The sequence below is a fragment of the Pristiophorus japonicus genome, chromosome 20 (assembly GCF_044704955.1).
Source record: "Pristiophorus japonicus isolate sPriJap1 chromosome 20, sPriJap1.hap1, whole genome shotgun sequence".
In the NCBI taxonomy this organism is placed as follows: Eukaryota; Metazoa; Chordata; class Chondrichthyes; family Pristiophoridae; genus Pristiophorus; species Pristiophorus japonicus.
The window spans coordinates 62,899,614-63,024,809 of record NC_091996.1 but is presented as its reverse complement, the minus strand read 5'-3'; the positions used below and the strand labels follow the sequence as shown (position 1 = coordinate 63,024,809).

Below are 125,196 nucleotides of genomic sequence, written 5' to 3'. Positions count from 1 at the left end.
GTGTAGCACCTTTAACATAGTAAAATGCCCTCAGGCGTTTCACAGGAACATTATCAAACAAAATTTGACAACGAGCCATATAAGGGGATATTAGAACAGGCGACGAAAAAGAGGTAGGTTTTAATGAGTGTCAAAGGACGAGAGAGAGGTAGAGGCGGTGAGGTTTGGGGGGAATTCCAAAGCTTAGGGCCTCGGCAGCTGAAGGCACAACTACCAATGGTGGAGCGATTAAAATGGAGGATGTGCAAGAGAATTGGAAGAGCGTAGAGATCTCAGTGGGTTGTAGGGGTGGAGGAGGTTACAGAGACAGGGAGGGGCAAGGCCATGGAGGGATTTGAAACCAAGGATGAGAATTTTAAAATCGAGGCATTGCTGGACCGGGAGCCAATGTAGGTCAGCGAGCACAGCGCTGATGGGTGAACGGGACTTGGTGCGAGTTAGGATGCGGGCAGCAGAGTTATGGCTGAGCTCAAGTTTGCTGAGGTTAGAAGATGGGAGGCCGGCCAGGAGATCTTTGGAATAGTTAATTTAATAGAGGTGTTTAAAATTATGAGTGATTTTGATACAGTAAATAAGGAGAAACTGTTTCCACTGGCAGGAGAGTTAGTAACCAGAGGTAATTGGCAAAAGAGCCAGAGGCGATATGAGGAGAAATTGTTTTACGTAGCAAGTTGTTATGATCTGGAATGCACTGCCTGAAAGGGTGGTGGAAGCAGGTTCAATAGTAAATTTCAAAAGGGAATTTGATAAATACTTGAAGGAGAACAAATTGCAGGACAATAGGGAAAGAGCAGGGGAGAGGGACTAATTGCGATAACCAGCACAGGCACAATGGGCCAAATAGTCTCCTTTGGTGCTGTACAATTCTATAATTCTATGACTCCAGCTGCAGCTCCTTAGATATCTTGGAAGACAGATGCTGGAACTTCCTGGATTTGAATAGACGTCATCATTTTCACAAATTAGTGTCCGACCTGTGTGTGACCCTTGCCACTGGATAAAGGCCTAGTTCTGTCGAGCCCGTGTGGTGGCTGATGTGCAACGGTCACCACACGTTAAAAAAATTCCACGCACAGGCATCTTCCACCCCTTAGTTGGAGTTCAGGACTGGAATATCGGATCCTTCATTGAAATATTTGTGAACTCTTGTGGAAGCAAGTCATCCTCGTTTGAGGGACTGCCTATGATGATGAGTGTATGTTCATGAGTGTCAGAAATACAATTTGCATAGTCTTTGTTTGTAATTAGCTGCGCTGCTCTCTTATGGTTTATAGACTGCCAATTGAAACTTGAAACATTTGTATTGAGTTGAGTTAGATATGAGATTCTGGCTACAACTGGCTTGTAAATAGTGAGCAGGATAGTAGCATACTTCAGGAGGACATAGACTGGTGAAATGTGCAGACACATGGCAGATGCAATTTAATGCGAGTAATTGTGAAGTGATGTACTTTGGGAGGAACAACACAGAGAGGCAGTATGATCTATAGGTACTATTTTGAGGGGGGTGCAAGAGCAGAGGGATCTGGGTGTTATGTATGTAAACCTGTAAATACCATGTTCAACCACCAGAGGGCTTATCCCCTGGGGTCCCAAGGGATCCCACAATCCTTGCGGAGCACCTGTATTTAAGGAGCCCTCACAGGCTGGAGAGGCACTCTGAGATCTGTAATAAAGGACTACGATCACACTTACTTTGAGCTTGCAATATCTAGTCTGACTCTTGATTCAAGACATAACAACTGGCGACGAGATACAGAAGACAAACCCCACCGCAACAATGCAGAAAACTGGGCATCCTGGAGAAATTTTCGGAGGGAGATGATTGGGAAACCTTCATGGAGCGACTTGACCAATACTTTGTGGCCAACGAGCTGGAAGGAGAAGCAAACGCTGCCAAACGAAAGGCGATCCTCCTCACCGTTTGCGGGGAATCAACTTATGGCCTCATGAAAAACCTGCTCGCTCCAGCGAAACCCACAGACAAGTCATACGGTGAGTTGTGCACACTGGTCCGGGAGCATCTAAACCCAAAGGAAAGTATTCTTGAGGCGAGGTATCGGTTCTACATGTACAAGAGGTCTGAAGGTGAGGAAGTGGCAAGCTACGTTGCTGAGCTAAGGCGCCTTGCAGGACATTGCAAATTTGAAGGACACTTGGAGCATATGCTCAGGGACTTCTTTGTACTTGGCATTTGCCATGAAGTAATACTTCGCAAACTTTTGACTGTAGAGACCCCAACCTTGAAGAAAACCATAGTGAAATCCCAGGCGTTGATCCCCACCAGTGACAATACCAAACAAATTTCCCAGCACACTAGTGCTGCTGCAAGTACTGTGAACAAAGTAACGTTGTTTTCGAATCGAAATGTACATGGCAGGACTTACACGCCTGTAGTTGCATGTCCGCAGATGACTCAGAGTCCACCATCAAGGGTGGTGAATACAAGGCCATTAACACTTTGTTGGCGCTGCGGGGGTGATCATCGTTTCCATTCATGCTACTTCAAAGGATCCATTTGCAATGGCTGTGGAACAATGGAACACCTTCAACGCATGTGCAGGCGAGCTGCAAACCCTGCTAATCCTGCAAACCACCATGTTGCAGAGGAGGACTGATCCATGGTGGATCATAATGAACCAGAGCCTCAGACCGAGGAGGCAGACGTATATGGGGTGCACACATTTACCAAAGTGTCCCCCGATAATGCTGAAGGTTGAATGAAATGAACTCCCGGTGTCCATGGTGCTGGACACGGGCGCAAGCCAGTCCAGAATGAATAAAAAGACTTTCGATAAGTTGTGCTGCAACAAGGCTTCAAGGCCAGTCCTGCCTCCCATTCGTACCAAACTTTGAACGTATACAAAGGAATTGATTCCCGTAATTAGCAGTGCTACCGTAAAGGTGTCCTGGAGCGGTGCACGAGTTACCACTCTGGGTGGTACCGGGCGATGGCCCCACGCTGTTCGGCAGGAGCTGGCTGAGAAAGATACGCTGGAACTGGGACAACGTCCGAGCGCTTTCGTCCATCGACGACACCTCGTGTGCCTAGGTCCTAAGCAAGTTCCCCTCGCTGTTCGAACCAGGCATCGGGAAGTTCCAAGGAGCAAAAGTGCAGATCCATTTGATTCTGGGGGTGTGACCCATCCATCACAAGGCGAGAGCGGTACCTTACATGATGAGCGAGAGGGTGGAGATCGAGCTGGACAGGCTGCAACGAGAGGGCATAATTTCACCGAATGAATTCAATGAATGGGCCAGTTCGATTGTTCCAGTCCTCAAAGGAGACGGCACTGTCAGAATCTGTGGTGATTATAAAGTAATTATCAATCGTTTCTCACTGCAGGATCAATACCCACTACCAAAGGCAGATGACCTATTTGCGCCGCTGGCGGGAGGGAAAACGTTCACGAAGCTGGACTTGACCTCGGCCTACATGACGCAGGAGCTGGAGGAATCTTCAAAAGGCCTCACCTGCATCAACACGCACAAAGTTCTCTTTGTTTACAACAGATGCCTGTTTGGGATTCGATTGGCCGCGGCAATATTCCAGAGGAACATGGAAAGCTGCTGAAGTCGGTCCCGTGCACCGTGGTCTTCCAGGACAACATCTTGGTTACAGGTCGGGACACCGTCGAGCACCTGCAGAATCTGGGGGAGGGAAGGTTCTTAGTTAGCTTAATCTTGTGGGGCTCAGGCCAAAACGCTCGAAGTGCGTTTTCCTGGCGCCTGAAGTGGAGTTCCTGGGGAGAAGAATCGTGGCGGATGGCATCAGGCCCATCGATTCGAAGACGGAGGCAATCAAGAACACACCGAGACCACAGAACGTGACGGAGCTGCGGTCCTTTCGAGGACTCCTGAACTATTTTGGTAGCTTCTTACTGGGTCTTAGCACATTGTTAGAACCACTGCACTCTTTACTGCGTAAAGGAGATGAATGGGTATGGGGTAAAAGCCAAGAAAATGCCTTTAGAAAGCTAGGACGCTGTTATGTTCAAACAAATTGCTTGTGTTGAATAATTCATGTCAACGTTTAGTACTAGCATGTGATGCATTGTCGTACGGGGTCAGGTGTGTATTGCAAAAAGCTAATGAATTTGGGAAGTTGCAACCGATTGCTTAGGCATCCAGAAGTCTGTCTAAGGCTGAGAGTGCCGACAGTATGATCGAAAAAGAAGTGTTAGCGTGTGTTTACGGGGTAAAGAAAATGCATCAATATCTGTTCGGGCTCAAATTTGAATTGGAAACCGACCATAAGCCGCTTATATCCCTCTTTTCTGAAAATAAGTGGATAAATAAGAATGCATCGGCCCGCATCCAGAGATGGGCGCTCACGTTGTCCGCATACAACTACGCCATCCGCCACAGGCCAGGCACAGAAAACTGTGCCGATGCTCTCAATAGGCTGCCATTGCCCACCACCGGGGTGGAGATGGCACAACCTGCAGATTTAGTTATGGTAATGGAAGCATTCGAGAGTGAGCAATCAGCTGTTACCGCCTGACAGATTAGAACCTCGATGAGCCAGGACCCCTTACTGTCCTTAGTTAAAAACTGTGTGCTCCACGGGAGTTGGTCTAGTGTCCCATTAGAGATGCAGGAAGAAATAAAGCCGTACCAGCGGCGCAAAGATGAAATGTCTATACAGGCAGACTACCTCCTATGGGGTAATCGGGTAGTGGTGCCAAAAAAGTGCAGGGACACTTTCATTAGTGATCTCCACAGTAGCCCCCAGGCATTGTAATGATGAAAGCGATAGTCAGATCCCACGTATGGTGGCCAGGTATCGATGCAGACTTAAGAGTCCTGTATGCACAAATGTAATACATGTTCCCAGTTAAGCAATGCACCCAGGGAGGCGCCCCTAAGTTTATGGTCCTGGCCCTCCAAACCGTGGTCTAGGGTCCATGTCGACTATGTTGGCCCATTCTTGGGAAAAATGTTTTTAGTGGTTGTGGATGCATACTCCAAATGGATTGAATGTGTGATAATGTCGGCAAGCACGTCCGCTGCCACCATTGAAAGCCTACAGGCCATGTTTGCCATCCACGGCCTGCCTGATGTCCTTGTAAGTGACAATGGGCTGTGCTTTACCAGTGCCGAATTCAAGGAGTTCATGACCCGCAATGGGATCAAACATCTCACGTCTGCCCCGTTTAAACCAGCGTCCAACGGTCAGGCAGAACGAGCAGTGCAAACAATCAAGCAGAGCTTGAAAAGGATAACTGAAGGCTCACTGCAGACTCGCTTATCCCGAATCTTGCTTAGTTACCGCACAAGACCCCACTCGCTCACCAGGGTCCCTCCCGCTGAGCTGCTCATGAAAAGGGCACTTAAGACAAGGCTCTCGTTAGTCCACCCTGATCTACACAAACAGGTAGAGAGCAGGCGGCTTCAACAGAATACATATCATGATCGCGCAAATGTGTCACGCCAAATTGAAGTAAATGATCCTGTATTTGTGCTGAACTATGGACAAGGTCCCAAGTGGATTGCTGGCACTGTTTTGGCCAAAGAGGGGAGTCGAGTGTTTGTGGTCAAACTCGCAAATGGACTCACCTGCAGAAAACACTTGAACCAAACCAAACTCAGATTTACAGACTATCCAGAACAACCCACAATAGGCTCTACCTTTTTCGACCCTCCAACACACACGCAAGTGGCATCTGACCCAGCGATTGACCACGAAGCAGAATCCATCACCCGCAGCAGCCCAGCAAGGCTCACCACCCCCAGCAATCCAGCAAGGCCCAACAAACGACTCACCAACACCAGCATTTGCACCGAGACGATCAACCAGGGAAAGGAAGGCCCCAGATCGACTCACATTGTAAATAGTTACACTATTGACTTTGCGGGGGGGGGGGGGGTTGTTATGTATGTAAACATGTAAATACCATGTCTAACCACCAGAGGGCTTATCCCCTGGAATCCCAAGGGATCCCACAATCCCTTGGGAGCACCTATATATAAGGAAGCCTCACAGGCTGGAGAAGCACTCTGAGATCTGTAATAAAGGACTACGGTCACACTTACTTTGAGCTTGCAGTATCTAGTCTGACTCTTTTTTCAAGACATAATACTGGGTGTGTATATTCACAAATCCTTGATAAGGCGGTTAAGAAAACATAAGGGGTGCGTGGCTTTGTAAATAGGGGCATTGAATACAAAAGCAAGGAAGTCATGCTGAACCTTTACAAATCACTAGTAAGGCCTGAGCTGGAGTATTGTATACAAATCTGGGCATCCTTGAGGAAGGATGGTAATAACCCTGGAGAGGGTACAGAGGAGGTTTACCGGGATGATACTACGGATGAGGAGCTTCAGTTATGTAAAGATTGGAGAAGCTGGGATTGTTCTCCTTAGTGCAGGGAAGGTTAAGGGGTGACCAAATAGACAGCTTGCTGTGCCCAAATTGGAACAGCCAGAGTTCCTACATTACAACAGTGGCTACACTTATTGGCTGTAAAGTACTTTGGGATGTTGTGAAAGGCGCTATATAAATGCAGGTCTTTCTTTCTTAATCCACCCCAAATTCCAGTGCCGTTGGATTCGAGATCAAACCAACTGGAAAATCGAGACTTCTGTCTGAATGCCCCTTAATGAGGAATGCTCTCGTAGCTAAAATCACCAACGCAAGAGAGAAGTTAAGTGCTTTTGAAGTTGAAGTGGATTATTGGGAGTAATTATTCCTTGTTCATGTTATCAGCATGCTTGTTGTGCATACTGGAATTCACTCTTTCGCCTACAGCCCACCCTCCTCCATCACCACTCTCCAATATCCCACGGTCATGGACAAGACCATCTGCCGGTACAATAAACGCGGAAAATCAGCCCTATTATGTACCATTAAAGAAAGACTCTGTGGACCCACACAGTCTATTGCTCAAAAGGTCAATCCAGGAAACATATCATGTAATATTAAGCTCATAAAATATTTTTCAACATGACCACAGTTGTGAGAATGTGATAAACATTTTTTATGATCATTAGGTTCGTTCACACTCAAAAATAATAATTAATCTGAGTGTTTTTTTTCCAATTCCTATTTTTCTGAGTCCTGCTTCCCTCACTATTATGTTAGATATTCACTTTTAATGTATGCATTAAAAGTTGTAATTGGCTGTCATTTCTCAGTTCTCTCCCTCAGCCTCTTTCTGTCCCATGCTTTGAATCTTGATTGCTGAGGTTGTAATATTCTGTCTGACAGAAACGGTCTATTACAGGGTGGAAGAGTTTTGAATTCAGAGTCTGCCCTGTAATTAAGCTCAAGAATCCTGGTGTTGTCATCAACATTTTTCATCCAATCCCACCAGCACTTATTTTTTCAATTTTGGAGTATAATTATTTTACATAGAAACATAGAAAATAGGTGCAGGAGTAGGTCATTCGGCCCTTTGAGCCTGCACCGCCATTCAATGAGTTCATGGCTGAACATGCAACTTCAGTACCCCATTCCTGCTTTCTCGCCATACCCCTTGATCCCCCTAGTAGTAAGGACTATATCTAACTCCTTTTTGAATATATTTAGTGAATTGGCCTCAACAACTTTTTGTGAGAGAGAATTCCACAGGTTCACCACTCTCTGGGTGAAGAAGTTTCTCCTCATCTCGGTCCTAAATGGCTTACCCCTTATCCTTAGACTGTGACCCCTGGTTCTGGACTTCCCCAACATTGGGAACATTCTTCCTGCATCTAACCTGTCTAAACCCATCAGAATTGTAAACATTTCGATGAGATCCCCTCTCATTCTTCTGAACTCCAGTGAATACAAGACAAGTTGATCCAGTCTTTCTTGATATGTCAGTCCTGCCATCCCGGGAATCAGTCTGGTGAACCTTCGCTGCACTCCCTCAATAGCAAGAATGTCCTTCCTCAAGTTAGGAGACCAAAACTGTACACAATACTCCAGGTGTGGCCTCACCAAGGCCCTGTACAACTGTAGTAACACCTCCCTGCCCCTGTACTCAAATCCCCTTGCTATGAAGGCCAACATGCCATTTGCTTTCTTAACCGCCTGCTGTACCTGCATGCCAACCTTCAATGACTGATGTACCATGACACCCAGGTCTCGTTGCACCTCCCCGTTTCCTAATCTGTCACCATTCAGATAATAGTCTATCTCTCTGTTTTTACCACCAAAGTGGATAACCTCACATTTATCCACATTATACTTCATCTGCCATGCATTTGCCCACTCACCTAACCTATCCAAGTCACTCTGCAGCCTCATAGCATCCTCCTCGCAGCTCACACTGCCACCCAACTTAGTGTCATCCGCAAATTTGGAGATACTACATTTAATCCCCTCGTCTAAATCATTAAAGTACAATGTAAACAGCTGGGGCCCCAGCACACAACCTTGCAGTACCCCACTAGTCACTGCCTGCCATTCTGAAAAGTACCCATTTACTCCCACTCTTTGCTTTCTGTCTGCCAACCAGTTCTCAATCCACGTCAGCACACTACCCCCAATCCCATGTACTTTAATTTTGCACATTAATCTCTTGTGTGGGACCTTGTCGAAAGCCTTCTGAAAGTCCAAATACACCACATCAACTGGTTCTCCCTTGTTCATTCTACTGGAAACATCCTCAAAAAATTCCAGAAGATTTGTCAAGCATGATTTCCCTTTCACCAATCCATGCTGACTTGGACCTATCATGTCACCTCTTTCCAAATGCGCTGCTATGACATCCTTAATAATTGATTCCATCATTTTACCCATTACCGATGTCAGGCTGACCAGTCTATAATTCCCTGTTTTCTCTCTCCCTCCTTTTTTAAAAAGTGGAGTTACATTGGCTACCCTCCACTCCATAGGAACTGATCCAGAGTCAATGGAATGTTGGAAAATGACTGTCAATGCATCCGCTATTTCCAAGGCCACCTCCTTAAGTACTCTGGGATGCAGTCCATCAGGCCCTGGGGATTTATCGGCCTTCAATCCCATCAATTTCCCCAACACAATTTCCCGACTAATAAGGATTTCCCTCAGTTCCTCCTTCTTACTTGACCCTCTGACCCCTTTTATATCCGGAAGGTTGTTTGTGTCCTCCTTAGTGAATACGAAACCAAAGTACTTGTTCAATTGGTCTGCCATTTCTTTGTTCCCTGTTATGACTTCCCCTGATTCTGACTGCAGGGGACCTACATTTGTCTTTACTAATCTTTTTCTCTTTACATATCTATGGAAGCTTTTGCAATCCGTCTTAATGTTCCCTGCAAGCTTCCTCTCGTACTCTATTTTCCCTGCCCTAATCAAACCCTTTGTCCTCCTCTGCTGAGTTCTAAATTTCTCCCAGTCCCTGGGTTCACTGCTATTTGTGGCCAATTTGTATGCCACTTCCTTGGCTTTAATACTATCCCTGATTTCCCTTGATAGCCACGGTTGAGCCACCTTCCTTTTTTTATTTTTACGCCAGACAGGGATGTACAATTGTTGTAGTTCATCCATGCGGTCTCTAAATGTCTGCCATTGCCCATCCACTGTCAACCCCTGAAGTATCATTCACCAATCTATCCTAGCCAATTCACCCCTCATACCTTCAAAGTTACCCTTCTTTAAGTTCAATGTTAGGTATATAATGACTCAAAAGACTTGTTACTGTAAACTCACTCAGGTGTAAACCGAGTCCACTTTATTCGCGGCCAAAGTGACCACAAGACATGGTACCAGCACTTATATACCAGGGCCCACACACACGCATGTACAGCACGATAAGCTCCGACAGTGGCGCCCCCCTGGTGTCTGGTGACCCCAAGCATCAATACATGACAACATCCCCCTTCAAGATCTTAGTATCAGTCTCTTTACAAATTAAGACGGTCTGGGGCTTTCCGCTCACGAGTTGATCGTCTCAGTTCAACTCCAGCTCTGGGCGAGCGTTCTGAGTCTGAGGCTGAGTAGCCGATCTGATGGGAGTGGTAATGACCATGTCAGAGACAGAAAGTCTAGGTTCGATAATGACAGCAAAGTCCTCTGATGAATGACCATTGGTTGGTTGGTCACTGACGGCACCTTCCTCAAGCGGTTCCAGTTCAGCCGTGTGACGCAGTTTCACTTGGTCAACATGTTTCCTGCATGTTTGCCCATTCTTGAGCATGACAATGAACACTCTGTTACCCTCCTTGGCTGTGACAGTACCAGCGATCCACTTTGGCCTTGACTCTAGTTCAATACATAAACCAGATCATTGACAGAAATGTCACGTGACATAGCAACACGATCATGATACCCTTACTGACTTTGATGTCTGTTTTCAACACGATCATTCAAATTGGGATGAACAAGAGAGAGTTTGGTCTTGAGACTTCTCTTCATCAGTAGTTCAGCAGGGGAGACCCCAGTAAGCATGTGAGATCTTGTCCTGTAACTAAGCAATATGCGTGACAAACGAGTCTGCAGTGAATACGTTTCATGCTCTATTTGATCGTTTGAACAGCACACTCTGCTTGACCATTAGAAGCACTTTTGACTGGGGCTGATCTCATATGTTTAACACCATTGAGTTTCATGAACTCTTGAAACTCCAGACTTGTGAAGTAAGATCCGTTGTCGTTCACAACAATGTCAGGCAAACCATGAGTAGCAAACATGACACGAAGGCTCTCAATGGTAGCTGTGGACATACTGAATGACATAATAATACACTCTATCCACTTTGAGTATGCATCCACCACAATAAAAAACATCTTTCCCAGGAAAGGGCCCACAAAATCGATGTGTATCCTCGTCCATGGTTGAGATGGCCACGACCAAAGACTCAGCGGAGATTCCGCTGGTACTTTACTTAGCTGCATGCAAGTATTGCACTGATGCACACATGATTCCAGATCAGAGTCAATTCCAGGCCACCAAACATGAGCCCTGGCAATGGCTTTCATCATGACAATGCCAGGATGACTGCTACGTAGTTCACATACAAATTTTTCTCTGCCTTTCTTGGGCACGATTGCCCCACAATAGACAATTTGACTAAATGGACAGTTCATCTTTGTGATAGTTGTAAGGTTTGGTCTCATCACTCATCTCCATGGGTATTGCAGACCAATCACCACTGAGGACACAGCATTTTATAACCGATAAAAAAGGGTCATGGCTGGTCCAGATCCTAACAGTGTCAGAGGTACCTTCATTCTCAAAAGCCTCCATTACTAACAGTAGATCTGCAGATTGAGGCGTCTCCATATCTGGTGTGGGCAAAGGCAGATGACTCAGTGCATCGGCACAATTCTCAATGCCCGGTCTGTGACGAATAACATAATCATAGGCAAACAGCGTCAACGCCCACCTCTGAATGCGGGACGATGCATTGGTATTAATACATTTGTTTTCCGAAAACAATGAAATGAGTGGCTTGTGATCCGTTTCAAGTTCAAAATGAAGACCAAACAGGTACTGATGCATTTGTTTTTACCCCATACACACAGGCCAAAGCTTATTTTTCTACCATGCTGTAAGCTCTTTCCGCTTTTGACAAACTTCTCGAAGCATACGCAACAGGCTGTAGTTTACCCGACTCATTTGCTTGTTGGAGTACACAGCGAACTCCACATGATGAAGCATCAGAGGCCAATACAAGATGCTTGCACAGATCATAGTGAACCAGCAGCTTGTTTGAACAGAGCAGATTCTTAGCTTTCTCAAAAGCTCTATCTTGAGATACATCCCAGACCCAGTTGTCACCTTTTCTGAGCAGCATGTGCAGTGGCTCTAGTAAAGTGCTCAATATGGGTAAAAAAATTATCGAAGTACTTGAGTAGCCCAAGGAATGAACGCAGCTCCATCACATTCTGAGGCCTGGGTGCAGTTTTGATGGCCTTGGTTTTCAAATCGTAGGCCTGATGCCATCAGCAGCAATCTTCCTCCCCAGGAATTCAACTTCCGGTGCCATGAAGACACACTTTAAATGTTTCAGCCTGAGTCCCACATTGTCCAGTCAATGTAGAACTTCCTCGAGGTTGTTCAGATGTTCAGCAGTGTCACGACCTGTGACCAGACTGTCATCTTGAAACACGACAGTTCTAGGGATGGACTTTAGTAGACTTTCTATATTCCTCTGAAATATGGCTGCAGCCGAACGAATTCCAAAAGGACACCTGTTGTAGACAAACAGTCCTTTATGGGTGTTGATGCAGACTTTCCACCAGCTAGTATGGTGAACAGGTCATCAGCTCTGGGTAACGGATACTGATCCTGTTTCGAAAATCGGTTACTCATAACCTTGTAGTCTCCACAAATCCTGAGTGCCATCACTCTTCAACACAGGAACAATAGGACTGGCCCACTCGTTAAACTCGACCGGTGATATGACCCCTTCACGTTGGAGTCTGTCAAGCTCAATTTCAACCTTCTCCCTCATCATATAGGGAACAGACCAAGCTTTATGATAGGCCTTGCATCAGAATCCAAATGAATCTGCACCTTGGCTCCCGTAAAATTTCCAATTCAAACAAAGAAGGAAACTTCTTCAATACTTGAGCTCACGAAGTGTCATCCACCGATGACAACGCTTTGATATTGTTCCAATTCCACTTGATTTTCTTGAGCCAATTCCTGCCGAACAGCATTGGACCATTGCCTGGGACGATCCATAATGGAAGATCATGAACCACACCATCATATGACACCTTGACGACTGCACTGCCAATCACCGATATGAGTTCCTTAGTGTAAGTATGCAACTTGGCATTAACTGGACTCAGCTTAGGCTTCACCGCCTCAGTGTCCCACAGCTTGTCGAATGTCCTTTGGCTCATTATCGACTGACTCGCACCCGTGTGCAGCTCCATCGATACCGGCAAGCCATTCAGTTTCACATTAACCATTGTTGGCTGGCTCTTTCCCAAGAACGAATACAGACCATACACTTCCTCCTCGGGTTGTGCATCCGGACCAGCACTAGACTGGTTATCATCACCAATGTGATGAGCGGCAGCATGCTTGCTCAGTTGTGGGCACATTCTCTGAAGATGCCCCACTTTGGAACAGCCGTTACAGATGTACTGCCTAAACCGATACTGATGAGGCCGATGATTGCCCCCACAATGCCAACAGGGTGAAATCGGATTCGTACCAGTTGGCGGACTTTGAGCAGCTACAGGTTTCACGTAAGCAGTCGAGTAGGCCCTGCCATATGCAGCTCTGCAGACGATGACACAATCTTGTTTACAGTACTTGCCGTGGAGCTCCGACTCTTCAATGATATCTGCCTCAAATTATCATCAGTCGTCATGCATGTCTGGGCAGTCGCGATGGCCTTGCTCAAATCCAGCTTCTCTGCAGCCAATAACTTCCGGAGAATCACATCATGGTTGATGCCTATCACGAAGAAATCTCGCAGAATGTCTTCCAACACATTCCCGAACTTACACGGCTCAGCAAGACATCGCAGGTCGGTGATGAATCCCCTCACATCCTGGCCCTTAGCACGAACATGTGTGTCGAAGCGATAGCGTGATATGATGATCCCCTCGTTTGGCTTGAGATGGTGACATACCAAAGCACACAAATACTTGTATTCTCTGTCCGTTGTACGTGCAGGAGAGAGCAGATTCTTCATGAGGCTATATATTCTTGAACCACAAACAATAAGGAAAACCGCCCGGCGCCTAACTGCATCATCATCTCTCGCCATGTTGTTGGCCACAAAATACTGATCCAGGTGATCGATAAAATCCACCCAATCCTCGTCATCCACGAATCTCTCCAGAATTCCAATAGTGCCCATTGTGCATGCGAAGGTTCTTATCTCGTCGCCAAATGTTAGGTATATAATGACTCAAAAGACTTGTTACTGTAAACTCACTCAGGTGTAAACCTGGTCCACTTTATTCGTGCCTAAAGTGACCACAAGACATGGTACCAGCACTTATATACCAGGGCCCGCACACACGCGCGTACAGCCCGATGACCTCCGACAGTGGCGTCCTCTGGTGTCTAGTGACCCCAAACATCAATACATGACAATCAAAAACAGAGAAACCAGTTCATTATTGGACGAGGGACCAGATTAACATTCTGTTAACTCCTCATGTGCAACCTAAGTGACTTCCAAAGATCTCTGGCACAGTCCAGTGGCGAACATGAGGGTTCCAGAAGAACATCATTTGATTTCTTTTTGAAGGAAAGTGTGAACCACAGAGACTCTCCCTGAAGATGGGTGAGCTCGCATTATCTTGTGGCATCAAGTGGGCCCACAGGCTCAGCGTTCGTGTGGGAGGAGGGCCAGGAAAGATAATCTCGTCTGAGCGAAGCAGATTGCAGTAAAAGGGAGAACCATGCTTGGAAAATTAGTGTGAAGGTGAAGTTCAAATAAAAACCGAACAAACAATTGAACTCGGCAGTTTTGGTTCTGTGGTGAGTAACATCATCAAGATCCAGGTTGGTGATTGGAGCGTGGGCAGATATAGCAGGAGCAGCGAGGTCAGGGCGAAGGAGCTGTGAGAGGGACGTGATCGGGGCCTAGGGGAGACGCGAGTTTGGGGCCAGGGGCCCAGGAGCAGCATGGACCAGCCCACACTGCGATACATGTGTGTACTAGGTCCGTGCAGCAGAGTTGGTCTCCAGTTGTCTTGGGTAATCCTTGCCACTGGACCAAGACCAAGCTCTGTCACCCTTCAGGATGTAGTTCGGGTCCTTCATTGAAACACCTGTGAACTCGTCCTTTTTTTGGCGTGGAAGCAAGTCATCCTTGTTTCGAGGGAGCGCCTATGATGATGATGATGATACAGATCAGCCATGATCTAATTAAATGGTCGAAGAGGCTCGAGGAGCTGAATGGCCGACTCCTGCTCCTATGGGCCCAAATTTCCCCAGGAGTTGCTCTGTTTTATTTTGGAGCAACTTGATTTTTCTGGAGTATCTTAAAAATCCCCGTTCTGCACATTTAATTTGCGCCAGTGTAAGTGAGTTAGTTAGGATTATTTTTAGTTTAGTTTTATTTTCAAAAGCTGGCATTAACAGCCACCTATGCCTGTTTTGGCCATTTAAGCCAGTTTGGACAGCTAATAGTTGCTCCAAGCTAACTTAGGCCAGCGTATGTGGCCATTTGTGGCCGCACAGAAAACCCTTGCGGAGAGTGAAGAACTCAGCGCAGGTAGCCTCCAAATGACAGTGTTATGATAGGAATGCTCGTTTTTTTTTAATCCCAAGAAGTGAGACTGGACAGGGTGTTGGTGCTATCAGCCTGATTAAACTGAGTATGGGGTTTTTACAAGAATAAAAATGATCTTGTAATGAAGGCTGAAGTATAGCAGCCACTTAAGCAAGGGGAGGGTTTTCTTTGTAAATAATAGATCAAGAGCACCAATGCTCTCGCCTAATGGATTCGTGTGCAACATTACATCACATTGGATTTTGACTTCTGCAGCACTAAAGAATTGCCCTGACTAGGTTTAGAAATTTAAAACGTTAGACTTAACAAAAAAAGCATGTCAAAATGTAAACTTAAATTTTGGTGTTCAGCATTGCGTAGTGTGACACTGATAATTAGTAATATTTTAGAATTCTATGCAGTAGTGGGTTAGCTGTAAGATACTGCAGATAGGGAATTTTTAGTAAAGGTAGCTAGATATTAAAGTACGGGAAAATCTTTGAAGATTCTTTCACCTCCTCCCCCCACCCCGATCACAACTCTCCCCCGCCCCCCGACCAAAACTCTTCCCCCCCCCCCCCGATCAAAACTCTTGCCCCCGCCCCGACCAAAATTCTTCCCCCCCCGATCAAAGCACTTCCCCCCCCGACCAAAACTCTTCCCCCCACTCCCCGATCAAAACTTTCCCCCCCATCAAAACTCTTCCCCCCTCCCCGCTGATCAAAATTCTTCCCCCCTCGATTAAAACTCTTCCTCCCCCCGATCAAAACTCTTCATCCTGCCCCCGATCAAAACTCTTCCCCCCTCCAATCAAAACTCTTCCCGCTGCTCCCGATCAAAACTCTTCCCCCCACGATCAAAACTCTTCCCCCTGCCCCCGATCAAAACTCTTTCCCCCCCGATCAAAACTCTTCCCCCCACGATCAAAATTCTTCCCCCTGCCCCCGATCAAAACTCTTTCCCCCCCAATCAAAACTCTTCCCCCCCCAATCAAAACTCTTACCCCACCAATCAAAACTCTTTCCCCAGCCGCCCCCCCCCGATCAAAACTCTTTCCCCCACCAGCCTGTTTCTTGTAGCCCTCAGGGCGGGAAGGCAGAGGTCGGCCTGTGCGGTAGGTCACCCAGCCCAGGATAGGGGCGGGACGCGTTGGGTCCCACGTTGCAGGCATCATCATCACAATCACGGGAGGAGCTGCTGCACATGCGCGAACGCTCTACTGCACATGCGGACAACTGCCGGTACTGTTTTCAGCACAGGGCTGCAGTTCCGCCCCCCCCACCACCCCCCTCCGCCCCCACTGCTTTGGCCACGCCACGCCAGGCCCTAGGACGGTCCACGGAGCGGGGAGAATACCAAGCTACATTTTCGGCGCTGTTTTCGGAGCAGATAGTCGGCGCACCTCAGGCAAGTGCACCCAAAAAACCAGAGAGCCAAATTTGGGCCCTATGTTTCTTCCGATAATGCAGAATGCACATTATCTAATATGTTGCTGTCTTTCCCTGAGGTGCAGAACATCTCAACAGCGCCTCTCCCATTATGGGAATCGTCTCAATTACATGAATGCTCTGTAATCTATTTCCCCATCACCAGTTCCCCCAAAAGGTTTGGATTAGGGTTCCCGACCCTCCCAGAATGACCAGGAGATTCCAGAAATTTGGTGTTCATTGCCTGACCACTACCTCCAGCATCCCGGGAGATCAGCAATTTAAATTTTCCACCGCAGTGCACCCAGATGAACAGCCATTTATGTGAGGTTCCGTAAATAATGAGTAAGCATTAGCCTGGTGTTGGGAGCCAGACCAAGGTTAAACTGCATTCATTTTAAAAAGCATCATTTCATGCCTTTTCCACGGAGCTCGTCATTGGTTACTGCTCCAAGTCGTCATCCACAGAGAGTCGCGACTGGCTAGGAGGGTAGTCAGGAATCCAGAGGTGGGGGAGGGTGCCCTGAAATCGGCAGGGGGGGGGGTGGCTCTGAAATCCGAGGGTCTTAAGATTTTGGGTGGGGAGGGGAAGGGGATGAACGTGGGACCCAGCATTTACCGAGAAGCCAGAAGCAGCAGCAAGTACAAGGCTAGTGGGAGTGGCGTTGAAAGAGGAGCAGCCAGTAAACAACAACAACTTGTATTTATATAGCGCCTTTAATGTAATGAAACGGTAAATAGTGAAAGATTATTTCCACTGATGGGTGAATGGTGAACTGGGGAATGGGAACCAAGGATTTTCACTGGAAGAAACAGGTGGGAAGGGACGAGGAGGGTTTTTGAACTGAGTGCTATTAGACTGTGGGATACTTCACCACTTGTCTATTGAGGTAGACTAAATCTTCATTTCAAAGGGAATGGGGTAAGTATTTGATCATGCAATCAGATGTCACGTGATCAAATATCACATTGTCAGATGCCATGTGTTCAGAATGTCATGTGATCAAACCTCCAGGAATGCCTCCCACTAGAGTTGGCAACCTTATTGTGAATTCTAGGATAGTCAGAGCTTTCAAGACTGAGATAGATAGATTTTTGTTAAGTAAGGGTACCATGGAATATGGAGTAAAAATGGGAAAATGGAGTTGATGTGCATATCAGCCATGATCTAATTGAATAGTTGAACAGGGTTGAGGGGCTGAATGGCCTACTCCTATTCCTAATGTTCTCATTCACTAAGCCATTGTGAACTAGGGGAGAAGTGCTATTTTTGCATTCCCTCCTGAAGGCACTGATTCTCGCTGGGGTAAAGTTCCATAGGTAATGGCAGTCCTTTACCCAAGTGGTTATCTGTGAGCCCAGATACTGAATGTCAGCGGGTTATTTGACCATGAGGTTGATGCCGCTCCTGCCCTCACCGAATATCCACACCTGAGCACTTTCCAGCAGGTGTCAATGGATAGCCACGAGGATTGTCTCATTTTTCCCCCTCTCAATCCCAATTTACAGAGCACTCCAAATCCTGTCCTGTTTGAGATCAGGTAACTCAGCACAGATCAGGACTCAGACCTGAAGCTTTACTGGACAATGACTTGTCACACACTATGTGGTGCATTTACCCACTAAGTCATCGGAGCTGTTGTTAGAAAGAGGAGTATTAATCTGAGGCTGGTATGCGCACTTAGATGCAACTATAAATACTTTGCTGTGGTTGGAGATGGAAGATTAGGAATTACTAAATTATGTATCATTTACTCCAGCTCCTTCTATCAGTGGGAGAGGCGTTGCCCATTTGTAATTGCCCTGAGAAGGTGGTGGTGGACCTTCTTCTTGAACTGCTGGTAGCATTTTGAAGCTGAGTGGCTTGCTGGGCCACTTCAGAAAGCAGTTTAAGTGTCAATCACATTGGTGTGGTGCTGGAGTCACATAAAGGCCAGACCAGGTAAGGACAGCAGATTTCCTTCTGTAAAGGACATTCGTGAATCAGTTAAGTTTTACCGACCATCCGATTCCAGACTTTTACTGATGTGACTGTTTTTCAATTCTCTTCGAATTCTTAAACTTCCATGGTAGGATTTGAACTCACGCTCTCTGAATTAGTCCAGTAACATAACCACTACGCCGCCGTGCTCTGCTTTTCAAGAAACAACATTTGAGCTGAAATGTTCACTACGAGCACCTCTGAAGTAGTCCTGATATCTGAACCAATACTGTTACACTCATAATAAATGATTAGACTGAGTACTGTGTGTAATGAGTAAGTGTGAACTTAGCTCCTTTATTACAATTCCAGAGTGCAGGTACCTCGTGGGTGGCCTGCTTATATACTGTGCTCCCAAGGGATGCTGGGATTCCTTGGGACTCCAACAGGTGGGCCCTCTGGTGATCAGGTGTGATACAGGTTACAAAGGGTTAAATACATAACATCACTCCCCCGTGTAGTCAACAATACACTTATTCACAAGGTGAGACGATCTGGAGCTTTGCGTTCCCTTGTCGATCGTCTCGGTACAAATGCTGGTGTGGTTGGGTTGGTCAGTTCTTCACTGGGCTGTTGAGCAGCCGGCCTTGCCGGGCTGCTGGGGATGATGAGTTCAGTTTCGTGGTCAACTGTGATGTAAGTTGCCATTGTGTGTGTGTTGGAAGGTCAAAGTTGGTGGGGTCCTCTTCGGGTTATTCGTAGCTGTTACTGAACCGCAATTTGATTTGGTCCAAATGTTTTCAGTGCGTTTGTCCATTGGTCAGTTTGACCTGAAACACCCTACTCCCCTCTTTGGCTGTGACTGTGCCGGCGAGCCATTTGGACCATGTGCATAATTGAGCACAAACACAGGATCATTGATCTCAATATCGCGTGGCAAGTTTGCGCGGTCATGGTACACACTTTGTTGATGTCGTTTGCCCTCCATGTGATCGTGGACAAGAGAGAGCCTTGTTTTAAGCGCCCTTTTCATGAGCAGCTCGGCTGGGGGAATCCCGGTGAGTGAGTGGGGTCTGGTGCGGTAGCTGAGCAGCACTCGGGACAACCGGGTCTGCAGGGAGCCTTCCAACACACGTTTCAAGCTTTGCTTGATGGTCTGAACTGCCCGTTCTGCCTGGCTGTTGGATGCGGGCTTGAACGGGGCAGATGTGACATGTTTGATCCCTTTGTGGGTCATGAATTCCTTGAATTCAGCACTGGTGAAGCACAGCCTATTGTCGCTGACTAGGACATCAGGCAAGCCGTGCGTGGCAAACATGGCTCGTAGGCTTTCAATGGTGGCCGTGGATGTGCTTATAGACATTATTACACATTCAATCCACTTTGAGTAAGCATCCACGACAACCAAAAACATTTTCTTAGGAATGGGCCTGCATAGTTTATGTGGCTCCTCGACCACGGTTTGGATGGCCATGACCACAAACTTAGCGGTGCCTCTCTGGGTGCATTACTCAGCTGAGAACAATTGTTGCACTTGCGCACGCAGGATTCTAAATCTGAGTCGAGGTTAGGCCACCACATGTGAGATCTGGCTTTCATCATTACGATGCCTGGATGGGTGTTATGCAGTTCGCAAATAAATGTGTCTCTGCCTTTCTTGGGCAAGACCACGCAATTGCCCCACAAAAGACAGTCCGCCTGCAGGGACAATTCATCTTTGCGCCTGTGGAATGGCTTAATCGTTTCCTGCATCTCCACTGGGACACTGGACCAGCTCCCATGGGGAACACAGTTTTTTACCAAGGACAGTAACGGATCCTGGCTGGTCCAGGTCCTGATCTGGTGGGCCGTAACGGGGGTCTTCTCGTTCTCAAATGCCTCCATGACCATGAGCAAGTCCGCTGGCTGTGCCATTTCCACCCCAGTGGTGGGCAATGGTAGCCGACTGAGAGCATCTGCGCAGTTCTCTGTGCCCGGTCTCTGGCGGATTACATAGTTGTATGCTGACAGCGTGAGCACCCATCTTTGGATGCGGGCAGAGGCATTGGTATTAATCCCTTTGCTCTCCCAGAATAGCGATATGAGCGGCTTGTGGTCAGTTTCAAGCTCAAACTTGAGGCCAAATAAGTACTGGTGCATTTTTTTTACCCTGTAAACGCATGCCACAGCCTCTTTTTCAACCATACTGTAGGCCCTTTTGGCCTTGGACAAACTCCTGGATGCATACGCAACCGGTTGCAAAATCCCCAATTCATTAGCCTGTTGTAACACACATCGACCCCATATGACGACACATTGCAAGCTAACACCAATCATTTACATGGGTTATGCAGGACAAGCAGTTTGTTAGAACATAATACGTTTCTGGCTTTCTGAAAGGCAGCCTCTTGTGAATTCCTCCATACCCAGTCGTCTCTCTTGCACAGTAGCGCATGTAGGGGTTCTAGCAGGGTGCTTAACCCAGGTAGGAAATTACCAAAATAGTTAAGGAATCCCAGGAATGACCGCAGCTCCGTCACGTTCTGATGGCCTCCGTCTTGGCGTCGGTGGGTCTGATGCCGTCTGCTGCGATTCTCCTTCCTAAGAATTCAACGTCCTGTGTCAGGAAAACACACTTCAAGCGTTTCAACCTGAGCCCCACGCGATCCAACCGACTAAGAACCTCCTCCAGATTCTTCAAGTGCTCCATGGTGTCCCGACCTGTAACCAATATGTCGTCCTGGAAGACCACTGTGTAAGGAACCGACTTTAGCAGGCTCTCCATGTTCTGTTGGAAGATTGCCACGCCAACCGAATCCCAAACGGGCACCGGTTGTAGATAAACAGACCTTTGTGCGTGTTGATGCAGGTGAGGCCTTTCAAATGACTCCTCCAGCTCTTGCGTCATGTAGGCCGAGGTCAGGTCCAGCTTGGTGAATGTCTTCCCTCCAGCCAGGGTTGCAAATAGGTCGTCTGCCTTGGATAGCGGGTACTGGTCCTGCAGCGAAAAACGGTTAATTGTTACTTTATAGTCACTGCAAATTCTAACCGTACTGTCCTCCTTGAGTACCGGGACAATCGGACTGGCCCAGTTGTTGAATTCCACCAGTGTGATGATGCCTTCGCGTTGCAGCCTGTCCAGCTCGATTTCCACTTTTTCACGCATCATGTACAGTACCGCCCAAGCCTTGTGGTGGATGGGTCGCGTACCAGGAACCAAATGGACCTGCACTTTCGCCCCCAAGAAGCTTCCAATGCCTGGCTCGAATAACGATGGGAACTTGCTCAGAACCTGGGTGGATGACGCGTCGTCGACAGACGAAAACGCTCGAATGTCGTCCCAGTTCCAGCGGATTTTCCCTACCCAGCTTCTGCCAAACAACGTGGGGCCATCCCCTGGCACAATCCACAGCGGGAGTTCGTGTACTGCTCCGTCATAGGAGACTTTGACTTCAGCACTACCAATTACAGGGATTAGTTCCTTGGTGTAAGTCCTTAGTTTAGTATGAATGGGGCTGAGCTTGGGCCTGTGTGCCTTCTTTCCCCACAGCCTGTCGAAGCCCTTTTTAATCATTATGGACTGACTTGCCCCCGTGTCCAGCTCCATAGATATTGGAATGCCGTTCAGTTCAACTTTCAACGTAATAGGTGGGCATTTTGTCGTGAATGTGTGTACCCCGTACACTTCTGCCTCCTCAGTACGAGTTTTCAATACAGTCTGATCCACTGTGGATCAATCTTCCTCTGCAACGTAGTGGTTTGCAGGATTTGCAGCTCGCCTGCACATTCGTTGGAGGTGTCCCATTGTTCTGCAACCATTGCACGCATCGTGCTTAAAGCAGCATTGATGGGGCTGATGATCACCTCCGCAATGCCAACAGGGTGTTAACTGCCTCGCATGATGGCGGACTCTGGGTCAATTGAGGTCGGACCAAAGCAGCCGGCATGTACGTTCTGCTATGTACATTTCTGCTCAAAACCGACGTTACTTTATGCACAGTACTGGCCGAAACTTCTTTACTCTGTGAAATCTGCTTGGTGTTGTCGCTGGTGGACATAAATGCCTGGGCTATCGTTATGGCTTTACTCAGGTTCAGAATTTCTACAGTCAACAGTTTGCGAAGGATTGTCTCATGTCCGATGCCCAGTATGAAAAAGTCTCAGAGCATTTTTTCTAGGAATCCCTCAAATTCACAATGTCCTGCGAGGCGCCTTAGTTCGGTGACATAGCTCACCACTTCCTGACCCTCTGATCGTTGACACGTGTAGAAGCGATAGCTCGCCATCAAAGCGCTTTCCTTAGGATTTAGGTGCTCCCGGACCAGCGTACACAATTCTTCATAGGATTTCTCTGTTGCTTTTGCTGGGGTCAGGAGATTCTTCATGAGGCCATAGGTTGTTGCCCCACTGATAGTTGGGAGGATTGCCCTTCGTTTGGTGGCATTCTCGGCCCCTTCTAGCTCATTGGCCAAAGTATTGGTCGAGTCTCTCCACGAAGGCCTCCCAATCATCCCCTTCTGAGAACTTCTCCAGGATGCCGACTGTTCTTTGTATTTTCGCGTGGTTGTTCGTTACCTCGTTGCCAATTGTTACACTCATAATAAATGGTTAGACTGTGAGTACTGTGTGTAATGAGCAAGTGTGACCTTCGCTCCTTTATTACAATTCCAGAGTGCAGGTACCTCGTGGGTGGCCTGCTTATTTACTGTGCTCCAAAGGAATGCTGGGATCCCTTGGGATTCCAACAGATAGGCCCTCTGGTGGTCAGGTGTGATGCAGGTTAAAAAGGGTTAAATATATAACAAATACTAGTTGGGCAGCGTGGAACATGACAAAGACCATGGAATAGTGTCGTCCAACGCATTAGTCAAGATTATTAGCCCAATGTGACTAATTGGAATTCAGATGTGGCTAATTGCATTTATGATTAGTAAATGAAAAAATGAGTAGTAGACAATATCGTTGAGCATGTGATCTCAATACTCCTATTCACATGGTGTGTGTGTCGTACTTTAACCTTTTTGTGCGTTTGTTGGTAAAATGTTAAGATGAAAAGCAGAATGCGGGGTGTTGTTTGATTGTTGTGAGTGCTTTACTTCCTTGGTTACTGCTTATTGATTATTTACTAAAATGGTGTGCAACACGGGTGCAAACACTGGGCATCAGTACTATGGAAACACCAGCAACATTGTCTGGAAGGGTAGCTGTCACCGTGGTCAGCTCGCCCAATTGAAATTACTGCTCCAGGCTAGCAGAAGAAAAAAAGCCCCATTAACAGGTCCAGGCAGCATGTGGTCAAAGGGACCGTTTGTCCTGACTGCCTGACTGTCTTCCACAGCTATGTGCGTGCCCAGGTGTTCCTGGAGAGGGAGCCCATGGTATTCGCCGGTACACTTGAAGCCTTCCGCAACTGGTGGCACTGGAGTGCATAAATGACATGGCCAATAAGTTTTAATGTTTTACTTCATAATCAATTTGGACATTTTTGTTTGTGCCCCTTTAAAAAGGGGACCAAGTCATAGTCAACACCTTCACTGAGGCGTATGAAAGCATGGGCCTTACAGTAACATCCATAAGACAAAGATCCTCCACCAACCTGACCCCGCCACACAGCACTGCCCCCCAGTTATCACGATCCATGGCGCGGCCCTGGACAATGTGGACCACTTCCCATACCTCGGGAGCCTATTATCAGCAAAGGCAGACATCGACGACGAGGTTCAACACCGCCTCCAGTGCGCCAGCGCAGCCTAAGGCTGCCTGAGGAAGAGAGTGTTCGAAGATCAGGCCCTCAAATCTGGCACCAAGCTCATGGTCTACAGGGCTGTAGTGATACCCGCCCTCCTGTATGGCTCAGAGACATGGACCATGTACAGTAGACACCTCAAATCACTGGAGGAATACCACCAACGATGTTTCTGCAAGATCCTGCAAATCCCCTGGAAGGACAGACGCACCAACATTAGCGTCCTTCATCAGGCCAACATCCCCAGCATTGAAGCACTGACCACACTTGACCAGCTCCGTTGGGTGGGCCACATTGTTCACATTGAACTTAAGGAAAGGTAACTTCAATGGTATGAGATGTGAATTGGCTAGAATATACTGGCGAATGATACTTAAAGGGTTGACATTGGATAGGCAATGGCAAACATTTAAAGATCACATGGATGAACTTCAACAATTGTACATCCCTGTCTGGAGTAAAAATAAAATGGGGAAGGTGGCTCAACCGTGGCTAACAAGGGAAATTAGGGATAGTGTTAAATCCAAGGAAGAGGCATATAAATTGGCCAGAAAAAGCAGCAAACCTGAGGACTGGGAAAAATTTAAAATTCAGCAGAGGAGGACAAAGGGTTTAATTAGGAGGGGGAAAATAGATTATGAGAGGAAGCTTGCTAGGAACATAAAAACTGACTGCAAAAGCTTCTATAGATATGTGAAGAGAAAAGGATTAGTGAAGACAAGCGTAGGTCCCTTGCAGTCAGATTCAGGTGAATTTATAATGGGGAACAAAGAAATGGCAGACCAGTTGAACAAATACTTTGGTTCTGTCTTCACGAAGGAAGACACAAATAACCTTCCGGAAGTACTAGAGGACCGAGGGTCTAGTGAGAAGGAGGAACTGAAGAAAATCCTTATTTGGTGGGAAATTGTGTTAGGAAAATTGATGGCCCCAGGGCCTGATAGTCTGCATCCCAGAATACTTAAGGAAATGGCCCTAGAAATAGTGGATGCATTGGTGATCATTTTCCAACAGTCTATCAACTCTGGATCAGTTCCTATGGACTGGAGGGTAGCTAATATAACATCACTTTTTAAAAAAGGAGGAAGAGAGAAAACGGGTAACTTTAGACCGGTTAACCTGACATCAGTAGTGGGGAAAATGTTGGAATCAATTACTAAAGATGAGATTGCAGCACATTTGGAAAGCAGTGTCAGGATCGGTCCAAGTCAACATGGATTTATGAAAGGCAAATCACGCTTGACAAATCTTCTAGACTTTTTTGATGATGTAACTAGTAGAGTGGATAAGGGAGAACCAGTGGATGTGGTGTATTTGGACTTTCAAAAGGCTTTTGACAAGGTCCTACACAAGAGATTGGTGTGCAAAATTAAAGCACATGGTATTGGGGGTAATGTACTGACGTGGATAGAGAACTGGTTGGCAGACCGGAAGCAGAGAGTCGGGATAAATGAGTCCTTTTCAGAATGGCAGGCAGTGACTAGTGGAGCGCCGCAGGGCTCAGTCCAGGGACCCCAGCTATTTACAATATACATCAATGAGTTAGATGAAGGAATTGAGTGTAATATCTCCAAGTTTGCAGATGACACTAAGCTGGGTGGTGGCATGAGCTGTCAGGGGGACGCTAAGAGGCTGCAGGGTGACTTGGACAGGTTAGGTGAGTGGGCAAATGCATGGCAGATGCAGTATAATGTGGATAAATGTGAGGTTATCCACTTTGGTGGCAAAAGCACAAAGGCAGAATATTATCTGAATGGCGGCAGATTAGGAAAAGGGGAGGTGCAACGAGACCTGGGTGTCATGGTACATCAGTCATTGAAAGTTGGCATGCAGGTACAGCAGGCGGTGAAGACGGCAAATGGTATGTTGGCCTTCATAGCTAGGGGATTTGAGTATAGGAGCAGGGAGGTCTTACTGCAGTTGTACAGGGCTTTGGTGAGGCCTCACCTGGAATATTGTGTTCAGTTTTGGTCTCCTAATCTGAGGAAGGTCATTCTTGCTATTGAGGGAGTGCAGCGAAGGTTCACCAGACTGATTCCCGGCTTGGCAGGACTGAGACATGAGGAGAGACTGGATCGACTGGGCCTGTATTCACTGGAGTTTAGAAGGATGAGAGGGGATCTCATAGAAACATATAAAATTCTGACGGGACTGGACAGGTTAGATGCAGGAAGAATGTTCCCGATGTTGGGGAAGTCCAGAACCAGGAGACACAGTTTAAGAATAAGGGGTAAACCATTTAGGACTGAGATGAGGAGAAACTTCTTCACTCAGAGAGTTGTTAACCTGTGGAATTCCCTATTGCATAAAGTTGTTGATGCCAGCTCATTGGATATATTGAGGAGGGAGTTAGATATGGCCCATACGGCTAAAGGGATCAAAGAGAGAAATCAGGAAAGCGGTACTGAGGGGAATGATTAGCCATGATCTTATTGAGTGGTGATGCAGGCTTGAATGGCATACTCCTGTACCTATTTTCTATGTTTCTATGCCTGACACAAGACTCCCAAAGCAAGTACTCTACTCGGAACTCCCTCACGGCATGCGAGCCCCAGGTGGGCAGAGGAAACATTTCAAGGACACCCTTAAAGCCTCCTTGATAACATGCAGCATCCCCACCGACACCTGGGTGTCCCTGGCCAAAGACCACCCGAAATGGAGGAAGAGCATCCGGGAGGGCGCTGAGCACCTCGAGTCTCGTCGCCGAGAGCATGCAGAAAACAAGCGCAGGCAGCGGAAGGAGTGTGCGGCAAACATTCAACGACTGTCTGTCCCACCTGTGACAGAGACTGTAATTCCCGTATTAGACTGTTCAGTCACCTAAGAACTCACTTTTAGAGTGGAAGCAAGTCTTCCTCGATTTCGAGGGACTGCCTATGATGATGATGATGATGGACATGGGTGTACAGGGCATAATTTGAAAATTTGCAGATGACACAAATCTTGGAAGTATGGTGAACAGTGAAGAGGATAGTGATAGACTTCAAGAAGACATAGACAGACTAGTGGAAAGGGCAGGCACATGGCAGATGAAATTTAACATAGAAAAGTGCAAAGTGATACATTTTGGTCGGAAGAGGAGAGGCAAAATAAACTAAAGGGTACAATTCTAAAGGGGGTGCATGAACAGAGAGACCTACGGGTATACTTGCACAAATCATTGAAGGTGGCAGGGTAGGTTGAGATAGTGATTAAAAAAGCATATGGGCTCCTGGGCTTCATAAATAGAGGTATAGAAACATAGAAAATAGGTGCAGGAGTAGGCCATTCGGCCCTTCGAGCCTGCACCGCCATTCAATAAGATCATAGCTGATTATTCCCTCAGTACCCCTTTCCTGCTTTCTCTCCATACCCCTTGATCCCTTTAGCCGTAAGGGCCATATCTAACTCCCTCTTGAATATATCCAATGAACTGGCATCAACAACTCTCTGCGGCAGGGAATTCCACAGGTTAACAACTCTCTGAGTGAAGAAGTTTCTCCTCATCTCAGTCCTAAATGGCCTACCACTTATCCTAAGGCTATGTCCCCTGGTTCTGGACTTCCCCAACATCGGGAACATTCTTCCCGCATCTAACCTGTCCAGTCCTGTCAGAATCTTATACATTTCTATGAGATCCCCTCTCATCTGTCTAAACTCCAGTGAATAAAGGCCCAGTTGATCCAGTCTCTCCTCATATGACAGTCCAGCCATCCCTAGAATTGGTCTGGTGAACCTTCGCTGCACTCCCTTAATAGCAAGAATGTCCTTCCTCAGATTAGGAGACCAAAACTGAACACAATATTCCAGGTGAGGCCTCACTAAAGCCCTGTACAACTGCAGTAAGACCTCCCTGCTCCTATACTCAAATCCCCTATCTATGAAGGCCAACATACCATTTGCCTTCTTCACCGCCTGCTGTACCTGCATGCCAACCTTCAATGACTGATGAACCATGACACCCAGGTCTCGTTGCACCTCCCTTTTTTCTAATCTGCCGCCATTCAGATAATATTCTGCCTTCGTGTTTTTGCCCCCAAAATGGATAACCTCACATTTATCCACATTATACTGCATCTGCCATGCATTTGCCCACTCACCTAACCTGTCTAAGTCACCCTGCAGCCTCTTAGCGTCCCCCTCACAGCTCACACTGCCACCCAGTTTAGTGTCATCTGCAAACTTGGAGATATTACACTCAATTCCTTCATCCAAATCGTTAATGTATATTGTAAGGAGCTGGGGTCCCAGCACTGAGCCCTGCGGCACTCCACTAGTCACTGCCTGCCATTCTGAAAAGGACCCGTTTATCCCAACTCTCTGCTTCCTGTCTGCCAACAGTTCTCTATTCATGTCAGTACATTACCCCCAATACCATGCGCTTTTATTTTGTACACCAATCTCTTGTGCGGACCTTGTCAAAAGCCTTTTGAAAGTCGAAATACACCACATCCACTGGTTCTCCCTTGCCCACGCTACTGGTTATATCCTCAAAAAATTCCAGAAGATTCATCAAGCATGATTTCCCTTTCATAAATCCATACTAACTTGGACCGATCCTGTCACTGCTTTCCAAATGCGCTGCTATTTCATCCTTAATGATTGATTCCAACATTTTCCCCACTACTGATGTCAGGCTAACCGGTCTATAATTACCTGCTTTCGCTCTCCCTCCTTTTTAAAAAAGTGGTGTTACATTAGCTACCTTCCAGTCCATAGGAACTGATCCAGAGTCGATAGACTGTTGGAAAATGATCACCAATGCATCCACTATTTCTAGGGCCACTTCCTTAAGTACTCTGGGATGCAGACTATTAGGCCCCAGGGATTTAGCGGCCTTCAATCCCATCAATTTCCCTAACAATTTCCCGCCTAATAAGGATATTCTTCAGTTCCTCCTTCTCACTAGACCCACTGTCCCCTTGTACATTCGGAAGGTTATTTGTGTCTTCGTGAAGACAGAACCGAAGTATTTGTTCAATTGGTCTGCCATTTCTTTGTTCCCCATTATAAATTCACCTGAATCCGACATTTGTCTTCACTAATCTTTTTCTCTTCAGATATTGAGAGTATAAAAGCAAGGAAGTTATATTGAACCTTTATAGAACACTGGTCCGACCTCAACTGGAGTATTGTCTCCAATTCTGGCACCGCACTTTAGGAAGGATGTGAAGGCCTTGGAGAGGGTGCAGAAAAGATTTACAAGAATGGTTCCAGGGATGAGGGACTTCAGTTACGTGGATAGGTTGGAGAAGCTGGGGACAAACTCCTTCGAGCAGAGAAGGTTGAGAGACGATTTGATAGAGGTGTTCAAAATCATAAGGGGGTCTAGACAGAGTAGAGAGAAACTGCTCCCATTGGCAGAAGTGTCGAGAACCATAAGACACAGATTTAAGGTGATTGGCAGAAGAACCAAAGGCGACATGAGGAAAAAAAATGTTATGCAGCGAATGGTTAGGATCTGGAATTCACTGCCAGAAAGCGTGGTGGAGGCAGATTCAATTGTGGTTTTCAAAATGGAATTGGATAAGTACTTGAAGGAAAGAAATTTGCAGGGCTACAGGGAAAGGGCGGGGGAGTGGGACTAGCTGAAGTGCTGTTGCAGAGAGTTGGCACGGGCTTGTTGGGCAGAATAGCCGCCTTTTGTGCTGCAACCATTCTATGATTCTGTGATTCTAAGTAGCACGCAACTGCGTTCTGGAAGGAGAGCAGGGGCGGGTCTGATGCGTCTCGTTATGCGAGTCAACATTCTCAGCAATCACTCTGAATTCGAAGTCCACTTGCATCTGTTTGGACCTCGGAGCTGCGTTGTGTCTGACTAATTCATACCAGAATTCTAAATTTTGGTGAAAGAGAAAGGAGGTGAAATTCAACTTCAGTGGGGATGCAAAACAGGGGGTAGCAAATCGATTGCCTGATATACACCACGGACAATTTTCCTTTCTATTTTCTTCAATAATTGGGCATAGTATGTAACGGGTGAGTGATTATTACTGCCTGTTTTGTGCCACTGCCAAAGTTGAATTCACCACCAAAGACTGCAAAGTTTTGCATGTGAAGCACATTTACCTTTATTATTGCCAGCCGTGGCTCAGTGGGTAGCACTCTAGCTTCTAAGTCAGAAGATTGTGGGTTCAAGTCCCACTGCAGAGAATTAAGCACAGAAATCTAGGCTGACACTCTAGTGCAGTGCTGAGGGAGTGCTGCATTGTCGAAAGTGCTGTCTTTTGGATGTTAATCCGAGGCCACGTCTGCTCTCTCAGGTGGATGTAAAAGATGCATTTTTTGAAAAAGAGCATGGGAATTATCCTCGGTGTCCTGACCAATATTTATCCCTCAATCAACATTACTAAAAAACATTATCTGGTCATTATCACATTGCTGTTTGTGGGAGCTTGCTGTGCGCAAATTGGCTGTGGTGTTTCCTGCATTACAACAGTGACTGCACTTCAAAAAGAACTTCATTTGCTGTAAAGTGCTTTGGGACGCCCTGAGGTCGTGAAAGGCGCTGCAGAAATGCAAGTCTTTCGATGGGAATACAATTGGATGAGAAAGCCTCAATTGTAACAATTTTCAACAATGTCACTCTTGTCTCCGTTTCCTTTCCCTCCCTCCGGCCCCTATTTGCTGTGCAGTACCTTCTGGCAGTCGGTGCGGAGGGGGCGCTGTGAGCCGCACTCGGCAGGTGGTGGCGTATTTGCCGGTGCGCACGCGCCGTTCTCGGCGCTCGCTGCGGTAAAGTGCGGCCGGCGGGGGCGGGCGCTCTTTTTGCGGCAGTGCGCGCCGGATTTGCGGCACAGCGACGCCGGCAGCGCGTTTTGGGTTGACGGCAGCAGGTGATCGGCCAGCTGGCGGCACGCGCGGGGCCCGGCCGCCGAATCGATTAGAGTCGGTGGGGGCCATGTCGCTGTTCGGGGGCGAGGATGACGACATGGATTTCCTGTCACCGAGCGGCGGGTGAGTTTGTGAGTCTGGCGGCGCGGCCTCGGCCGATAGGATGTGAGTGAGGCGGCTCAGGCTGTGCCGGGCCTCCGTGCAGTCCTCCCCCGGGGAGACCGGGATCCCGGTCTGGTCCCACTCGGCCTGCAGTTACCGCTCCCTTTCTCCCCCCAGTCCGTCCCGCTGTTTGCGCCCGCGGAGGGTATGTCTCTGGCCGGGTTGCAGACCGGCAGGTGCTGCCTGTGAGCGTTGGCAGGCTGGGTTACTGCGCCGCAGCTCGACTCTCACCAAAAGTTGGGCCATTTTCCAAGCGAAACGGGTCGGTGGGTCACTGGCTGGTGATTGAACCATTTTTGACACATGCAGATTATTCCAAAATCCACCAACCTTCTGGATCATGTGTGACCTGTTGCTCGCAAGTTGGAGATTTCTCAGCAACTAGGGGAGTTGGTGGAGACTTCCTATTCTTTCTGCTGGGCAGTGAGTGGGTTTTATATGGCCTGGCCACTCCCTATCTGACATCTCTTCAAGCCCTACAATCCCCTCTCCTGTACTCTCCACTCCTCTGACCTCTTGTGCTTCACTGTTGGTAGCTGTGCCTTCAGTCATCTGGTTCCACTCCTTTTCTCCCTAATCTGCTTTGCCACTCCTCCTTTAAAATCTATCTCTTTGATCGTGCTTTTGGTCATGCCGTTTTAATACTTCCCACATCCGTGTCAATCTTTCCTGCCCATGTTTGAGCCTCTCCAATTGTGTTTCAAGCCCTGCCACATCAAAGTCACGAATTACATCCTTTGGCTCCTGAGACCTGTTCTTGTTCCCTCCCATTTCTCATCTAAATGCTGCTCTTCCGTATCATCATCCATCGACATGACATCTGATTTCACATGTATACTGATGACACCCAGAATTACCTCACCACTGTTCTCGACCCTCTCCACTGTTGTCCATGAGCTGCAATTTCCTCAAATTAAAAATTGGGAAGTCATGCCGTTGTCTTCAACCCTCGCCGCAAACTGTTCCCGAGCCACCAATTTCATCCCCCTTCCTGGCCACTGTCTCAGGCTTAACCAGACTGTTCGCAGCTTCGACGTCAGAGTTTATCCTGAGTTCAGCTCCTGACCGCTTCCTTTCCATCACAAAGACCACCTTCTTCCACCTCCGTACGATCACTTGTCTCTGCTCCTGCATCAGTCTACCTGCTTCTGAAACCTTCATCCATGCTTTTGTTACCTCTAGATTCAACTATTCCAATGTTCCCTTAGCTGGCCTCCCATCTTTCACCCTCCGCTGTAAACTTGAGCTCATCCAAAACTCTGCTGCCATTATCCTAATTCACCAAGTCCCGTTCGCCTCTCACCCCTGTGTTCGTGGACATATATTGGCTCCCGGTCCAGCAATGTCTTGATTTCAAAACACTCATCCTTCTGTTCAAGTTCCTTCATGGCTTCACCCCTCCCTATCTTTCTATCCAGTCCACAACCCTCCCAAGAATTTTGCATTCCTTTGACTCTGCACTCTTGTGCAGCCCCCACTCCTTTCACCCCACCATTGGCATCTATGCCTTCCAGCTGTCTAGGCCCTAAACTCTGGAATTCCTTCCCCAAACTTCTCTCCATCTCTCTCTCTTCCTTTGAACAAGCTTTTGGTCAACTGTCCTAATATCTTTTTTGACTTGATTTTTGTCTCATTACGCAGCTGTGAAGCGCGATGGGTCTTTTTCTATGTTAACTGTGCTATAGAAATGCAGGTGTGCACAAGAATCCCTGCCACACCTAGAAATCCTGAGGGTTGCAGTTGTTCTGTTCATTTTAAACACTTGAATTGAATTTCCCAGAAGCCTATGTGTTTGTGTCATTTCGCCTATTGCAAAAGCAAGTAGAGCACTAGAATGTGTAGTAAGGTCAAACAGTATGACCCTAAAAGAAATAGTCTTTGTACAAGGCTTCATCTGGAATACTATTTTAGTCCCCTTAAAAGACCTAGTTCTCTAAGCTTTTTGTGACAACTAGGAGGTTTTAAAATTTGTTACTTTTTCAGGGGCTGTATAATCACGCACCATTTGAGGGGACCAAAACAGTATTCCAGATGAAGCCTTGTACAAAGACGCTATATTTTAGTTTCATACTGAATGTCTCCTCTTGCTCTACTTGCTTTTTCAATTGGCTAAATGACACAAACGCACATGTGACTGCAACTCAATTGAGGTGTTGTAGTCCTGAAGATAGTTTTGCGATCAAATGTCCGTCTCTACAGATGCAGCGTGTGACTATGTATATCTTGGGTAATCCTTGCCACTGGACCCAAGACCGAGCTTTGTCAAGCCTGTGTGGTGGCTGGTGTGCAACGGCCGCCATACGTTAAAAAAAATCCAAGCACGGGCATCTTCCACCCTAGAGGATGGAGTTCGGGTTCTTCCTTTGCAACACCTGTGAACTCATCATTTTTTTGGCGTGGAAGCAAGTCATCTTCGTTTCGAGGGACCGCCTATGATGACGATATCTGCAGGGACTTGCAACCAATGTTCCCTCTAATTTTTTTCACGCATGCGTGGTATCTCTTCCAGAGGCAGGAACTGCTGAGCGGCCTGTGCGGGACCTCACCATTGGTGTGCAGTCACGCACCTTGAGGGAAACATTGAGTACAACTTGTCGCAAGGCTACAGATTTTTATGCTTACACCTGCCTAGTTACACTTCAAAAGTTTAGACATGTTCTAATATCCCTCTATTGTCTAAACTAAAGTGTAGACAATAGAGGGATATTAAAACATGGGGTACTTTACTGGACGTGGGTATTGAGTCACAGCCTGTAACATTAAAAGGAAACTTCCGCTGGATTTGAAAAACGAATATAAAATATTACAGGGGAAGACGGAGAAATGGAATTAAAACAAGCCACTGAACCTGAAGAGCAACACTGCATAGGTACAATGAGCAGCAGAGCTGTGCCTGTGAAATACTTTAGTGTTGGGCATGGAGTTTTGTGCAGACCATTTTTTTCAGGCCAATGCAGATGGGGTCCCAGCAGAACATTTTCAACTACTTCTGGCCCTCCCCTTGCTCGCTTTCCCGCATCCCCCCCCCCCCCCCCCGAAGGAGGGCAGGGGGGAAAGCCCGTCAGCAGGAAAACATTGTTTTGTTCAGTATCTTAGTCCTGAGATTAATTATCTGCTTGTACTGTAGAGCAGTTACACTACTTCATCAGTTTCAGATACCCCCAGAAAGGAGGGTTTAAGATTTCAGAGCTGTAACAGAATTGATCACGATTAGAACTTTATATATATTTTAAACGCACAAGTTAAAATGTGGCCAGTGTAAAAAGGAAGTGGAACTAAAAAGGGAGAAGCAACAGTAACTGGAAACCTCACTGGAGGAACAGTAAATGAAGCCTAAATTTTATACCTGGGATTTCCCCACCCTCCTGTCCCCCTAAACAATCTGTCCAGAGTTTGCTTTTTGCACACTATCAGCAGCTACACCTCCCTCAGATGTGTTCAAGAATTTTCCAGATTCCCGTAATATTCAGGGCCAGCAAGAAGGTTGCCACTTTCATTAGCATTAAGAGAACGGAAGTGGAGGGAGCTAATGCTTATTACAGCTCAAATATTTCAAAACTGATCCACCCAAAGAAAAAGTTTTACTCGCAATCAATTCTGCTACAGCCCTGAGATTTTAAAACTTCCTTTCTGGGGGCATCTGAACATCCTTGATCCAGAAGAAAAACTGGTACATCTCTTGGGATGGTGGTCTGGACCAGTGTCTTTCAGTGCTCACCTTGGGCTAGAATCCCTGCCGCCAGTGATCTGTATAGCACTGTCCCTAAATTGTTATGTCAGGCGATCCCCTGCTCAGCTATCTTTGGGCGGCTACTTGGTTTAATATTCATTTGTACTTCTTCCACCACCCTTTCCTTAGAAAAGGGGAACGAAAGGTCAGATGGGATTGAAGAGTGGGTGGTATTGGGGAGTGGGATCATTGGGTTTCTGGACCAGTAAATATGGGCATAGAAAGAACTTGCATATATATAGTGCCTTTCACGATTTTAGGCCAGCTCAAAGCTCCTTACAGCCAATGAAGTACTTTTGAAGTGTAGTCTCTGTTGTAATGTAGGAAATGCAGCAGCCAATTAATGCACAGTAAGGTCCCACAAGCAGCAATGTGTTAATGACCAGATAATTTTTTTTGTGATGCTGTTTGAATTGCCCAAGCCACTGGGGAGAATTTCTTCAAAATACTGCCATGGGATTGTTTATGTCCACCTAAGAGGGACTAGGTTTGCTGGTGTTTTGTGGGCAGGCTTGGCTGCTGGATTTAAAGAGCATTGTTCTATTGCACTGCAACTGCTGGAGAAGGTATGGCTGTTGCTTCCTCCCATTGGCTAGATAAACATTTTAATAGATTTGTAGCCAGACACCCACACTACACCACCCACCACATCCAAATAGAAATGCACACATTGTTGCATTGTTTTGGATATGTCCCGAACAGGCACTGGGCTGTCGGAAATGGGGCAAAAAAACCAGGGAAAACAAATGGAAACCAAATCAACATGGAGGCATTTTGTAAACTCTGCAATGGATGAGGTGCACTTGTCCACACAGCAAAATAGAAGGGAATTGAACCTGGTTTAATAGTTGGTCCACATTAGTAATTTATTCCAGACCAAGACCTCTGCTGAGGGGCGGAGTTGGGTACTGTACTTGTTGTTTGTTGGACACAAAGGGGTTAACAAATAAATAATGTGCACAATGTCCAGCTGAGCAGGCAGGCACTCTTCTCTCAGGAGTGATGTTAGCCTGTTATTACAAAGTTTTGGAGAATAAGAGTGAAGAAGTTTTGCTGCAATTATATTTGGTTTCCATATTTTCGAAAGGATATGTCATGTATTCAACCAGCATTGTAACCCGTGTATAATCTGACCTAAGTTGTACACTGAGAACAATGAACACTAGGTGGTGAACTTGTGGGAGACACTCCTAATGTAGACCTTCAGATATAAAAGGGGAAGCTCCACCCACTTCCATCAGTTGAGTGCTATGGAATAAAGGATAGGTCACAGACTGACCTCTCGAGCATCGGCCTCGTGTGCATTTGTACTGTATAGTAAGGACGTATCAGGATATACTTGCTTTGGAGGCAGTTCAGAAAAGGTTCACTAGGTTGATTCTGGAGATGAAGGTGTTGACTTATGAGGAAAGGTTGAGTAGGTTGGGCCTCTACTGATTGGAATTCAGAAGAATGAGAGGTGATCTCATCGAAACGTATAAGATTATGAGGGGGCTTGACAAGGTGAATGCAGAGAGGATGTTTCCACTGGTAGGGGAGAGTAGAACTGGGGGGCATAATCTTAAAATAATGGGCCGTCCATTTAAAACTGAGATGAGAAATTTCTTCTGAGGGTTGTAAATCTGTGGAGTTTGTTGCTGTGGAAGTTGGGACATTGAATAAATTTAAGACATGGATAGACAGTTTCTTAACCGATAAGGGAATAAGGGGTTATGGGGAGCAGGCAGGGAAGTGGACCTGAGTCCATGATCGGATCCGCCAAGATTGTATAAAATGGTGGAGCAGGCTCGAGGGGCCGAATGGCCTACTCCTGCTCTTATTTCTTATGATCTTTTATAGGGCCTTGATGAGGCCACACCCGGAGTTTTGGTCTCCTTACCTAAGGAAGGATATGCTTGCCTTGGAGGGGGTGCAACAAAGGTTCACTGAGCTAGTTCCTGGGGTAGGTAGGGGTTGTCCGATGAGAGATTGAAGAAACTAGGCCTATTATTCCCTAGAAGTTAGAAGAATGAGAGGTGATCTCATTGAAACATTCATTATTACAGGGTTTGACAGAGTAGATGCTGAGAGGTTGTTTCCTGTGGCTGGGGATCTAGCACTAAGGGCCCAAGTTTCCACACGATAAAAAACGGGCGCCCCTCCGAGCTGGGCGCCCGTTTTTCGCGCCTAAATCGGCGCCGGAAAAAAAACGCGCGATTCTGGAGCGCCCTGCAGCTCCTTGTCTGTTTGGCGCGGCGCCCAGGGGGGCGGAGCCTACACTCGCGGCGATTTTGTAAGTGGGAGGGGGCGGGTACCATTTAAATTAGTTTTTTCCTGCTGGCAACGCTGCGCGTGCGCATTGGAGCGTTCGCGTACGCGCAGTGTGAAGGAAACATTGGCACTTGGCCATTTTTGTCGTTCTTTGTAGCTGTTTAATTTTGAACATTTTTTAATAAAAGCACATTGCCATCTGCACATCAGCACTGAGAAGGCTGCAGGAAGCCTCAGAAAGTTGAGGCAGCCGTTTCCCTCCCCCTCCCTGCCCGCCGTCGGGAACAAACGGCTGCCTCCTCCACCCCCCGCGGGAACGAACGGCTTTCTCCCCCCCCCCCCCCCCCGCCCCCCGCTGGAACGAACGGCTTTCTCCTCCTCCTCCTCCACCTCCCCCCCTCGCCCCCGGGAACGAACGCGTGCAGCATTCTCCCTGGCTGAAGCACTTTCACACAGGTAGGAAGATGGTTTATTTAATCTTTTCTTTGCTTATAAATGTTTATTCAGGTTGGATTTATTTGTATAAGTATAAATAAGGATTTATTATAGAATTTAATGACTTCCCTTCCCCCCCCCCCCCCCCACCTCATTCTGGACGCCTAATTTGTAACCTGTGCCTGATTTTTTAATGTGCAGACAAGGTTTTTTCAGTTCTACAAAAATCTTCACTTGCTCCATTCTAAGTTAGTTTGGAGTACGTTTTCACTGTGGAAACTTTCAAATCAGGCGTCAGTGGCCGGACACGCCCCCTTTTGAAGAAAAAATTCAGTTCCAAAGTAGAACTGTTCTACCTGACTAGAACTGCAGAAAAAAAAATGTGGAGAATTGCGATTTCTAAGATCGTCCGTTCTCCACCAGATGCTCCTAAAAATCAGGTGCAAATCATGTGGAAACTTGGGTCCTATGAGTCACAGTCTCAGAATAAGGGGTTGGCCATTTAGAACGGAGATGAGAAGTTTCTTAACTCAAAGGGATGTGAATCTTTGGAATTCTCTACCCTGGTGGGATGTGGCTGCTCAGTTGTTTAGTATATTCAAGACAGAGAGCAATAGATTTTTGGATGTTAAGGGAATCGAGGGATATGGGCATAGTGAGGGGAGGTTGATGTAGAAGATCAGCCACAATCTTATTGAATGGTGAAGCAGGCTTGAAGAAGCAAGTGGCCTACTCCCATTATGTTCTTGTGATCTTCAGACGTAGCCTTCTGCCACTGTCAAATTTAGAGCACATCATTTGTACCAAAGCCGAAAGGAAGAGCTGCAGAATTTTAGACTCAAAGCTTTAGCTTTCATTTTCTGTTGAGCTGAGGAAATGTTTCCTGAGTCATGGTCCTATTTTGCACAGTGACTTTTTTCCCTCAAGATTAGCACCCACAGTTATAATTACAGGCCAGAAATGTACGTTATAATTTTGGTATTCAGCCAAAGATCTAGATCAGTGCTAATCTTTACATTGCTCTGGTCTGAAACCCAGACACAAGACAGTTTGCAATTTGAAACTAAGTCACTTCAATCAGAAAAGATGAAGTAAAAGCCTGTTAAAATAATTGTGAGCTCATGTTGTGATCTGGGAATGTTATTGCACTCTCCGAATATTCCCGTAGTGTTGAGACCGTGTCTACTCCAAATGTATCTTTGCACAGGAAGTTGATAGAGCTATGATAAACACATCTTTAGCAATTTTCCAGTAACAAATGCTCCACAGCAGTTTACAGGGAATTGGAGCAGGCTGAGCAGGAAGTGGGCGCGGAGTTGTGGGAGTTGATCATCGGAATGGTTGAAGAGATAGGTGTGATGAGGCTTTTGAAGGTGGTTGAGAGAGATGACCAGAAGAAGGGGTGAAAAGGAGATTTCCAGAATTTAGGAGCATGATGGCCACAGAGCGGAGAGGGTGTGCAGGTTGTAGGGCTGCGGAAGACTGCAGAGTTTATATCTGGAGCCAGGCTATGGAGGGATATGAAAATAAGAGTGTGTATTTTAAATTGATCCGTGTGACAGATAGGGAGCCAGTGAAGTTTGCCAAGACTCTGGCGATAGATAGGTGGGTGTTGGTACAGGATAGGATAAAAGCATTACGGATGAGTTGGTGTTTATGTAGCGTGGCACTTAGGAGCTGAAGTGACCATTGGAGAAATTAAATCACATGGTGTCAGTAGGGGTGAGAGAAATACATTTTGCTATATTACGGAGGTGGAAGTAGGTGACCTTGATGACGGATTGAATATTTGGTTTGAGGCTCCACTCACAGTTGAACAGGGCACTGACGTTCTGTTGCACACCATTGGTTTCAGCCTCCGTAAGAAGCCCCTCAAAGAGGGATGAATCTGTGTCTGAGGCGTGATGTTTCTGGTGGGAGCTGAACAGGGTGGCTTCAGTCTTGTCGATGTTGAGCTGGAGAAAGCTCAGTTGGATATCTGGGATGATATCCAGCAGGCAGTCACTCAACATGGCACTCAGAATTGAGGGTGATGCCAGAGTGGAAACTTGAGTTATTGGCACCTGGAAGCTGAGCCATGTTTACTTTTGATGTTGCTGAAGGACAGCATGTGGATGAAGAAAAGCAAGGGGCCAAGGGTGGAACCTCTGGGTACTCTGGGGTAACTGTATGGGGAGGGAAGGTACTGCAAGAAGGAAGTAAATGCACTTGCAGGTTGCAGTGGAGTTGGCTTTTCCTTCTGGGTTCTGTAAGCTTCCGGTACCCTGTTGCTTAATTCCAAGTTGTTGAACAATTTTGATTTGCTGCCCTTTCTCTCTGATTGGCTATATTTACGTTAGCAGACTCCAGGTAGGAAAGAACATAACACAAAAATCAATAAGATAATGGCTGATCTTCTACCTCAACTCTACCTTTCTGCACTATCCCCGTATCCCTTGATTCACTTAGTATCCAAAAATCTGTTGATTTCTGTCTTTGAATACACTCAATGACTGAGCCTGGACAGCCCTCCGGGGTAGAGTGTCCAAAAATGATTCACAATACCTTTTTGAGTGAAGAAATTTCTTCTCATCTTGTATTGAGACTGTGATACCAAGTTTTAGTGTGTGTATACTATAATACGTACACACACACTCGGGTCCCATCATCATCATCATAGGCATCGAGGAAGACTTGCTTCCACTCTTAACATGGGTTCTTAGGTGGCTGAACAGTCCAATACGAGAATCACAGGTGGGGCAGATAGTTGTTGAGGGAAGGGGTGGGTGGGACTGGTTTGCCGCACGCTCTTTCCGCTGCCTGCGCTTGATTTCTGCATGCTGTCGGCAACGAGATTCGAGGTGCTCAGCGCCCTCCCGGATGCGCTTCCTCCACTTAGGGCAGTGTTTGGCCAGGGTCTCCCAGGTGTCATTGGGGATGTTGCACTTTATCAGGGAGGCTTTGAGGGTGTCCTTGTAATGTTTTCGTTGTCCACCTTTGGCTCGTTTGCTGTGAAGTAGTTCCAAGTAGAGCGCTTGCTTTGGGAGTCTCGTGTCTGGCATGCGGACTATGTGGCCTGCCCAGTGGAGCTGATCAAGTGTTGTCGGTGCTTCAATGCTGGGGATGTTGGCCTGGTCGAAGATGCTAATGTTAGTGCGTCTGTCCTCCCAGGGGATTTGCGGAGACATCGGTGGTGGTACTTCTCCAGTGACTTGAGGTGCCCACTGTACATAGCCCATGTTTCTGAGCTATACAGGAGGGCGGGTATTACTATAACCCTGTGGACCATTAGCTTGGTGGCAGTTTTGAGGCACTGGTCATTTAATACGATCATGGCTGATCCGATCATGGACTCTGGTCACTTCCCTGCCCGCTCCCCATAACCCCTTATCAGTTAAGAAACTGTCTTCAATATATATGGTAGATCATAGAAAATGCAGGGGTTAATCAAAGGGCCTTTAACACTATATCCTCTTATGGTCTTAACGGATCCGTGTGATATTAAAGGAAAAGTCTCTTTTCCCTCCTATGCCATTGTCAGCTATAGAGTAATTCATTGTCTGCTCATCCTCCACTAAATCTTCCTTTGGTGTGTTTTTGACCTTTGCGGTTTGCTGACTGAACGAGGGCAAAGTTCAGGTATTTCAAATGATGTTTGAGTACATTAGATCTTTTTCATCAGAGCAGTTTCAGAGATACTCAACTGTAAATGTCTTTGCATGTGTTTGAGGATTGAAGCTGGAGGCTTGCCAATTTTGTGCAAATGTGTTCTGTGCTGGAGGCAGTTATTATCATCTCTGGAATCTTGTTTGACTGAGTCCACACAACTGCCTGTGGATCTGAAGTTCAGAAGCTGCAAGAAATGTGGCGAAACAGGGAAATTCCAGTACTCTCCATACCAGGATTGTGTTGAGCAGGTTATCTCTATCATGTTTGACTCTCTGTTCTGGAAACTCTTATCAATCTAGCAATGTTCCTGTGTTTCTTGTTTTGGTTAACCATATCCAGCCTCTTGTCAGTGCCACTTGGCAGGTTTAAAATAATTAATTCTGCGGATGTGAATGTTGCTGGTCATACTGGCATTTATTGCTCATCTCCTCCAGTGGTGGTGGTGGGCTGCCACTGTGAATTTCTGCAGTCTGTAGAGGGTTTCCAGGATTTTGACCCAGTGAGGATGAAGCAATTTTGATATGTCTGTCTTTTTTACTTGGAGGTGATGTTTCCACGCATCTGCTGCCCTTGTCCTTCTAGGTGGTGGAGTTTGCGGGTTTGGGAGATGGTGTCGAAGAAGCCTTGGCGAGTTGCTGCAGTGTATCTTGTAGCTGGCACACATTGCAGCCATGGTACGTTGATGGTGGAAGTGAGTGTTTGTTTAAGGTGGTGGATGGGGTGTCGATCGAGCGGGCTGCTTTGTTCTGGATGGTGTTGAGCTGCTCCCATCTAGGCGAGTGGCGAGTATTCCATCACATTCCTGACTTTTGCCTTGTAGGTGATGGGAAATCTTTGGGGAGTCAGGAAGCGAGCCATTTGCCGCAGAATACCCAGCTGTTAGTATGTGAGAGAGAGATTGCCGGCAAAGTGAATTGCTCTCTAGTTTATGTTCCAGTTTTTGCTGTATGAAAGTGTCTCCCTCCCTGACAGCATGGGAACTCGAGATCCCAGAGTAAGCCGGTGCTATGCCAGCGTGTAAACCGTCTTGGATCACCTGGTGTGCAGTAACACCATCCAACAACACTGATTTTTCACACTGGGGTTGGTTGCCTCCTAGGGAAAATAACATAAATCTCTGTTGGTCTGAGAATCATTTCAGCCAAAAATAAAGCAATGCCGAACAAATTGAAAATGAGAATTAGTTTTGAATCTGGTAGTTTATGACGTTCTGAATGCAGTTGTGGCTGTTCCCAATTACGGAAATATTTTGCAGCGCCGGAGTGAATGAAAGCAGTTTAGTCATTCTCCTGAGCTTGGAGTGCCTGTCCTAATGTGGAATAATTGCTAACTCCATTAAGAATCATCCTATGCTTTCAATTAGTCAGTGCATAGGCAGCTGTGAGGGAGCCCTTGCTACTTAATTGAGCCTCTCGGCAGGCTCTTCCAGCACTGGCTTGTTTACTTCGCTCAGGCTGTCTCATTCTGCACGAGTGTGTGATATTTGACTCGTTGATCTGTGGCTCTGCACTGATGCTCCGTGTGACTGTCAGACCGAGTCTGACATGCTGGGACGCTGGAGCACTGAGTACATGTGGACTGAAACCCAAGGGTCAGTATCGGACAGGAATAGTATGTATTAACAGCCCAGCTTCGGCGAGTCTAGTCGTTGGAGCCCTCAGTGGCAGAGATTGGTTTAACAAACCAGCTATCAAACTTGGGACGCTCTGGTCTTCACGGTCTATTTACCTAATGAACTGGTGGAGGCTTTGGATTGTATTTCCCTCCTCCCAGTAGTGGGTCTTCTGCTTCCCCCTGAATTCATGCTTCATTTTTTTCTTATTTCTCTCTCCCCTAATTTCAGTTTTTCAGCCTGTCATTTCTGAAAGTGAGGTAACTAACTGAGTGTCGTGTTAAAGGGACCTCCACTCCTGTAATAGTCCCCATCGAAATTTGGCTTTCCTTCCCAAACATTAAACACCTTGGCCGCATTGTCCCTGATGAATCACGTGGGACTGGAAGATCTGTGCCGCCAGTTTAAGATGTGATTGCTTGCCAGTTAAGAGTTTTCCCCTCTGCCATGCTCTGTCCCTGGATGTACGCTCTGTACAGTGCTGCAAGTGTGTCCATCCATCCGTGTATCGTGCATTGTTTAATGTCCCTAATTGATCAGCGTTTGACTGTAGCAGTGTCACGAGCATTGCTTGTGTCTGAGTCAGACCTGTGTGTTGATTACAGAAACTGAAGAGATAAGCTTCAATGTCCCACAGCTGAGTGGGTCCGTGTAATCCGTCCCATGTACACAGAAGTTTAATTGTAGATTTAACCGTCAGTTGCTGAGCCACTTGTGGGAACAAGGATTTGGCTGTGAGAAAGCATTGGCTGTTCGTATCACAGTACAATTTCTCCCAGTCTTTCTGTGCTCGAGACTAATTCATGAGTTATTTGTCCTTGTATCAGTTGTCTCCAGCTGCACCCTGTGACTACCTGATAATATACAAACAAAGGTTAGTAAACTGTGGATAAATTGTGGGAGAAGGCAATAGAAGGATACAGGTGGCAGGGAAGGTAAAAGTAATTATAGTGGCAGGAGGCTCATGTGGAATATAAGTATTTGGGCTGAATGGCTTGTATCTGTGCTATAAATTCTCTAATTTGCCACACATGGACTTGCATTGGGATTGGTTGCTTGTATTGTGTGTGGGCATGGGATAGATAATCAAAATTTCTTGCTGTTTCAGAAGCCTTTTCCCTATATTCAGACTGCAGTTCCTCACTAATCCAATGTTATTGTGGGGGAGAAATGTTGGACTGATCATAAAGCTTTCAAAGTGGTGAGGTTTATTACTGGGAGATGCAGATAAACAGCTACTTTTTCACACGTATAACACTTGAGTGGTGTATACTGGACATTGCCTGCTTTGCCCCAGTTGTTTAGCAATGCTATTTCCCAGAAATATTAATCTCCTATTTTTGAATTTCATCTTACTTCAGTTTATCAGATTTATGTTTCAAGAAATATGTTACACTACTCACGAGGACATGTTGCTAAACAATCAGCTGGGCTTGAATACAAACTTTACTCATCTGTCTTTTTTTTTTTTTACACACTGCTCAAAAAGTTGTGGCTTGCTCCTGGGTAATTTGCAAACTTTTGTCCTTTCTCTCTCTCTCTCTGCAGTGCCAAACTGGCCTCTCTCTTTGGCATGGATCAGACGGCTGCCACAAGTCAGGGCAACGAGTCCTTCCAGTACACGGCCCCCAAGCAGCCGAAGAAAGGGACACCACCTCTGGGTAAGAATGTGGGAATGGAGGAGGAGCACATCTTATGTTTTTCTGGGGGATGGCTTAGTTCCTGCTCCCACTTCCCTCCCCATTGCCATGGTAACATTTTCCCCATTCCATTTATTCAAAGGATCACATAAGGCCATTTGGTCCATCGTGCCTGTAATGGCTCTTTGAAAGAGCTACCCAATTAGTCTCTCTCTCTGATCGTTCCGCATAGCCCTGCAAATGTTTCCTTTTTAAGTATATATCCAATACTGTTTTGAAAGTTACAATTGAATCTGCTTGCATCATCCTTTCAGGCACTGTGCTGGGGTTTCAGTGCACTGCACCACCATGCAGCTCTCTTACAGTGCCAACCAATCAGGCTGAGTTGCCTTTGACGACCTTGTGAATGATTTCTGTGCCTGCTGTTTTGGTGGAGAGAAGGTCCTGTCGGCTTGCTCTTGCTTCCAGTTTCTGTGCAAGAGCTGGTATAATGTCGTGTCTGAGATTGGAAGCTGTAAGCAACAGACAGCGCTTGATGACTGTCACTCTTGTCCTCTGTGATGTTGGGTGCTGTAATCGTTCACTGCAGTGTTGCACTGCTAGTGACTATTATGGAGAGCCTTGTTTAGTTTCAAACTACAATCATTTTTTTTCTCTGCAGCACCAGGTTCACAGAAGCCAGCAGCCGCTGCTGGTCCTCCGGCAGTCCTGTTCGCAACTGGAGTGCACGCGTACCAATAGTAAGTGCTGTTGTGGAGGGCAGGACAACAGAGGCTTGGTTAGGGCCTTCTGTGTGAGGGAGTGGGATGAAGAGACTGATTAAAGCTCGCCTGTAGTTCTGGAGGCTAGTGTGTTACCATTCTGCCATAGGGTATGGGCCACTTTCTACTGTACAGTTGCGCAACTCATCCTGGAGTAAAAACTTTCAACTTTTTTCTTTAAGTATAGGTAGAGTATGAATTTTTGATGAAAAGGTGGTTGTGGGACAGATAATCTAACTTAACATTATAGGGCTGTTAATGATTTAATGGGTGTCTAGTCCTCCAGTTTGAGTCGGACTAATGTTCCCTTTTAAGCTGCGCGACCACACAGCACTCCAGGGAACCCATGCAGCCGACTTTTCAACATAAAAATCGCTCATGCGTGGTATTTTGAATGGCCCATGCAGCAGCAAAAAAAAATACAGGGAAAATTGGTCAGGGCTATAATAGAATATTTCATTATTCAGCAACCAGTACTTAAATTTCTCGTCACTAGATTTATAAAGGACTAGTTGACACAGGTCATCGACGAACAGTTGAAATGCCGGTGTCTTGGTCGCTGTTCCGGATCGGTTACTGATTGCGTTCTTTACTGTATTGCAGTCTGAATGGTCAGTATGTGAAGCAGGGGAAGCTGGGAGCTGCTATTCTTGGAAACCATGCTTCTGGAGAGGTGGGTCTGACTGATCGGGGAAGCAGGGGTGCTGTGTGATGTGGTCATCCCTTCAGTCGGTACAATAAGATGTATCTCGTTCTGTGTATCCTTTGCATGTAAGCTGATTCTTTCTCTCCCTCTCCAAACCCTAAAGTACAAGATTCTCCTGTACGCTAGCCAACAGAAACGGGTTGCTGCTGCTCGCATCCATCTGGCATTCACTTTTACCGTGAGTAACTATTTCTTTGAAGTATATGGATTGCATCTGCTAACAGTTGATTTGTCGGTTGGTCGAGGTTTAACCATTCACACCCCACCCGCCCAACTCCTTGGTGCTCAATGCAGTGCCGCCTCCTTTAAAATCATGTGGAGGAGGGAATGTTTTTGTTTTCTGTTGGTAACATCATTGGATGCTGATTGGAAGGAGTTACTGAACTTGATAGTTTAACTCCCTCACACTAACATTAGTATAGGTAATCTCAGAGCATCTGCTTCAACTGTGCGCAAGTTAATGAAGGATCTTGGGCTTTCACATAGTCTTTGTAAAGTGTTTAACCAGCAGTATTTTTTTTTTAAAAGCTTACCTTTTTTGTTTAAACGTTAGGGAGGTTCTGGTTATGTTCCTACATTTATTAATCGTAGCCCTAATGCATTCCACCTAATGCATTCAGTTTATGTTTACTTTTATGTAGCCCTTGGCACTGGGAGCTTGCTGTTCCTGGTGCGGGAGCTTGCTGTTCCTGGTGCAGGTGCTTGTTAGGCTCTCACCTTGTCTTGCTGTTGGAGATGACCCTGAGCTGCTGTTGGAGGCTGGACCTGAACTCATTGAGTTTTAAGGAAGTGGCATGCTCCCATGCAAGGTCTTGTCCTCTCGCCATTGTCCAACTTTAGATCCAGTGAATTAGTGTTTGTAACTGCTGATTCTTCGTACTTTGAACAGAATAGTGGTTGTACTAACTGGATGGCTTTGTACTATACTTCCCCGACCCTATCCCTGTGTTTTTCTTTTCTGAATCGATGCATTTTGGGTCCAGTACCTTGCCCCAGTGACCATTCTTTATATGTTAGCCCAGAGAGCGTGCCAGATGGCTATTCAACTATATTATGCATCGTAACATAGTTTCATCTTGTCCAAACTCCCACATTCAATAGTGGCAGCACCGAGATGACATATTTTTTCAATTCCTGCTCAATTGCAGGATGTTGAGACCAGTTCCAGCATCTTTATTGGTGCTCTGCTTGGAATTGGTTAACTCCGTACCCATCAAGGTGCACCTGTGAACTTAGCGGTCGGTGTTGATTTTAAAATTCTCATCCTTATTTTCAAATCCCTCCATGGCCTTGTTCTTCCCTATCTCTAATCTCCTCCAGCTCTACAACCCTCTGAGATATCTGCGCTCCTCCAATTCTGGCCTCTTGAGCATCCCCGATTGTAATCGCTCCACCATTGGTGGCTGTGTTGCCAAGGTCCGAAGCTCTGGAATTCAGTCCCTAAACCTCTCTGCCTTTCTACCTCTTTCCCCTTTTATGATGCTCCTTAAAACCTACCTCTTTGACCAAGATTTTGGTCATTTGCCCTAATATCTCCTTATGTACCTCGGTGTCAAATTTTGCTTGATAACATTCATGTAAAGCGCCTTGGGATGTTTTATGATGTTAAAGCTGCTATATAAATGCAAGTTGTCTGTGGCTTAGTTCCACACTAAAGTACATCATCAAATGAACCAGTGGAAGTCACTCCGCCTAACATAAGCCATCTTAATGTTCCTTCCCTTCAGGTTCAAGCCAATAATTACTGTGTGTTTTACGATGACCAGCGTCAAAATTGGTCAATCATGTTTGATTCTGAAAAAGCTGTGCTGGAATTCAACAAACAGGTAAAATCCGAATAGGGTCTGTGGCTATTCCAGGCTGTAATTTAAAAAAAAAAATCATTCTTGGGATGTGGGTAAGTTGTAATTTACAAGATTGGGCTCACTAAATTTTTGTTAGATAAGGGTATTAATGGAAATGGAGCAAGGATAAATGAGCTGCATGATCTAAGTGAATGATCTTGTCCGCTTCCTGTGTTCCGATGTGGATGTCGTTGGTGTGGCCCGAGAGGTGGTGATGGGTCGCTTTCTTGAACTCCTGCAAACCATGTGGAATTTGAACTCTGGCTCTCTGGATTGGTAATCCAGGATTAGTTTCTCGATTACTTGACATTTCACATAATCACTACGCTACCATACCCAGTGAATGGCATGACTTGTGGGTGGATGATGCCTTCTTGGATTGCCTTCAAATTTGTCTGCTGGATCCTCACTGATGCAGTGTGAGCCTGGCCCTTCTGCTTTTGCATGAAGATCTTTATGTGGCGGCAGCCTAGAAGCAACCATTCTGTGTGGAATCATGGTTGAGACATCATAAATAGAGTAACGGTTGCAGTCCACCACGCACACTTGTGATCTCTGATACAGGCAACTCTCGATTATCCGGGTCCCTCGGGGATTGGGCTATTCCGGGTAAACGATTTTGAAGTTAAAACTTTAATGAATAAATACAATTGTTAGGGCAAGTTTACATTTATAATTTAAAACTTTAATGAATCAATACAATCAGCTACTAACAGTAACAAAAGATGGACATTACCAGCATGCATGTACAGGTTCTGTGCCTGGTTTGCTGGTACGCTAGTGAAGTTAGCAGTCTTCTGATTAAAGTTTGTGCCTGGAACCCGGTGCCGGCACTACCCCCGTTCCCAACATCAGTGGTGGCCGCGAGAGACAGCGGCCGTAGCAGCATGCACTCACGCCAGCAAAGCAAGTGCAGAGGAGGGTGATTTTGAGAGAGAGAGTCCTTTCAGCCTGGGATAGAAGCGGCCAGTGGCTGGAAGGTGATTTTTTTTCCCCAAATTATTTGGGGCTGTCTTTTCACTTGTTAGCAACCGAATTTTAAATCCCGTTACAACGGTTTTCCGTTTGATCTGCGTACGGATAATCGACAGTCGCCTGTATTGTTGAGATGCTGCCACTGCCTATCTGTATCTTATCGAACCATTCTGACACTAGAAAACTGAACACTTTAAAACAGCATTCACAAACAAGAAAAGAATATTGAATGTGATTGCATCCACTCTCCCTGTCTATCCTGCCTGGAAGATTGTTTCAAACATTTATCTTTTTGCATAAAGAAATTCTAATGTTTTTAAAGCTATTCGTCACTAGTGTGGTCTTTAGTCCTATTTTCTTGGATTGATCAAGTAATCTGGGATTATCCTGTTTTGATCACCTAGTTTGTTTTAAGCTTGAACTCTAGCTATGTGTCTAGATTGCTGGTGATCTTAAAAAGTACTTCAGTACAGATATTAGTGATGCTGATTACCTTGTCCTTGGGTGATTTGTAAGTGGGCAGGGGCTGGTGTCCTCATCCTTTACTGTTTTGTCACCATAGCCACAATTAGAATTTTTGGTTTGGCGGGTTCACACAAAGCTGACCAGTTTTAGCATGTAGTCTCCTTTGAGCCTCTGTTTCAGTCTGTATTTGCTCCTATGCAGGTGTGTCTGGCAAAATGCAACAGCACATCATCGTTGGAATCTGTGCTGATCCAGGATCTGATCCCAGGAGACGGACAGGCAGTCGAAACAGGTGACTCTCTGGAAGTGTCGTACACTGGCTGGCTTTACCAGAACCACACATTTGGACAGGTAGGGGAGGTTGAGGAGATGGAACTGGAATGCTTCAGGCTCAGTTCCTTGGTTTCTGGATGCTCTGTTTATTCTGTGGTCCCCTTATGTTGGGGATTATACTTAAAAGCAGGTCTTAAAGTCCAATTAGCCAGGAACATTGAACGTGACAAAAGTTTAAATATTAGCTGGTATTTCAACTCCAGATCCTTGAAGATTGGGTGGTACAGTGGATCAGGTGCTGGCCTATCAAATACAGCCCAGACTGATATGATGAAAGCCTCTCTCTGCTGGCTGTCTTGATTCACTTCCTAAACTTTAAAACTAATTCTGTACTAATTACCACTGAATTTGTGATCTCAAATGGCTGGTGCAGGAAAGACACAAACAACACTTGTACAGTAACAGATGCTTCTTTGAGGCTGAGCCATGTTGGGGAAGAGCAGCGGTAGCATTACTCTGTAGCCTCGTGCATTTATAGCCCCATTCTGATATTGCAAAGCTTGTTTATACTGCCTGGTTCTCCCATCCAGGAGAAGCCTGCACACTCCGTTAGAAAGAAAGGGAGAAAGAACAAATTTGCATTTATACAGTGCATTTCATGATCTCAGGATGTCCGAAAGCTCTTTACAGCCAATGAAGTACTTTTGAAGTGTAGTTACTGTTTTAATGTAGGAAACATGGCAGTCAGTTTGCACACAGCAAGGTCCACAAACAGCAATGTAATAATGACCAGATAGTTTTATCGATGTTGATTGAGGGATAAATATTGCTGAGGACACTGGGGGATCTCCACTTTCCAATCTTCAAAAAGTGCTGTGGGATCTTTTACGTCCACCTGAGAGGGCATATGGGGACTTGGTTTAACATCTCATCTGAAAGACGGCACTTCTGACAGTGTAGCACTCCCTCAGTGCTGCACTGAAGTGTCAGCCTAGATTATGTGCTCAAGTATCTATAGTGGGACTTAAACCCACGTCCTACTGGCTTTGGGCGAGACCCTGAGCCACGGCTGACGCCTCCTATCAATTCACATTGAAGTGTTTGGAGAGTGTGGATGGGAGCATCCACACTCTGACCATAGGTAATTTTTTAAAACTCCGTCTGCTCAAGAGGTGCAACATTTCCCCAACCTCCAACAGGTTATTCTGCCGTGTTAACATTGCAGCAATGTAAACACCACACCCTATCAGTGTTCTACTGCCCTGGAAGTGATTGATGTTGAAACTGGATGCACCCCCAGAACTCATCTCGCTCCCGAGCATAAGGTAGAGTTTAAATGCAACAGTTCTTGAAGCAACTGTACACAAGAAAATGGATGCAAGTTTGGCATAGTACATTGTTTATTGCCCCTTGTCACAGTTGCTGTTTCTCACTTGGATGTTTTGCAGGTATTTGACACAAATATCAATAGAGACAAGTTGCTGCGGCTGAAAATGGGATCGGGGAAAGTGATCAAGGTAATCCATGGTACGCCGGTGGGGGAAGGGAGGACTGGGGGCGGTTGGGGGAGTGTGGATGGCAATTTTAGCAAATTTCCAAGCTAGTATAACCTCGCTGGCCTTCAGTTTCTTGACATGTTTCTTTGACTTTTTTGTGGATAAAAGTACAACATTTCCCACCATCCAATCCTCGGGTCTTATCCTCAAATTTATAGATATTTGAAAGATTGGAACTAATGCATCCTCCATATATTCACTTTTTAGTATCCTTGGGTGGAAACTGTCTCGGCACTTGTCTGGCTTCAATTCTATTAATTTATCTCATACAGTTTTCCTGCTTGTATATTAATGCCTGTAAGTTTCTCCCCTTCACTAGTTTCTAGCTTTAGTATCGCTTGTAGCTCTCGTGTCATAGCCATTGTGAATATTGAAACAAAAATATTCTTTGGCAATCCTGCCATGTACTTATCCGTTTGATTTCATCATACCTCAGTCTGTTATCTCACACATCCTACTTTCTACTCTCCCACTTTTCTTTTTCTTGACTTCTACAAGCCTTCAGCTGTTGCCCTTGATATATTGTGTGCAATTTTTTTGCAGTCTGCTTTTGCTCATGTTATTTTCTTCATCCCCTTTTTGTTGCTTTCTATTATCCTCCCAGTCCTCATTTTAGCCATGATCCTCTACCTCTGCACAAGATGCATTTTGTTTAATACTGGCCCTAATCAAACTTGCAGACTATTTTTATAGCATCTCAGAAGTACTTCTGCTGCCTTTAAGAGGGATGTACTTTTTGGTAGTCCACTAATTACCTTCTTGAGTGGATTCCAATGTTGGTGATAGATTCTTCCATTCTGCTCCTGTGAAAACCTTCCTCATCCCTTCAAAGTTAGCCTTATTTAAACCAGAAGCCTTGGCTTGTGATGTTTTCTCTCTTTCTCTTCTCTTCCCCCCCCCCGGTCCCATTGAAATTTGATTATTTCATTCATATTATGGCCACTATTCCCAAGATGCTCCTTTACTTTTTTTCTTCATTCTTAGGATGTGGGTGTCGTTGGCAGGGCTGGCATTTATTTCCCATCCCTCAATAGAATGGAGCGCTTGCTAGGTCACTTACAGGGCAATTATAAGTCAACCACGTTTGTGCTGGACTAGAGTTGCACGTAAGCCAGACTGGGTAAGGGCGGCAGGTTACCTTCCCTAAAGGGTTTTTAAACAGTCCAATAGCTCTGTGGTCACTTTTACTGATGCCAGCTTTTTATTTCCACATTAATCTATTGAAAATCTTTTGCTCCGCTTAATAACTGCAGTATTTTGCAGGGCTGGGAAGTCGGGATGCTGGGAATGAAGAAAAATGGGAAGAGACTGTTGATCGTTCCTCCAAGTCTGGCATATGGATCACAGGGAATACCAAACAGGGTTCCACCCGACAGCACGCTTCTCTTTGAGGTGGAGGTTAAAAGGGTGAGTACCAGCTAAGGTTTGTAATTCGGCAGTCTGATAACTGCATGTTGGGGGCTTGAAGTAGGGCTTTCACCCTTGTTTGGGATGAGCTTAAATCATCATGTCCAGGCTATCGGAGGAATGGAAAGTTTGGTAGTCCCCTCTCCTCTGCCTGCCCCCTCCCTTGTTGGATAATTCATTGTGGGATTGACATCATCTTTGGAGACCCTTGCAACTGGCATATCAATTGATGAGGGCTATGGGTCTAATGGAACGGTTTAGATGGAATGTGCAGCAAAGGACAATATGGACCAATTGAATAATGGGTGGGTGGTTGGCATTGTGGGTGCATATATGTTACTATTTTTTTTTTTGAAACCGAATGTTCTGGCTGATTGTATATAGTGTGACCTGTCCCGAGCTTCATTTTATATATTTTGACATCTCGGGACCAACTGGGATGTCAGCTTTCCGTTGAATACTTTCACTGATGGTTGCACTAAACACTGGCTCTGACTGATGACCATTGCTTGGTTGTTTTCCCAGTTACGTGGGGCGCGGGAGTACTTGGATATTTGTGTACCAGAAATTTCACTTCATTGCTCTCATCTCTCTCAGGTAAAGTTTGTGAAGGAATCTGGGTTCGACAGGCAGAGTATCAGCTCTCGTGATTCAGTTGTATCTTCGCCAGCCCCCAGCATAGAGAGCTTGGGCATGGAAACTTCGATCCCAGCACCAGTGTCTGTACCTCCAAAACCTGGGTATGAAAGGTGTAGAATGTCGCGAGCTCGCAACTCTTCCTGTGGCACTCACTCAAATTTCCTATTTCTAATTTGACTGAAATGTCCTATGGTATAGTTAGAGTTACACTGTCATGAGATCTGGGTGTTTTATGTGAGAAAAAGATTGCTGCATCAGACTGAGAAAGGATGCATCACAAAATGTTAGGACTCAGGCTCATGTACATTTCAAATATTTTCCTTGGGGCATCCTAATTTCTGAAAACTACCACAAAGGAAGCCGTTCTGTTGAGGCTTCTAGACCCATCATTTTGTCGGCAAGCTCCGATTGTGTAATTTATCTTTTTTTTTTCATTCCTCACCCCCCCCACCCCCCCTCCATTTTCATCAGAAGAATTCCTGATGCAAAGGGGACAGAAGTACAGATGTTCAGAAGCTGAGCCACCACAACCTGATTTCTGCTCATCGTGGGCACAGTAAGGGTTTCTGGCAGCCGGGTTTAGTGGGGGGGTGGGTGGGGGTCACACCAGGTTGGAATTAGTAAGAAAAGGAAAGCTGCTTTGTTACCAGAAATCAGTGAGTTGCTGCTTTACTGCTTGTGTTTTGCAGTTTAAAGGGTGTAGAATTATTACAGGAATTCTGACCTGATGCTTGAAGCCTAGTGTCTGGCTAGAATTTAGCTAGTGTGGTTGCTAAGCAAAGTGATGCTGATGCCTTCTCTCGGGGTTCCTTGTGGCATTGAGAGTGAATCTCTCTCCTCTGCCAGAGCTTTTTCCTCATGGGGGGAATGGAAAATGGTCTGCCTCTGGCTTGAGTAATCTTACTGCATTCAAACCGCTCACTTGTCTCTCTTGCCATGCAGTTGTCCAGTGACAACATCTGCTTCTAGTTTGCATTACAGGATGGGTCGTTGGTGATTTACTTGGATTTCAAACACTCATCACAGGTTTGGGTTTGACTATGAAAATAGTGACTTGAATTTTTATACAGTAACAGTGTGGAAGTTGATGGCTGTGTTTGCAGTGCACATAATTGTTGGATATTCTCCCCTGACTAGTGCTTTCAGTCTTCTCCTGGTGTACGGTTTTATGTGCAGCAGCACTCCTCCAGTACCTCATCCGAATGTTCATCTCATGTGTGAGCCTAGATGCTGTTTGTCATCCGAGCTGAACATAATCCTTTCCTCATCTAGGCGCACACTTTCCAAATGGGGTCACTTGATAGCGAACAGAAGTGGGAACTTTTACTGATTCTTTTTCCCTCCTGGCTGAAGGGTACTGAGGTCAATTGTGCTGTCCAAACTCCAGTCAGCTAACTCAGCACAGACCACGGTTTGAAACTGGAATGTTCCTGATCTGTTTTTAAAAAAAAAAAAAATGTGGGTCTGGGCTAGATACCTGCTCAGATTCAGCATCATCAGTCTGACAGAAATAGACCCCAAACTCCTTTTGACCAGGGGTTCGTCTGTACTGCTCTATATTAAGTTGGGTGGGGGAGCAGTGAGCGAGAACTGGAACAGTGAAACTCCTTGTACTGTAACACTGGATATTGTACATTTGCACTTGTCCCCACATACATTGTTCCTTTCTTCCCAAAGATGGACTAATGACTTGGCGAGATGAGGATGATTGTAAACCAAGAAGCTGATTTATTTTAGATATCCTGTTTTAACAGTTACATTTATTCAAGCCTATTTTGTAACCCTCCTTGTAACATGGAAAATTTGTGTCACATTGACTGTTAGCACTCTTCTGACCAGTAATTTCTCTGAATCTAGTAGACACTAAGCGCTCTAGTCTGACTCCTTTACTTGTTGGTACAGACTGTCCCTGTGGAAATGTTTTTTTAGTTGGACAGGAGAGCAAAGACTTGACCTCTGGCCCTCACCCAGGGTTGGTTACCTGAGCAGCCAATCAAACGTGATCCTACCAGGGTGTGGACTTCCAGCCAACTAACCCCTGCTAAACTGGCATTCGAACATGCAGTAAGCTTTTACACATGGCAAGTGTTGGAATGTGTTGACTATCTCCCCGCTGTCTCAAACTGACATGGATGAGATTTTCAATGATTGGGGACAACTCAAAAACAGATTTAAGCTGCCCCCTCTTCCCCCCCCCCCCCCCCTGCCCCCCTTAGTCTTGGTGACTCCATGTTGCTTATCTCTTGTAAATTAAAAAAAAATGTTGCTGAACCCTTCAATACCGACTCTGACTTGATGTCAAAACCATCTTGCACCTCAAACCAAAAATCCCTCTAATTCAAATCATTGACAATCCCCAAATGTAGCAATCTTTGTGACTTGATGTTTCATTTGATGGTTTCATTTGGGGGTGGGGGGGATGAGGGTGGTGGTGTTTTTGATGTAAACCGGCTGAAGTTGGTGTTTTGCCTGTTTAGCAATGTGCTTCGCTAGCAATAGATTTATAAAATGAGTTCATTAGGTTTCAGATGTAATATTTCTACCCCAGGATTATAATTTGTCTCTGAAGAAGAGTTTGATGAATGAGCAGTCTGGTTCTCATGTTTGGGATTTACCTAACTTGAATTGTCCTGGGTTTAAACAATGAGTGTTTAATGCTTGTCATCAAAACTTGTGCTCCAGGTGGTTAGTGCAGTCAGAAACCTGACGTAGTAGTGCTATAGTTTAGCACCTCTCTCAGGCTGCAGTGGTTTAGCTAATCGGCCTGCACTATGTTCTCCTCCATACTGATGTCTGATGTTGAATAGAATCCCATAAGGACTGTGTTTCATTTTGCTGTACATCCTAGCCTCTGTTTAACACACATTTGGTAATGTTGTATTGGGGGCTTTGAGGCTTCACACACACTTCCAAGCCTGACATCCCAGCTCTCCTTTGATTTATTTGGGAAAGGAGCTTTCTGGGTGTTTTTGGAATGCTGTGAATTATCATAAATATTTTGGAGATGGAGGTAAAGAGGCTCATTTGTAAATAGCTGTTAATGTTATTGCCAATAAATATGATTACATTCCAATTTTTCATGCTTTTCAGGGAGCATATGGTGCGGGCAAAGTCCAATTCACTAAGTGACATGCTAGCAGTAAGTATGGGGTTCGCTTTGTTACCTCGGTCTACTATTCAATTATCTTTATTCTTTTCCTTTCGCCCATTGTGATTCTATTGTCCTCGTCTCCTTTTATTTCCCTGTCCTCAATCTTAATTGAAAAAGCAAGCGGGCCACTAGTTCCTGGTCTTTACTTGGTGTGTAGATCAACAGAGCAAACCTCTGATGCTTCCACTGTGATCTCCCTGTCACATACGAACACACATACTCCTACTGTCTACCTTTCTCCTTCCTGCAGGACCTCTCTCCCTGGGTTTCATAGGGTGCAGTGGTGGCCTCAAGAACTCGCTGTTGGCCCGTGCTGTGCTGCTCTTGAGCCACGACCCTGAGGCTGGTCTTTGCTGGGCTACAACCCCACTGCTGGTCGTTGCTGTGCCACGCCCAGGCCAGCATCGAAGCACTGACCACACTCGACCAGCTCCGTTGGGCGGGCCATATCATCCAAATGCCCGACAGCTGGGAATCCCTGGCCAAAGACTGCCCTAAGTGGAGGAAGAGCATCTGGGAGGACACTGAGCACTTCGAGTCTCGTCGCCGAGAGCATGCAGAAAACAAGCGCAGGTAGCGGAAGGAGCGTGCAGCAAACCAGAATACCCACCCACCCTTTCCTTCAACCACTGTCTGTCCCACCTGTGACCGAGACTGTCATTTCCATATTGGACTGGATAGTCACCTGAGAACTCACTTTTAGAGTGGAAGCAAGTCTTCCTCGATTTTGAGGGATTGCTGATGATCCCCCTGTAACGTAACATGATGTGACTGAAAATGAGAACGTAGCATGTGGAGAGTCGTGGATGTGAATGCATGGTGAGGATACAGAGACTTCAAGGGGATATAGACTGGCTAAGTGAGTGGGCAAGAATATGGCAAATGAAATACAATGTGGAGAAATGTGAAGTTATCTACTTTGGTAGGAAAAATAAAAAAAGGGTTTTTTAAATGATGAGAGATCGGGAAGTGTTGATGTTGGGGGACCGAGGTGTCCTTGTTCACGAAAGTTAACATTTGGGTACAGCAAGCAATTAAGAAAGCAAATAGTATGTTGGCCTTTCTTACTAGAGGATATAAGAGTAAAGATGTCTTCCTGCAATTATATAGGGCCCTGGTGACACCGCAGCTGGAGTACTGTGTACAGTTTTGGTCTCCTTACCTAAGGAAGGTTATACTTGTCATTGAGAGAGTGCAACAAAGGTTCACCCGATTGATTCCTGGGATGGGGGGATTGTCCTCCGAGGAGAGATTGTGTAGACTAGGCCTAAATTCTCTCGAGTTTAGAAGAATGAGAGGTGATCTCATTGAAAGATGCAAAATTCTTACAGGGCTTGACAGGGTAGATGCAGGGAGGATGTTTCCTCTGGCTGAAGAATCTTGAACCGGGGTCACAATCTCAGAATAAGGGGCTGGCGATTGAGATGAGGAGAAACTTATTCACTGAGTGGTGTAACTTTGTAATTCTCTACCCCAGAGGGCTGTGGAGGCTCAGTCTTTCAAGACAGAGATCGATAGATTTTAGGATCTTAAGGGAATCAAAGGATATGAGGATAGTGCAGGAAAGTGGAGTTGAAATAGAAGATCAGCCATAATCTCATTGAATGGTGGAACTGGCTCGAGGGGCCGAATGGCCTGCTCCTCCTAATTCTTATATTCTTGTTATGTTCAACCACTTTATGGTGCAGGACTTTGATATGCTGCTGCATTTCTGAAGCTGAAGATATTGAAGTCCACCCTTGCCGCTTTTATTCCAGTAACAAACTGAACTCCTGTCCTTTTGCTCTCAACTGTTGTCAACTCTCTGAAATTGAGGGGAACTAAGAGTGCTACCATCTTCTTTTTGGTTACCGTTACAGGCAATTATTCTCCCACCTCTCTTTCCTAGAATCCGGACACCACGAAAGCCAAATTGATTTCTCGAATGGCGAAGATGGGGCAGCCGATGCCATTTCTTGCAGGAGCCCTCTCTGCACAGCCTGATTCCAGTGACTCGGAACTTGAGGTAATAAGTTAGCAAGACCACAGCTTTGTATAGCAGTGTTTCCATTAACATACTTTCTGTATTAAATGGGTTTTTTTCTGTTCTGTTTGGTTATAAGATCAAAATAAGTAAGGGACTACATGATGTACTACCACGAACTCCACCCTTGAGCACATAGGAGTTTGTAAAACTTAATCTAATTGTGGCTTGGATAGATTTTCTGTGTATTTTATTGGAGTTTAGATGGTGTCCTAAAAAGCAATAGTGGGCACCAGTGTTCCCTGTAAGCTGCACTTGGTTCTGTGAGGCCTATTTCTTTCAATGCGTGGTCCTTTTAAATTTCCCTGCATGCGCACTATGGCAATTTATAAATGATTCCTCCATTTTGGTTCCAGGTCAGAAGCACCCAGCATTAAATAACTGGCTTCCCCCCCCCTTTTTAACATCATTCTACAACTATAACAGAGTGTGGTAGGTTGTCATAATGTATTTTCCTTCAGCTAAACACTGATGTCATCATCTTCACCTTTCGCCACAAGCTCCATACTTTGCCACCAATTCCATCTCAATCCCCAGCCGCTGTCTCGGGCTGAACTATGCTGTTTGCAACCATGGTGTGTTATTTGACCCCGAGCTGATTTTCTGCCCCTGTATCCTTTCCATCATAGACTGTCAACTACCATCTCCATTGCTCACCACACCCATACCTCAACCCATTTGCTGAAATCCTTCTCCATACCTTTGTCACCTCTGGAATCGACTATTCCAATGCTCTCCTGGCCTCCCATGCTCCACCTCTAAACTTCAGCTCATCCTAAACTCTGCTGCCTAAATACCATTCTGTATTAAGTCCTGCTCATCCATCACCCTTGTTCTCTCTAACCTACATTGGTTTCCAGTCCATTGATGTCTCATTTAATATTCTTAGTCTTGTGTTTAAATCCCTTCATGGACCTGACCGCCGCAGTGTTTAACCTCGTAAAATTCTTCCTCCCCACCCCAAACTCTCCTTGACTCTGACTCTTGTCTGTTATACATTTCGCACCTTCTTTCTCCCCATCTCTGGTAGCTTTGCTTTCAGTCATCAAGGGTGCAAACTCCCATTGCTTGTCTAAGCCCCTCTGCTTCTCGACCTCCCTCTTCTCCTTGAAGATCCTTTTTTTTTATAAAAACCCTCTGACTAAGCTTTTGTTCACCTTTTCTAAAAGCTCCTTATTTGGCTTGGTGTCTTTTTTGGTTTCATCTGTCAATTGTCATTGGACCATTTGTGTTAAAGGCGCTATATAAATTCAAGTTGCATAGTATGGTTAGATTCCAGTTTGAAAGTCGAGAATCATAATCTCGTAATCCTTATCCTATCCAATTATAAAATAACTATTTAAGGTGTAAGAAGTTCCCATTTAGTTCACCTTTTCAACTATATCTCCATGTAGCAAGTATCATCTTTGCACTCGATACCCTGGGGAATAATATGACTTGTGGACTGGTTTGGGTGATTATGACTTGAGCGCTTGTTGTAGTTCCAGTCTCCTTCATCCACGATCTCCTTAATGTTCTATATCAATGCCACAGGATCATTCGTCAAGGGGAGCCCCGCTTGCTGCCCCGTCAGCTCAGCACACTTCACATCCTGTTCACAGTTTACCCCCACAGCAGCCTCCACCAGGTAAGGCCTTTGCTCAATTAGCTTTCGCAACTCTCCGTCACATTTTATCATGATTTGAATCATTGAAGTATTTCTCCGTAGGGTTAATTTCAATTGGGGCTTGTACAAATTTTATTTTGATCAAATGTCCTGGGGATTTACTTGGTACCTCGTTCTGTTGTAATGCCACCATTGCTAATGTAGCAATGGCGAGCTCTCTGCAGGCCGGAGATTGAACCTGCATATCCCTCATCTTGTGCTGCTCAATCATCATAGTGGGCACCCACTCACTACTGGGCAGCTAGTTCCCAGAAGTGTTCAACCTTTGCTAACTCAACCTTGCATTTTTAAACCTTTCCTGTATTTGTCGTTCCTTGCAGGCGCTTACTTTACTGGATTATCACAAATTTTCTGATTCTCATGTCACCTTTTTTTTGTATTAGCAGTGCCGGTTTCTATGCTCGCATCATCCTCTGCAGCACTAATGCCGGTCGCTCTGCCTGCACAGCAAGGACTAGCTGGCAGTGGTCAGTCTTTCCAGGTACATTGCAATATCTTGCATCAGTTTGGGATTGAATGAGCATAGGTAAGGGGCAAAAATTGTCACTCTTAACTTTTTCTTAATTTAGAACCCTGAGGTTTGTTCCTAGCATGTGATAGTCCAGAGTATTTCCTGCCTATTTTCAGTTACTGAACCCTTGAGCTACATTCACCGAACTGAATGTTTACACTATCAGATAGTTGTGACTTAATTTTGATGCAGAGCCTGGAGTATGGTTATCAGCTGAAAAAGATCCAAGCTGAGCTTGACATGAGTGATACCTCATGATTAGTCATTTTTAGCTTATAGAATAGACAACATCTTGTATTTATATAGCGCCTTTAACATAGTAAAAACGTCCAAAGGCGCTTCATGGGAGTGATTTATTAAACAAGATTTAACATCAAGCCACGTAAGGAGATATTGGAGCAGGTGATCAAGAGCTTGATCAAGGAGGTAGGTTTTAAGGAGTGTCTTTAAGGAGGAAAGAGAGGCGGAGAGTTTAGGGAGGGAATTCCCGAGCTTCGGCCAAGGCAACTGAAGACTGTCGCCAGTGGTGGTGATGAAAATCGGGAATGCGCAAGAGGCCAGAATTGGAGGAACGCAGAGATCTCGGAGGGTTGCAGGGTTAGAGAAGGTACAGCGATAGAAACATGGAAAATAGGTGCAGGAGCAGGCCATTTGGCCCTTCGAACCTGCACCACCATTCAATATGATCATGGCTGATCATGCAACTTCAGTACCCCACTCCTGCCTTCTCTCCATAACCTCCAATCCCCTTATCCGTAAGGGCCATATCTAATTCCCTCTTGAATATATCCAATGAACTGGACTCCACAATTTTCTGTGTTAAAGAATTCCACAGGTTCACCACTCTGGGTGAAAAAGTTTTTCCTCATCTCGGTCCTATATGGCTTACCCCTTATCCTTCGACTGTGACCCCTGGTTCTGGACATCCCCAACATCGAGAACATTCTTCCTGCATCTAACCTGTCCAATCCCGTCAGAATATTACATGCTTCTATGAGATCCCCTCTCATTCTACTAAATTCCAGTGAATATAAGCCTAGTCGATCCAGTCAGTCTTCCCATGTCAGTCCTGCCATCCCAGGAATTAGTCTGGTGAACCTTCGCTGCACTCCCTCAATAGCAAGCACGTCCTTTCTCTGATTAGGAGACCAAAACTGCACACACAACTCGAGGTGTGGTCTCCCCAAGGCCCTGCCAAGGGACTACCATCTAATGCTGTAAATATCTACTCCATTTGAAGCATTGAATGCGGATAGTGTCTGTACGCCAGCCTCTCGCTGCTTTAAGAATGCTTCAAATGGAGTAGATATTTGACTGGAGGGGTAGCTAATGTAACACCACTGTTTTAAAAAGGAAGAGAGAAAACGGGTAATTATAGACAGGTTAGCCTGACATCAGTAGTGGGGAAAATGTTGGAATCAATTATTAAAGATGAAATAGCAGCACATTTGGAAAGCAGTGACAGGATCGATCCAAGTCAGCATGGATTTATGAAAGGGAAAACATGCTTGACAAATCTTCTGGAATTTTTTGAGGATGTAACTAGTAGAGTGGACAAAAGAGAACCAGTGGATGTGGTGTATTTGGACTTTCAAAAGGTTTTTGACAAGGTCCCACACAAGAGATTGGTGTGCAAAATGAAAACACATGGTATTGGGGGTAATGTACCCACGTGGTAGAGAACGGTACATTACCCCCAGTTGGGAGCAGAGTTGGGATAAACGGGTCCTTTTCAGAATGGCAGGCAGTGACTAGTGGAGTGCCGCAGGGCTCAGTGCTGGGACCCCAGCTCTTTACAATATACATCAATGATTTGGATGAAGGAATTGAGTGTAATATCTCCAAGTTTGCAGACGACACTAAACTGGGTGGTGGTGTGGGCTGTGAGGAGAACGCTAAGAGGCTGCAGGGTGACTTGGACAGGTTAGGTGAGTGGGCAAATGCATGGCAGATGTGGTATAATGTGGATATATGTGAGGTTATCCACTTTGGGGGTAAAAACACGAAGGCACAATATTATCTGAATGGTGACAGATTAGGAAAAGGGGAGATGCAACGAGACCTGGGTGTCACGGTTCATCAGTCATTGAAAGTTGACATGCAGATACAGCAGGCGGTAAAGAAGGCAAATGGTATGTTGGCCTTCATAGCTAGGGGATTTGAGTATAGGAGCAGGGAGGTCTTACTGCAGTTGTACAGGGCCTTGGTGAGGCCTCACCTGGAATATTGTGTTCAGTTTTGGTCTCCTAATCTGAGGAAGGATGTTCTTGCTATTGAGGGAGTGCAGCGAAGGTTCACCAGGCTGATTCCAGGGATGGCTGGACTGACATATGAGGAGAGACTGGATCAACTGGGCCTTTATTTACTGGAGTTTAGAAGGATGAGAGGGGAATCTCATAGAAGCATATAAAATTCTGATGGGACTGGACAGGTTAGATGCGGGAAGGATATTCCCGATGTTGGGGAAATCCAGAACCAGGGGACAGTCTTAGGATAAGGGGTAGGCTATTTAGGACTGAGCTGAGGAGAAACTTCTTCACTCAGAGAGTTGTTAACCTGTGGAATTCCCTGCCGCAGAGAGTTGTTGATGCCAGTTCATTGGATATATTCAAGAGGGAGTTAGATATGGCCCTTATGACGAAAGGGATCAAGGGGTATGGAGAGAAAGCAGAAAAAGGGATACTGAGGGAATGATTAGTCATGATATTGAATGGTGGTGCAGACTCGAAGAGCCGACTCCTGCACCTATTTTCTATGTTTTACAGCAATAGGTGGGATTCCCTCCCTATCGCTGTAATCTCCTCTAGCCCTATAACCCTCTGAGATCTCTGCGTTCTTCCAATTCTGGGCTCTTGCGCATTCCTGATTTTCATCGCTCCACCGTTGGTGGCTGTGCCCTGAGCTATGGGGCGACGCACTCATTGTATTGCTTTGTTGATAACCACATACTGTAACTTGCCAGACATGGACTCTGGCTTCACCCACTTGAGCAGCAAGTTGGCCTCTGGAATCACCTGTTCTCATGAGCTCGTCACTGATTCTTCCTGTGCACTGGTTGGGAAGGTATGAAGGATGTCTGCCTGCCCAGCTAAAGGAGGAAATATTGAGTTCCCAACTGTGGTGAGTGAAGGTGGAAAATGAAGGAGATTTGAGGTTTTTTTAATAACAATTACACAATCTGTTGATCTTTTCTGTAATTCAGCCATACACAGGGATGTCCTATGGTTACCCTCAAGGCCATGCTGTTCAGACCCAGCTTCAGACAGTTGGGCCGATGTTCCCAGCCCAGGCACCACAGTACCAAGGTATGAGGGTAGTGTTTGTCGCAGGCACTATGCTAATCCTGTTGCATTGTCTGCTTCATGGAGGCTTCTGAAATGAATCTTGACAAACTGTAAGTCATTATGGCTGCAGTGTGAGCAACCAGTGCTTTGCATATGCTATGTTGCAGTACGGTTGACATAATTACTTAGTCTTGTGGGTCTTGCATTCATTGGCTAGTTGGGGAGGGTGGGGGTGGTGGTGTGCACACGTACCTGTCTTGTACTATAGGTCTTGGTGCACGGTGCTTGATGAGAGTTGCGTTTATGGGGCCTCGATGTCCAAATTGTCTGGCTCACGAAGCCCCAGTGACTCGCCCTCCTGCACTCCACTCAATGGAGCAGCAAATTAATGGGTGCTTTGTAGTTTGTGGGTAGGCGGAGTGCTGCTGTGATTTTCTTTTTTTATTTTCAATTGCACAAAGTTAATTAATTTACATCGAACGATATCAGTGTTTCGTGGATTGCAGAGTGTCATAGTAAGCAACTCTATGTCGCTCCACGAGAACATGTCAACACCCTTGGTGGACATCATTGTGATTCTTCTCTTCTGTTTTTAAAGCTGCTGGTGACGTCACTTCCTTTATGATGACGGAGGCGCGGCAGCATAACACTGAGATTCGATTGGCCATTAGCAAGGCATCGGATAAAATTGACCAGCTTTCTCTTAAGGTGGGTTGATGTTGGAATCTGCAGCTTGGCGTGTTACAGAATGATGGGTCAATAATTAAACAAATGGAGAGTGTTGCCCCTGATGTTACAGGGGCGATCCACTTGGAACTGAACCATAGAGACCAGAGACATCTCAGCACAGATGAGGGACTGAAGTGAACTTGGCTGATAGCAACTGGGGTGAAAATTGGGAATGCTGTGAAAGGGAAAGCTAGCGTTCCCATTCCTGAATTCTGTCTTATTGATACTTTGCTAGCAGTGTACATGTGTAGACAGACACACGCCTGTAATTGATAGCCCCTGGGTCAGATGCAAGTATCAGCGGCCTATTTGACCGTGAATGATCAAATTTACTTGTCGTGACCAATAAATATTGGTCTTGCTCGCTAAGGCCGTGACACATCTACGAAAAAAAAAATGGGTGAAGACAGAATCAGGCTTGGATATGATATCCCCCACAGTCAAATAGGCTGCTGATGCTTGCTGCTGATACAGGGGCTATCAACGATGGGTGTATTGACTTGAGGACGTGGGGACTCGGCTGCAGGGTCAGGGATACAAATGTGGTGTATTGCAACCTGATGCACGAGTGTGAGGGGCGGGTAAAAGACAGGGATGTATCTGATTTTAAAAAAGTACGTCGCCACATCTTGTTTGGAGAATATGGTGAAGCTGACGTCTGTACTTCCATGTCGCAGATGGAAGACTTGCAGAAACACGTGAGCGGTCCCTCGTTGTTCCCCGGCATTTCATCAGTAACCATGGAAACCAGCATGATCATGCATAACATCCAGAGGATTATCCAGGCAAGTGTGCATATCTGACTGCTTTCCTCCTTTCACATGATGTTGGGAGGGGTATGGAGTCCTCCCAAATGATCAGGCAAGTGCCTGGAATGGAAGCCCAAACCGTGAGAATTTAGTGGTGCTTGATACTAGAAAGTTGCTGATGTTTCGCCATTCCTTTGTGACATGGTCTTGCCAGCTTAATCTTCGAGTTGTCTGTCATCCCTTGGGGCATGTATACAATCTCCTTTCTGCTGACTTTTCTGTAGTCCACAGTTTTAAGATTAATTTTCTGTTGATCCCATGGTCTCACTTCCATATGGTATTTGTGATGGACCATTTGTTCTCCATTGCCTGTACCGTGCAAATGGTTTGCTGCTCCCTGTGTATCTGTATCCCCCTCCCATATAGCCCACTCCCAACCAGCTTGCCTGGAGCTAGGATTTATGTAAGAGAGAGAGACCAAGATTGTAGCCCCCAGTTAGTGAGTTAGTGATGCTGAGAACTCTGCATTGTGGACTTTGTGCATGTTTAATGGCCGATGGCATTGTCCTGGTGCGTATTTTAATAGTCAGTGGCGCTGTCCTGGGTGTTAATGACCACAAACACTGCATCCTGGTGTATATGTTAATAGCCATTAACACTGGCGCCATGCTCCTGTATGTGTTACGAGACACGGATACCGGCACTGTGCTCCAACACTTATTGGCTGTCATTGTGTTAATCGGCACTGGCACTGTATCCAGAAGTGTTCATTGCGCCTGGCACTTTTTCCTGCTGATGTTGGTGCTCTGCTCTGGTACATATGTTAATGGGCACTGGCACTTCTCAGTGAGTGGAAAGTACAGCTTTGTACTCAGTAATTTGTGTTTTGTTTTCCTTTTCCATCCACTCTGATCCTTTGCAGGAAAATGAGCGGCTGAAGCAGGAAGTGTTTGACAAAAGTAGTCGGATTGAAGAACAGAATGGGAAGATTAGTGACCTGATCCAGAGAAACCAAAGGTACTGGGGAAGAAATCAAACCGCATTGACCCCGAGCAGCGTGAGGAAAGATGAAGGAATGGATCGGAACAGAAATCAGTCTTTGGTTTTAAATGAGCAGGTTTATTTGAAATCACATTATCTTGTTGATGCTTGTAGGTACTGGGAGAGACTGCCATTTCACCACTTGGGGCAAGCTTCCATGCACTGTACAATCATGCAGAGGTTTGGGTGGCTTGAACCCAAGTGGACAACTCAGATGCTCAGCTCATTTGGCAGTATTATGATTGGCAATGGACAGCAAAGGTAAACTGTTTGGAATATGAGGGGTTGCTCTTCTAAGGTTAAGGTCTATTGGGTTGGGTTTGCATCTGGTCATATTGTGCCTGGTGTAGGAACTTGAGTAGACCGTTTGGCTCATTGAGTCCATTTCATTTTTATCATAGAATAGTTACACCACGGAAGAAGGCTATTCGCCCTGTCTGGCCAGTGCCAACTCTCAGCTAGTCCCACATTCCACCCCCCCCCACCCTTTTCCTGCAGCCGAGCAATTTTTTTTCCTTCAGATACTTATCCAACTCACTCCTGAAAAATAAAACTGAGTCTGTCTCCACCACCCTTTCCAGCAGTGCATTCCAGATCTTAACCACTCGCTGCGTAAAAAAGTTTTTTCTTGCATCGCCGTTGGTTCTTTTGCCAATCACCTTAAATCTGTGTCCTCTGGTTCACGGCCCTTCTGTCAATGGGAACAGTTTCTCTGGGCCCAAGTTTCCACATGATTTGCACCTGATTTTTAGGAGCAACTGGTGGAGAACGGACTATCTTAGAAATCGCAATTCTCCACATTTTTTTTTCTGCAGTTCTAGTCAGGTAGAACAGTTCTACTTTGGAACAGAATTTTTTCTTCAAAAGGGGGTGTGTCCGGCCACTGACGCCTGATTTCTAAGTTTCCACAGTGAAAACGTACTCCATACTAAAGTAGAATGGAACAAGTGAAGATTTTTGTAGAACTGAAAAAAAACCTGTTCTACACATTAAAAAATCTGGCGCAGGTTACAAATTAGGCGTCCAGAACGAGGTGGGGGGGGAGAGGGGGGGAAGGGAACTCATTAAATTCTACAATAAATCCTTATTTATACTTCTACAAATATTATACAAATAAATCCAACCTGAATAAACATTTATAAGCAAAGAAAAGATTAAATAAACCATCTTCCGACCTGTGTGAAAGTGCTTCAGGCACGGAGAATTCTGCAGTCAGCCTGAGACGCCCGTTCTTCCCGCGGGGGGGGGAAAGGGGAGAGGAGGCGCCCGTTCTTCCCGCGAGGGGGGGTAGGAGGCGCCCGTTCTGCCCGCGGGGGGGGGGGGGGGGTAGGAGGTGCCCGTTCTGCCCGCGGGGGGGGGGGGGGGGGGAGGGAAAGAGAGGAGAGGAGGTGCCCGTTCTTCCCCGCGGGGGGGGTAGGAGGCGCCCGTTCTTCCCGCGGGGAGGGGTAGGATTCGCCCGTTCTGCCCGCGGGGGGGGGGGGGGGGGGTAGGAGGTGCCCGTTCTGCCCGCGGGGGGGGGGGGGGGAGGGAAAGAGAGGAGAGGAGGTGCCCGTTCTTCCCCGCGGGGGGGGTAGGAGGCGCCCGTTCTTCCCGCGGGGAGGGGTAGGATTCGCCCGTTCTGCCCGCGGGGGGGGGGAGGGGGGAAAGAGAGGAGAGGAGGTGCCCGTTCTTCCCCGCGGGGGGGGTAGGAGGCGCCCGTTCTTCCAGCGGGGTGGGTAGGAAGCGCCCGTTCTTCCCGCGGGGGGGGTAGGATTCGCCCGTTCTGCCCGCGGGGGGGGGGAAAGGAGACAGTGAGAAGGCTGCAGTGAGATGTGCTGATGGCAATGTGCTTTTATTAAAAAAAATGTTCAAAAATTAAACAGCTACAAAGAACAACAAAAATGGCCGAGTGCCAATGTTTTTTTCACACTGAGCATGTGCGAATGCTCCAACGCGCACGCGCAGCGTTGCCGGCAGGAAAAAAACTAATTTAAATAGTACCCGCCCCCTCCCACTTACAAAATCGGTGCCAGTGTAGGCTCCGCCCCCCCTGGGCGCCGCGCCAGGCAGACAAGGAGCTGCAGAACGCTCCAGAATCGGGAGGTTTTTTTTAGGCGTGAAAAACGGGCGCCCAGCTCGGAGGGGCGCCCGTTTTTTTATCGTGTGGAAACTTGGGCCCTCACTATCTACTCTATACAGACACCTCTATCAAATCTCCAAGGAGAACAGCCCCAGCTTCTCTCGTCGATCAATGTAACTGAAGTCCCTCATTCCTGGAATCATTCTTGTAATTCTTTCCTGCACTTTTTCTGAGGCCTTCACATCCTTCCTAAAGTGCCCAGAATTGGACACATTACTCCAGTTGGGGCCAAACCAATGTCTCATACAGGTTCATCATCATTTCCACACTTTTGTACTCTTAAACCTCTATTTATGAAGCCCAGGATCCTGTACACCTTTTTAATTGATTTCTCAACCTGTCCTGCCATCTTTACCAATTTATGCACTCATACCCCCAGGTCTCTCTGTTCGTGCACCCCCTTTTAGAATTGTACCATTTAGTTTATATTTCCCCTCATTCTTTCTACCAAAATGCATCACTTCACATTTTTCTGTGTTAAATTTCATCTGCCACGTGTCTGCCCATTTCACCAGCCTGTCTCTGTCCTCTTGAAGTCAATCCCTCTCCTCCTGACTGTTCACTATATTTCCAAGTTTTGTGTCATCTGCAAATTTTGAAATTGTCTGCTGTGTATCCATGTCCAAGTCATTAATATTAAGAAAAGTAGTGGTCCGAGAACCGAACCCTGGGGAGCATCACTGTATAATTTCTTCACGTTCAAAAAAACAACCGTTCACCACTACTCAGTCACTTAGCCAATTTGGTAAGCCGAATGCCTTTTGGAAATCCATGTACACCACATCAACCACATTACCCTCATCAACCCTCTATTATCTCATCAAAAAAACTTTATCAAGTTGGTTAACATGATTTGCCTTCAATAAATCCGTGCTGGCTTTCTTTAATTAATCCACCCCTATTCAAGTGACTGTTAATTTTGTCCCTGTTTCTAAAAGCTTCCCCACTACTGAGGTTAAACTGACTGGCCTGTAGTTGCTGGGTTAATCTTTACACCCTTTTTTGAACAATGGCGTAACATTTGCAATTCTCCAGTCCTCTGGCACCACTCCTGTATCTATGGAGGATTGGAAGATTATGGCCAGACCTCTGCCATTTCCGCCCTCAATTTCTTCAGCATCCTAAGATGCATTCCATCCGCACCTGGTGATTTATCTACTTTAAGTACAGCCAGCCTTTCTAATACCTCTTCCCAATTTTTATCCTATCAGGTGCCACCACTAGCACCTCCTTCACTATGTCTATGGCAGCATCCTCTTCCTTGGTGAGGACAGATGTAAAATACTCATTTAGTACCTCAACTGTACCCTCTGTCTCCACACATAGGTCTCCTTTTTTGGTCCCTAATTGGCCACATCCCCCCTCTTACTATCCTTTTACTATTTATGTGACTATAGAAGGTAATCCAAAAGTCTTCTATGTTGGGTGCCATTCTATTCTCATACCCTCTCTCTACCCCTCTTATGTTCTTTTTCAGTTCTCTGCTGATCTTTCTATTTATAGCCTGATTCTTGGATGTATTTGCAACTTGACATGTCATATGCACTCTTTAAAGGCAGCCCATTGATCCACTACGGTTTTGCCTGCCAATCTTTGGATTCCCGTTTACCCGGTCCAGATCGTTCTCATTCCACTGAAATTGGCCTTCCTCCAGTTAAACATTTTTACTCTAGATTGCTCCCTGTCCTTTTCCATAGCTAATCTAAACCTTATGATGCTATGATCACTGTTCCCTAAATGTTCACCTCCTGACACTTGCTCCACTTGACCCACCTCATTCCCCAGAACCAGATCCAGCAATGCCTCCTCCCTCATTGTGCCGGAAACATACTGATCGAGAAAGTTCTCCTGAACCCACTTCAAAAATTCTTCCCCCCCTCTCTGACCGTAACACTATTATGATCCCAGTCTATATTAGGATAGTTGAAGTCCCCCATTATTACTACCCTATAGTTCTTGCACCTCTCTAATTTCTCTGCAAATTTGCTCCTCCAAATTGTTCCCACTATTTGGTGGTCTGTAGAATACACCTAGTGTAATGGCACCTCTATTATTTGTTAACTCTAGCCATATAAATGTTGTCCTTGACCCTTCCAGGACATCCTCCCTCTCCAGCCCTGTAACATTCTCCTTAACCAATGCTGCCACACCACCTCTTATCTTTCCTGAACATCTTATAACCAGGAATATTTAATACCCAATCCTGCCCTTTGAGCCAGGTCTCGGTTATTGCCACAACATCGTATTCTCATGTGGCTATTTGTGCCTGCAGCTCAATTACCTTGTTTACTACGCTTTGTGCATTCACATACATACACTGTAAACCTATCTTAAACCATCCTGTATTTTCTTAGTTGGACCCCACCTAATACCTTACTGTTTCTTACTGTAGTGCTCTCTGCCTCTCTCAATTCCTTGAGCACTTTATTTCCCCTTTCTAATGTTACATCCTGGTGCCCATCCCCCTGCCAAATTAGTTTAAACCTCTCCCAACAGCACGAGCAAACCTCCCTGTGAGGATATTGGTTCTGGCCCTGTTGAGGTGCAACCTTATCCGGTCTGTACCGGTCCCAATGCCCCAGGAATCTCCCTCCTGCATCATCTCTCCAGCCACACATTCATCTGCTCTATCCTTCTATTTCTATACTCATTTGCATGTGGCACTGGGAGTAATCCAGAGATTACTACCTTTTTGAGGTCCTGCTTTTTAATCCCTCTCTTAGCTCTCTAAAATCTGCCTCCAGGACCTCATCCCTCTTTCTACCTACATTGGTGTTACCAATATGGAGCCCGCCCCCCCCCGCCCCCCTCAGAATGCTTCACAGCCACTCAGTGACATCCTTGACCCTGGCACCAGGCAGGCAACATACCATCCTGGGGTCACGTTTGTGGTCGCAGAAACGCCTGTCTGCTCCCATGACTATCTAATCCCCTACAATTATTGCTCTCCCATTACTCCTCTCCTCCTCCCCCCGCCCCTATTCAGCTGAGCCACTCGTGGTGCCGTGGACTTGGCTCTGGCTGTACTCCCCAGAGGAACCATCGCCCTCATCAGTACTCCGAACCGAATACTGGTTGGAGAGCGAGATGTAGTCTGGGGAGACTCCTGCACTATCTGCCTAGTCCTCCTTTTCTGTCTGGCGGTCACCCATTTCCTCTCTGGCTGCACACTCTTAAGCTGCGGAATGAGCACCTCCTGAAACCTGCTATCCACGAAGCTCTCAGCCTTACGGATGCCCCGCAGTGATGCCAACTGCTGCTCAAGCTCCGAAAATCGAAACGAGAGTTCCTCCAGCTGACGGCACTTCCTGCATATGTGTTTGTCCAGAACGTGGGAAGCATCCTGGATATCCCACATGGCGCAGGATGTGCGTTCCACGGAACAGAGCTGCCCTGCCAAGCCTCTATTTAATAGACACTGAACTACTATACAGAAACTTAAGACTAAGATGTCTCTACTTCAAGTTATTAATGTAGGCCCAGAAATTCCGCTTTCTCCTTCTCGCGGGCATTTGACTAGATTTTAGAGAAAAAATACGCACCTACCTGAAGCTGCTGCCCCCGCTCGACTTGCCGATGCACAGGCCTCCTCTTGCTGTGCATCGCAGCGCATGCACGTCGGGACGTGCGCAGGCCTGGAGCTGGAGTCACATGGCTCTGAGCAGCCAATCAGATATAGTATATTCTCATTCACAGTAACACGAGTTTCGTAGGTCTGAAACTCCTATTACTATGAATGAGAAACCCCCCAAACACCAAAACACTAAAAAAAAAATAGAAAATATACACTACATATTTAAGATTCATTTAAATTAAAGTTACTAATGTCTTAAAATATATTCCCGATCTTTTAAAAAGTTTTTAAAATTATGCCTTAAAATAAACTTACTGTTGGGAGGGTTTTTAAACAATAAATGTTTTCATGATTTTATTTTGTTTTTTGCGAGTTTTAAAAAACTTGCGCCTGTAAAAGTAGGCTATGCGCCTACTTTTTCAGCGCAAGATTTTTGAGTACATTTGTATGTGTAAATATCGCAAATTTGCACGTACAAATGTCCTCGTTCCAGATATGCATGAGATCTGTCGAGCCAGAAACTTGACAGATCGGAAAAGTTGATTTTCAGCGCATGCGCAATGCGTGCTGAAAACCAGCTTTTCCTTTGCCTTCCCGGGTCCATTGAAACTTCGTACAGGCCCGGGGACATCGGAATTTCAGGCTCGTATATTAAGTTATTAATTTAATATAGCATTAACAGTGACTACTCTGCTAACTCTTGCTTTATCCCTAATGAGCTATTTAACCCTGGTCCCTAACTTAAAGAAAAAAACGGTGTGACCCTTGCCTGCAATCCTGTGACGACATTCCTGGATTTTTTTTCTCAACGCTGCTCTGTTTATATTCTCTCTGCTCCTCCCTGCTTCCTCTCCGGTCTGTGCATTTTGTTGGCCATAACTATTCTGTTTATTTTAATCCCAATTGTCTACGCTTTCTGTCTCTCAATATTCAAGTAATTATCCTTCTCCCTTTCAAGTGCCCCAACTCTCCATCTATGGTGTTGAGAGACAGTGCATTCCACAATCCTTTGAGTGAAAAGAACGTTGAATTCCCTGACTGAAAACTCAAGATGTGCGGCACTGTTGAGCGCTGAATCCAAACCACGAGACCAGCAGGGGAGGCTAGCCGTGCTTGATACGGTCACTGGGAGCAAAGATGCACCCTCCATATCCTATCAGAATTCAGCAGAATCGGAGATTGAGCCTACATCCACTGCTCTGTGATGCACTGCCACTCGTTGAAAACCATTTTAGGAACATTGGAACAGGAGTAGCCCACTCGACCCTCGAACCTGTTCTGCCATTCTGTTGGATCCTGCCTGATCTGTACCTCAATTCCATTTATCCTCTTTTGCTCCATATCTCTTGCTACCCTTCTTTAACAAAAGTCTAATGATCTCGGTTTAACATTTCAATTGACCTAGCCTTAACAGCCTTTTGGGGAGAAGAGTTCCAGATTTCCACGACTTTGTGTGGAAAAAGTGTAACCTGATTTCACTCCTAAATAGCTGAGTACTTTTAAAGTAATGTCCACTTGTGGATTCTTCCACTAGAAGAAATAGTGTTTTTCTCTAACCTTTTGAACCCCTTCATCATTTTAAAGACTCTTATTAGATTGCCCCTCTAAATTTAAGGGAATATAAGCCAAGTTTATGCAAACTGTCAACATAACTTAACACATTAAGTCTCAATATCATTCTGGCGTATCTGCGCAGTACCCTATCCAAAGCTAATATCATCTTGCTGAGGTTTGGTGCCCAAAATTGAACTTGCTACTCTAGATCGGGCCTGACCAAGACTCTGCACAACCCAAAAAAAAGGAGGAGGGGGTACAAGTTGTTGAACTTTTGTATATTAATAGACTTTTTCAGTATTACTGACCCTTGCTGTGACGTGCTTATTTACTGCTAATTTTCATATGATCGGAATCACTGGACTGTCCAAGTCAAGTCTGATGAGTTGATGCTTGAAACCCATTGAGACATTGAAACCACTTGTCCAGGAATGGGGTCTGACTGATCCAGATCTTCTCGAGCATAGTAATTCAAACTTTTTTTTGTCCGCCCTTCATCCTCATTTCCTGTTCTCCCCCACTTATGTGTGTCTCTCTTGCAGATATGTGGAACAGAGTAATTTCCTGATGGAACAGAGGAATGACTCTCTGATATCCTCAACGGAGAATAACCAGGCTCGCATCCTGTTTGCAGAGCAGGAGAAGGTGAGATTGTGTTACCTATATCCCATGTAAGTAGGTTAAGATTATCGTGAAGTTAAGGTGGATTCTTGGGGGTGGGTGGCGGGGGAGAGGCACATTTGGGTGCGAGTAGTTTATCCCCCAATGCGGAATAATCAATACAATAACCTCAGCAAAGCGCAAGCCTCATTAATAATCAGATTGTGACAGTGTGAATCCTCGAATGTAACATTGATATAGAACACAAGAAATATAAAAATGCTAAGGTGCAGTCCATTGTGAATGAAGGTATACTAGTGGCCGTGTGCAGAATCACTGAAACCAGACCGACATATATCCTGGCCTTGCTGACAACATCCTGGAAATACTAGCCCAGCCTGGCTTAGAAAGCCTTCTCCTCTGCCACACAATGTAGGGGAAGTCTGACCTGTGCATTTCCGAGTCGAGAAGCAGTTCACAATACTCCAGGCATTCCAGTACTATTTCCCCTCGTTTCACCTGTCGATGAACCCTTCAAAGAGTGTAGATGTATTTCTGTCCCAAAATGTAAAATTGAGACTTTTTTTTTTAAAGAAAATGCTGCAAGTGCGCGCTAATCATTCTCCCAGATCCAATACTTGTGACTCTATGTTCTAAAAGATATTGCAGTTCACACCAGGTTTAAAAACTCAAGCGAGTCGGGCCCCATCTGAATGTGGGAGACACTGGGATAATGTAAGCACGTAGCTGCTGTGTGTACGGTCTTTTTCTTATCACACCACAGTTTGTTCTTTCCCTCTCTGGTTCTGTTGCTGGACACCAAAGCAAGTTCTTTACTATTTAATTTGTGTTTACTGTGCACTTTTGCAAATTTGTTCTCGTTTTGCAGTAAATTGTTTTGAAGTTTGATTTAAGAGGGGTGGTGGAGTAGCTTGGCACCTGGTCTCAAATGCAAGTGTAATGAAAGTACCTCGATCTGCTGGCTGTAGGAATCCGGCGTGAAATGAGTTGAGGCAGATTCATTCCGGTTACTTGTGGACATGGGCCTACAACACACAACTATCCTTAATTTGGCACTAAATAGTAATCTCTGTCAGACAGCACAGGATGGTGGGTGTGATGAATGAAAAGCTTGTCTGTGGTGCTGTTCTAAGAATAGGGCTGGGGTACAATGTTGAGGTGGAACAGAGGGAGCTTAGCTCGGCATTTAACTTCACTAGGAGTGCTTGATGCTGAAACAGGGTGTCCAAAATGGCAAGTGTTGCATCCTCTGCTTGAGCACAGAATTCACAAGAAAACCTATAATTTTTATCACAAAAATTGGCCATGTTTTTCCACTAGTGCATATTGCTGTTGAGAAAATATGACTGTCTGGACAGAACCTGCCAGTGTGAGCTGTTTTGTGATAAGTTGGTAAACCAAGTCCCAATGGGTCCTGGAAAATATCGTGGCCTCTCCTCTACTGGTTGAGAAATGCCACAAAGTCAAAACTCACTTTGTGCTGTGGTCTCTTGGGCTATTGTGCTTATGGGTGTGTCTACCGCTCTCTTCCATGCAGTTGCCACGCAGATAATGGTTTGTGAATGCACATGGGTTACTGTCTTGATCTGACTGCTGAAGCTAATCTCCAATTGTGATCTGTATGATGGTTGAATGATTCAGATGGTCATCCTGCTTTTGAATGTAGTTTCATCTCCACTTATAAATCTCTGACCTGCAGTCTGGAAAACTTGGACTATATGTTTTTGTTTCCTGCCACGTTGCATTGTTAATCTCTGCTGCCACCTTCAAAATGTGGGTGGTGTTCAAACTACAAAGCTTTGTATGCAGTGGAACCTGAAGGCGGAACACATGGCTGTTGCACAATGTCAAACCTGCATATTAAAAACACATTCTGTGCGTTTCCTCCCCTCAACAGAAGTTTTTTTGAGGTTTTAAGGGCCATAAACTGCCCATGCTTTCTTCTGTTTATCAAGATATTAAAACCTCAGTTACATTTGACTAACACACAAAAACATTTTATCTTTTACCATGGAACTAACACCTCTAGTAATCTTTTCCCTGAAGACAACAAATGTGCAGTGCAATAGTACATGAAACTATTGGCCTTAATTTTCTCTTAAATCATAGGCATAAGTTCCACATAACCGTAATACTAAAAAGTAACTTTAAAAAAAAAAACATCTCCAGTACCATTTAAAATGTGGGTACATTTACAGGATACACAGTAAACAATTTTTGAAAGAGTAACATTATTCATATCTTATGAGCTTTGAATAAATCAGAATTTTTATTATCCCTTACATTGAATCACAAATGACATGGAGGCATTGCAAATTTTATTTCAAATACTAGAAATGAAAACACAACACTTTAAACATTCTACCACACATTACATAGACATTGGCAAATCAAACAGCTCAGTAATGCAATCAGTAAAAACTTGCAGAATTTTCTAGTTTGGGTTTAAGTAAAAAATGCCGGGGTGTGCTCGTGCTGGTGTCGGCAATATCTCTCCCAAGCAGGAGTGTTTAATGGGCTACTTAAGCATGGGGCAGCCATCACAGCTGAGTGCAATCCTATCCTCATTGGATTGCATGGTTCTCTATATAGCAATCATGAGTGAGTGGCTTCTTTCCCTTCTGTTGTAGCCTGGAGTGCTGAGGCCAGTGTCCCTTGTTCCACTTCAGCTGAGATCAGGGTATAAAATTCTTAGTAATATAAGCCCCAGTGGTTTTCTTGTATTTGATTGCTTATTCAGCGATACTGAATTAGCAAAGTATGAGAGTTATACCAAAGAGATAATCTGAGGCTCACTGTGCACTGCTCAATACCAGCTGATGCTTATGTACCATAGGCAATGGATGAAGGGTGTAATCTGTGCTGAGGAGCCTAAAATTTGACACCAGGCCATGCTGTTTTTGGGCTCCAGGAACCCAGTGTTTGTCTAGGTACAGCAGCTGCATAAATGGTGTGGGTATGGAGTCCTGTTCTGTGGTGTGCTGAATACCATGGTCTGCTTTCAAGATGGTGTGTATTATGTTTGATATTTGAAAGCTGCCAATGACGTTTGGTGGTGAGCAGGCATGAAGGTGGAAACTGTGCAGTGACCGTTGCCTTCATGCAAGCGTTCGTGCTCCCTGCTGTTCTGTGCGTGTGCTTCACTTGCTGTGTGCTGCACTTTACTGTCGGTCTACTTTCTCTTCCCAGCTTGCACTGCCAATGGAGTTGGCAAGAGCCCAGGTGAGGGAGCCCATCTTGTGCTTTTTGTGTGTGCTTGTATAATTTTCCACCCTTTCTGGGTTAGGTTGGCCTTTAGGTAAAGCACTGCTCGGCTGCAATGATAAGTAACCTCCTTCCTTGCTAATGCAGCTTGTGCTTAATAACAGCAGCAAAATCCATCAGTTGCTTTGTTTGCCATTTGCAAATTATTCTCTCTCATAAGCTCATGCTACCCTTTCCCCTGGACCTCATCCCAGATCTTGCACCTTCTCAAACCAAGAGAATAAGCGGAGCTGCTCCAAAGCTGCAGCCGGCACCATTCTGATTCCTTTTTCACCACCCTCCACCCACCAATGCTTCACTTCTTCTGAAGAAAGTGGCTCACGCTGGATTTGCAGGCACTGTTAGTTACAACCATGGGGGGAGAGGAGAGAAGGAGAGTTCCCAACATCCTAGTCTGTGTGGCTCAGTATGCACAATGTGGTCATTAAAGTTTCATGGGATCTCATACTCTAATCAGTCAGCAGGAGGTACATGAGTGACTGGGATGCCTGACTTTCTGACACTCCCTCTGATTAAGAACTTCGCCATCACTCAATGTCTGAGCTTTGAAACGTGAGTGTGTATCAATTGTGGACCTACCTCACCAGGTTATCTGCCTCTGGTCACTGCAGCATTCTGTGGCTGAGGAGATGGACTGATTACTCGATCCTGGCTCTCTCTCATCAATGCTCTGTATACAGGCACTGCAAGGGCACCCTTGAGTTGTCTCATGTTCTCTGCTTGTAACCTGTTATCCTATTGAGGTCAGATTGTTTGTGTGTGCCATCCCATTTACACCCACCATTGGGCATGTCTCTACTGTTAATTTAAAACTAATCTTGATATTTGGAAGTGCTTGGAATAGCAAGAGTGTGCTCCCATTCGGAACCCATCGAGCAGCCCAGTGTAAATCTCACCAAACCCAATTGCTTGTTATGTCAGCCAGTAGCAGCTTTCAAGCCATACTCCTGCTCTGCCCAATGACCGGGAGGGAGGAGGGGGAAAACATGCCCAGAAACTTAGGGTTACTCTCTCTCTCTCTCTCTCTCTCTCTCTCTCTCTCTCTCTCTCTCTCTCTCTGTGTGTCTCTCCTTTCCCCCAACTCCCTACTTCCTGAGTGTGTTGAATTGTATACACTGCAAGGATTATTGATTTCAGGAGGTTTAAAATGTTGTAGCACGCTTAACCTGAATGAAAGTGATTCTGCTAATGTTGTATTGAGGGCATGTGATGTGCTTTAACCTAAGTAAGTGCAAACTAACTGCAAGTGTCTGCTTTATGATATTACAGCTGGGTCAGATGAGGGGTTCACTGTTCTGCGTGCAGTACAAGGGTCAGGTACATACTGGATACCACACTGGCCCTGGGTTATACCACATCTAAAACAACAAGCGGGGCCAACCACATAAGATGTGAGTTACAACTCATGCAGTTGGGTCCATTTGTTGTAACGTGGTATGGCGCTGGGACCAGTGGCATCCCACGTATATAACTGCAAACAGTCGTTTGAATATTCTTGTTATGAAGAAAGAAAAGTATGGCAAGGCCCACCCCCCTCAATTGGAGTGCTGTACCTGTATTTGCATATGGTTGTTTTGCTGATGTCGCCATCTTGGTGCCTGCACTGGTGTAACAGGTATTTTGTATGTATTGTTTTCATAGATTTAACTTGTTACAATGTCATTCTTCGCTTAAGTGAAACATTGGCTCTATTCACTGTGTTCCTTACCTCCTCTATTTCCTTCCTTGGATGTTTCAGAGAGGATGTTTCCACTGATGGGGGAGACTAGAACTAGAGGGCATGATCTTCGAATAAGGGGCCGCCCATTTAAAATAGAGACGAGGAGAAATTTCTTGAGTTGTAAATCTGTGGAATTTGCTGCCTCAGAGAGCTGTGGAAGCTGTGACATTGAATAAATTTAAGACAGAAATAGACAGTTTCTGAAACGATAAGGGGATTAAGGGGTTATGGGGAGCGGGCGGGGAAATGGAGCTGAGTTCATGATCAGATCAACCATGATCTTATTGAATGGCGGAGCAGGCTCGAGGGCCTGTATGGCCTACTCCTGTTCTTATTTCTTATGTTATGTTCTCTTCGGGCTCTCTAATAAAGTGACTGGAAATGGTTAATGGTGTGAAAGGGACATTACCAATGTTAGTTGGTGGCAGCTGTGTGGAAACGGTCACGTCATGCATGTGACGGTTAGATGTTCCGTGAATAAATGAAAGCATCCTGACTTAATACTGCTCTAAACAATGTCAGATACTGAATGCGTGCAGGGTACTACTTGTATCCTGTTGTGGGACTACATTTAGACAAAGGCTACGACCAGTTAATGAACAAGTGAAGTTGGTGTTGTATCCAGTGGGGTCTGGTCTGTGTGGGTTGGTGTTGTTCATTCTACTTTGCTGCGCTTTTCATGGGGCTGTGTGGGGGGGCCTTGCGCAGACTCTGATCCTATCCAACAGGTATGTGGTACCTGCTGCCTGTGCGAATAAGGACAAAGGCTGTGGGAAGGACAGCCACAATGTTGACGTAAGAACATAAGAAATAGGAGCAGGCCATACAGCCTCTTGGCCTGCTCCGCTATTCAATAAGATCATGGCTGAACTCCTACATCAACTCCAGTTTGCCACCCTATCCCATATCCCTTGATTACTTTAGTTCCCAAAAATCTGTCGATCTCAATGACAGCTCTCTGGGGCCAAGAATTCCAAAGATTCACAACCCTCTGAGTGAAGAAATTTCTCCTCTCTGTCCTAAATGGCCAGCCCCTGATCCTGAGACTATGACCCCTAGTTCTGGACTCTCGCCAGGGGAAATAACCTCTCAGCATCTTCCCTGTCAAGCCCTCTAATAATTTTATACATTTCAATGAGATCACCTCTCATTCTTCTAAACTCCAGAGACTATAGGCCCATTGTAGTCAATCCCTCCTCATAGGACAGCCCTCGCATCCCAGGAATCAACCTAGTGAACTTTTGTTGCATCCTCTCTAAGGCAAGTACATCCTTCCTCGGGTAAGGAGACCAAAACTGTACAACCTACCCCAGATGTGGTCTCTCCACAGCCCTGTATAATCGCAACAAGACTTCCTTACTCTTGTACTCAAAGCCCCTTGTAATAAAGGCTAACCTACCATTTGCCTTCCTAATTGCTCGTCGTCTCTGCATGTTAACTCTAATTTGTGTACAAGGACACTCTAGTCTCTGAATCTCAACATTTACTATTCTCATATTTTAAATATACTGCTAATCCATTCTTCCTACAAGAGGGGATAATTTCACTGTCCCACATGATACTCCATCTGCCACCTTCTTGCCCAATCACTTAACCAGTTCATATACCTTTGCAGCCTCTTTACGTCCTCCTCGAAGCTTACTTTCCCTCCCCCTTAGCTTTGTATATTGCACTCTTGGATATTAGTCAGTCCTTTCATCTAAATCATCGCTATAGATTGTAAATGGCTGAGGCCCAAGCACTGATCCTTATGGCATTCCACTAAGTTACACCCTGCCATCCTGAAAATGACCCGTTTATTTCTATTGTGTTCTGTTCATTAACCAATCTTCAATCCATGCTAATATATAACCCCCAATCCCATGAGCCCTAATTTTGTGAAGCACCTTGTTGAATGCCTTCTGAAAATTCAAATATACCACATCCACTGGTTTCCCCCTTATCTTACCCTGCTAGTTACACCCTCAAAAAAATTTAATAGATTTGTCAAACACTATTTCCCTTTCATAAAACTGTGTTGACTAATCATATGATTTTCCAAGTGCGCTGTTACCAAGTTCTTAATAGATTCTAGCATTTTCCACACTACTGATGCCAGGCTAACTGTTTTCTCACTTCCCTCCTTTCTTGAACAACGAGGAATTCTGGCACATGAAAACCAATGCAGCGCAGATTCACCATAATGATACCTGGGCTAAATTTGTTAAATTATGAGGGCAGGTTACATAGACTAGGCTTATATTCCCTTGAGCATAAAAGATTAAGGGATGATCTAATTGCGCTGATTAAGATGATCAAAGGAGTTTGGGGTAGATCAAGAGAAACTATTTCCTCTGGTGATGGAGTCCAGAACAAGAGGGATAACCTTCAAATTAGAACTAGGCCATCCAGGGGTGGTCAGAAAACACAACGCAAACTCCCTCTCCCCCTTCTCCTCCCCCCCCCCCCCCCCCCACCCCCCCCCAAAAGAAAAGCTAGGTAGAGTGAAATTTTCAAAACTGAAATTAATAGATTTTTGTTAGGCAAGGGTAATGAGGGATATGGAACCATTGTGAGTAAATAGTTAAAATACAGATCAGCCATGTTATAAACTGAATGACAAAACAGGTTTGAGGGGTGGAATGGCCGCCTTCTATTTTCCAATGCTGGACTGCATTTGTGTGTTGTTGTTGGGTTATTCACCATGCTGTGCTCCAGTGCTGGGCTGCTTGTAGGTTGGTTTTTCACTGCTGGTTGACCTTTTACTACACAAAGTTATTGGATAAGCTAGATACAGAACTGATTCTACAGAGGAGAGAGGCATGATGACTCCAAGTGTCTGGAGAGAGAGACAGGGTTTTTAATGCAGATTTTAACATTAAAAAACTTGACTGATCACTTTTGACACTGGGTTGTGTAAGCACATGGGGAATTGGTTCTTGCTGCATTGAAAATCTCAAATGTTTGGTGAGTTACAGTCACAATGTTGCAGTGTTCAAGTAACATGTCTGTTTCAGACGCTCTCCCTGTGATCAGCTTTGTTTTCTGTCAATTTTTCTGCATTTGCCATAGCCAAATGTCAAGACAGCTGAAGTAAAAGTCCCGTTTTTTTCCATTGTGACTCAGGTGAAGGTGGCGGAGGAACTAGCAGCGGCTACCAGCAACGTCGCCAAGCTGCAGCTGGAGCTGACGGCCCACCAGAAGAAGGAGATGGAGCTGCGCAGCCAGCTCGCGTCAGCACTGCAGGAAGCGGAGGGTCAGGGTCTGCGGCTCAACAATGTGGAAGTCCAGTTAACAGGTACTCTGGGTGGCTCCCAACTCCTTGGGGTACGAATCCAGTAGTAGGGAAGAGAGATCTGGGGGTGTACGGACAGAAATCTTTGAAGGTAGCAGGCAAGTTGAGCAGGCTGTTAAAGCATACAGGATCCTGGGCTTTATAAATAGTGGCATGGAGTAGAGAAACAAAAGTTATGCTCAGTCTTTATAAATCACTGGTATGCCCTCTGTATTGTATCCAATTCTGGACACCATATTTTAGGAAGGATGTCAAGGCCTTGGAGAGGGTGCAGTGGAGATTTACCAGAATGGTTCTAGGGATGAGGGACTTCAGTTATGTGGAGCGACTGGAGAAGCTGGGATTGCTCTCCTTAGAGCAGAGACAATTCAGGGTTGATTCAATTGAGGTGCTCATAATTATGAAGGGTTTTGGAAGAGTAGATAAGGAGAGACTGTTTCCATTGATGGGAGGGTCGGTAACCAGAGGACACAGATTTAAGATAATTGGCAAAAGAACCAGAAGGGAGATGAGATTTATTTTTATGCAGTGAGTTATAATCTGGAATGCACTGCCTGAAAGGATAGTGAAAGTAGATTCACTAGTAACTTTCAAAATTGAATATATAATTGAAAAGGAAAAATTTACAGGGCTTTGGGGAAAGAGCAGGGGAATGGAACTAATTGGATAGCTTTTTCAAAGAGCTGGCACAAGTACGATGGGCAGAACAGCTCCTGTGTTGTATGATAGCACTTTTACAGCATGAGCAAATCAGCAAGCTTCCTGCTCCTTGTCTCTTCTGAGCTAGGGTGTGTGGGGCAACTTGGGCAGCCATCATATCGTGTCTTTATTTTGCTTCCCTCGTGCTTGGGAAGCACCTGGCATTTACTTATGTCTCTCCTTCGATCAACCTTGCTAAGCTTGGGTGTAGGCTCCACAGCAGTCATGGCCATAAACAACTGAATGCCCAAGCCAAAGTTGTGTCCTAACACTCTTGTGATGGTAGCCCTACAGGTTTGCCTGTGGGGCAGCTCAGTTTGGGGTGAATTATGTTTGGGCAGACATGGAGGTTGCAATGAATCCATGGCAGGTTAAGCCTATGACTGGCTGTCTCAGCAGGGGAAGAGGGTTGTGTCTGGTTTGAGTAGATGCTAGGTAGCTGATTCTGTTCACCAGTAACCTGCTCCTGCTGCTCACCTCTCTAAGAACATAAGAATTAGGAACAGGAGTAGGCCATCTAGCCCCTCGAGCCTGCTCCGCCATTCAATAAGATCATGGCTGATCTGGTCGTGGACTCAGCTCCACTTACCCGCCCGCTCCCCGTAACCCTTAATTCCCTTATTGGTTAAAAATCTATCTATCTTTGACTTGAATACATTCAATGATCTAGCCTCAACTGCTTCCTTGGGCAGAGAATTCCACAGATTCACAAACCTCTGGGAGAAGAAATTCTTTCTCAACTCGGTTTTAAATTGGCTCCTCCGTATTTTGAGGCTGTGCCCCCTAGTTCTAGTCTCCCCGCCAATGGAAACAACCTCTCTGCCTCTATCTTGTCTATCCCTTTCATGATTTTAAATGTTTCTATAAGATCACCCCTCATCCATCTGAACTCCAAGGAGTAAAGACCCAGTCTGCTCAATCTATCATCATAAGGTAACCCCCTCATCTCCGGAATCAGCCTAGTGAATCGTCTCTGTACCCCTTCCAAAGCTAGTATATCCTTCCTTAAGTAAGGTGACCAAAACTGCACGCAGTACTCCAGGTGCGGCCTTACCAATACCCTATACAGTTGCAGCAGACCTCCCTGCTTTTGTACTCCATCCCTCTCGCAATGAAGGCCAACATTCCATTCGCCTTCCTGATTACCTGCTGCACCTGCAAACTAACCTTTTGGGACTCCAAAAGAGTTTCATGCACAAGGACCCCCAGGTCCCTCTGCACCACAGCATGTTGTAATTTCTTCCCATTCAAATAATAATCCCTTTTACTGTTTTTTTTTTCCCAAGGTGGATGACCTCACACTTTCCGACATTGTATTCCATCTGCCAAACCTTAGCCCATTCGCTTAACCTATCCAAATCTCCTTCCAGCCTCTCTAAGTCCTCTACACAACCTGCTTTCCCACTAATCTTAGTGTCATCTGCAAATTTTGTTGCACTACACTCTGTCCCCTCTTCTAGGTCATCTATGTATATTGTAAACAGTTGTGGTCCCAGCACTGATCCCTGCGGCACACCATTAACCACTGATTTCCAACCGGAAAAGGACCCATTTATCCCGACTCTCTGCTTTCTGTTCGCCAGCCAATTCTCGATCCATGCTAATACATTTCCTCTGACTCCACGTACCTCTATCTTCTGCAGTAACCTTTTGTGTGGCCCCTTATCGAATGCCTTTTGAAAATCTAAATACACCACATCCATCGGTACACCTCTATCCACCATGCTCTTTATATCCTCAAAGAATTCCAGTAAGTTAGTTAAACATGATTTTCCTTTCATGAATCCATGCTGCGTCTGCTTGATTGCACTATTCCTATCTAGATGTCCCGCTATTTCTTCCTTAATGATAGTTTCAAGCATTTTCCCCAGAGCTGCAAGAGGTGACGGAGCGCACTCAGACTCGGTGCAAAGCAGAGAAACAAAGCCGCAAGCAGTTGGAGGTGAAGGTTGCCAGCATGGAGGAGGAACTCGTGGACCTGCGAGCCGAGAAGGAGAATCTTGAAAAGGTAAAGAGGGAGAAGTGATTTTAGTGGGGTAGATCTTGATGGCTACAACTGTGACTGATCCAAAATGCTTCCTTTATTTGTGATCCTGTCTATCTAACGGTGTGAGAGTGCAGCATGTTGGTGTAGCTGTGGGCTGTGACACAAGGTGGTGAAATGCAGCTTTGTACCCATGCATTCCTGGTGACCCTGCACTCTGCCTGATGTAGACAGGAGGCCAGCTACCCCTCCAGGAGAACTGGTGAGCTGCCTTCCACTCCCAAGTTGTTCTTGTCTGGGTGGCTGGTAAAGAAAAACTTGCATTTCTATAGCACCTTTCACGACCTCAGGATGTCGCAAAGGGCTTTGCATCCAATGAAGTACTTTTTTAAAGTGCAGTGACTGTTGAAATGTTTGAAGCTTGAGAACAACTTGCCCCTGATTTATTTCAGGAGGGCAGGAGGAGAAAACGGGAAAATCAAAAAGGGGAAGAAAATTCATGTCGCGGGAGGGAGAGAATTAATTCCGTCTGATGCAGACATTTTGTTCAATTTATTTTCCAAAGCCAGTGAATAACAAGCTTGGATTATAAAACTGAAAAAGGAATTTTTCTTAAATCTTGAAAGATATTTCAATACCAAGAGACAAGGAAAATTGTAAAAAAAAAAAAAATGAAAATCAAGGTGAGGGTGGGAGTAGGAGAGAAATTATACGATCTCCGCAGCTTTAGGAGGACCTTGTGGTCATTGAATCTTTTGTGCTCAGACTTTAGCAGAGAGGAAGAGGAAAGCAATAGCGGAGCGACAGCGAGCGGAGGACGAGGTAGACGAAATCCGGAAATCGTACGAGACGGAACTGGAAAATGTGCGCTCGTTGCTGAAGAAAACCCGAACATCGACCGACCAGGCTGCAGCAGAGCAGGTAAAGGAACCGGCGCTGCAACACAGCGGCTGGGTATGGGAGGGAGGAGGGAGGAGTGGGCGACTCACTCACTCACTCACTCACTCACTCACTCACTCACTCCATCCATGCCTAATGTTCCATACCGCAGGCTGGGTTCAAACCCCTCCCTAACTGATCCACGGTGAGTTTCAGCTCTCGATGGGGCTGAACGGAAGATTGAAGCGGGAGGGAGGGCACTAAGATTTGGATCACGGGCCACATATGGATTACCCAAATGGTCTTCGGAGTTGTAAGGTGTTTTATTAAAGAGCGACAGTGTTGAGCACAGTTAGATACAACATGCGATGAAGATAGATATAATCGACACAAAACCAGTGACAGTTAAGAGTGATCTGCAGCCCTGGAATGCAACGGGGCGGAGGGATGGTGAGGCAGAACGGTGGTCTCTGATTGGTTGGATCCCTGCAGCCTGCGGCAGTGGTCCCTTCTGTTTGGTCGTTCCCCGAGCTGTTGGAGGTGTTAGGCCGAAACCAGCATTGATCTACCCCAGAGCTTGAGCTTGATGAAGGCAGCATGTATCCACCTTCGGGATACATGCTCTACCCTCACTGCCTGTTTCTCTCTCTCTCGGTTTCCCATGTTTATACCTTATTTTGGTGGGCCGGTGGATACCTTGCCTCAATCATTTTTACCCATTCCATGGTCCAATTACGGGGAGAGGGCACCCATGAGGTCATTTTGTTCCTTATCTCTCTGAATGTCTTGTTGCCATTTCAAAAGTCAGCTTATTTATCTTTAAGGCTCCTTGCTAAACCTCTTATTGGCATAGCAATGCTGTGAAAGCCTGTTTTTCTGTCCTGAGCGCTCTGTACAACTCTCTTCCTGACATGACTGGAATCCTTCTGTGTCCTCAACTTTGGCAAACTGCTGAGCTAGGGAACCCGGAACCGACTATTATTTCTTCCAAACCTCGATTTCTTACAGCATGTCACCGCACGCTTGTGCCTTGTTGTAGTCTGTTAGAGGGGCAACACGGAGGTTTGAGCTCATCAGAATCTTAGCACACACTGTTAAATGAAAAAGCAGTATAGCAATCACTTTGAGTAAAACCCAGACATTACCATGTCCTCCAACGTTTTATGGCTGCAAATATTTCCCCCCCCCCCCATAACAAGTCTACAATGAGACAGATGTTCTCTTGATTACAAGATGGTTATAGATGAGGAAGGTCGGAGACAGAAATGTTAGAGGGGGAAATAGGCAGTCTTAGTGATTGAATGGACATGGGGTCGGAAGCACACCTCAGTCAGACAGGACACCAAGGTTGTGAACGGTCTGATTCTATCTTTAGGGATGTAACTGTATTGTCTTGCACGACCCACAATTTAATTGGTTGGAACCCAATGTTTTTACTCGTGTACTTTAAAATAAATAAATAAATAAATAAATTGCATGTTTCATCTATATCTTGTGTGCGCCTATACCATGATTTGGATGTCTTTGGGTGTGTAGCGCTGTACATATGCTTTATTTGAAGAGCTTTATTCATGCATACCACATCACTAAATCTACTCTGAATTTAAAACATGAATTTTGTTGAAATAACTTTCCTTGTGCCTTTTCCCCAGATTTCAGTGATGCAGGCAGAGCTGGAATCACAGTGGCAGGCCAAGTGCGATCGATTGCTAGCATCAGCCAAGGAACAGCACAGCCAGCAGTATCGAGAAGTCTGTGAACAGCGGGAATCTCAACAGCATAGGGTCTCCCAGCTGGAGGCAAAAGTGGGTAGTGTCTGGGGTGGTGGCGGGGGAGGTGCTTTGTGTCTGTGTCTGTGATATCGGGGGGGGGGGGGGGTGTCTGGGGTGGGGGGAGAATGTATGTCTGGGAGGGGGGGAGGTATCTGTAGTGAGGGAACATGTGGAACTCGTGTGTCTGTTCAAGTGTGCGGGAGCTTGTCCAATGAGCACCGGGGGAATCTTGTCGTCTTTTTAATTTTTCCTCTTTACTCCGTCCATGCCAGCCTGTATGCAATGGACTGTATCGTTCCTCAGCTAGTAGATGGTATATTTGCTGATGTGTCCAGTTGTTGGGGAACCCACTATTGCAGCCTGAAATTACCTGCCCAAAATCCTTTCTCTCCTGGAATTGTAGTTTGCAGAATGAGCAGGAAGCTGTGTTCTACCCCTCTGTGATCCATTTTTTTTGTTATATTCTCCTTTGTTTCTAATTTGATCACAGCGAGATCCCACAAAATGTGATCATGACCAGATAATGTTTGTGATGTTGGTTGAGGGATAAATATTGCCCAGGACACAGGGGACAGCTTCCCTGCTTTTCTTTGAAATGGTGCCGTGGGATCATTTGCGCCCACGTGAGAGAGAAGATAGGCCTCAGTTTAATGTCTCATCCAAAACATGGCACCTCAGACAGTGCCGCACTCCCTCAGTACAGCACCGGAGTGTCAGCCTATATTATGTGCTCAAGTCTCCAGAGTGGAATTTGAACCCACAACCTTCTGGCATAGAGGCGAGAGTGCTGCCCACTGAGCCACGGCCGACAGAGGCCGGAGTAGCCATTGTTCATCTAAGCCTTGGCGTCCCAGCCAATCCTGATCCTGTGTCGCTTGGTGGTCATATGCTGCAGTTGTCCGGTGGGGGGTGGGGTGGGGGGGTCTGGAATGGTGGGGGAGGAGAAAGAGCCGGGGGATTGTGGGTGGCAGTCAATTTCCTTAACAGGCTGCGTGACCCTTTCAAAGTTTTACGTATGTGAAATTTCACATTGGAAACGCTAGTCCCAGGCTTCGTGGTTTGGAGGGAATATGGGAGGAGGAGGTGTGTGGTGTGAATTTGTGTGGGGTGTTTAGTATTTGACTGCACAGTTCTGGTCTCCATAGTACAAAAAAGATTGAGGCGCTCGAGGGTGCAAAAATGATCACAAAGATGATAACTGACGAGGATATACTTATCAGGAAAGACTGAACAGGTTTTTTCTTTTAAGGCTGAGGGGTTACCTAATATAGAAAAGATATTTCCACTTGTGGGGGAGTCCAAAACTAGGGGCCATAAATACAAAATAGTCATGAATAAATCCTCCTTTTGCCAGAGTGGTTAGAATGTGGAACTTGGAGTGGTTGAGGCAAATTGCATAGATACATTTAAGGGGAAACTAGATTAGCGCATGAAGAAAGGAATAGAAGGATGTGGTGATCGGGTTAGATGAAATGGGTGGGAGGAGGCTGATGTGGAACATAAACACCAGCATAGACTAGTTGGGCCAAATAGCTTGTTTCTGTGCTGTAAGTTCTATGTTACTGTCGAGGAATGGGGGTGGAAGAGGGCAGTAGATATATGTCTACATTTGAAATGCTGCTGTTTCTTCATATTCTGATTCTTTTCTGTTTTCCAGTTGGCCACATTGAAGCAGTCTCGTGACGTGGAGGAAGAGACACTCTCATCCCTCCAGGAACAGGCAGATGAGTTGCAGGCACTGAAGGAGCGGGTAATTATGCTTGCACTTAGATAGCAGCTTGCCATGTTGAAACTGATCAGGTATTCAACTGTGCAAGAAGCAAAACTTTGTACAACCCTGTGGTGATGGGTTGTGCGACTCATCTGCAAGGGGAAGTGGAGCTGAGCCCAAGATCAGATCAACCATAATCTTATTAAATGGCAGAGCAGGCTCGAGGGGCCAAATAGCCGCCTACTGCTCCTATTATGTTCTTATGCAAGGGGATACAAAGTGGTTAAAGAGCAAAAGATAGAGCTTGCATTTATATAGCGCCTTTCACGTCCCTTCAACCTCCATCCTTGAACTCTCTACCCTTTTAAATAGCTTCTGGACTTCACGCGCCTGCTTTGGACAGCAGTTCATCGATGCTCCGTGCCGACCCCATCCTGCATATACTGGCTTTGTTCTTCCATGGGACCTCTGACTTTGACCCTGCTCTTGTCTCTAACTTATTCCTTGCTACCAGGAAGTATGTATCCCATTAATGACTATGTTTAAACAGGCGCATGTAACCTGAGCTTTTCCCGTGTCCATTTGTGCGCGCACTTTGGCTGCCGTTCCAGACTCGAACCATTCAATACTTCTCCACCTTTACCAGCTCTTTTCCTTTTCTCCCTATCCCTCCCTGACCGTTCTCTCCTGTCATCATACCTCCTTTTATCTCTCCTCTCTCTGATACACTGCCCTCAAATCCTTACCCCAATCCTTCGTTATTCTTCGACCTTCCTACTCTCCAACCGCCGCCTCAGGCTTGACTCCCTCTCAGACAAGCTTACAGCTTCCCTCTGTGCCTCTCTTGGCATCCTACGGAGGGCCCATCAAGGCACTTGTCGCTGCCTCCTTATGAGCAGCAACTCCAATGGTCCCATCCTACTCTCTCGCCGACCTTCCTGCCCAGCGCTGACCCTGTGGACGCTGGCAGTAGGGTAGCCATCACCGAACCCCTCTGCCTCTCCCTCCAGAATGTCAATTAACTTGCAAACAAGGGCCTTACCATCCATGAGCTTATCGTGGATGATTGCATTGACGACATGGCCTTGACTGAAACCTGGTGAGGGGCGATGACACTTAACCTTAAATGAAGCCACGCCATATGGCTATACCTTCCACCACTTGCACCGACCAGACCACTGTGGTGGCGGTGTGGCTCTCATCGCACCATGGTCTGTCCCCAACTCCTCCGGCACTTTCTCCTCCTTTGAGCATCTCTCCTTTTCCACCCCTCTCACCTCTCATTTAAACTTCTTGTTCTCTACCGCCCACCTAAGTACCATAAAAATTTTATTACCGAGATATCTTAACTGCTTTTCTCCCTCAACCTCTGCACCGAACAACTTCTCATCCTCGTTAATTTCAATCTCCATCTCAATTCGTCATGCTCTTTCTCCTGAGTTCACTTGCCTCCTATCCTCCCTTAATCTCTCCCTCCATGTAAACACCCACACCCCCTTGACCTTGCCATCTCTCATGGCCTCGCTACTCCCATTGTCAATCACAGATAAGGCCATCTCTGACCACTTCCTTTCATCACACTCCTTCCATCCACCCCCCCACCCCCCCCCACTTTCTTCTGTGTCCACCCCTGCAAATAATTCAACTTTCTTACAACTGCACTTTAAAAAATAAATAAATAAAAAATCCCAACTGTCCTGTCTTTAGTCCTCCATTCACCATGACATTTCTGCACTTTGATGCCCTAGTCCCTATTAAAACCATTACTCCCTCTCGTGTTGGCTGTTCCCCCTGGTACGGCCCTCATCTTCATTCCCTCAAGTCCAAGGGACGCAGACTTGAACGGATGTGGTGGACAACTGGTTTAGCCATTCACCGCCAGGTCTGGCTGTACCACATAAAGCACTGTCGGGTCCTGTTCTTGTCTGCCAAATCTGCCCACTATTCCAGAATCTTCCTGGAATACAAAGATAAACCCCGGCTTCTATTCTCCACTGCTAACTGTTGTCTTAAACCCCTCCCCCCTCTCCCCTGTCCCCTCCACTCTCTCCCCTCCAACAAGTGTGAGGAGCTCATGGATGACTTTGGGAATAAAATTGGGGCGCAAACGACTTTCCGGGGCGTTTAGCGGCGGTAACCGGTAGTGCTGTGCTGTGCCAGTGCTGATGACGTCATCACCGTGCGCAGTGACCCGTTTTCGCCCTAGAGCAAAAATTCAGTATCGCCCCCTGAAGCTGTGCCAGGCAATGCCAGTGACCACTTCGGGGGGCGTGTACATGGCAGCCAGACGCTCATGGGGTGCTAGTCAAAGCGGAGGTGGCGTGCACGTGAATGATGAATCAGCTGACTTGCTCCTTGAATGTAGAATCTGCAGCTTGGCCCTCCCCTTTTAATGAAGGGGAGGGCTCCTCCGAAGCAGCAGCGTTACGCGGGCCAGTGTGTAGCGCTGCACCATGCCTACTTCACTCCCGCCCCAGAGAGGAATTGGAGTGCGTTTTTTTGCGCTCCATTTCCCCTCGGGGGCGGTAACCCCAATTCCGCGAGCGGGGCGGGACTTCTGCGTCTGGCACAGGACTTGCGGATGTTATCGCCCCCAAACTTGGTGTTACGCAATTTCCCGGCCTTTGTCTCAAGATTGAGAATATCCGTTCAGCTGGTTCTGCCACTTCCTTACCTTCCCCCTAGCCCACCGGGCCAAACTTGCTCTAAGGATCCTCCCTACCCGAGTCCTGAACTCACATCTTTCTCCAGTTTTTCTCTGATCTCCCCTCTGACCTTTCTGAGCTCATCTTGTCCACACTCCCTCGACCCTATTCCCACCAAACTGCTGACCAACCAACTTCCTTTTTTTGGCTCCCATGTTAGCTGACATTAAAGGTGTTCTCTCCTCGGGTTCTGTCCCCCTCTATCATCATCATCATCAGCAGCAGCAGTCCCTCGGAATCGAGGAAGACTTGCTTCCACTCCTGAAGTGAGTTCTTTGGTGGTTGAACAGTCCAATGCGAGAACCACAGACTCTGTCACAGGTGGGACAGATAGTTGTTGAGGGAAGGGGTGGGTGGGACTAGTTTGCCGCATGCTCTTTCCGCTGTCTGCACTTGATTTCTGCATGCTCTTGGCGTTGAGACTCTGACTTAGGGTGGTCTTGGGCCAGGGACTCCCAGGTGTCAGTGGGGATGTTGCACTTTATCAGGGAGTCTTTGAGGGTGTCCTTGTAGCGTTTCCGCTGCCCACCTTTGGCTCGTTTGCCGTGAAGGAGCTCCGAGTAGAGCACTTGCTTTGGGAGTCTCGCGTCTGGCATGCAGACCACGTGGCCCGCCCAGCGGAGCTGATCGAGTGTGGTCAGTGCTTCAATGCTGGGGATGTTAGCCCGAATGAAGACGCTGATGTTGGTGCGCCTAACCTCCCAGGGGATTTGTAGGATCTTGCGGAGACATCGTTGGTGATATTTCTCCAGCAACTTGAGTTGTCTACTGTACATGGTCCATGTCTCTGAGCCGTACAGGAGGGCAGGTATTACTACAGCCCTGTAAACCATGAGCTTGGTGGCAGTTTTGAGGGCCTGGTCTTCAAAAACACTTTTCCTCAGGCAACCAAAGGCTGCACTGGCGCACTGGAGGCAGTGTTGGATCTCGTTGACAATGCCTGCTCTTGTTGATGGGAGGTTCCCGAGATATGGGAAGTGGTCCACGGTGTCCAGGGCTGCGCCGTGGATCTTGATAACTGGGGGGCAGTGCTGTACGGCGAGGATAGGTTGGTGGAGGACCTTTGCCTTTGTTTAGCAGAAGACCCATGCTTTCGTATGCCTCAGTAAATACGTCGACGATGTCCTGGAGTTCAGTCTCTGTGTGTGCAGACGCAGGCGTCGTCTGCGTACTGTAACTCGACGACAGAGATCGGGGTGGTCTTGGATCTGGCCTGGAGACAGCGCAGGTTGAACAGGTTCCCACTGGTGTTCTGTAGTTTATTTCCACTCCAGCGGGGAGCTTGTTTACTGTGAGGTGTAGCATGGCAGTGAGGAAGATTGAGAAGAGGGTTGGGGTGATGACGCAGCCCGACTTGACCCCGGTCCGGACGTGGATTGGGTCTGTGGTGGATCCGTCGGTAAGGATCACGGCCTGCATGTCGTCGTGGAGCAGGCGGAATATGGTGATGAACTTTTGGGGGCATCCAAAACGGAGGAGGTGCTCCATAGACCTTCGCGGTTGACGGTGTCAAAGGTCTTTGTAAGGTCGAAGAAGGCCATGTATAAGGGCTGGTGCTGTTCCCTGCATTTTTCCTGTAGCTGTCGCGCTGCAAAAATCATGTCCGTTGTGCCCCGTAGGGGACGTAATCCGCACTGTGACTCCGGGAGGAGCTCCTCGGCCACGGGGAGAAGATGGTTGAGGAGGACTCTAGCGACGACTTTCCCAGTGGCTGATAGCAGGGAGATTCCTCTGTAGTTGCCGCAGTCTGACTTGTCCCCTTTTTGTAAAGGTGGTCACGATTACTGCATCTCTCAGATCCCCCGGCATGCTCTCCTCCCTCCAGAGGAGAGAGATGAGGTCATGTATTCACACCAACAGTGCCTCTCCGCCATACTTCAGTGCCTCAGCAGGGATTCCGTCCGCACCCGTAGCCTTGTTGTTTTTAAGCTGTCTTATGGCTTTTTCTACCTCGTGCAGCATTGGGGTCTCAGAGGTGGTGGCGGGTAGCATGCTGCGGGATGGAGTCGAGAACACTCCTGTCAAAGGCAGAGCCTGCCATCACCCCTCTCAAAAAAAAAAAAAACCCTTGACCCCCTCCGTCCTTGCAAACAACTGCCCCATCTCCACCCTCCCTTTCTTCTCAAGCCCTTGTGTATTGTCACTCAAATTTGTTGGCATCTTTTCCGCAATTCCATGTTTGAATCCCTCCAATATGGTTTCCGCTGCCATAGAAAATAGGTTGAAGGAGTAGACCGTTCGGCCGTTTGAGCCTGCACCACTATTCAATATGATCATGCAACTTCAGTACCCCATTCCTGCTTTCTCTCCATCCCTTTAGCCGTAAGGCCACATCTAACTCCCTTTTAAATATATTGGCCTCAACAACTTTCTGTGGTAGAGAATTCCACAGGGTCACAATTCTGAGTGAAGAAGTTTCTCCTCATCTCGGTCCTAAATGGCTTACCCCTTACCCTTTATCTTTAGATTGTGACCCGTGGTTCTGGACTTCCCCAACATCGGGAACATTCTTCCTGCATCTAACCTGTTCATCCCATCAGAATTTTATGTTGCTATGAGATCCCCCCTCATTCTTCTAATTTCGAATGAATATATAAACCTAGTCGATCCAGTCTTTCTTCATATGTCAGTCCTACCATCCCGTGAATCAATCTGGTGAACCTTCGCTACACACTCTCAATAACAAGAATGTCCTTCCTCAGATTAGGAGACCAAAACTGCACACAATACTCAAGGTGTGGTCTCACCAAGGCCCTGTGCAACTGCAGTAAGACCTCCCTGCTCCTATACTCAAATCCCCTCACAATGAAGGCCAGCATGCCATTTGCTGCCATTATTGCCTGCTGCACCTGCATGCCTACTTTCAATGACTGATGTACCATGATATCCAGGTCTCATTGCACCTCCCCTTTTCCTAATCTGTCACCATTCAGATAATCTGCCTTCCTGTTTTTTCCACCAAAGTGGATAACCTCACACTTATCCACATTATACTGTATCTGCCATGCATTTGCCCATTCACCTAACCTGTCCAAGTCCCCCTAGAGTCTCTTACCAGCCTCCTCGCAGCTCGCACTGCCACCCAGCTTAACATAGAAACATAGAAAACAGGTGCAGGAGTAGGCCATTCGGCCCTTCGAGCCTGCACCACCATTCAATGAGTTCATGGCTGAACATGCAACTTCAGTACCCCATTCCTGCTTTCTCGCCATACCCCTTGATCCCCTAGTATTAAGGACGACATCTAACTCCTTTTTGAATATATTTAGTGAATTGGCCTCAACTACTTTCTGTGGTAGAGAATTCCACAGGTTCACCACTCTCTGGGTGAAGAAGTTTCTCCTCATCTCGTTCCTAAATGGCTTACCCCTTATCCTTAGACTGTGACCCCTGGTTCTGGACTTCCCCAACATTGGGAACATTCTTCCTGCATCTAACCTGTCTAAACCCATCAGAATTTTAAACGTTTCTATGAGATCCCCTCTCATTCTTCTGAACTCCAGTGACTACAAGCCCAGTTGATCCAGTCTTTCTTGATATGTCAGTCCCGCCATCCCTGGAATCATCCCTGGAACCTTCGCTGCGCTCCCTCAATAGCAAGAATGTCCTTCCTCAAGTTAGGAGACCAAAACTGTACACAATACTCCAGGTGTGGCCTCACCAAGGCCCTGTACAACTATAGTAACACCTCCCTGCCCCTGCACTCAAATCCCCTCACTATGAAGGCCAACATGCCATTTGCTTTCTTAACTGCCTGCTGTACCTGCATGCCAACCTTCAATGACTGATGTACCATGACACCCAGGTCTTGTTGCACCTCCCCTTTTCCTAATCTGTCACCATTCAGATAATCGTCTGTCTCTGTTTTTACCACCAAAGTGGATAACTTCACATTTATCCACATAATAATTCATCTGCCATGCATTTGCCCACTCACCTAACCTATCCAAGTCACACTGCAGCCTCATAGCATCCTCCTCACAGCTCACACTGCCACCCAACTTAGTGTCATCCACAAATTTGGAGATACTACATTTAATCCCCTCGTCTAAATCATTAATGTACAATGTAAACAGCTGGGGCCCCAGCACAGAACCTTGCGGTACCCCACTAGTCACTGCCTGCCATTCTGAAAAGTACCCATTTACTCCTACTCTTTGCTTTCTGTCTGACAACCAGTTCTCAATCCATGTCAGCATACTACCCCCCATCCCATGTGCCTTAACTTTGCACATTAATCTCTTATGTGGGACCTTGTCGAAAGCCTTCTGAAAGTCCAAATACACCACATCAACTGGTTCTCCCTTGTCCACTCTACTGGAAACATCCTCAAAAAATTCCAGAAGATTTGTCAAGCATGATTTCTTTCACAAATCCATGCTGACTTGGACCTATCATGTCACCTCTTTCCAAATGCGCTGCTATAACATCCTTAATAATTGATTCCATCATTTTATCCACTACCGATTTCAGGCTGACCGGTCTATAATTCTCTGTTTTCTCTCTCCTTTTTTAAAAAGTGGGGTTACATTGGCTACCCTCCACTCGATAGGAACTGATCCAGAGTCTATGGAATGTTGGAAAATGACTGTCAATGCATCCGCTATTTCCAAGGCCACCTCCTTAAGTACTCTAGGATGCAGTCCATCAGGCCCTGGGGATTTATCGGCCTTCAATCCCATCAATTTCCCCAACACAATTTCCCAACTAATAAGGATTTCCCTCAGTTCCTCCTTCTTACTAGACCCTCTGACCCCTTTTATATCCGGAAGGTTGTTTGTGTCCTCCTTAGTGAATACCGAACCAAAGTACTTGTTCAATTGGTCTGCCATTTCTTTGTTCCCCGTTATGACTTCCCCTGATTCTGACTGCAGGGGACCTACGTTTGTCTTTACTAACCTTTTTCTCTTTACATATCTATAGAAACTTTTGCAGTCCGTCTTAATGTTCCCTGCAAGCTTCCTCTCGTACTCTTTTCCCTGCCCTAATCAAACCCTTTGTCCTCCTCTGCTGAGTTCTAAATTTCTCCCAGTCCCCGGGTTCACTGCTATTTGTGGCCAATTTGTATGCCACTTCCTTGGCTTTAATACTATCCCTGATTTCCCTTGATAGCCACGGTTGAGCCACCTTCCCTTTTTTATTTTTACGCCAGACAGGGATGTATAATTGTTGTAGTTCATCCATGCGGTCTCTAAATGTCTGCCATTGCCCATCCACAGTCAACCCCTTAAGTATCATTCGCCAATCTATTCTTGCCAATTCACGCCTCATACCTTCAAAGTTACCCTTCTTGAAGTTCTGGACCATGGTCTCTGAATTAACTGTTTCATTCTCCATCCTAATGTAGAATTCCACCATATTATGGTCAATCTTCCCCAAGGGGCCTCGCACAATGAGATTGCTAATTAATCCTCTCTCATTACACAACACCCAATCTAAGATGGCCTCTCCCCTAGTTGGTTCCTCGACATTGGTCTAGAAAACCATCACTTATGCACTCCAGGAAATCCTCCTGCACTGTATTGCTTCCAGTTTGGTTAGCCCAATCGATATGCGTATTAAAGTCACCCATGATAACTGCTGCACCTTTATTGCATGCACCCCTAATTTCCTGTTTGATGTCCTCCCCAACATCAATACTACTGTTTGGAGGTCTGTACACAACTCCCACTAACGTTTTTTGCTCTTTGGTGTTCTGCAGCTCTACCCATATAGATTCCACATCATCCAAGCTAATGTCTTTCCTAACTATTGCATTAATCTCCTCTTTAACCAGCAATGCTATCCCACCTCCTTTTCCTTTTATTCTATCCTTCCTGAATGTTGAATACCCATGGATGTTGAGTTCCCAGCCCTGATCATCCTGGAGCCACGTCTCTGTAATCCCAATCACATCATGTCTGTTAACATCTATTTGCACAGTTAATTCATCCACCTTATTACGGATACTCCTTGCATTGAGACACAAAGTCTTCAGACTTGGGTTTTTTAACACCTTTTGTCCTTTTAGAATTATGATGTAGTGTGGCCCTTTTTGTTTCTTGCCTTTGTTTACTCGGCCTTCCACTTGCTTTTTACCTTTCTACCATCTGTTATTACTTCGCCCTATCTCGCTTCATAGGTTCCCATCCCCCTGCCATATTAGTTTAAACACTCCCAAACTGCATTAGCAAATGTTATCCCCAGGACATCAGTTCCAGTCCTGCCCAAGTGTAGACTGTCCCTTTTGTACAGGTCCCACTTCCCACAGAACTGGTTCCAATGTCCCAGGAATTTGAATCCCTCCCTCTTGCACCACTGCTCAAGCCACGTATTTATTCTAACTATCCTGCTCCCTCTACTCTGATTAGCACGTGGCACTGGTAGCAATCCAGAGATTACTACCTTTTGAGGTCCTACTTTTTAATTTAACTCCTAGCTCCCTAAATTCAGTTTGTAGGACCTCTTCCCGCTTCTTACCTATATCGTTGGTACCTACAGGTACCACGACAACTGGCTGTTCACCCTCCCTCTCCAGAATGCTCTGCAGCCGCTCCGAGACATCCTTGCACCAGGGAGGCAACATACCATCCTGGAGTCTCGGTTGCGGCCGCAGAAACTCCTGTCTATTCCCCTTATAATAGAGTTCCCTATCACTATAGCTCTCCCAAGCTAATGTCCTTCCTTACTATTGCGTTAATTTCCTCTTTAACCAGCAACGCTACCCCACCTCCTTTTCCTTTCTGTCTATCCTTCCTGAATATTGAATACCCCTGGATGTTGAGTTCCCAACCTTGGTCACCCTGGAGCCATGTCTCTGTAATCCCAATTACATCATATCCATTAACAGATATCTGTGTAGTTAATTCATCCACCTTATTATGAATTGAGACAGAGCCTTCAGGCTTGTTTTTTTTAACACTTTGTCCTTTTAGAATTATGTTGTAATGGGGCCCTTTTTGATTTTTGCCTTTGATTTCTCTGCCCTCCGCTTTTCCTTATCTCCTTTTTACTTTTTGCTTCTGTCCCCATTTTACTTCCCTCTCTCCCTGCATAGGTTCCCATCCCCCTGCCATATTAGTTTAAACCCTCCCCAACAGCACTAGCAAACACTCTGCCTTGGACATCGGTTCCGATCCTGCCCAGGTGCAGACTGTCTGGTTTGTACTGGCCCCACTTTCCCCAGAACCGGTTCCAATGTCCCAGGAATTTGAATCACTCCCCCTTGCACCATTCCTCAAGCCACGTATTCATCTGAGCTATCCTGCAATTCCTACTCTGATTAGCACGTGGCACTGGTAGCAATCCTGAGATTACTACCTTTTTGAGGTCCTACTTTTTAATTTAACTCCTAGCTCCCTAAATTCAGCTTGTAGGACCTTATCCTGTTTTTTTACCTATATCGTTGATACCTATGTGCACCACGACAACTGGCTGTTCATTCTCCCCCTCCAGAATGCTTGCAGCAGTTCCGAGACATCCTTGACCCTTGCACCAGGGAGGCAACATACCATCTTGGAGTCTCGGTTGCAGCTGCAGAAACGTCTATCTATTCCCCTTACAATAGAATCCCCTATCACTGTAGCTCTCCCACTCTTTTTCCTGCGCTCCTGTGTAGCAGAGCCACCACCCCTGATGCCATGAATTTGGCTGCTGCTGCCTTCCCCTGATGAGTCATCTCCCCCCAATAATACCCAAAGTGGTATATCTGTTTTGGAGGGAGATGACCGCAGGGGACCTTCCTTCCACTGCTCTGCCTGATGGTCACCCATTTCCTATCTGGTTGTGTAACCTTTACCTGCAGTGTGACCAACTCACTGAACATGCTATTCACGACATCCTCAGCATCGCGGATGCTCCACAGTGAATCCATCCGCAGCTCCAGTGCCGCAATGCAGTCTGTCAGGAGCTATAGCTGGAGACACTTCCTACACATAGTTATCAGGGACTTTGGAAGCGTCCCTGTATTCCCACATAGCACAGGAGGAGCATGACATGGGTCTGGGCTCTCCTGCCATGACTTAACCCTTAAATTAACCTAATTGGTAACAACGCCAAAGGTTTCTTACTGATGAGAAAAGAAAAAGATTAAATACTCACCAATCCACCAGCCAATCACTTACCCGCTTGGCTGTGATGTCACACTTCGATTTCTTTTTGCTTCTTTGGTTACCTTCTACCCCTGCACCAGCTGGCTTCTTCCGCCTTCTGGGCCCCTTTTATGGGCCTCGCTGCTCCCAACCTGCTCCGCTGCAACCTCCGCTGCTTCTCCTGCCTTCTGGGCCCCTTTTACGAGTTATCGAAATGGCTCATCAAATTCACACATGCGATCCATTGTGACTGTGACAAAGGCAAGCTATCCCTCCTCATCCTTCTCGACCTGTCTGTAGCCTTTGACACGGTTGAGAACTCCATCCTTCTCCAGAGCCTGGTTCCATTCTTATCTATCTAATCGTAGCCAGAGAATCACCTGCAACGGCTTCTCTTCCTGCTCCCGCATCATTTCCTCTGGTGTCCCCCAAGGATCTATCCTTGGCACCTCCTATTTCTCATCTACATGCTGCCCCTTGGCGACATCATCCGAAAACACAGTCAGTTGCCACATGTATGCTGATGATACCCAGCTCTACCTCACTACCACTTCTCTCGACCCCTCCGCAGTCCCTAAATTGTCAGACTGCTTGTCTGACATCCAGTTGTGGATGAACAAAAAATTTTCTCTAATTAAATATTGGGAAAACCGAAGCCAATGATCCTGAAATGAGCTTCCAACCATATATCCACAGCATAACTAAGACCATCTATTTCCACCTCCCTAACATTGCCTGTCTCCACCCTTGCCTCCACTCATCGATGCCTTTGTTACCTCTAGACTTGACTATTCTGACGCATTCCTGGCCTCCCACATTCTACCTTATGTAAACTTGAGGTCATCCAAAACTCAGCTGCCCGTGTCCTAACTCGTACCAAGACCCAGTAACTCCTATGCTCGCTGACCAACATTGGCTCCCGGTTAAGCAACGCCTCAATTTCAAAATTCTCATCCTGTTTTTAAATCCCTCCATGGCCTCTCCCCTCCCTATCTCTGTAATCTCCTTCAGCCCCACAATCTCCCTCCTCCTTCCCCCCCCCCCCCCGCCCTCGAGTTATCTGCGCTCCTCTAATTCTGCCTTCTTGAGCATCCCTGATTATAATCGCTCAACCATTGGTGGCCGTGCCTTCTGTTGCCTAGGCCCTAAACTCTGGAATTTCCTGCCTAAACCTCTCTACCTCTCTTTCCTTCTTTGAGACGCTCCTTAAAACCTACCTCTCTGACTAAGCTTTTGATCACTTGCCCTAATTTCTCCTTCTGTGGCTCGGTGTCAAATTTTTTGTCTTAACACTCCTGTGATCCGTTTGGGGCGTTTTAAAGGCGGTATATAAAAATTATTGTTGTTGTCCTTGGGATGTTCCAAAGCGCTTCATAGCCAATGAAGTACTTTTTGAAATATAGTCACTATTGTAATGTAGGGAAATGTGGCAGCCAGTTTGTGCACAACAAGGTCTCACAAACAGCAATAAGATAAGTGACCAAACTATCTGTTTTTCAGTTCTGTTGGTTGAGGGATAAATATTGGCCAGGACACCAGGGAGAACTAACCTGCTCTTCAAATTGTACCATGTGACCTTTTACATTACCTGAGAGAGCAGACGGGGCCTTGTTTCATTCAAAAGTTGGTACCTCTGATTGCATAATTCCCTCAGCACTGCACTGGAGAGACTAAATGCACAAGTGTCTGGAGTGAGACTTGAACTCTCAACATTCTGCATCAACTGACCCCTTAATTCCCTGAGCTACACAGGCAGCTGTTGCGGTGACTTTAGAGCAGGGCGATAGTTGGGGTTTGGTGTCTTATAAGATCAGCAGTTGAACCTGGTGAGTTGCAGGGCGGGTTGGAGTTTTGGGTACAGTATTTGGAGGAGTTGGACATGTTACTATAGTTTATTGTTTATTGCTGAAAATAAACATGACTTTCCAGAGTCTCCTGTTTATAACCTGTGCTCTCGGAACATTACTGCTGACTCATCAGCACTGAAATGTGGTTTGGAATTAATCAGCCTCAGTACCAGTAACTTGTGTTTGGACTGGATTTCCATAAAAAGGAATGAATTACTGGCAATTGATTTTTGAAGTGTGTGTGTGCGTGCATCAGTAGGGGAATGGGCAGCCGCTTACTGTGACTGGATGACCATATCAAAGCACTTCAAGAATCAGTGAGCATCTGCACCACTAGACTAGGCAGCACAATTGCCAGCAGTGTTTGCAGTGTAATGGTGCTCAACTGAGCAGAAGTAGACTCTGCCTCTCTTGCTCTCTTCCCTCCTCCACCACACTTATATTGTGTGATTTGAGGCTGAGCAGTACAGAGAACCAAGAAGTATTTGTATCTATACAACATCTCATCACATCAAAACTCCACGAAGTGCTTTGCACCATGACTTACTTTTGAAATGCAGTGACTGTTATTTAGACAATGCAACAGTCGTTCTGCATTTCCAGTGTCCCAGTAATGAGATGAATGGTTAATCCAGCTGTTCATATAGCTATGGCCCTTGGATAACATGATCATGTGTTGAATAGGATGATTGGGTTCTCTGATCAGCTGGAAAGCCCTCCACTTGCTCTTTGGTTATGAAGAGACACCAGGGCAGTCTTAAACCAGTTCCTTTAGTGAGCGTGTGTCCGCAATATCTAATGGACAGTCCATTACTAGCTTGTCCCACAGCTAAGGTCAGCTGTTGTGGGAAATGAAGATGTTACACAAGTGCATTCTCGAGTTCTGTGTTTGTGTGTTTCAGTATTCGTCCCTGCAGAGCAGAGCTGCTGCGATGAAGGAACACTACGACGGGCAAGTCCGTGAGCTGCAGCGGCGATTCCTCAAGACTAGTGAAGCACCTCGTTCAGACGACACTGCTGAGGAGGTATGGAGAGTGAACCATAATTACTCTCGCAGTAAAACAGGTCGCATGTTGTAGCCCAGATATTTTTTTGTCACTTCTAGTTTTTATTGGAATTTTTGCCCCTTGCGAGGTCTCCATACACCAGTCCTAGTCAGGTCCCCAGAAATCTGCTACTATACCACCAGCCTCTAGGAGGCGCATGAGAGCTTGCTGTCACTTTGCTTTAACCTTCCCTGAGAGGAAAGTGCTTGGCCTATCGGCATTGAGAGTTGGGACACTTGGTGACACAGGACTATGGCTGCAAACCCAGGTTTGACTGCTCCGTGGTGCTGTTCAAGGTTCCACTGAGCTTAAAGGTGAATGTTGCGTTGACTCTACTGCCCCTTTTAGTGGATACTCTAGGTGATTGGACTTTGGCTGCTTCACTGAGACCGGATATCCTGAGTACAGCAGTCACCATAGACATGTCTGTCTGATACTGTCCCTGGATAACTTGCAGTGTGCACCTTCATGCAGATTCTGTGACTGGAAGCGTGTGACATCTGGTTCATGCTATTTCTTGTAGGTGCTCAAGTCGAGTAAGTTGCAGGTGAGATGGCCCTTTAATCTGCAACTCGGGGCCCTCGTTTCTTCAGTTGGTGAAGGGATGTGTGAAGGCGTGTCTGTCTAATGCGTTTAGTCAGCACGACACATGGGGCAACCGAATGATGTTGCACAGAAAGTATTATTTTCTCCCCTCCCCACCCCGACACTCCTTCCCCTTTCCCCTCCTGAAAGGGCCTTGCATAAAGAGAGTACGGGGCAGTCTCGCCCTAATTGTTAAGTCTCTAGTACAAAGCGCTCTGCAAGCTGTTACCCAGAAACGACAGCAAACGTGTCACGCTGCTCTGTCGTAAGCGGTGCTCTTCTGAGCATCTTATTGAGGCACTGTGGAGACCTTATACTGTGCATCTAACCTGTGCTGCACCTGACCCCGAGAGTGTTCGACGGTGATGTTGGTAATGATGGAAAGTCTCTTTCCCAGTGGTTCCGTCCTTTATCTTCTTGAAAACTCGGCCTCAAAACCCGTGTGTAATAAACTGCAGGCTGATAAATCTTCTTGCAGGTGAAGAAAATCATGAATGGCGTGTTTCAGTCGTTACGGGGGGAGTTTGACCTGGACGAGGCATACAGTGGCAGAGCAGTCCTCGGCGTCATTGTGAACACCATCAAGGTACAGACTTTGTGGCCGGCACCAAGGAGTTGAGGGTTGGGCTTGCTTTGTATACCTGACACCTGTGATTAAAACCCACTGTCCAGACCTGAATTTAATCTTTTTGATGTAATACTTTCCGTTGCTTATTCCCTTTGGATGTGAAAATAAACATAGTGTCTAAGTGTAGTTAATATACAAAATGCTCAACTGGCCTCGGTGGAGGCTCACTGTCGCTGTGCCTCCTATGGCAAGGGTGGATTTGGAGCTTGGTCTCTTTCTTTCTCGCACTGTGGGGGCAGCACATACACAACAACTTGTATTTTTATAGCGCCTTTAATGTTGTAAAATGCCTCGAGGCACTTCACAGGAGCGTTATCAGACAAAAGTTGACTCCGTGCCCCATAGAGATATTGGAACAGGCTTGGTCAAAGAGTTGGGTTTTAAGGAGGGTAGAGAGGTGGAGAGTTTTCGGGAGGGAATTCGAGCTTTCGGGCCTAGGCACCTGACGATATGGCTGCCCAATGTTGGAGTGAAGGAAATGGGAGATGAGAGAGACCAGAATTGGAGGATGGAGAGTTTCTCCACCGGGTTTGATGATGTGAAGTTCTCTGCCACAACTGGACATCAGCATCTGCAAACGGTGGGAATTTACTGAGTCCCACACAATGTTCACTCCCCTCGGCCATTCACAGTTTCACGCATGTGTGAAATCTAAAATGGGAAAAGCTGGTCCAGGCTGTGTGGGACCAGCAGAGAGCTGTGCAATTGCGCAGCTTAAAGGGACTGTTGGTCCCACAATGTGCCTGCATTTTACTGAGGGAAGGGATGGGAGAAAGAGGCAAAATGTAGTATTTCACAATCTGCGCTGACTGAACCCATCCCTTATATCTCGACACCAAAAAAACTTGCCTTTACCACACAAGCACTACTGTCTCATTCTTTCAGAAGATAGAAATCCTGTTGAGGGGTTTGGGACTTGCTGGAAGGAATATAAGGGAATGCAAAAACCTTTTTAAAAGGAGGTGCATAGATGGATGCAGAAAAAGAACAGCAATAGAGGCCAAACACGAGCAAGCATTCTTTCAGTACTGCAATAGTCAGGGGAGTCAGAACAAGTGAAAACTGTACGAGGTGCAAAATGGAGTTGAAACTGAGGTTGAGCATAAGATGGTTAACCTTCTGAATGGTTACTTCCTCTTGAGTATTTGCAAGGGAAGATATACAACAAACCAGGACAGTCAGTGACTCCGATATAAAGGAGATGGAAATCTTTGACAGGCTACATGTGCTCCAACCAAATAAATCCCTAGAGAAAGATCGTATTTGACCCAGAGTACTGAGGGATGAGGTAGGAGATTTGTGAGGCACTGCTAGCTGTTAGGGAGTCTGGAAGGATACTAATGTGGTAGCGTATTTAAAAAGGGCGAGGCAAACACAGTTCCATGAATTTTCCATTCCGTGTAAGAATGAATAATGGAATTGATTGTCAGAAGTAAACTTCAGCATTATTTAAAATTTAGCAAACAGCAAGCAGCATGGATTCAGAAGGGAAAATCCTGCCTGAGCAACTTAACTTCTGTGAGGAAGTGGCACCCGAAGCAGACTGTGAAAGCCTTGCGACATAGTGTACCTCGACTTCCACGTGACCAGCTATTTCCTCACGTTCAAAGCTGTAGGGTTCAGGGTAAAGCTTGGGAGTGGGCAAGGAAGAGTAGAAAATAATACGTACTCTAGTTACCTCTGAATGAGGCAAGTTCTAAGTGATAGCCCCACAGCTCAGTGTTCCTAATTTACACACGTGACTTGGATTCAAAAACCCAAATTTACCAGTGATCCTAACCAAGGAAGGGCAAGGAATTGGAAGAGGCAGCTCAGAAAATAAGGAAGTGTGGGGAACGATAGCTAGCGAAACTTAATGCAGACAAGAGTAAAGTACTGCGTAGAGAGGAGAAAACAATAAGCAACACACGTACTCAACAAAGGTGCTAAAAGAGACTTGGGAGTTGTCAGTGTCCAAACAATGCAGAGCAGCAATCGAAGCCAATAGGATGTTGACAATCATTGCCACATACTAATGTCAGAGAGGAAGTCATGAGTTCTGGTCAGGCCAGACCTTGAGTACTGTGTCCATTTCTGGTGGCCGCGACACAAAGGAAACCGTCAACTGCTGGAGGCAGTGCAGGAAAGGGCCACGAGGCTGTGTCAGGGGTCTGAGTTATCAGGAAAGACTGGAGAGGAGATAATTGGCAGGTGGTCTTGTCGAAGTATAACAGATAGTTAAGGGAATGGTAAGGTAAATTAGGAATAAATTATATTGTAGGACAAGAGACGTGAGTTCAAGCTACTAAATGTTAATTTTAGGACTGATGTCAGGAAATTCTTCCTCCTACACAGTAATCATGTATGGAATAGACTTCCTGCAATTGTAGTGGAATGAAAATCCTGGGATCTGTTAAACCATTGCATGCTGAAATGCACAGAATTGTAGAGCAGGGGAACAGGCCATTCGGCCCAACCTGTCCATGTAGGTGATTACCCTCACCCGAGCAAAAAGATCTCATCACATTTACCCTCTCGCTTCCCACATCCTTTATAAACTCTCTTCTTCATCCACCCATCCAATCTAATCTTGAATGTTGACATATTTTCTGCCTCAGCTATTAACCGTGGAAGTGTATTCTACAGCCTCACAACTGCGTGAAGATGTTTCTCCTGCTCTCTTCTAAATCACTTGTATTTATGGCTCTTTGGTTCTTAAACATTTGATTACTGGGAATATATTTTTATATTTTTAAAGACTTCTATTATATCACCCCATAAGTGGAGTGACTTTAGGAAATTTCTGGGTGAATTAAGATGGGCCACCTTCTTCCCCCTCCTCCCCCCTCCTCCCCCCCCCGGGGCCCCCAAAATGGTTGACTTGTGCTGGGGTTTGGTTCCACAGTCACCCAGTTGACCTATCATCTAGGAAGTTTGACAATGTCAGCAGGCTGTTTGAGTTGATGCATCACAGCATAGCCCAGTGTTGTTCTCCACACATACGTACTGATCATTGGATTGAGATTGGGAGTCCTGGATCACCTTTGTTCCTGGCCCTACCCCACCTAACGTGGGAGAACTGGGCCACTCGTGTGCCCCAACTGCTGCCCCAGCTGCAATAACTAACTCGGCATAGACCGAGGGTCGAACTTGGGACATTGTTGGCCTGAGTGGCTGAGCAATGCACTGGAACACTGGCAAAGCCATGGGGTAATCCCATGGTCATCAGACAGTGTGTCGGCAAGTAATTAAGCACCGAGGCATTGCGATCGAGTCTGCTCTCGCAAGGTGTCTACAGGCGCACCTTATTGGCACACGACTGAGATCAACTAATTCAGCACAGACTGGGGGAAGAACCCTTACATGGATCAGTTCCACACTGGACAACGCGCCTTCTAACTGGTCCAACGAGGGACCCAATAGTAACATTTTTATGCCTGGTTTTGCAGTGATCTTGTCTTACTTTTTTCTGACAGGTGGTGACCCTGCAGCTCTTGGGAGGTGGCCAAGACCAGCCAACCACAAAGAGTGATGAGGATGAAGAATCTGAGGAGGAGACGGAGGACCGAGCAGCTCCTCCAATCGAGAGTCCGAGTGTTAAGGTTAGTTCTGATACCGCAGAAAATCCAAGGAGTGCAGCGTTTGATGAGCAATGTCCCACATCATCTGAAACTGATCGATTAAATGTGGCTTTATCACCTGGGCACTCTGACGAGGCGGTCGAGCTTGAACCAGACCGTGCCAAGATCGAAGGTGCAAAAGCAACACAGCCGGAGTTGGAACAGCTGGAAGCAGCTCTGATTCCTGCTCCAAACATTCGCACTCTTGCACCAAGTCCACCTGCAGCAGATGGTCAGGAGAAGACTGCAGGGAACTCAGGAAAACGGACAGATGAGGGAGAGGCTGAGAAGAAAGTGGAGCCGCCTCTGTCTGACCCAGAGAGTGAAAGACCCCATCAACAAGCCGAGGTCCAAGAGTGTGAAACGGTAGCAGACAAGAGTCTTCACCCGATGGACTGTGAATCGGGCAACGCCTCGGTTCCAAACAATTCAACAGCTGATGAAAAACAGGAAGAGCAATCTCAAACACACAGTAGTGGAAGTGACGATAACGCCTCTGGAATTCAGGAGCGGGCTCAGCTTTCCGACACCCTACACGGGACAGTCCCAGCTCTTGATGTGAACAAAGAGAGCCCAGAAATCCCAGAGGCTCCAGTGTTTCATCCAAATGAGACTCCCTCGGAGCTGGATGCGTTGCACGTGACAAAAGATTGCTCCAATGGCATGAAAACAATTCCAGAACCCAAATCCAACTCTGAACCCATCTCCTCGGCAAACGCCTCCAGGTAAATAGCATTTAAATAAGGGCAGTTGCAGGGTTTATGGGTTTCCCAGACTTGTGTCCGTGGAAATGGAAAATAGGATAGTTGGATCACAAAGGACTGATGGGAGTGAAATGTTGCAGTCTGGTTAGATTCAATCAGAAAGCCTTAATCCTGTTCCATGACTGTGGAAGAGCCCGTATGAGGTAACCAGTCTTTAAGGATAAGAAGTTGCACCCATTTAAAAAAATATATATTTCTGGTCAGTTTGGCTTTAACTGTTCACTGAATGTTTGTGTTCAGTGTTGCTCCCCCCTCGGGGTGTGGCCTTCTGCCCCTTGTTGTGTCTTCAAGACCGGTGCCATGTGTAAAATGCACATTTATCATTTCACCAGTTCATTTGTAAACCCAGTCCTCAGCAGAGCACAAGACTTTTTCCCCGGGAGACTATGATAGACTATCTTTTAAGATAATTGGCAAAAGAACCGGGGTAAGGGAGATGAGAACATTTTTACACAGCGAGTTATGATCTGGAATGCACTTTCTGACAGGATGGTAAAAGCAGATTCACTTGTAACTGGAAATCTGGAAATTTCTTTCCCAAGAAGCTGTTGATTGATAGATTTTTGTTACGCAAGAATATTAATGTTTACGGAACCAATGCGGGTGGATAGAGTTAAAATACAGATCAACCATGATTTAATTCAATAGCGGAACTTGCTCGAGGGACTGGATGGCATAATCCTGTTCCTATGTTAACTTTCGAAAGGAAATTGGAATACTTAGTCTTACAAATTTGTTATTTCCATTGGGAAAGAGCCGGGGAGTGGGACTAAGCAGGGGAATGGGACTACTCGGATAGCTCTTTCAAAGAGCCGGCACAGGCACTTTCAGTGCTGTATGATTCTATGTGCTCTTTCTCGCCCCTTCTGGTCTTTATCCAATCGTTGGTTCTCCTGCCTTGTGCACATTGTGTGTTTGCATGGGTTGGATGTGTAGCCCATTTCCATACTGGTGCCACTTCCCAAAAACGTTAAGGGAAATCACAACTGGTGGGGTGGGGGGGATGTGTTCACTGTTCTCTGCCCCCCCCCCCCCCCCCCCCCTGCTCAAGGCAGGCCTGCAACTCAATACCAAGGAATCTGAACCATTGTCCCACTGTAGTGAAGTAACCAAGGTTGTATCACCCCTGTTCAGAGCTGGGGATTTTTATTTTGACCCTGAAGGAATCCCTGGCCAGAGGTGCCTGTGACCTACACAGGGACATGGACATGGTTTCAGCTGTCCATCCAACAGCACTTCACGTTGTCTCTCCTCTCTACTGCGTTCTGCATGGCTCACCGCTCGCAAAGCTCACCTCATTTCCAGACTGCCTGAGAATGAGTGTGCCTTTGGGACAATCACCATTAGACCCATATAACTTCAAATCCCTCCATACACTCACCACTCCCTATCTCTGTACCCTACACCCCTCCGAGACCTCCAATTCTGGCCTCGTGCATCCACCATTTCCTTCACCTCACTATTGGCGGCCGTGCCTTCAGCAGCCAAGTCCCTAAGCTCGAATTCCCTTCCTAAGCCTTTCTGCCTCTACCCCGCTCCTCCTTTTAAGATGCTCCTTAAAACCTACCTCTTTGACCAAGCTTTTGGTCACCTGTGCTTATGTGGCTCGTTGTCAAATTTTGCTGAAAATGCGCCTGTAAAGCGCCTTGGGATGGTTTTATTATGTTAAAGTCGCTATATAAATGCAGGTTGTTGCATGCATGTGCATGCTGATAGTGAACTGAAATGTGATCACTTTTAGGGGCTAGCATCAGCATAACCAGTATTAACCACTCAGGACCCCATGAATAGAGGGCACAATTTAACCTTCATTGACTGGAACAGTCCTCTTAAAGATGGCACTCTCTTTCTTGCTTCCTTGGTGATGTCGTGTAGCCGTTGGTGCCCCCTTGTCTCCACTCCTTCCGTGAGTTGGTTACTGCGGGTGTGTACTGGGGAAGTCTTCTGATAACACGTGGGGGGGGCGGGGTGGGGTGTCCATTGTCAGTAGAGCAAGGTCACAAATTCAGGTGTGGGGAGGGTAATTGAATTGCTGCCACACACTAATATTCCTGTGCCCGATTCCTAGGGTATCAGACATGGATCAATGAGTAGTGCTCTCACCTCCTGAGTCAGAAAGTTATGGGTTCAATTCCCATTCCAGAGACTTGAACTCAAAATCCAGGCTGACTCTCTGTGGGCGCCTTCTTTCGGATGAGACTTTAGACTGAAGCACTGTCTGCCCCCTCAGGTGGACACAAAAGATCCCATGGCACTATTTCGAAGAAGAGCAGGGGAGTTCTCCCTGGTGTCCTGGCCAATATTTATCCCTCAACTAACATCACTAAAATAGATTATCTGGTCATTATCACTTGTCGTTTGTGGGAGCTTGCTTGTGCATAAATTGGCTGCCGCATGACCTACATTACAACCGTGACTACACTTCAAAAGTACATAATTGGCTGTAAAGTGCTTTGAGAAGTCCTTGGGTCATGAAAGGCTATATAAATGCAAGTTCTTTTTTTCATTTTTCTATGCCCTGGTGCCTGTGTTGCTTTATTTGGCCACTGCTTATATTTAGTAGGTAACATTTTGGGGTTTTGCAATTAGCCTGAAATTTCCTGGACAGAGGAGGAGGAGAAAACCAGCTAGGTTTCCCCTCTCCGGATCTCCATCCAATAACTCCTGCTTGGATAGTCTGTGTGCATGTGGGCAGGATCGGGCTTGACTAGGATGCCGCCGCTCCCAGTTGAATAGCCTGCTGACACTTGCTATCTCGACCTACAGATGAAGATGAACACTTAGTGGGGGAGGGGCTGCCAGTTTGTGAAGAAGCTTACCTCTGTGCGGATCATCTTCAGGGGAGGGGAGATTATTGAAATAAACATGTAGATCTCCTTTCAGAATGAATGACCGGAGCCTTTGAAAAAAAAAATGCTGACCTTGTGACCGTTTTTACTTTAGCCTTTTCAGTGATGACGACGATGAGGGCTTGTTCAAACCGGTGTCTCCAAAAATGGTGAAGACGGTGAAACCCTTGGCCAAGAAGGACGAAGAAGAGGAGGATGACGAAGAAGTGGTAAGAAAGTGAATGGATTGCTGCAACAGTGAGACAGAACCAGGACAGCGTTACCACGGTAACGTCGCATCATATAAAGAGGTGGGGACTGGGATCCTGTAGTATAAAGGGGTGGGGACTGGGATCCTGTAGTATAAAGGGGTGGGGACTGGGGTACTACAGTATAAAGGGGTGGGGACTGGGGTACTACAGTATAAAGGGGTGGGGGACTGGGATCCTGTAGTATAAAGGGGTGGGGACTGGGGTACTACAGTATAAAGGGGGTGGGGACTGGGATCCTGTAGTATAAAGGGGTGGGGACTGGGATCCTGTAGTATAAAGGGGTGGGGACTGGGGTACTACAGTATAAAGGGGGTGGGGACTGGGATCCTGTAGTATAAAGGGGTGGGGACTGGGGTACTACAGTATAAAGGGGGTGGGGACTGGGATCCTGTAGTATAAAGGGGTGGGGGACTGGGATCCTGTAGTATAAAGGGGTGGGGACTGGGATCCTGTAGTATAAAGGGGTGGGGACTGGGATCCTGTAGTATAAAGGGGTGGGGACTGGGGTACAACAGTATAAAGGGGTGGAGACTGGGATCCTGTAGTATAAAGGGGTGGGGGACTGGGATCCTGTAGTATAAAGGGGTGGGGACTGGGGTACTACAGTATAAAGGGGTGGGGGACTGGGATCCTGTAGTATAAAGGGGTGGGGACTGGGGTACTACAGTATAAAGGGGTGGGGGACTGGGATCCTGTAGTATAAAGGGGTGGGGACTGGGATCCTGTAGTATAAAGGGATGGGGGACTGGGATCCTGTAGTATAAAGGGATGGGGGACTGGGATCCTGTAGTATAAAGGGGTGGGGGACTGGGATCCTGTAGTATAAAGGGGTGGGGGACTGGGGTACTTCAGTATAAAGGGGGTGGGGACTGGGATCCTGTAGTATAAAGGGGTGGGGGACTGGGATCCTGTAGTATAAAGGGGTGGGGGACTGGGGTACTACAGTATAAAGGGGGTGGGGACTGGGATCCTGTAGTATAAAGGGGTGGGGGACTGGGATCCTGTAGTATAAAGGGGTGGGGACTGGGATCCTGTAGTATAAAGGGGTGGGGACTGGGATCCTGTAGTATAAAGGGGTGGGGACTGGGATCCTGTAGTATAAAGGGGTGGGGACTGGGATCCTGTAGTATAAAGGGGTGGGGACTGGGATCCTGTAGTATAAAGGGGTGGGGACTGGGATCCTGTAGTATAAAGGGGTGGGGACTGGGGTACTACAGTATAAAGGGGTGGGGACTGGGATCCTGTAGTATAAAGGGGTGGGGACTGGGGTACTACAGTATAAAGGGGTGGAGACTGGGGTACTTCAGTATAAAGGGGTGGGGGACTGGGATCCTGTAGTATAAAGGGGTGGGGACTGGGATCCTGTAGTATAAAGGGGTGGGGACTGGGGTACAACAGTATAAAGGGGTGGAGACTGGGATCCTGTAGTATAAAGGGGTGGGGGACTGGGATCCTGTAGTATAAAGGGGTGGGGACTGGGGTACTACAGTATAAAGGGGTGGGGACTGGGGTACTACAGTATAAAGGGGTGGGGACTGGGATCCTGTAGTATAAAGGGGTGGGGGACTGGGGTACTACAGTATAAAGGGGGTGGGGACTGGGATCCTGTAGTATAAAGGGGTGGGGACTGGGATCCTGTAGTATAAAGGGGTGGGGACTGGGATCCTGTAGTATAAAGGGGTGGGGACTGGGATCCTGTAGTATAAAGGGGTGGGGACTGGGATCCTGTAGTATAAAGGGGTGGGGACTGGGATCCTGTAGTATAAAGGGGTGGGGGACTGGGATCCTGTAGTATAAAGGGGTGGGGACTGGGATCCTGTAGTATAAAGGGGTGGGGGACTGGGATCCTGTAGTATAAAGGGGTGGGGGACTGGGATCCTGTAGTATAAAGGGGTGGGGACTGGGATCCTGTAGTATAAAGGGGTGGAGACTGGGATCCTGTAGTATAAAGGGGTGGGGACTGGGGTACTACAGTATAAAGGGGTGGGGGACTGGGGTACTACAGTATAAAGGGGTGGGGGACTGGGGTACTACAGTATAAAGGGGTGGGGGACTGGGGTACTACAGTATAAAGGAGTGGCGACTGGGGTCCTGTAGTATAAAGAGGTGGGGACTGGGGTACTTCAATACAAAGGGGTGGAGATTGGGATCCTGTAGTATAAAGGGGTGGGGACTGGGGTACTACAGTATACTGGGGTGGAAGACTGGGGTCTTTTAGTATAAAGGGGTGGGGTAACTAACTTGGGTTGAACAAAGTGTTTGTCATTGGGGACATGCAGTGTGATCCCTGGTCTAATCTAACCTCAGTCCTGCTACCCTTCAGCAGCAGTGACTGAATCGATGCCTGTGGAATCAAGTCCCCTTTCCTTTGTCTTGCTCCGGGATCTTTCCCGCGCTGCTCAGAAACTGGTGGGGTCAGTGTGCTGTTTGTCATTCCGCCTCTCTCTCTCTCTGTCTCTCTCTCTTTCACTCAGAGTATGAAGGGCCACCCACCACCAGCCCCACTCTTTGGGGACGAGGATGAGGAAGATGAAGATGACTTTGGCTGGCTTGGATGAGGTGGCCTCCATTGACACTGTACAGTTACTGAGGAGATGGAGTTTGTTCGCGAGGGAGCCAGGTCGGACCCTGCACCTGTCTGGGAAACACAGTGCTTTTTCTGCAATGTGTAACCCTGTGGAAGTTCACATTCCAAGATTCTCTTAGTTTGTAACCTGCTGGTCACCACCTCCTGGTGTGAGGCTTGTCCCCAGTCAGCACAGAACGGAACTGTGGGTGAAAGTGCACTGACTCTGAATCACACTGGTAGTGTTCCTGAGCAGTATATGGCTCTGTCGCACTCTGATTTTCTTTTTAATCCCTGCTGAATTTCAATAAATTTTTACTGCTGATATAGCCAGAACTGTTGACGGCTGTTGGGCAGTCCAAATAACACTGGGCAAGTAGTGACTGCTTAATAACTCTGTTATTGTACCAATTTGATTGTGAATCCAGTTTTGATCGTGTTGAATTGTTTGTGAGTGACGCTCCTATAGTGAGCGGAACAATGTCCTCATTCTGTGTGTTGGGTCCAGCACGGGTTTGGTCTAAAATAAAGTTATCTCTGTGCCTTAACCTCCAATCAGTTGCTGTCCAACATGTCCATTTCCAACACTGTTCTTTGATGCAGCCAGAGTGGGTGGGATTCATCGGTGGCCGTGGCTTTAGTTGCCGAGACCCTAAGCTCTGGAATTCCCTCCCTATTCTCCTCCGCCCCTCGACCTCTCTTTCCTCCTTTAAGATGCTCCTTAAAGCTTACCTCTTTGACCAAGCTTTTGGTCATTTCTGGGTATGGTAGCATAGTGGTTATGTTACTGGACTAGTATTCCAGAGGTTTAGACTAATAATCCGTGAGTTCAAATTCCATCATGGTAGCTGGGGAATTTAAATTCAGTTAATTAAATAAATCTGGAATTGAAAAGAAGGTCACCATTACTGATGCTAACTATGAAACTACGGGTATGTCAGAAAAACCCAACTGGTTCACTGATGTCCTTTTAGGGAAAGAAATCTGCTGTCCTTACCTGGGCCTGTATGTGACTCTAGACCCACAGCAATGTGATTGACTCTTAACTGCCCTTGTAAATGGCCTAGCAAGCCACTCACTTGTACCAAAATCACTACAACAAAGTCAGCACTGTGGAAGTACCTTCACCACACGGACTGTGGCGGTTCAAGAAGGCAGCTCGAGGGCATCACCTCGAGGGCAATTCGGGATGGGCAATAAATGCTGGTCTTGCTGGCTACGCCCACATCCCGTGAACGAATAAATAAAAGAAAAAAATCTTGTGTGGCTTGGTGTCAAATTTTGTCGTCTGTGAAGCGCCGTGGGACATTTTACTACATTAAAGGTACTATATAAATGCAAGCTGTTGTTGATTCCCATTTAGGGCTTTCATTCTTTGGTACACCATATTAAATTCCTTACCTCCCCGTTAACACAGTCACTACCCACTTAAAATAAACTGGTTAGTGACTCCATCAAAATAGCATGGTTAGAATGGAGAGGAGTTAAACACCTTTGTGCAGTGGGACTGGTTGTTTGCCTGATCTTCATTTTTGAACCCTCGCTGAAGAGCTCTTTATTCCCCCTAAACTGCATTCTTCATTTCTCTCCTTCCTCCTCCTCTGTGCCCCCAATAAAGATACCTTCCATTTTTGTCTTGGTTTGTTGCGTCCCATACACTCAGTCCCCGGGCAGCCAGCCTGGTTGCATGTCTAGTGCGGTGGGAGAGCCCTTGTGCTGATCCTGTCACATTCATTAGGTAACTCTCAACAACATTACTCAGGTGGGAGCTAACTGTAGGAGAGATGAGGCCCACACCCGCCATCCTGTTGTTGTTCCTGTTTTGTACTTGTTTTGTAGACACAAGAACACTGGCCACAAGTAACTATCACCTGCGTGGGCAGTTTGTGCAGTAGTCTCGGGGAAAGTGAGCTGTATCACCTGCTGTGCGATGGTCCAACATCCAAGTTCAGAACTTGCTCGTGGCAATTAGTGAGACCAATGAAATGAACAAGTTTGCACTGAGCAGCCCAGAATGCTGCCTCCCATGGCAGCAGTATCATTCTCTTATTTTCTACTTTTTTCCCTTGGTCCCTGGACTTTCTGACTGTTTCCCCTTGCCTAAGGGAAGCTGTATGTCTACTTGGCATCTTCCTTGGCAAGTTGAGTGTAATTGTAAACTCCTTGCATGTTAATGTGAGGGCCTGATGTGCTCTCCCAGTCTCTGGGATGATGTGACATGGAGCAAAAGACCAGCATCCTTCATACTTCACACAGGTTTTCCAACCTCTGCAAGTGTCTTCATGCAGGTTCGTGATGAATTAGTAACACTTGTGTTTGAAGCTTTAAGGCTTGTTAATGGCATACAGTGCACATTTAAAACTCTCAACTTCCCAACCATTACTTTTATGTATGCAATAAAGGTACCAACTGAGTACTGTTTAACTGAACAAAGTACAACCTTGGCTCCTGCTTTATTATGGCCCAAAGTGCCTGACTCTCAAAATGCCTGGCCTTTTATACCAGAGCAGCACCATGTGCTACTGCTCAGTGGCCTCCAACAATGACACCATCTGGTGGCTACAAACAGCATGTACATACATGACTACCCTCCTCAGATCTTATCGTAGTCTTTCACAGGTTAAGACGGTTCGGTGCTTTACGGGTTGACCGTCTCATTCCGATTCTGGCCTTGGGTGCATGTGTGAACTCTGTTGTGGCTGGATGGCTGATTTGTTGGGGGTGGCAGGGGCCATGTCAGGAATTAGATGCAGGAAGAATGTTCCCAATGTTGGGGAAGTCCAGAACCAGGGGTCACAGTCTAAGGATAAGGGGTAAGCCATTTAGGACCGAGATGAGGAGAGACTTCTTCACCCAGAGAGTGGTGAACCTGTGGAATTCTCTGCCACAGAAAGTGGTTGGGGCCAATTCACTAAATATATTCAAAAGGGAGTTAGATGAAGTCCTTACTACTCGGGGGATCAAGGGGTATGGCGAGAAAGCAGGAAGGGGGTACTGAAGTTTCATGTTCAGCCATGAACTCATTGAATGGCGGTGCAGGCTAGAAGGGCTGAATGGCCTATTTTCTATGTTTCTATGAATTGCAAGTCCATTTTTATTGAACAAGTCCGTGATGGAAATTCTGGGTTCACTGATGACCCTTGAGTCCACTGAAGGCTGCTGGTAGGTTGGTTGGTCGTCGATGGCTTCTTCATTCGACTGCTCTGGCTTGTCTCTGTGCCTCAGCTTTGTTTGATCCATGTGTTTCCTGCAAGTTTGCCCATGCTCGAGCTTAATAAATACTCTGTTGCCCTCTTTGGCCATGACCCTACCAGCGATCCATTTGGGACCCTGACCATAATTCAACACATATACAGGATCATTAACAGAAATCTCACGTGACACAGTTGCACGATTATAGTACCCTTGTTGACTCTGTCTTCTGTATTCAACATGATTACTTAAATCCGGGTGTACAAGAGATAACTTGGTCTTAAGACCTCTTTTCATCATGAGTTCAACAAGCGAGACCCTTGTGAGTGTGTGGGGTCTTGTCCTGTAACTCAGCAGTATGCAAGACAAGTGGGTCTGTAGTGACCTTTGGGTTACTCTTCTCGTGCTTTGCTTGATAATTTGTACTGCACGTTCTGCTTGCCCGTTGGACGCAGGCTTGAACGGTGCTGACCTTGTTTTATGCCGTTAAGTTTTACAAACTCCTGAAGCCCAACCCATTGTCACTCACCACTGTCAGGCAGACCATGTGTTGCAAACATGACACTGAGATTCTCTATGGTTGCGGTGGACGTACTGGATGACATGATTATGCATTCTATCCACTTCGAATAAGCATCCATCACCACTAAAAACATCTTGCCCAGGAAGGCAACTGCAAAATCTACATGGATCCTGGACCAAGGTTTGGATGGCCATGACCACAGACTCAGCGGCGATTTCACTGGTGCTTTGCTGAGCTACATGCAGGTGTTGCACTGATGCATGCATGCTTCCAGCACAGAATCAATTCCTGGCCACCATACGTGAGACCTGGCAATGGCCTTCATCATCACTATACCAGGATGTGTGCTGTGTTACTCACGCACAAACTTCTCTCTCCCTTTATTAGGCATTACAATTCGATTGCGCCACAATATGCAATCTGCTTGAATAGATAGTTTGTTCTTACGACGAATGTACGGTTTGGCCTCGCACATTTACTTTGGTATGGCAGACCAATCCCCTTTGAGGATGCAGCCCTTTACCACTGATAATATCGGGTCCTGGCTGGTCCAGGTCTTAACTTGTTGACCTGTGACAGGGGTACCTTCACTCTTAAAAGCATCCATGATTAACATTAAATCTGCTGGCTGTGGCGTTTCCACCTCCAGTGTGGGCAACGGCAACCGGCTCAAAGCATCGGCACAATTCTCTGTGCCAGGTCTGTGGCGAATGACATAATCATAGGCAGATAATGTCAGCGCCCACCTTTGGATGTGGGATGAAGCATTGGTATTGATACCTTTGCTCTCAGAAAACAACGAAATGAGCGGCTTGTGATCGGTCTCTAATTCGAACCTCAGACCCAACAGGTATTGATGCATCTTTTTAACACTGTACACACACGCTAAAGCTTCTTTTTCTACCATACTGGAGGCTCTTCCTGCTTTAGACAAACTTTTGGATGCATACGCGACAGGTTGAAGTTACCCCGACTCATTGGCTTGTTGTAACACGTAACCAATTCCATATGACAATGCGTCACAGGCCAAAACTAAACGTTTACATGGGTCATAATGTACCAGCAGTTTGTTCGCGTAAAGCAGATTGATGGCTTTCTCGAAAGCTCTATCTTGCAATGCGCCCCACACCCAATTGTTGTCTTTTCTCAATAGCATATGCAGTGGTTCAAATAAGGTGCTCAGTTTAGGTAGGAAGTTATCAAAGTAGTTGAGTAGACCCAGGAACGAACGCAGCTCCATCACGTTCTGCGGCTTGGGTGCATTCTTGATGGCTTTGGTTTTCATGATGGGTTTGGCATCAGCGGCGATTTTCCTCCCGAGGAATTCGACCTCCAGTGCCATGAAGACGCACTTCGAGCATTTAAGTCTTGAGTCCCACTCTGTCCAAATGCAGTAGAACCTCTGGCAGGTTGTTCAGATGTTTCTTGGCGTCACGACCAGTGATCAGGATATCATCTTGAAACACGACGGTTCTGGGAACGGATTTAAGTAGACTTTCCATATTCCTCTGGAATATTGCTGCAGCCGAGCGAATTCCAAACGGGCACCTATGGTAAATAAACAGTCCATTGTTTGTATTAATGCACGTAAGTCTCTTCGACGTCTCTACCAATTCCTGCGTCAGATAGGCCGACGTCAAGTCCAGTTTTGTGAACGACTTCCCTCCGGCTAGCATCGCAATCAAGTCATTAGCCTTCGGTAGCGGGTACTGATCTTGTTTCGAAACCCTGTTGATCGTAGCCTTGTAGTCTCCACAGATTCTGACTGTGCCATCACTTTTCAGCACAGGAACAATGGGGCTGACCCATTCATTAAATTCGATCGATGATATGATCCCTTCATGCTGGAGTCTGTCCAGTTCAATTTCGACCTACTCCCTCATCATATACGGCACTGCCCGATGGATGGGTCTTGCACCTTAGTCCACGTGGATCTGCACTTTGGCTCCCATGAAGTCGCCAATACCCAGTTTGAACAGTGAGTGGAATTTGCTCAATACTTGGGCACATGTATCTTCCGATGACGACAACGCCTTTATGTCGTTCCAGTTGCATCTGATTTTCTCCAGCTAGCTCCTGCCGAGCAGCGTTGGCCATTGCCTGGAACAATTCACAGCGGTACCTCGTGAACCGCTCCATTATACGACACATTAATTTGTGCACTGCCAATCACCTTTATCAGTTCTTTGGTGTACGTGCGCAGGTTGGCATTAACAGGGCTGAGCCTGGGCCTCACAGTCTTAGTTCATCATCATAGGCAGTCCCTTGAGTCGAGGATGACTTGCTCCCACGTCAAAAAGTTCTCAAGTGTATCAATGAAGGACCTAATATTCCAGATCCCGAACTACATCCTGAAGGGTGGAAGATGCCTGTGCGTGGATTTTTTTAACGTGTGATGGCCGTTGCACCCCAGCCACCACATGGGCTTGACAGAGCTAGGTCTTGGTCCAGTGGCAAGGATTAACCAAGACGACTGGAGACCAGCTCTGCTGCACGGACCAAGTGCGCACACATATCGCAGTGTGGGCTGGCCCGTGTTGCCCCTGGGCCCTATCCTCTTATGGGCTCTGAACTCACGCTGCTCCTGGGCCCTGATTACGTCCCTCTACAATCTCTCGCCGCTCCTTCGCCCCGACCTCGCCGCTCCTGCTGTACCTGCCCATGCTCCAATCGCCGACCTGGACTTTGATGACATCACTCTTCACAACCATTGCTCTCCTGCTCCAGCACGTGCTGCTCCCTGGAGTGGTCTGCCACCATGCTGTTCCTTCCGCTCCCCGGCCTGCTCCGATGGTGCTTGCAGGCTGGGGACCACTCAGCCTACTGGGCTAGGCCGCCACGCTGCTCCTTCCGCTCCCCGGCCTGTTCTGATGGTGCTCGCAGGCCAGGGGCTGCTCAGACTACTGGGCTAGGTGTCACAAACAGGCCCCACAGCTTATTAAATGCCCTCTCGCTCATGATCGATTGATTCGCCCGTGTCCAGTTCCATTGATACCGGTATCCCGCTAAACTTCACGTTAATTGGTTTACTCTTGGTTATGAAAGAGTACAATCCATACACTTTCTCCTCTGGCATCTCAGATTGCGTTTCCGAATCTGCGCTAGTCCGACTCTCATCCTCCACATGCTCATCTGCGGACACTTGCGCTGGAGATGCCCCACTCTCAGACAGCCTTTGCAACTATATTGCTTAAATCAGTACTGCTGGTGCCAATGATTTCCCCCATGATGCCAACACGGAGGAGTCGGTTTCGCAAACACAGCTGGCTAGGTCCTGCCATGTGCCGCTCTGCCGTACGCCGAATCAATCGCATTTACAGTACTTGCCGAGGTTCGGTTCTTCACCGATATTTGCTTTAAACTTCTGTCCGTCGTCATCCATGATTGAGCGACCTGGATGGCCATTTTTAAATCCAACTCCTCCACCACCAGAAGTTTGCGCAGGATCACCTCGTGGTTGATACCGATAACAAAGAAGCCCCGCAGCATGTCTGCCAACACTGTCCCGAACTTGCACAGTCCCGCTAGACGTCTCAGGTTGGCAATGAATTCCGCTGCACTCTGGCCCTCGGATCGAACGTGTGTATAAAACCTGTATCTCGAGATGATGATGCCCTCGTCTGGCTTGAGGTGCTCCCGTACCAATGTATACAACTCCTCGTACGTTTTCTCTGTTGGATCACTAGGCATGAATAGATTCTTTATCAGACTGTTGATCTTTGAACCGCACACAGTGAGGAACACGGCCCAGCGCCGATCTGCATCGTCGACCCCCTTCATTTTGTTGGCTACGAAGTACTGGTTCAAACGGCTCACAAAGTCTGCCCAATCTTCTCCCTCCACAAATCACTCTAAAAATCCAATCGTGCTCATTTTGCAAACAAAGGTTCCTGTATTCTCATTGCCAAATGTTATGTATGCAATAAAGGTACAAACTGAGTACTGTTTAACTGAACAAGGTACAACCTTGGCTCCTGCTTTATTACGGCCCAAAGTGCCTGACTCACAAAATGGTTGGCCTTTTGTACCAGAGCAGTACCATGTGCATGCTGCTCAGTGGCCTCCGACAATGACACCATCTGGTGGCTACAAACAGATGTACATACATGACAATTACATGTACTTTTTTTTTTCTCGTCTGCAGTTCAAATCCATGAGTGAGCGCAGAGGGCGAGGCTGGCAGGCTCTTCGGTCATGAGTATACCAGCTGAAATAAAAACAGAAAATGCTGGAAATACTCAGCGGGTCAGGCGGCATCTGTGGAGAGAGAAACTGAGCTAATGTTTCAGGTCGATGATCCTTCGTCAGTATACCAACCGGGCTCATCCACACAGACCATTTTCCACCAGGAGTCATTTGATGAGCATGATTGGAAATCCTGGCTGATTTCAGTCTGCCACAAATCCTCGGCTGCTGAGGCCAATTACTCTGCCCTTGCACTTCCCTGGCTGATAGCGGCTCGTTCGACACAAGCCACAGATCAAACCTGGGACTTTATTTTTTGTATATTTGACTTCGCAACTCACCGGATGAACTTGCTGAGCCAGCGGGCATTCCCCTTACCGCAGGATAGAACCATCGAATCATACAGCATTGAAGGATGCCATTCAGCCCATCATGCCTGCGCCGGTTCTTTTCCCATAGCCCTGCAAATCTTTCCCCTTCCAGTATATATCCAATTCCCTTTGAAAGCTACTATTGAATCTGCTTTCACCGCCATTCAGGCAGTGCACTCCAGATCACAACAACTCGTTGCAATTATTATTTTTAAAATTCTCATCTCCCCTCTGGTTCTGTTGCCAATGAACTTAAATCTGTGTCTTCTGCTTACCAACTCTTCTGCCACTGGAAACAGTTTCTCCTTAAAATCTTGCTGTTTCTATTAAATCTCTCCTTAACCTCTTCTGATCTAAAGAGAACAACCCCAGCTTCTCCAGTCTCTGCACATAACTGAAGTCCCTCATCCCTGTACCAATCTAGTAAATCTCTATTGCATCCTCTCCAAGACTTTGACGTCCTTCCGAAAGTGCGGTGCCCAGAATTGGCCACAATACTCCAGCTGGGGCTTAAAACTAATCAATGATTTATAAAGTTGTAGCATAACTTCCTTACTTTTGTACTCTCTGATTCTCTTTGTAAAGGCAAGGCTCCCGTATACTTTTTTAAATCCGCCTTAGTTTGTCCTGCCACCTTCAATGACACGTGTCTCCCTTTAAAATTGTACCATTTAGTTTATATTGCCTTTTCTTATTCTTCCTACCAAAATGAATCACTTCACACTTCTATGTAAAATTTCATGTGCTATTGTCTGCCCATTTCACCAGTCTGTCCGTGTCCTCCTGAAGTCTTATTATTCGCCTCACTGTTTACTACATTTCTAAGTTTTGTGACATCTGCAAACTTGAAATGAATGCTCTGTATACCCAAGTCCACGTCATTGCCGACCCTTAGGGGATGTCAGAGTATACTTCCCTCCAATCTGAAAAACAACCGTTCATGACCACTCTCTGCTTTCTGACTGTTAGCCAATTTTGCAGCCACTGCCCCTTTAATCCCATTGGCTTTAATTTTGCGAACAAGTCTATTATGTGGTAAAGTCCAATATACACAACATCAACTACCTATTTTCATCAACCTGCTCCTTAGTTCATCAAAGAACTCAGTCAAGTTAATAAAACACGATTTTCCATTAACAAATCCATTTTGGCTGTCATTTATTAAGCCATATTTTTGCTCTTTTGACAGACAGTTTTGTCTCTGATTATTGACGCTAAAAGTTACCCCACCACAGTATTTACTTGCTGGATTTATCCCTTTTTCCTTTTTTGTAAATGGGTGTAACATTTGCAATCTTCCAGTCCTCTGGCACCCCAGCCCCATATCTAGTGAGGATTGGATGGTTGTGGCCAGAATCTCCGCTATTTCCACCTTTACTTCCCTCAGCAACCTGGGATGCATCCCATCTGGACCGAGTGACTTTTCTACTTTGAGCGCTGCCAACTTTTTAAGTACCTCCTCTTTATCTATTTTTATCCTATCTAATTTCTCTATCCCATCTTTGACTGTAATGTTGACAGCATCCTCTTTAGTGAAGACAAATACAAAATACCCATTTAGTATCACAGCCATGCTCTCTACTTCCACAAGAAGATCTCCTTTTTGGTCTCTAATCAGCCCGACCTTCCTCTGTCCAGCTTTTTTACTATTTATGGGCCTGACTTTGGTTAAACCTAAGTTCTGCCCATGTACCGTCGAAAGGACTGCTAAGATCCTGATGGTACTTTGGGCAGAAGTTTAGTGGAAAAAGGTGGGAAAAAAAACACCCAGCGGCAAAAATGGGCCTTACACACCGATTCTGGACGGCAGCGGGCAGTAGGTCGGATTCTGGGCAGCAAATGCAATCCTCGGCAAAGCAAAGAGATAGGGAGGAAGGGGTGAGGGGGGGGGCGGGGAACGGGAGCATTTTATTATTTTCAACAAATGGAAAAAAAACTTTTCCAAATCTTTCAGAGGACCCTATCCACCAAAATCACTGCAAAGGAACTGAAGAAAACAAGTGCACTAGACTTTTCTTGCCGGTCTTCATACTTAGCGTTCAGGTGAGACCTGCCTCCACGCGGCAGTCTCTTCTACTGCTGGAGCGGAGGACTGCCCGGACCAATCTGGGGAGTGAGCGGGCGGGAGGAGTTTTGTCGGTGTTGCACACCGGCGCACGCACCCCAGCCCTCTTCTCTCCCGCCGGTGTGAGAGCTTCACCAAACTCGCTCGTAGGGGAGAGCGCCCAGAAAACACCGAGACCGTCGAGAAAACTCGGCGGCAGCCAACAGTAAGTCCACCAAATTCTGGTCCTATATGTTTATAAAAACTTTTGGGTCCCTTTCATGTTACCCACTAATCTATTCTCATACTCTTTGCGCCTCTTAATTCCTTTTTCAGTCTCTGTACTTTTTGTATTCAGCTTGGTTCTCTACTTATGAACCTGATACTTGTTATAAGCCTCCTTTTTCTATTTCATTTTAGGATGCAGTTATTTGCACTGTAAAAATGCTCTGATTAGCTCACCATTCTCACATGACCTGATTGGTCCCTTTGGAGGATAAGCCACAGCCAGAGATTTCTCTGGATTGTGCAATTGGAACCGCCCAGCCCAAGTTCTGAGT

At 46.3% G+C, this 125,196-nt stretch overlaps 1 protein-coding gene across 6 annotated transcripts; it reads left to right on the top strand.

Moving 5' to 3' along the window:
• The first annotated feature begins 30,957 nt into the window (after window positions 1-30,957).
• On the top strand, window positions 30,958-114,876 carry LOC139232535 (FK506-binding protein 15-like). Of its 6 annotated transcripts, none has more exons than XM_070862883.1 (30): window positions 30,958-31,107; window positions 44,370-44,482; window positions 45,123-45,201; window positions 45,826-45,895; window positions 46,032-46,106; window positions 47,656-47,754; window positions 49,414-49,563; window positions 50,934-51,002; window positions 52,305-52,448; window positions 53,046-53,188; window positions 56,178-56,226; window positions 58,127-58,243; window positions 59,795-59,888; window positions 60,314-60,408; window positions 63,641-63,743; window positions 64,321-64,430; window positions 65,129-65,236; window positions 66,123-66,217; window positions 74,031-74,133; window positions 77,299-77,331; window positions 82,199-82,370; window positions 84,938-85,074; window positions 85,816-85,971; window positions 87,582-87,734; window positions 89,359-89,451; window positions 102,936-103,058; window positions 104,143-104,250; window positions 107,748-108,616; window positions 111,599-111,713; window positions 114,230-114,876. In XM_070862883.1, exons 1-30 carry the CDS (start codon window positions 31,052-31,054, stop codon window positions 114,311-114,313), a joined length of 3,915 nt encoding a protein of 1,304 aa, XP_070718984.1. In that variant the 5' UTR covers window positions 30,958-31,051; the 3' UTR covers window positions 114,314-114,876. The 6 variants fall into 6 exon arrangements, with proteins under 6 accessions (XP_070718984.1, XP_070718983.1, XP_070718987.1 ...); XM_070862882.1 differs by having other exon boundaries at window positions 60,311-60,408; XM_070862884.1 differs by lacking the exon at window positions 30,958-31,107 and adding an exon at window positions 42,739-42,800 and having other exon boundaries at window positions 60,311-60,408.
• The last annotated feature ends 10,320 nt before the right edge of the window (window positions 114,877-125,196 follow it).

What these genes read in the sequence shown, in the direction of transcription:
- LOC139232535 (XM_070862882.1), top strand. Translation starts at nt 31,052, where the DNA reads ATGTCGCTGTTCGGGGGCGAGGATGACGACATGGATTTCCTGTCACCG. An exon ending in TGTTTGCAGAGCAGGAGAAG is followed by an intron (nt 74,134 to 77,298) that starts GTGAGATTGTGT and finishes TTCTCTTCCCAG; the next exon opens with CTTGCACTGCCAATGGAGTT. An exon ending in TCCTCGGCAAACGCCTCCAG is followed by an intron (nt 108,617 to 111,598) that starts GTAAATAGCATT and finishes TTTTTACTTTAG; the next exon opens with CCTTTTCAGTGATGACGACG.